Consider the following 144,179-nt stretch of genomic DNA (forward strand, 5'->3'; position numbering starts at 1 on the left):
AAAAAAATGTGTTTTTAGATTTTATTTGCTTCTCAACTTGAGTTATATTTTACTTACTTTGTTTCCATATGAAATTGTTTATACCGTATCTGATAGACTTGTTTTTCTCACACTTGTTTTCATATAAAAAGATTTCTTCAATGGAGTTAGAAACATTATGTCAGTTGTCACAATTGAATTCAATGGTAAAATAGTCAACCATGAGTTATTCTCAAAAAGATCTATAGTTTCTCTGAATACAAATAAAATATGGTGCCACCTCTTTATCAACATATATAGGTCCCCCCAGACTATACATAACCCATTATTACATGAAAATATTACATAAGAGATTCAAATTTTACCAACAAAACGACAATAAAACAAGATAATCGATCGCAAACTTCTTGAACAACTAAAAAAAATAGTATCGACATACAAAAAATTACGTCTTTCATCGCGGTCAAACAAGCCCTAAATGATATTTTTATATATTGATTAATAATTTTACTAGCTCCAAATCTTTTTAATGACCTTCTGCATAATGTGGTCCTTTTTTCTTTGTTACAGTTGTATATGATAAGTAAGAGTTTATCATAAATTGAGTCACATGCCCCCATTTAATTTGTCAAATACTATTTATTATATATATTCATTAGTTTACATCATATTTATTGGATTATCAGTTGACTCTTAATCTTTTAAATTTAATAATTGTATAGTTTGATTTTTTTTCATCTTTAATACAATAATAATAAGATATTTTATCAAGTGTCATGATTGATTCTTAATAAAACAAAGATTACGAGTTCGATTTTCACTTAAAATGTCTTAAATAAAAGGGATATAATGAATGTGAAGGATATCCTTCACTAAAATAAAATAAAATAATGCGTTTTGAATCAGGTTGAAAATTAGTATAACCGGATAAAGAGAAAAATGTACATATTACCAAATATAGGTTAAAGAATATATTAAGAATAACAATTGAGATGAAAATCATTCTTACCATTTATATAGTAATATAGTTTTTTTTTCTTTGAAAATTGTAGCTCTTTTCTTGTTTTTTTTTTTCAATAAGAATTAAACATAAGATCTCAAGTTAGTTAATCTTTTAGTACAAGACTATTGTCATGAAATTTAGTTTAGACGAAAAAATATTAAAAAATTAATAAATATATGTCTAATCAAGTTAATCTTTTAGTACAAATCTATTGTATTTAAACTAACTATGACATGAAAATATTTTTTGAAGTTTGATATGAGATTGAAGACTTGTTTTAAACAAAATAAAATGTTATCAAATTAATAAATATACATTTAATTAAGTTACATTTTGTAAAATTACCTTATCTAATTTAACATCGAAATGAGATACTTGATTAAAACAAAAGAGCTTTAATTTATTTTTTTTTAACTAAGTTTCTTGTCTAAATTAGATCTAGCTTCATTTTGAGTTGAAAAAACGGTTTTCAAATGACCCAATTGGTTGAAACTTTCTTTTGGGACATTGCATTATTGAACTTAGGAGGATTGAGGCAAAATTGTGAAAATGAATGAGTTATTATAAAATACAGTTTCTAAGAGACCATGTTCAAATTTTACTTAGTACATATACAATTCGTACCTAACAAATTACTTAGAATAGAATGAAAAGGGAGGGCTATGACTATGAAATGTCAGACTAATTTTTCATAATTAAGAAAAAAAATTACTTAGAACATTTGAATTGAGAATGAAAGTTATGGCTAAAAGTTATAAATTATAATAGCTTCCTACCTAATAATATATTTCTTTTTTATAAAATACAGTAAATGTAGAAATATTAGAAATTAAGATAATTGAATTGAAATGTGTATTCCAAATTTTAATGAAGAAAGCAACTTTTCAGCTGCCAATAGAAAGTGGTAGATTGGCTTGACCCCTTTGTTTTATTAAAACTGGGAAAATGACTTGACCCTTTGCTTTATTGAACACCATTACTTCTCATCCACCTACTCATGATATATACAATAATTTCTTTTCTTTTTCTTTTATTTTAGCTTCAAAATAATTTTCTTAAATTTATTATATCTTACTTATATTTTTCCTGATATATGTGTATGGACTTTTTCTTTACATTGAACTTAATTTTATTTTAATAGAATTATATTATTTAGTAGATGTCGGTGGAGTTTCTGTTTATAAAATTGTGGACCTTGTTGACGAAGTATAGAAGATGTTGTTATAAATTTATATAGGGACGGATTTAAAAATTAGTTAAAGTATATTTAAATTTAATTTTTTTGTATGAACTTCAATAAATTAAATAAAAAATTATAAATAAAACGAATGTATAAATAAGAATTTTTATTTTTAGAATTAGATTAGGAAAACAAACAATAAAAACTAGATATGTAAAGTTTGTTTGGTTAATGTTATATTTTTTTATTTTTTATGTTGTTGTTAATGTTAGTTACCGTTTTTAATAAAATAAATATTTATTAAAAATAATCATATATCCAACAATAAATAACATAACTACCTGGTGGTCCTGAGTTGGGTCTAAGTCAGACAATTTGTTATATATAATCTAAAATATTAAAATGTGGCATTAATTAAAATGATTATAATTTGAGGACATATATCAAAACCTTATAAAAGATCACACAATTTCTTAATAAAGAAAAAATATTTAAAATTTTGAAAATAGAGAACATTAGGTTTAGTGTTTGGTTCACTATACTATATATAGATATAAGTTATAAAGAAGTATAAATTGTAAAAACGTATTATAAGGTATAAATTATATAGATTTGTTGTGTTTGGTTAGGAGTATAAATTATATAAATTTATTATTTTGTGTTTGGTTGGTGATATAAAAAATAAGTAAAAAGACTATTTTACTCTTATATTTATATAAATTATTTTTTAATATTTATCTTATAAGTTGTTTGTATTATTATTTATATTTAATTTAATTTAATAAAAATAAAAATATATAATTATCATATAAATGTATTTTTAAAATAAAAATACTATTATATGATTTATATTATTTTATAAATAATTTTTATAATAAACTTATGTAATTATATAAATAAAACTTATTGATATATTAATTATTATTTAATAATTATTTTTAAAATTTATGTATAAATATTTGTATAATTGAAAAATATTAATTGTTTGTATAAAATAAAATATTAATAATAATAATTTTATAAAAAGTAATAGTTGAAATTAAATGGTATAATTATAAATTAGTTTCAAAAATAAATTATTTGAATATCGGTTGTATTAATTAATAATAATAATATCACTAATTTATGTAATTATTTATAAATATTATTTATTATTGATGTAATAATTTTTTATTTTATAATATGATTATTATTTTTTAATTAACATTATTAATTTTTTAAAATAATAGTTATATTTAATTAGATATAAAATTATCACATTTAAATTTTTTATAATATAATATTTATATATATATATATATTTAAAAATCAAATAAAAATAAGTAATTAAGTATTTTATTATTATTATATTTTAAATTATAAAATTAATCCCAGTTAAATATAAATAAATATTTAGTTATAATTTATTATTATTATTATTATTATATTTTAAAATATAATAAAAAATTATAATTTTAATAAATTTATAAAATTATAGGTTGAAAAAGGAATATTAAATTTTATATAAATTTATATAATTTGTAACATGTTAGAATAGGTACTATATTATACTTTTTATGGGTATAAATTATATATAAATATTACTATAAATATTAACCAACCAAACAACTATTATAAAACTATTATAAATTATAATAGACTGTATATACAATTATATTATATGTATAGTTTTATCTTGGTATAAAACATAGTTTAATTGACTGTTTATATTGTTAGTAGGAATCTTGTAAAAAATTAAATATAAGTGTTTTTCAACTCAATTATCATTAAGTCACTAGATTTAACTAAAATATTGTGAATTATTACGAGTAATAATATAAAAAATTGTGAAAAGTATTACGGTAAAAATGTGATAGCATTTTTAATTTTAATTTTAACTGTTTTAAATTTATGAGCGGGTCAACCCACAATCCGACATAAGTATCAATTTACTCTTACATTGCAGAACGATCTTTAAAACAATTAAATCAGTTTGATTCTTCAACTCAATTAGCTTGACTTCTAGAGTCCACTTCTTTATCATACTACGAGTGAAAGAGAAATGTAAAGACCACCATTAAAGTAGCACATGCGAGACTTACTATATCCATGTGAATTATGTCACATATCTCTATAAATATAACGAAATTCTTCTATTATTGCTCACTAATAATAGTGAAATCTATAGCGCGGAGTCAATATAGAATTATGACCGATTAAAAACTATTGATGAACCACCGCGTTAATGAAATTTGATGTTGAATTTAAAATATAAAGTGTTATTATCCTAATTAAAAAGCTATACTTGTTTTTGTAAGGTTGTAAGTTTGAACCATACCTATAGTATTTTTATTTTTATTTTTAACTGTTTTAAATTATGGGCGGGTCAACCCACAATCCGACCCAAGTATCCATTTACTCTTATATATATATATATATATATATATCCAAATTAACCACAGCTCTCGACCCGGCAATCCAGACACTTTAAAAATTAAGCATCATTTTATATATATATATATATATATATAACCAAAATGTTGAAATATTATTTATTTTAATAGAAAGAAATTATTTTATTATTATATATTATACTTCTTTAAACTCTTTAAAAAAACACTTCTTTAAAATTTATCATCAATTAATTGTTTTTTTAAAATGTTTCTAGAAATTATTTATAATTAAAGTCTTATTAAAAAAAAAAAAGTTCACTAAGAGTTTAAAAAAACAAAAAAACTATAAAAAAATATAAGGATGTGTTTGATAATAATGGAATTAGAATTAGAATTAGAATTAGAATTAGAATTAGAATTAGAATTAGAATTACAAAGTCTAATTCTAATTCCTAAATTTGATAAAGCATTTAAAACTTAAAATTGAAATTAGAATTTTAATTAAATTCAAACTAAATTTGTGTTTTTATAATTCTCAATACATTTCTTTTTTTTATCGTTATGAATTATAATTTTAATTTAATTTTTTTTATGTTTTTTAAACAAAAATGTATTGTTATTTTATACTTTATAACATAGTTAAAAAAAATATTTAGAGGTTAAAATGTCGAACTTTATATTTATATATATATATATATTTATCAACATTTTGAAATAATATATTTTGTTTTACAAATTTAAGAAATTAACATATAAAACTGATTTTTTTTAAGTAAACTAATATGAGAAATCAAAAAAAAAAAATTTATTTTTTTTAATAAGAATCAACCTCTAAACAAAGATATTTTAGCTAATCTAATAAGTTTGAATTGAAATTTAATTATAATTCTATAGTTTTTCGAACATAAAAATAAATTAAATTCAATATTAATCCCCCCCCCCCCCCCGAAGAAAAACACATTATTAAAAATAATAATTAAGATATTTAAAGTATAATACATGTTTTTTAATATTTAAAAAATAAAATAAAATTTTAATAAATTAATAAATTTATTATTGTAGACTTAAAGCACGTTTATCCCATTTCAATAAACCATCTTAATAATTAATTAAGAAAATAAATGGTTGCAGATTGGGACATATAATTGTCTTATCATCTCCGTGTCGACTTCGTACCACTTCAGAAATTTACTTAATTAACATTTATTCATTTATTTGTAGTTATTGGGTTTATAGAGAATTTAGTTCTTGTTTGATTGATTTAAAAAAAACTAATATAATTAAATATCAATTCATCACTCTTTTATCAATTATATCATTAAAATTTATTAATAAAAATATAAAAAAAAATTATATATAAAAAAATTATATTTATATATTAATACATTTTAAGTCTTTTTATTAAAAAAAATAATTTATTTAAAATCAATATAATTAAAAAAATTAATAATCCAAAATTTATTCAATATATATATATATATATATATATATATATATATATTCAATACTCTAAAAATGTTAACTTAAAAAAATAAAAATAAAATTCAATACTCTAGGCACTATTTATGGATCATGCTTCTTCATTTTCCTAATTTATGCTTAACTTCTCCTAAGCAAATAAGTCTAAATTTCCACCATTTACTCTAAATTAACTTCAAGTCTCTTACCCTATTATTATTATGGATCATTGTGCTACTTCCATTTCATAATTTATACTTCATTTTAAAACCTACTTATTTACAGTTCATGAATTTGCGACATTCATTATAGAAAAGAACTACTCTAACCACTTAGATGCTCCTCCTAATTTATACTTCTTAATTTATATTGATTCATGTATTTGCCATCTTTCAAGCTTTAGTTTTACATTTATTACACTTTGCTTAATTTTTATTTTCAGATTTAGAACAAATTTGTTTGCTTCCTTAAACTCATGTTGTCATATCCTCTTGACCAAATATGTCACATGCTCTAGGGACTAGGTACATCTCCTTAAAAACGCTATACTAACTCAATCTCTACCCAACGATTCCGACCGTAGGCTAAAATATTTTAAGTCGATGATATTATTAACTCGTCAAAATAAAAAAAATAAATGAATTTGTCACTCTTTTGAAAAAAACCGAACATATTTATTTGTTACAAATATCAATTTGTTGTTCCTAATAGATAAGGCTTAAAGAGAATAATAGGGTAAGAAAATTAAACATTAAATATGTAGGAAGACTTAAATATTTAATTGTTCCCAACAATCCTATTTACTTGAACCCATTTATTAAGGATAACAATATATAATAATAATCCCATTTGTCCTCATCTAAAGATCAATATTTTTTATTGTTGAAACTTTCATATGCACATACTTAACTATATTTCCACAATTTCAGAGAAAAATAAAAAACTAAGCTTTAGTAAGTCCAAACTATTATTGAGTATACTCTATAAGGGTAAATCTAAAGTGATAGAGATCTTATTAAGAGAACACATAATAAAATACTCGATTTTCACTAAAGACACGTTGATTTAAAATTTTCTACTTAAAAAACCCTTTATAAACCAAAAGAATGAATATATATTTCATTAGTAATATCGTGTTCCATTCTAATATAACAAGACAGCCTTATTTCTTTTGAATGGCAAACCACATCCCAACTGACCTTCTTATAACCTTGTCGGCTTTTATTGACCTAAATAAAATTTAACATCTCTTGATGATGAAGTTTGTTTTACCTTAGTGGGGAGAAAATTAGGACACTTCAAAAATTATGGAGGTTCTTGAGAGTGTTTTGTAGTATATTGCATTTAGTGTTAGAAATAAATGAATTGGCGTAAAATGAGATGCAACTAAACTTTCATGAATTCGAGGTTAAGGTTGGTTGACTTGGTTCTCCAATGAGTCTCATGAATGTTCAACTTCTAGATGAGAGACTTTTAATAATGATTCATTTTACATTAACCATTGTGCAACATTTAAATAAAAATAATTTAATACAAGTCATTACATGAATTTGTTGGTAATGTATCTCTTAACGGATACACGTAAAAAAAAAAATATAAAGAAGAAAATATTCTAGTTTGTTCTGAGACCTAGGATGATTAATTCGACTTGTTAACATGTAAAATGGTGAGATGATGTGGATAAATGAATTATACCGAAGATAGTGTATATATTATTGAAAATTAAATAATCAAATAAATAAATTTATTCATTAATCCAACTATCATTCATCTATTCATCCAACTAAGTCTAACTTGTCTCTCTTCATTAAAATAATACACCATTTCAATAATTTCAATTTGATGTCAATAATTATCGTTATTAATTTATAACAATACATTTGGGAATGTTATAATAACATTTAACAATATTGGATGTATTAATTTGTTAATTAATATTTTAGACATGGATGATAAATGAATAATTAACAAATTAACTATTCATGGATTAAATTCCACCTTACCACTTTTGAAATTTGGTATGAATTTAATTTGATTTAATTACCCAATTCTCATTATCATTCATTAATTAAATAGTTTAATTCCAACAAAATTGTCATCAAGAGTTAAACCGAGAAAAAAAACACTACTAAAGTTGAGAAATAAGCAATAAAAATCGACCTTGGAGCTAAGACTTATTGACATGTGGTCACTTTCATGGTCATATATATATATATATATATATATTTGTTCTTGATGATGAATGAGGAGAGATTATTTTGGATAATGATTCTTTTTTAATGAAGTCAACGGTTAGGGTATGGTTGGCTTGGACCTACATTAATGAATAACTGATCTAGATTCATTCAATAGCTAGCCTCTTATCTTTATAAACATAGTTTCTATAATTTATGAAGTTTTTAATTTATTTATTTTTTTTACCATGAATTGGAGTTTGTATTTATTGAAGAAATAATTGGTTTATGATCTCAAAAAAAGTGGAGGAATTGTTAGTTTTAATATTCATCTTTCTTTGTAAAACTTTTTTTTAGTTAGTTTTCCTTTTTAATTGAATGCAATTAATTCATTTTATTCAATTTTACTAACTTGTAATATTAACATAGTATTAAAATAATTCACACAATTGCATGGTTTATTAATAAAATTAATGTTCTCCTTGCCTAATTGAGAACGAAAAAAAATACAATCATATTGTAATTTATGTGACTATTAAAAATTAACAATATTAATGAAAAGAATGAGAAGTGTTTCAGAATGGTATAATTGTTAATGTATCTAATTAAACATTTCATACTAAACATATATATATATATATATATGAATATGTGTCTAAATTTTAGTAGTGTTTTTTTTTTGAATTTAGAAAGTTAGCACGATTTATTTTAACTAACTAGTACTTTTTAGCGAGAATCAAATCTAAAAGATTTAATATTTTATATAGAATTTTTCACTTAAAAGTACTCTAATGAGCTGAAAATTTATTAGTTATATATGTCAATTTAATTTTATATTGATGATTTAAAAAAAAAAAAATTGACAACGAGACTGCACTGTAATAACATTTCATATCAACATTTTATTGAAAATATACTAAAGAGGGGGGTTGGGGGAGGGGGGTTCATTAAATTGCTAAACTAATTATGCCATTTTTTTCTAAGTCAAAGAATCATAATCATTTCATGTCATCCTAATTAATTTCCTAAATATCCAAATAACCCAATTTCTTAGTGAAAAAAAATGAAGATGAAGGTAGGTTCATTAAATGCTAAAATTAGGACCAATTATTTTAAGTCACAAATCATAATCATGTCTCGATCATCCTAATACTATATATTATTTGTTTCAACTTCAAATTTTGTTTTCCTAATGTCTAATACTCTATTATTGATCAAATCTCTGGAATTGATCATTGTCTTATTATCCATATTTGGTTGATGATATTAATGGTATATATATGCTGGGCAGACTATAGAATAAAATAATATATAGATCTCAAGCAATTAATAAGAATGCTGAAAAAAGAATTATAGATTGAACCTCTTTCACTATTATAAAATTCAGTTCATCCTTAGTGCAGTATTAATGAACCCATAAATTGGATATATAGCAAAACACTATAAAAAATTTATTTTTAGTTATTGTATTTTTTTTTTTGCACCAGAAAACTTTAATGTATTAACATTAATTATATCTCCTTAATTATTGGAAGAGAATTTATGAAAAAAAAAAGTTAAATCATTTTATTAATTTTTAACATTGAAAAAAATGAAAATAGATTATGCATGGTAGCCCAATTTTGGAGGCTGTTTACATTATGTAGTGTTTAAAAGTGTGTTTATATATTATATATATATTTTGTTTTTAGTATAAAAAAAATAGATGTAAATTTATAACCTTAAACAATTTATGTAAATCAACATAAACTTGTAAACCTAACCCTAAGTATATATTTTTCTTATATTAGCTTTTAATTTTAAATTATACATTTCATTAATATTATATTTAAATTTATTAATATTTTCATATTTATTATTAAAACTATTATATTAATCTAAAATATAGAGTTATTATATATAATGTTATAATTTTATCAATAAATAATATTTATAATTAGAAGTATAATATTATTACTAATAAAATTAGTATTATTATTTTATATTTTAATTTAAGTTATTAAATAATAGAATTAAAGTATTAGTATAATCTATTTTATATACAATAAAATAATAAAATATTAAAATAATTAAAATAAATTTAACAGTATCAATGAATATGAATATAATTAAAACCAACTATTATATATTAAATTTTAAATATTATTAATTATTTTAAATGTTGTAATAACAAATATTACATAATAATAATAATAATAATAATATGATTTATATAATAATAAATATAATTAAAATAAACAGAGTATCAGTGAATTAATATGAATATAATTTTGTGTAAATTCTTTTAGAAGTTGTATAATTCTTACTTGGGTGTTTTGATTATTGAGATATGATAAGGGTCTTGATATATGTGATCTTCTTCATTGTTTCTATTTATTTTTATTTTTTATTTTTATTTATTATTATTATTATTATTATTTATTTATTAAGAAAGCTCCTCTCTCTCTCACAATGATGTAAATATTAACGATTTTGTTAGTCGGCTCAGTTATAAAAAGGATGTTAAATATTCACAGCTAAGGTTTTGATTCTGATAAGACATAAATGGATGATATTGCCTAAAAATGATGTCACGCACTCACAAAATTTATATATAAAATATTGTTATAACATGTTTGTTGAGTTCTATATGTATGATTTATATTGAAAAACTTAATAGAATTTAATATTCCTTCAAAATTCTCTTTTGGTGTCAGTCAAATGTTAATCTTGAACAAAATAATAAAAAAATGTTAAACAATAACAAAAAAAAAAAATATATATTTTGATGTTTTTATAATTGACACAAAACACAAAAAGTATATAATAATATTTATGGTTGTGAAATGAAGAAAACAGTTGTAATAAGAGTTGGTTGAAATCTTTAAAGGGCAAACCTAACACAATACTGCAGCCACATTTCCTGTTTTATTGTAACTACTTAAAATAAAAGGTTGCCAGAGAAAGACCAGTTCATCATTAAATTATATAAATAAAAAAACAGAAGAATAATGTCTACTAGGAATGATATTGTGGAGACTCTTGTGACTGTCCATCGGTGGTGGTGTGTAATGTGTTCATCTTAAATAAGATACTCAAATTAATTATATATGTCACCAAAATCTTAAGAAAATCAGACTTACATTCATAACCTATCTCAACTTAATAGTGTGCTTGTTAGGGAAAATTTTTGTTTTTAAACTTTTAAATAAAACGTTAAATATATATAGAAGAGTAAAATTAAAATTAAAATTAAAATTGAAATTGAAATTAACATTAAATTTTATTTTCAACTACTAAAATTAGTATTAAATTATAATTTAAATTTTGTTTAAGAAAATATATATAATAAAAATAAGTTTAATATATATTATTTATATTATTAAGATATTGATTTGACATAACCTATTAAGAGAATAATGAGGTATCAAGAATTTTCATTTAAAAGACAATTTCTTTTAAGAAAAAAAATGATTAATTTGACAGGTTAATTTACTAAGCTAAAAACTATATATATTTGTTGGAAGGTTAACTTCAAAAATACAAAATATCTATTCGACATTTTAATTCCTTAAAAGAACCTCAATTGCGAACCTACTAAATTAAGAACAAATATATTGTACGACATTTTAACTTTATAATTAAAAAAATTCGAAACATGAACTTACTAAATTTTAGCAAAAGTATTTAATTTTTTTAATTTAAAAAAGGAAATATTTGATAGTTTAAGTTCCATTTAATTTTTAATTTCAATTATTAATCTTAAACGACATGTAAACTTAATAATTAAATCACCCATTTTTAATCTCAATCTCAATGCCAATTACAATCTCATGTTAAACACATCTTTGAATTCATGATTTTTATTTTATTTTTTATAAATTTAGAGTTATAGTTAATGTTCTTGTCCTAGTACACACTACTACACATACCCATAAATATTCAGCATAACCCATTTTGATCAAAGATGCCATAAAATTAGCTTAGCTGTCTATGAATAAGATGGAGAGATTAGACGGCCAGGATTCAATGAGAAAACCAGGCCAACTGCCCCCTTTCATTAATTTCCCTCATTAAATGTATCTTCTTATTGTGGTTTCTTTCATCTTAAATATATAGTTGACACTTGAGAGTTGAATCATCATCATCTTCTTCTTTCTTTCTTTCTTTCTTTCTTTGTTAATTAGCACTGTTGTAACTATTTGCCTACATTCAATTTGTTATATGATTTTCTGTATAAATGTACCAAGCATTGCAGGCTTAACCCAAGTCAAGAATTAAGAAGCTGATCATTGAGAGTAATTTGAATTAGAGTTATACATTTTCCACTGGCTTTTTCAATGGCTATGAAAGTGAAGCTCTTTTTCATTTGTGGAATCTATCTCTTCCTTTCATCATTCACTTCATGTCAAGGTTCTTTTCTCTCCTTTTATTTCTTAAACCCTTGAAATGGGTTGAAATGTGGGTTCTTTAGGGGGATGAAATAAACTATAATTTGAAATACAAATAAAATAAATGTGTGTTTTTTTTATATGGGTAAGTGATTCCAGTAGGATAATCATAAAAAGATATGTTTTTTTAATATGGGTATGTGATTCTAGTAGGATAATCATTAAAAGATACATGGGTTTATCGAATTTTCTGATAAAAACACAGTATTTGATCTCAAAAGTGCAGATTTTGTTTTTTCAAAAAATGGGTTTAGTTTTTCATCCTTGAAAATTTGGAATGTAGGTAAAGAGAGTTGGGAAGAACAATACCCATTTATCAGATCAGCAAGTTCTTTCTCGCCGCCTCCATCTTCATCAGCATCGTCATCGGTCGGATCCAATGTCGGTGGGAAGGCGTACGATTACATTGTGGTTGGAGGTGGAACAGCGGGTTGCCCACTTGCGGCCACTCTATCTAGGAATTTCAGTGTGTTATTGCTTGAGAGAGGAGGAGTACCTTTTGATAATCAAAACGTTTCATATTTGAAGAATTTTCACATTTCTTTAGCAGACATTTCGCCTAAATCTGCTTCTCAGATATTTCTTTCTACTGATGGCGTCTTCAATGTTAGAGCCCGTGTTTTGGGTGGTGCCACTTGCATCAATGCTGGATTCTATACTAGAGCAAGCTCAAGGTATATATGTTTTTCTTTATATAAGAGAATTGAGATCTCACTCTCACAGTTTTAGGCTTTGATGTTGTTTAAGATTGTCCAAATCACACTCAATTAGGGTGTGAGAATCAAACTTGAGATTTCAGTCTTTTTATGTTTTGATGTTTTTAAGTTAGATCTATTGCTTAACTGTGATACTTATGGCTTGACTGGGTTAGGGTTTAGATGCAACAATAATGGTGGCGGTTAATACATAAGGACATAACATTTATGGGAAATGGGGTCCTTCTCATGTCTTTATCATTGCACCTCATCTTTGAAATATGTGCTTTAAGGCCTCTTCATGTTTCACATCTAAACATTTTCAGCACATTTATGGTAGCTAGTTTGTTTTATTCTCACATGCATAGTGGGTGTTTTTTTATTGTTGTTTGTTTGAATGTTTGTAAATAATGACTTGTGTTCATTTTTTAGGTATATTAGGAAGGCAAGATGGGATGCAAAACTAGTGAATGAATCATACCCATGGATCGAGAAGCAAATTATACGTTGGCCAGATCTTGCGCCATGGCAAAGAACTGTGAGGGATAGCCTTGTGGAAATCGGGGTCTCACCTTTCAATGGATTCACTTATGATCATGTTTATGGGACCAAAGTTGGTGGAACCATCTTTGAACAGAATGGTTTTCGTCACACAGCTGCAGAGTTACTCTCGTCTGCAAATCCCAAAAATCTCGAAGTTTTGGTTCATGCCACTGTTCAAAAGATTGTATTTGACACAAATGGTATGTTTTAGTTTCTTTAAATTTTGTTAGATTGGCTTAAACTTTAGCATTAATTTAATTTTCGAATTTGCAGGGAGAAAACCAAGGGCAGCAGGAGTTATATTTAAGGATGAAAATGGAAACCAACACGAAGTGTATCTTTCAAAGAGGAAGGGGAGCGAGATTATAGTATCGAGTGGTGCGATTGGAAGCCCACAACTGCTTCTATTAAGTGGGATTGGACCGAAGGCTCACCTTAGAAAGATGAACATTACTGTTGTTCTTGAAAACAAGTTTGTTGGGGAAGGAATGGCTGACAATCCTATGAATGCTGTCTTTGTTCCCACTAATGGAACTGTGAAACAATCTTTGATTCAGACAGTCGGGATTACTAAGAAAGGTGTTTATATCGAGGCTAGTAGCGGGTTTGGGGAATCTCCGGATAGTATCCAGAATTGTCATCATGGAATCATGTCATCTGAGGTTAGTAGGAATGAAATTTTATTGTAATTACATCTGTTTCATCAATAAGATTTCCCTAATGAGTTTTTGGCCTTGTTTAGATTGGGCAACTATCAACAGTCCCACCAAAATTGAGAACAAAAGAATTGATGGCGAAATATATCAAAGCAAAGAAAGAGCTACCATACGAAGTGTTCAAAGGAGGTTTCATTCTCGAGAAGATAGCCAAGCCCATCTCAACCGGACATCTCATCTTGCTCAATAAGAACATCGATGATAATCCATCAGTCACATTCAATTACTTCAGCCATCCCCGCGATCTCCGTCGATGTGTGGATGGAGTCAGAATAATGGAGAAAGTGGTGATGTCTAATCACTTTAAAAGTTATGGGGAGTGCGATAAAATGACAGTTGATAAGCTTCTTAACATGAGTGTTCATGCTAATGTCAATCTTATCCCTAAGCATACGAACGATACTGAATCGCTCGAACAGTTTTGTAAAGATACTGTCATCACGATTTGGCATTATCATGGCGGTTGTCATGTGGGAAAGGTGGTGAATGCGGATTATAGGGTTATTGGAGTTCATAGGCTTCGGGTTGTGGATGGATCGACTTATAGTGAATCTCCCGGGACTAATCCTCAAGCAACAGTGATGATGATGGGAAGGTATTACTTTTGTTTTTGTTTTGAAAATTTTATAAACAAGATGGGATTAGGAATGATGTTTCTTTGGAATGGTTTGATCTTGTGTTTTTCAGGTATATGGGAGTGAAGATTCTAAGAGAGAGGCTGGGAAAAGGAGCTGGATTGTAATGAACCATGATAATAGTATGACTATATATATGTAGGAGGATATGGTTAGTAGTAGGCTTTGCTAGTTTTTAGTTATTTTATTTGTAGATTTCGATGAAGGCAATTGTGGCTTGTTTCGATTAAATGATGGATAAACTTTTGATTCTCTCTTTTGTTATGGGCTTTTGATTGGGGAGCTTTCTCAATTCTTGATATGACTTCGTGACTTCGAGTTTGATTATACTTGTTTTTCACGATTCATCCTTGTTTGAATTGGCGATAGATGGGTTGTGTTCCATCCATTTTTTATTTTTCGAATTATTTTATGTGTAATGTGATAGATGGGTTGTGTTCCATCCATTTTTTTATTTTTCGAATTCTCTTATGTGTAATGTTTTCTTAATTCTTGATGTGTGGCTTCGAACTTGATTATACTTGGCTAATTCATTCTTGTTTGAATTGGACATAGATGGAATGTGTTCCAACCATTTTTTATATTTTGAATTATCTTATGTGTAATGTTTTTATTTTTTTTTGTTTCAGTTGGTGGCCAAATTGTATTTGAATCCTAAAATTGATTTTAAAAATAAGTTCTTTAAATAAATACTTAAAAGTTAGTAATAAAAATTTAATTTAACATTAGAAAATTATATTTCGATAATCTCCACTTAAACTTGTGGTCTTTGTTTTCTATAGATTGATTTTTTTCAATTTATTTGATTAATGTTTACCCATATAATAAATAAAATATTAATTTTACTATTAAATGTATTTATTTAGTAAATAAAATTTAAGTATACAAATGGTATTTTTGTAAGTTGGATTGGTTCGGTGATGTATTTTTACCTTTTCTAAGTCATAACTTTGGTTGGTTAAAACGTTTTAAGTAACAACGAATACAAACATTTTATTCTCTTAAGAATCATTTTTATCACTTAAACTACCTTAATTGATTTGCTTCGAATCACATTTATTTGTGGTTATAACCGATAGATGGTTAGGTTGTCCACATACAGTATAACCTGCCCTTGAATGTTATTTGAGAATCAAAACCTAATATATAAAACATAAGTCATTTTGTTCAAATTTATCTTATTCACCATCTTTTAGAAGAAGCCCTTAAGTAGTCTTTGTCTTTCACCCAAACAGTCAGTCAATTAACAACATGTTCTTTACAACAACCAACAACAGAAAAAAACCATGAATGAAGCAAACCCCATTGCTTAAAACATAAGACAAATAAACAGGTTTTCAGTTTTACTTATTATTATTCCCAGGCCAGAACTTCAAAGTAAAACCGCGCTCACTCATGCTTCCACCCGAGAAGCCTCCAAGCCTCTGCCAAAACGGCCTTCTCTTCCTTTCCATTCTCAAAGGAGCCGAATTATAATGCCTTCTAAAAGACCCTCTTTCCTGTTCTTCAAATCCAGCCGAAGCACCAATCAAATCCGTACTCGACAATGCCATCTTCTTCCCATCATAATCATAACCACCCACCATTCCAGAACCACCCTCCAAGTCATGATCATAATCAATATTCTTGTCTTCACCCTCCACGAAAAGATCTTCGCGGCTACTACTTCTCGAAATAGCAGTGTCTCTGGTCTCGTCGAATTCATTACAGACGAGTTTCAAAGCCTGAACTACTTCCCCCATGAACGGTCTGTGAGATACTTCGGGCTGAACGCACATGGATGCGATTGCAGCCACTTTCGCGACAATATCATAAGGAACGTCTAGTTTTAGAGATTGGTCCAGTAAGGATTCTAGGCCGTCGTTGGTTGTGAGGAGAGGACGTGCCCAAGAAACAAGGTTTTCTTGCCCCGGAGGTTGTGAAAGATCAACAGGTTTACGGCCTGTTAAGAGCTCGAGAAGGACTACGCCGTAGCTGTAAACGTCACTTTTCACGAGAAGATGGCCTGTCATTGCGTATTCTGGAGCTAGGTAACTACAAAACAAACGGACCCAGAAATTAGAGTTAGGGAGCAAAAACAAACAGGCACTTCCCAAATCAAACCGAGGACAGGGTATATGCAGTTTATTACTTTTAAATAATAATTTTTTTGGACAAGGTTTAAGCGCAGTACAGTCCCTACATATATCCGTCCATGCACATACCCGAATGTTCCCATAACATGAGTTGAGATGTGCTTGCCTCCTTCCTCACTTGCGGTTCTAGCTAGACCGAAATCTGAAACTTTAGGAGTGAAATCATGTTCAAGTAAAATGTTACTTGATTTGAAATCTCTATGAATCACGCGAGGACTAGAGTCTTCATGAAGATAAGCCAAGCCACGAGCAGCACCAAGTGCAATCTTCATTCGACCAGCCCAATTAAGAGGAGAATTTTCCTTGTCAATTCCTACATCACACGCCACCACAAACAATTCAAATTCCATATTAAAGATTTTGGCTTAGTAAATAGTGCTAAGCGATTATTACCATGTAAATGTGATTCTACACTTCCATTAGGAATAAGTTCATATACAAGGCATCGTGTGTGTTCCTCCGAGCAAATTCCCATCAACTTCACAAGGTTTCTATGGTGGAGCCGACTAAGCATCTCAACCTCAGCTAAGAACTCACGGCTGCCTCTTTGATCTTCTCTCTTCAGGACCTTAACTGCCACATCCCTTCCATCGTCCAAGATACCCTTATAGACAAGTCCAAAACCTCCTTCCCCGAGAATTCTTGATTCGTCGAAAATATCTGTTGCCCTCTCTATTTCATCTAGGCCAAATACTTTAGCTGTTCCTGTGTATGCTAAAAGGTTTGAACCAAAAGACATCGAAGCTGAGCTAGCTTTGCTTCCAACCGCTAATGGTCCTGCTGTACCTATAAAAAATGAGTCAAAATGATAACATCCTTCACGAAGAAAAAGAAAAACAGGGAATTGTTTGATTAAGGATTTAATCCATGATCAATCTCATCATCAACTAAAATACTAAAATTAGCCTAGGATATTTTTTTCCAAATAAAAATTACCTACCTGAAGGATTTTCTTGAGATGGTATGATAGGGACTTTGCTTGGGATAGCAGGTTGGAAAACGCAACCACATTTCACCAACAGAAACCAAGCAGTTCCAAGGCATACAACAAAAAAAGTCACGCAAGATAAAATGATTAATATGACAGATATTCGAACCGAGCCATCCTTCTGTTTTCTTGGAATGTCTACTCCAATGGGTTTTATCGCACTTCCACCTTTTCCACTGTTTGGTAATGGCTGCCCATCTATTGTTGCAGCGTTCGCTGAAGGTGGGGAGAGTGGAAGACCTATAGTAGTTATTAAAGTTAATCTGAAGATTTTACACATTGGCCCATAATAGAATATGAAGTGTGAAGGAAAAAAAAACCTGGATAGTGAACGTAAACCACATCATAGGTGCCAAAAAGGGAAGTCCTTATTGGGACCTGTTTGAGCCAGAACTTGTCGAACACTAAAAGGGCGACTGAATGATTGAAGCTTAGTCTCAACGGTATTAAGTTAATAAGGACATTGGCTTTGTCCAACTGCTGGCTGGCTGCATTTGCTCCCATTATGCGGACTTGACTTTGGTTCAGTTCCAAACTAGTGGCGATTTCCTTGGCCAACTCAGAGACCAAAGGGAAAAATGTATATAATTCAATGTTGAACAACAATCTAACTTGGATAGGCCAGACACAGCCACATGAAGATCCTGGAAGCGTATATGTTAAGGGATCTGTACATGTCACTGATGTGCAGTCTGTAAATGCCAAACAACAAATTTAGTAGCCATTTGAATGAAACTTGTAGTAAAATTGCTCCAAATTCAATATGGCACATTTGGGTATCAACTATGTGACTCAACTAGTTAATTTATGGCTTCAATCGTAAATCTGGAAGTTTGGTCGCATTAGAATCTCATTTTCTTTAATGTTTAAAGTTTTTACTAATATAGATGTCACGAAGTGCTATGAAATAATGAAAGTGAATCAAAACTGAAGAAACATTCACTTGGCTTATCTGGTGTGGGCGGGAGCCCGATTGAAAACGGGGTGTTATCTCAACTTAGTATTGCTCAGATCAAATACAACTAAAAAATAAAAGGTGCCAACAATAGAATTGGGAATTGTTTAATGCCCATCAACCCCATCAATTCCTCTCTCAAATAATCAAATAAATGATCAAACATAGAAGTTCATTTTTCTTTCTCAAACTTCCATCAAATGCTCGTTTTTCTTCTTAAACTTTTGAAAGAGACTTAAATTACATCTCGTTGACAACACTTTTTATTAACTCAGTTAAGTATTCAAATAATCTAGACACAATTTTTGTATCTCCTTAGTCGTAATCCTCAATTTAAATATATTTTTCATCTAAAATCATATCAATAAACTAAAGGAGTTAACTTTTCTTTTTATAAACCAGAGTTTTGTTGTTTGCAGGACTTCAACTTAGGGTGTTTTTAGTGGGAATCGAACCTGAGACCTTTGATCTCTTAGGCACGACTCTTAACGGAGTTAACTAAAAACTGACAATGGAAAGCAACGAACCTACCGCATGTTGAGGAAGCAAAATGAGCTTTCCATGTAAGTCGAAAAAGTAAAATGAGCTTTTTTCCATTTTATTTCTTATAATATCAAATACTAAGAGTATGTTAGTCATTTAACCTAAATAACCCAAATAACCAGACATGAAACAATCAATTGCTCGTCCAGTCAGTGTCTGATTGGGCTCAGTGAAGATATCGCAATTTCAGGTGAATCATATCAAAATCTTAATTTGTATCTAAAAATTAATTGGCATTTCCCAGCCAGATCCAGATATTATGTTTCTAATTGAAGTCATTAACAAGCTTAAAGATCTAATAACAAGTATGGAATTTTTTGAGAACTCTTCATTTACATACCATGATTAGGAGGTGGAGGCGGCAGTGCCATGAATGGCATAGGTTGAGGAGCTATCTTTCTACCAAGCGAAGAACTCGATGGAGGTAAAGTAGGTGCTGAAAGAGGCACTTTAGAAAACAATTAAGTTAGTATTCCTCCATTAGAATAACAAAATAAACTCTAAAGTTGCACCTCCCATACCATTGAATTGGCTGGAAGTTGTCTCTGATATTGATGGAGCAGGGGATTGTGATGGAGAGATTAAATGACCTGTGGCAAAAAATAGAAAAAAAAAAAAATCAGCTTAAACTATAGATGAAGAACAGATATTTACTAATTAAACCTCTATGGCGTCGTCCATTGTGTGAAGATGGCTGATTTGATGGTTCAGGGGAGAGACTAATTATCCTTTTTCTTAAGTGATGACGCTTAAAGAATGAGGACAATGGAGAAGGAGAAGGACCTGCACATTTTATAAGAATCAGACAGAATTATACAAAAAAACACTTGAGAAGAAGATAAAGATTGTTGAAGAGATTACTTAGTTCAGTGATTTCGTTGTGTTGAAGATCAGGAATCGAAGCTCTTATAACCGCTTTCAGCGAAAATATATCAAATTCTGTTGCAAAAGTGCAAAAGGGTTTGATCACTATCAAACTAATCAATCATTCAAATTCAGCATGATACAGAGTTTTCGAGAAGAAGAAGATAAACTATTACCTGCAGATCCATAGATAAACAAAGAACATAGAACAAGAAAGATTGCAATAATATTAGATGAAATTAGAGGTATAGCCATATCTCTCTCCCTTTAAATTACAGTTTCACATGAAACCCTAAAGGCTAAAGCTTTTGTTCATCGCTCAACAAACCCACCAACAAACAATCATCTCCGCCATGGAAATGAAGATGGGTATCGGCCTAGAGTTCAGAGAATGTATCAGGTGGGTAGAAGAAGAAGAAGAAGAAGAAGAAGAAGAAGGAGAGATTCGTAAGCTCTTGAAGAAAACAGAGAGCTTTGAGACTTGTAATGGAATAGTCTTTGTTGACATGAGTGTTGTTAAAGAAAACGAGGGATGGCTGATCAAACAAACAGTGGCACTTTGGAAAGGTAGTGGGGCTGCTTGCTAATGGCAGGGAGAGAGAGAGAGAGATTTCAGAGAGATGAGAGAGATTTGAATTAAGAAATCTTGTTGAGAGTATGAAATGAAGTTGATAATCCTTGACTAATTATCATTCTCTTTTCTTAAACTAATCATTTCAATTTTCAAGAACAAATGTCAAACTTTGATGTCGAAATCACATTCTTAATCACACCCTTTGGACTTGTTTGGTTTGATGATTCAAGAATTTTTAATTATTTTATTTATAATTTCATTCATTATTTCAAAATGGGGGCAAATAACATTTATTATGGGGGCAAATAAAAAGTTAATTATATTTTATTTTTAAGGTAAGAAGTTATTAGTTTGACCCACATCATGACTTATATTTTAACATGTTTGTCTATTAGAAAGTAGTAAACACTATGTCAAATTGAGCTTATTAAGATGTGTAGTTAATTAATTTCATACTTTTCATTATTTTTAATTAGAGGGCGATAGAAAAATAATTAAAATGTGCGAGGAAAAGATAGAAAAGAGATAAATTATTTTATTTTTTCGAACAATCAAATTGCGCAACGTCATTTCTTCTTTTATTTTCTCGCTCAAATTTTTGCTCTCAATCATTTCTTTTTTAGTTAATAACAGATACATATAACAACCTTAAAAACAACCGTAACAAAAAAAAATGGCAATTAACGAGCTCAAAAATAATCAAGAAGATTAATGAGTTCTTCAATCATCTTCACTGGTTTCCTTAAGAGACCTCTAATATCGTTTCTTATAAAGTAAACGCAGTGGTCGAACGTTGTCGTACGATTCTTTTCGAACTAAATGATCCACCATAATATATTTGAGATGTGAACCAATCGATTCAAACTAACCGAGTAGGACTCAATCAAAACTTATAAATAAAGACATATAAGTTATTGAAAAAATAAAAGTTTTGATGTATAAGAGAACAAAGTTAATGAGTTTGATTTTCACTTATAACATTTTAAGTTAAAGTGAAAATTATATCGCCAACTTTTTATATTAAAAAAAAGTCTCTAACATTAATAAACTCTTATGAATAAAGAATTTATTATATTATGAATTATAAGTAGATAAAACCTGCTATCATTTTCAACATGTTAAGTTGAAGGAAATATTATGACGGTGGGAATGTAGTATTCTATATTTAAAAAAAAAAAAAAATCTATGAAAGAGATAAATTGAGGTTAAAAAATCTAAATTTTGGAGAACAAATTTGTGGTTAAAATCCATGATCAAATTTAGCTCCAATTGGGTTCCCACACCCCATCCCCATATCAGTTCAGCTAGATATTTATTTATTAATTAATTTTTGGAGAAAAATTATTGACCTGGAAATGTTATTATTTTGTCCACATATTTATTGATCTTGCTTTTATGAAAGAACAATAATGCCCCCACCTTAGCAATGATCTTCTAGTAATTGAAGATTTTTGCCTCACTTCTACTAGAAAGCAGTCAAATGATTGAAAAGCTAGTTTGGGGAAGATGTGATATTTCTTCTTGTGAATCAATTCTAATGAGAATTTGCTAGTTTGATCCCAAAAAATGATAGATCATTTCATAATATTGATTTTGTCAAAATAAAAAAATTACAATTATAAATTGTGTAACAATCTTTCACACAATTAGCAATTTTATTGAATATATTCAATGTAACATATTTGTTAGTGTCATCCTTAAGAGGAGGGGCCATAGTACTAATATTCAATTAATTTGAATGTCCCTAAAAAGATTAAAATATGATAATATATATAGTTACTTGATGTTTAACCTTTAGATCTTGAACTTCTATTGTAAATATCTTATATATGTTTATTATTTTTTTTCTAAATAAAATTAGCACAATCCTTATCTTTTTTTTTTAAAAAAGTAAGGATAATATTACAACTAGCCCCAAGCAACCCTAATGTTGGGGTCTATGTCGATTTTTTTTTTTTTATTATTTAACTGATTTTTTTATGTTATATTATAAAAAAAAATTGTATTATATTTAACTTAAGTAGTTTAGTTGATTAAATAATATAATATTTTGTAAGAGGTCTTAAGTTGTCTTACTCTAGAGCCGGTTCTGTTCCGAAGTACTCACCATTATAATCTTGTAATTTATTTAAAATATTATAAGTGAAAATTAAATTCTAAGATATTTAATATTTAAAGTAAAAAAAATGTGATTTGAAATACCCTAATATATTATAAATTTAGGCACCTTGGTTGAAAATTTGGCTACAAATATTTTTATTTAATTTTTGACCGAAAGACATGGGCAACCCATTATTATAAAAACTTAGGTAGATTTGATGGTTGATTTTTTGTGATGTTGGAAATCAACACCACCATAAATGACAAATAAGTTATGGCCTCAAATTAGGCAAAACCCCACTTTTATTTACAAATTGCCCTCCCCCACTATATTTGTCGGTGTTCTTCCTTTGAGGTCAAAAAAATAGAAAAAAAAAATGGAAAAAAAAATAAGTTAGGCCTTTATTTATTAATTAACTAATCCCTTCCTAGCTTGTGGGGTCCTCAAGTTTTGGATAAAAGTAATATTATTTTGACCATGAAATTCCTCAACCTTTTTCTTTAATTATGATTTGTTACAATTAGTCAATCATCACATCTCATTTTATTTAATAACTGGTGTTAGTTCGGATTGTAATTTTTTAAATAAGTTTTGAATTGTTTAAAAAATATTAATTGATTGTGATTTTGAAAATGTAATTTTTTTATAAAAAAATTTAAAATATAATTATATAAATTTTGTAAATAAAATAATAAATATTTTAATTAGAGTGATATATTTAATGAGAATGAACAGAATGCTAGTAGAATTATAAATGAATTTTAAAAAAATCATCTTAACTAAGTCTAATATAATATTAGGGTCCTGCACACCTAAACATTTAGTTAGATTAGTCTAATTAATTTATGATCCTGTACATTTATTACCTGACTCATTTAAATATATAAATTAAGAAATATATTGTTTCTTTAAATAAATGATTTCATATAATTTGATTTTATTACTGTAACATTTTATTTGGTCTATTTAATTAATATATATATATATATATATATATATATATATATATATATATATATATATATATATATATATTGGAAAAAAACTCATTTAAACGTATGTACTAATAAAAGGTCATTTAAACGTACGTACTATCAAAAATTGGCTCATTTAGCCTCTTGTAGTAACCATGGTTAATTTTTATTTTTAAATTTATATATTTATTAATTAAATATTAATATATTTTTTCTCTTTTTCATTTTCATTTATTATTTCATTTATTACTAATAAATGAATTCTCTATTTTATTTTTTTTATTATTTTTTATTATTTTTATATGAGTATTTATGATCAATTATTTTAATTTTATATATATATATATGAATGAGCATTTATTATTAATTATTTTAACTCTATATTTCTTATTCTTTTATATATATATTTTTTTATATTCACATTAATTATTAATTATTTTAAAATTATTTGATCCCAATAATTGAATATAATAATGAAAATTCTTTTAACAATCAAAATTCTTTAATACAAAAATAAATTAATTAATAATTAAGAATTAAATAATAATAAAAACTCAATCAAAATTCTTTAACACAAAAATAAATTAATTAATAATTAAGAATTAAATAATAATAAAAACTCATTCATCAAACACTAAAAGACACTAAAAGAGTAATAATCAAATAATAGACAAAACAATTCTTTTACTACTAATATAAGTCGTGAATAAAAATTAAATAAAAAATTATTAATTTCATTTTTATTTATATTAAACTAAATAAGAAAAAATCCTTTTTCATTTTTATTATATTAAATTAAATAAGAAAAAACTCTTAAAAAAAAATATTACAAAACATAAAATTCATAAATAAGTTGTTAAAATTAAAAAAAAAATGAGAATTTAAGAAATATGAAAAATAAAAACTAATAAAAAAAAAGACTAAATATAAAAAAGAAATTAATATTAAAATAATAAAAAATTTAAGAATAAAATAAATTATTCAGTTTAATTAATGAAAAAAAGAGAGAGAGAAAATATATTAATATTTAACTAATAAATATATAAATTTAAAAATAAAAGTTAACTATGGTTATTAAAAGAGGCTAAATGAGCCAATTTTTGATAGTACATGCGTTTAAATGACTTTTTATTAGTACATACGTCTAAGTGAGCTAGTTCTACCAGTACATACGTCTAATTGAGCTTTTTTCCATATATTAAAGTAGCTTAAGTGGTTTCTATACAACCAAATATTCATGAGATAGAATGTGGAGTCTCCCTACATCCTTCATTCAATAAATAAATAAATATATATATATATATATATATATATATATATATATATATATATATATATATATAACTAGTATTTTCTTAGGTTAATTTATATTTTTCAAATAAATTCTTAATTTTATAAGTACCCAACAATTTTAAATGAATTCACCAGTCTCATAATTTATAATTTTAATTTAAGTATTTTTAATAAACTTGTGGAAAATTATATTTGAAATTAGAATGTTTTGATGTATTAATTTCTTAAATATTTTTAATAATGATCATTCAATTCAAGATAATATGCAAAATATATATATAAAAAGTGAACATTGGATCCAAAAGAAGAACAAAACCGAATAAAATTTACCTTTCTTTCACATATTAATGCAAAATTTAACCATTCTTTAACTCTTTTTCCTAATGATAAAAGATAAAGTGAAAGGAAAAGAAAAAGATTAATTTGATTCTCTTTTCACATGTATCATGTGGAAGATAGGGTAAGCCCAAATGATTCTTTACAAAAAGGTGAGAGGTTGGGATTGAAAAAACTTAAATTATATTAATATATAATAAAAAAAAATATTTTTAATTAATAAATTGATTAAGAGAAATATAAAAAGTTATGAACCCAAACCCCAACAATTTCAATTGTTACACACTTGCACTAAGATTCAAAACATAAAAATGGATAAAAACGACAATAAAAATTGTTTTTATCTTCCAAGAAAAAGACTATCAACTACAAAATTCCAATTGCAGCAATAAAGAATGAAATCAATTTTCTTTTTATTTACCAAAACTGCAAAAATTCTCATAACTATAACAAGCCTAATTTGTAACCCTCTTCTTTCTATATCTCAATCCAAACGATAAACTGACAATAACATTTTAAATTCGAGCTTCCTCGCTAAGTTCAATTTCAATACGAAATCCAAATTTTGCCAATTCAACTAACAAAATCCAAATGTCTACAAACAAAGAAACAAACTCCAAGTTTCATAATTTACAAAAAAAAAAAAAACAACAACCTAAACAATGAACACACATCTCACCTTCGATAAGGATGGTACCTTGCTTCTGCTTCCGCATGGCCAAATCCACCTCCATTTCCATACCCTCCACCATAGACATTAGTGCCAATGTAACTCATTGGGTTAAAATACCCACCAGCATTGTACATAGGGGCGCCATAACCATATCCATAACCGTATCCACCATAATAACCAGCAGTCATTCCTCCGTATCCTCCTCCCCAGAAATTTTCATAACTACCCATTTCGCCTGAGTTACCAACATTTATGTCATATCCATGGTTGAAGCTGTTATTGTATGATTTTGAAACGTAACCACCACCACCACGATGTGTCTGCCTATCACTTCCATTATCATTCTTTGGGATGGCTCTTTTTATCTCCACCTGTGTCATGTTATTCTTCTTCTCATAAATCTCAATTCCAAACAAATACGAGAATATGATATCGAGCCTATTTGGAAGCTAATATTTTCATATTTTGTATCAAAATGAGTTGGTATAAGATTGTTTTTGTTTCATTTGGTATAAAAAACATGATGCATAATATGATCTTGATATTGTGATTTTTGGAATGTAGATCATGATACCAAATAAGCTGATATGTGGTAAAATTGTCCAAGTCCAGCACAATCATCAATCAAATCATTCGAAAAATCATTCAACAAAATATCAAATTACCCTTAGTTTATATTTTTGTAACATTTTAACTATTAAATAAAAATGACATTTGAGTCATTTAACCCAAAATAATCCACTTTTTTATCATACAAATTTTTTTTCTTTCAGAAAACTGATTTATTAAAAAGTAAAACCTATATCAACAAGCTTCAGGGTTTTTCAAGACTAACCTGTTTGCCTCCAAGTTCATGAGTTTTTCCACCAGATAGAACCTTTTCAACAGCCTCTTCATTCTCAAAGGTAACAAATCCAAAACCTCTTGATCGGCCAGTATTATGATCGAACATAATCTGTTGCTCAACAATGACACCGTAGGAAGAGAAGTAATCCTTGAATTCATCTAAAACAAATTATCGGATATAAGCATTAGAGCATGAGATTAACCCATTTGGAAACACTTGAGATTTGTTTGATGAAGAGTTATTTGGATTTAATTCAAGTAACCCTTTAACCATAATCAATCAAATTATCAACTAAAAACTAAAGCACCCTTACTTTATTTCCATAACAATTTAAAATATTAAATACAAAAGATATTTTAGTCATTTACCCAAAATAATCCACATTTTCATCAAACAAGATCTTATTGTACTAGTTTTTAGGATACATAAACTAAATTGTACGAGGGACAGATTCATAAATTTATTTTTGTTTCTGTAAGTGGAAACAGATTTGAAAATGGTTCATTACCTTCTGACAAGGAAGGCAGAATACCACCCACAAAAATCTTCTTTGATTTTGGTACACCTTTGAGTAGTGTTTCCTCCCTAGGAACTGTTCTTTTCACGTCCACCTGTTACAGAACAAAAGGATATAAACTATAATCAAAGACAATAAGTTCATCTTAATGTAATCTATCAGTTATGAAGTAACACTTACCCCCCTCCCATCTATAAAATGCTCCTGATCAAGTACAAAATCAGCAACCGAGGAGTCAGCAAATGTCACAAATCCAAACCCCCTTGACTTTCCAGAAATTCTGTCCATCATTATTATAGAATCCAGAACTTCTCCATACTTCCTAAAGTAACTAGCAAATGATTCTGAAAATATAAACAAAGATTTCAACACTTAATCATTGTGTTGTGATTACTGTATAGATAAAGGGATCAAGTCATTAGTGCAAAGTAAAAGTCAATTATCTAAATGGGATGCAACCTCATACCCTACAATTACGACATAGAAACCCATTTCATTCCTAAATGTGGCATTTGAAAATCATTTTTTAAGTATCTTAAGAAACCGCCAATAAATTCTTGTACATGAGCGGCCTTGTTTGGTTGGGGTTATTCGAGATTAATCCCAAATAAACCACCATACAACAACCTTACTTCCCCTCATTAATCACATCATTCAAAATTTCAAAATCATCACCTAGGTTACCAAATTACCCTTTATATATATATTTTATTATATATTTATACTCGTAGTGTCTTTTTACCCAAATAACCTCATTTTCAATAATCCAAACCGAATAAAGCTTAACACGTGTGATCTAATCTTAATGGGGATCCGACAAAAAAAAATCTAAGAGAAAAAAGTGTTTCCAGATAAATTCATTGACAAAAACTTTTTGAACAAAAATAACCATATGAGGTGAAGCTTCTCCAAACAATACACATGTTTAAGAATATCTCAGGATTGAAAAAAAAAAAAATCCACAAAACAAATTCATCCCTAACCAATACTATAATTTTGGGATCACTGTTTTTCCTGGTTCCAAACAATAAATGCATCAAACAACAACAAGAATGAAAGTCAATTATTGAATAATAAATTGTACCTTTTGAAGTTTCCCAAGCAATTCCTCCAACAAAGAGTTTTCTAACATGAGAGAAATAAACAGTTAAGCAATTTAAATCTAGACCTATTATAGAATGTTAATACACACTAACCCTGTAGAAGAATTGCTCTGATGAGGCTCATCTATTTTATCAAACGGATCAAATCTGTTTTGGGGATGTTGTTCTTCGCCATAGGAGGCGAATGTTTGTACTGAAAAATCACCTTCCATGGTTTTAAAATCAATAAATCTGCACTATCACCTGCAAATGGAAAGAATGCAGTTCGAAACAGTTGATTATCATGTTTAAGCCATAATTAAAAGTAGAAACCCTAACAAGGAAATAGAAAATTCAATTCTTTGATCAAATCAAGATTCTTTTCAGTGTTCACCTTGCTTTCAATGATTCCAATCGATTCTCAATTTCTCTTTACGATCTCCGAGAAAGAAAAATCCCTTTTCACGTTTGAAGAAAACCCTAGCCCGCTTTCAATCGAACAGAAACAGTAAAATTAAATTTGTGATTGTTACCTTTATTAGTTTTTAATATATTAACAAAATAAAACAAATTTTAAATATTATTTTTTATTTATTAAATAGGCAAAGATTATTATTTTTTTAATAAATATGGAATAAACAATAAAATGAACATAATAAACTAAATCAAATTAATACATGACTATAAGATAAAAAATAAAAAGTAAAAAGTAAAAAGTAAAAAGTAAAAACTTATTTTATTATTACTTAAGTTGCATAAGTTGAAGGTTTAGAGGACTATTTTGAAGAACTTATTTTATTATTTTTTATTTATTGATAATAATATTGGCAAACTTTATCAAGATTTTTTAAATAAATATGGAATAAACAACAAAATGGACATAGTATAATATTTAATTATACTAAATTGTTATATTTTTATTATAGCTACCTTTTAAGATTTCAAAATATAATAAAATTGCACTCTTAATAAAATTTAAAAATAAACTCAAAAATTAAATGTATCAAATAAGAAAAAAATATATAATATATATATGGTCACATTTTATTCTAAATGCATTTATAAACTGATCGACTTAATAATTAAAAATGTATTTCCAAACATATATTTCATCAAATTAAAATGTTCATATTTAGCATCACATAAAAAAATTAAGGTAAACATTACTTTTTTATATTTATATATATAATCAAATCAATATTAATTTCATTTTTATTTATTTAAAAAGTTAATACTATTCTTATTCTTAGATAGAGTAATAATATCTATTTTAAGATATTTTAATTAAAAATTAAATTGTTATGTCAGGGCATTTTAATAAAAATAAATCTATAATCAAATTTAAAAATTGAAAAAATTTATGTTTACAAGAAATAATCTTTTTTTTAATCTCACAAGACATCTATATATATATATATATATATATAATGATGCTTAATTTTTAAAGTGTCCGGATTGTCGGGTCGAGAGTTGTGGTTAATTTGGATATTTATGTTAGAGTAAATGAATACTTAGGTCGGATTGTGGGTTGACCCGCCCATAAACTTAAAACGGTTAAAAATAAATTTAAAAATATTATTTGTAGGTTTCAAACTTGCAACCTAACAAAACAAATACAACCCTTTAACCAACTAGGCTAACAACACTTTATATTTAAGACTCAACACCAAATTTGATGAACGCGAGACATTTTAATTGACAAAGTGAAAGTGTAAAGTCACGAAATGAAAGATTCATTCGAAAAAAATATGTGATGAAACATGTGAGAAAATAAGTTGTTTTATCGAAATGAATAAAATGTGAAATAAGAGCGTTATATTTTTTATTTTAATAATTTTAAACATTGAATAAATATTATTATAATATTTTTAATTTATTTTATTTTTATCCTTATCCGTGTGGATCGCACAGAAATTTTCCTAGTTTTTTTAATGCCTCAAATGTTTGAGGATCTAGATGGTGTCAATTAAGAAATTGTTTATGAAGAATAAAAATAAGACGTGGATGATGTGACTTGGTTAAGGACTAACAAAGTCCACATCTCCGAATGCAAATGGATGAACTTTTATCTTCGGATATGAATAGATCTTTTAGAGGTTGCAAGGAGAACGATTAAGATAATTGAAAATTTTAAAAAACAATCAAGAATACACTCTAATGTAAAAAACTATAATGTAAAAAGTAACAAAGCTGTTAAATAACAAAATATTAATAAAGAATTATATAAGCCCTAAACTAGGGTGAATCACTCAACCAAAAGAGAGAAAGCATTGAAAAGAAACCTAATTAGATGCATATTGATTCTTAAGAGAAACATAACCTTGTATATTAGTTTTCATTTTTCACATTATTTTGTCGAATTATTTCTTTCAACATAGTATCGTGAATCAATCAAAAATAGTCACTTTTTTAAAAGCATGCTTCTCTCAACCGATGTCTCTGACATCATGCATTTCTTTTACGAGATTGAACTATACTATTTTACGTTTTTCCTAATCACAACATTTATTTTACGTTTTTCCTAATCACAACATTCTCTTTACCGCCTATCTCATCCTCCTCATAAGTGATTTCTCCATACATCCTAACTAAACCACACATTGAATTCTTTTCACTGACTAATATGGGTAATTCTCACCTATGCTATAGAACTTTTTCAACAGTTCAGATCTTCTGCTACCGATTGCCGTGTTACTCTGTGGCGGACCAATCAGATTGCAGCATTATTATTTTAATAATAAATCAATCTGGGGAGGAGACGGAGGGAGGGAGAATCCGGAATCCGGGTTTCGGCCCGGGTTCACACCAGACGCCGTTAACGGAAGCGCCTGTTAACGCTAGGAAATAATATAATAATCATATGATACCTAGATAAGATATCTTCGCTCAGGGCACCGTGTCAGAGGGAAGGGTGAGATGCGATGGGAGCGAAGATCTACACGCCCGTTGCCCTTACCCTCATGTAAACCCCCCATACCCACCCATGAGAAGACCGTCTGCCGTTCATGAAAATACACTTACACGTCTATGTAAAGACCAAATTGACAGGGATTTTATATTTACGTTTATTAAATATTAATTTAATTTATTAAAAAACACATGCAGCGATATAATATTCGTTTCAATAAATTCATTCATTTTTTTTCTAGGAATTTTTATTTAATTTTTGTATTTAATTTTTTTTGCCTCGAGACTCTCTGGAGCGAAGATATATTTGCTTCAATTAATTTTAATTAAAACCTCATGTAAACCCCCCAACCCACCCATGAGAAGACCGCCTGCCTGCCATGGAAAGACACTAACCCGTCTATGTGAAGACCAAAATGACATGGATTTTATATTTCCATTTATTAAATATTAATTCAATTAATTGAAGATGACATGCAGCAACCGAACAAATCTTCGCCTCAATTCCTTGGCTATTTTTTTTTTTATTTCATTTTTTTTGGCTGGAGACCCTCATGAGCGAAGATATATTTGCTTAAATTAATTCTAATAAAAATCTCATGTAAAACCCCCATACCCACCCATGAGAAGACCGCTTGCCTACCATGTAAAGACACTTACCCGTCTATGTAAAGACCAAAATGACATGGATTTTATATTTCCGTTTATTAAATATTAATTCAATTAATTGAAGATGACATGCAGCAACCGAACAAATCTTCGCCTCAATTACCGGCTAGTTTTTTTTTTTTTTTTTTTCCGTTTATTAATAAATGTTAAATTAATTAATTTAAAATGACATGCAGCGATATAATATTCGCTTCAATTAATTCCTTAATATTTTTTTTTATTAAAATTTTTTTGCTGGAAGAGAATATTTGTTCGCCTAGACCATGTTCAATGTAAAATGGATTGAATAGTCGCTTCTCGAGAGAACACTTATTCGCCCCTGGTCCCTGTGTCATGTGACATGGAATGAATAGTCGCTTTTCGAAAGAAGACATGTTCGCCCCGGTTACATGAATATATACACCCCCTAATATGATTATTTTATAATCATTTCCGCCCGATTCATCTCTCTCTCTTCCTGCCTCCTTTTCACGGCGATTCGTAACCGGCTCCCCGTCGACCGAACCTGAATCCACATCTTCACGACTCCACAATGGTACGTATTCCTGAATAGTAACTTTTCATATTTAGGATTATGGAACTACTACACTAGATTCTGTTATGTGATGTTGTTGTCTCTTTAATCTTTAGGAAACCCTACTCTCAAAATGTCACCTTGACTGTAAATCAATGTTATTTAGGAAAAATTACCTAGTGTTGGGTTTTGGGATATTATTTCCCTGAAACCCTAGTACATACTAACAAAGACCGTTTTTTTTTTCATGCACGTGCAGGCAACCGCCTCAGCATCCGTCCAAAACTTTGGCAAAGACTGGATTTTATGCCCAAATCAATTAACAAGTGAAGAGATAGTACTCTTCGTGACATTTCTCCCTTTTTGTTCCATATTGTTTAAGTTTTCATCCTGTTTAACTGAAATATTTATGATTGTTCTTAAACAGCACTTGATGCAACAATATGCTAACACATGTGGTGCCACGGTGACAATTAGGTGGCGAGACGATGTGACCCACGTCATAGCATCCACCGATTCTAATGGTGGATGCGGTCGCACTATCAAAGTATTGAAGGGCATATTGAACTGGAGTTGGGTCCTTACCATTGATTGTGAGACTCTGTTATTCTTAACCCTTTACTGTTAACTCAATATTCATTTTCACATATATGAAACTAAAAACACCTATTGCTTTTATACAGGGATAAAATCATCAATCATATTTAACTGTTACGTGGACGAGGAACCATACGAGGTGCAGCGAGATAATCATGGGACTGTGGGCGGTCCAAGAGCTGGCAGAATGCGGTATTTGAACAATGTAAGTTTTGTCTTATTCATACTCCTCCATATGATATTCAATTGTCCATGATTACTAATAATGTATTGTATTTTCTTTCAGCTGCCGAAACTCTTCGACAGTTACACCTTCATATTTGCAGGGGAATTCATCCCGGCTTACAAACTGGATCTTATGGGGTTTGTAATTGCTGGAGGAGGTACAACTAAAGAAATGGAGAATCCATTTGTCGAGCCCGAGGACGACAAAACTATAGTTGTATACGACAAGTCTCAGCACGATGTTAATGAACTTGTTTGGGTATTTGAGGCAGAGAATCCTCTGAAGACATATTTGGATGTGTTTGGTGTTCCTCACACAAGCTTGCTAGAATCCATTGCTGCTTGTGATTTGCAGCCTTTGTTTTTGTAATAGACATGTGTTGGTTGATACTGAATATTTGAATATTTTGCATTCTTGAAAATTCAATGTCATATTTGATTTCAGATTTATCTTTTTTGTTCTTCGAATTGTTTTTTTTAAAACATCAGCCTTATATTTAACTAAATCTTGAAACATTAAGAAATAATGTATAACTTGAAGTATAAATTTGATAAATAATTAATATTTTTTAAAACTACTGTGAAAATAATATTTCTAAAACAATTGTCAAAATAATAATGTGAAGAAATCTTCGCTTACTGATTGATTGATTGATTGATTAATTTTATTTCATAATAATTTTTGTCATTTAATTATTAAAATTAAATAATTTTTTTAACAAGTTACCTCACCGCCACCTAACACCTGCCACCTTTTCATTAAATGCTGCATGCAGCAAGCCATGCTGCTAAGCTAGACAAAACTTTTGTACACTTCTCTCTCTCACCTGTACGACCATTTCTTCGCCGGAGTTATACTACATTGTCTACCATCGACCTCTCCTTCGCCGGAGACTTCATTATAATATCAATCCATCTTCCTAAATTATAAAATGGTATGTTTTTGAATGTCATCTATACCTTCTTTACTTTTCGTCCCAACCTTTTCTATGTTTTTTGAATACTCGACATGAAATGTTCTGTTCTGTTTGATTATCAGGAAGGAACACGTATCAGCGAGAATGATATGGACGAGAATGATATTAATGATTTAAGGTAACATTGTTTAACTTCTCCAATTTTTTTAGTGCACATGTAAGCGAAGATCTCTTCACTAATATATTTTTAGATAATATCTTCTAAAGCGAAACTATATTCGCCTAATATTACAATCTTCATAATGTTGAAGTGAAGCTTTCTTCGCTTATATTGTTTTCATTTTCCAATAATCTACAAGTTCTGTTTAGTTGAACCTTTATTTTCCACGTGTTCAAATTGAACAGCGAATCTGCTACTTGTCGTCGTCAATTGAATTTCGATGGAAACGGCCAACCTTTGGAGGACATCGAAGCCAACTTAATTCCACTTTTAGGTAGAGAATTTGAGAGTGAAGAAGAAGGCTACGTATTCTACTTAGCATACGCTAAACTAATAGGATTTGGTATAAGGCGCAGTTCAAAACATGTAGATAAGGAGGGTAAAATACTGGATAGAGTTTTTTGTTGTAGTGCACAGGGTGAACGGGGAAAGGACAAACGTGATGTCTATGTGAAACGTAGACGTTCTGTGACTCGGTTCTGTTGTGAAGCGAAATTGAGGATAAAAAGGGCAGACAATGGAAAGTTCCAAGTGGTAAATTTTATTAGTGATCATAGTCATCCTCTTGCAAGTCCAAAGAAAACTCACCTGTATAGATGCCATAGGAATATTTCTGCAGTTGCAGGCTTACATATCGAGATGGCCACTAACGTGGGAATTCCTCCTAAGTCATCACATGCTCTAATGTCTAAACAAATCGGTGGAAGGGAGAATCTAGGTTTTCTTCCTGAGGATTACAAAAATTACCTGCGCACGAAAAGAACCAGAGAGTGTAATTTTGGGGAAATAGGGGGTGTATTAGAGTATTTGCAGAAAAAACAATCCAATGATCCTGGTTTTTATAATGCTTTTCAACTTGATGCGGACGATTTGATAACGAATATTTTTTGGTGTGATTCCAACATGCGGTCCGATTATTCATACTTCGGAGACGTGGTCAGTTTTGACACCACATACAAGAAGAATAATGAAGGTCGTCCAGTTGCGCTTTTTGTAGGTGTCAATCATCACAAACAATCAATTATTTTTGGAGCAGCTCTATTATACGATGAAACTGCGATGACTTTTGATTGGTTGTTTGAGACTTTCACCAAAGCTATGCATGGGAAAAAACCAAAAACCATTCTTACAGATCAAGACGCGGCCATGGCTAAGGCCTTGGCGTCTACATGGCCCGAAACAAATCATCGTCTCTGTATTTGGCACATATTTCAAAATGCAGCCATACATCTTAGCTCGGTGTTCCATAATTTCAGAGATTTTTCTAAGGATTTTTCTTCGTGTATATATGATTTTGAAGAAGAGATAGAGTTTGTTGAAGCTTGGAATCAAATGTTGACAAACTACGGGCTTGAAAACAACGATTGGTTGAAACGCATGTTTAGCATCAGGCGAAAGTGGGCATTAGTCTATGGACGACAAATGTTTTGTGCTGATATGACGACAACACAGAGAAGTGAGAGTATGAACAGTATGTTGAAAAGGTACTGCTCCTACAAACACAAGTATTTAGAATTTTTCAAACACTTTGAAAGACTACTCGATGAAAGAAGATATGATGTGTTGAAGGCTGATTTCAAATCAATTACCAGCCAACCAAGTCTTAACTATCCAGTTTTGATCTTAAAGGATGCCTGCAAAGTTTACACCCCAGAGGTCTTTAAGTGCTTTGAACAACAATGGTTTATATCGCATGATTGTGGTGTAGAAATGTTAGAAGATGTCGACACACACAGAAAATACAAGGTAACACCCCACACTAGGAGATGCTCTCATACAGTTACAGTTCATAAGAATGACGATAAGAATATCGAGTGTAGCTGCTGTAAATTTGAATTTGGAGGGATTTTGTGTGCTCACATCCTAAAGATTTTCACAACGATTGACGTGTTGAAGATTCCTCCGGCGTTGATATTGAAGAGGTGGACAAGAACAGCCAAAGATGGAATATTTGGAACTGATCCAATCGTGGACAGTACTAATGTTGATCCGAGTGAGCTTCATAACATAAGATACAGAGATTTGTGTGGGTTGTCCATGCATTTATTTACCAAGGCAGCCGAAAGAGATGACACTTACAATCATGTCAAAGAAATCATGCTGAGCCAGTGCACGTTTGTGGATAAAAAATTGCAGGAGAGTATAAATATGCAAACTCCACCAACCGGTGTATCACGTTCTGCCGAGGGTGCCCCTGTTCAAGCAAAAGGAATGAAAACTAAGAAGCCAACAAAGTCTGGTAAGAGAAGGAAAGGTGGACTGGAGAAGAACTCAAGAAAACGAAAATCAACAAGAATACCTAGTGAATCACATATTCCGGTATGAAATTGCTGACTTACCTTCTTTACTAATAATTGTGTTATTAATATTCATATAATAACATACTTTTAAATAAATTTGATATTCCTTTCCAGCCATCAAGTGCAATGCCAACGACAACTCCTCAGTTCTCAACTCCTCAACAATGGGACGAAAGTTTCAGCATGGACGCCAATACTCCGTTCACTGTTCTTTTGTCATCTCAACTATCGAATTCCAGTTTCATGTGAAATCTGATCTGTATATAGTATTGTATGTATGTTGGATTTGAAACCAAGAATAAGGTCGAATGTATGCATGCGAAGTTTTATGAAATACCAAATGAATGACCACACTAATTCATTTCTAAAAAATTAAAAACACCTAAATCAATCGAATATTTATTCGCCCCCAGTCAACTAATATTAAGTATCCTTTTAGTTACAAATTGAGAAAATGAAACATAAAACTGAGGCGAATATGTGTTCGCTTTAACCTCACCATGTATCTCGGGCGAATATTTATTCTCCTCATATTTGTTTGATGAAATTGATATTTATGTTGAAACTGGTATTTACATGTCGGGGTAAGTGCAGTGACATGACAAGTCATCCCGCTTCTCATGGATGAGATGGTGGCTTTACATGATCAATAATTTGAGGCGAATATGTATTCGCTTCATCGAAAATATGTATTTGAGGCGAATATTTATTCTCTTCATATTTCTTTCATGAAATTCGAGGCTTCACATATATATTTTATGAAGAAAAGGTCTTTGAAGCGAATATTTATGCGGCTCATGTTTCTTTCACTTAATTTATTCATTTAACACATAATTGAACAAGTATTTGAAAATCAAATTTCATAAAAAAAACACTTCATGTATACATGTTCATTAGTGTGAGGATGTGAAGTAACAATTTTTGAGAATTGAAATTACACAACATATTCTTTATTGTAACAATAAATCATTACAATTATAGGAATAGTTTAATTACCCCATCTGTCTATGAGTACATTATTGTACTCATGTGAACTAAAATTCTTTGTAAAATTTAATTACACAATATGTATACAGTTCCTAATTCATTGACTTATCCATTTACGGCAGGAATTGTAGACCTTGCTCCTGGCCTTGTTGAGCTCCGAGCCAAAGACACGCCAACAGTATTCCATCCTCAATGTCTTTATTTGGTTCCTTACATTTCTTTTAACGCCAAAGCCAGTTTTCCACCCCTTCACCTCACCTTCATACGTCTCCATGTGTCTCATGCAAAAAATGCCGCAGTCAGTGTAATTCTTTGAATCCTGCCATGGCAATTTCAGACATATCTTTTCCAAACCGCCATACTTTTTAGCAAGAACGGGGTCTACGTCGTTCATATATTGTTGAATGTAGTCATCCTGATACATCATTACAAACAACATTATGTAATGTATTTTAGTGCTACTAGAATTCCAAAATTGAACTATTTTAAATTTTAATTGTAGTGTCATACCAAGATTTGTGCATTCTTATATCTTCTTTCGAAGGGCGATTGCATAGGTGACTGCCGGTTATCAATTACTTGAAATTGCCTTTGTATGAAGTTATAGCAAACCAGGTAGAAATGTCTGTCATCAATGATTGGGAAAAACAACTGTGGATAGAATTAAAAAAGATTAGATTTGAACTGAGTGGTAAATGATATTATAAGGTATGACAGCCAGAGATGTACTTACGAGGTCCACTTTCCAGAGGTCCATTTTTGAAATTTGGAAAGCCCGACCTTCTAGACAGAACCTGTCATTGAATTTTTCTCGCGTAGTTATCCCACCTTCACAAAAAATCTGTTTACAGCAGTCTTTAGTCTCACAAGAATAACATAATTGATAAATAACAGTGCTAGTACAACTTACGGTGAGCACGGTTGTGTAGAAAATCTTCTTGTAACGACGTTTGACATTTTTCCTAGAAAGGTCGTGCAAAATGTATGACCAAACGTCAATAATCATACTGTCTACCCAGGTTTGATCAGCCATTGTAAGCATGTCCCCGCGCGTCACGTGTAGACATAGGTTATCCGCAATAAATAACATTTCACTGCATGAAAACAACAAAACATGTTTCAAAATGGTGTACAAATCCTATTTTTTAGGAATAATTATGCATTTGCAGGAAACATTACCTTGGATCAAGTCCTCCAGCAAATACGAAACCCACAAAAATCTTCTGAAAGTTTGTTAGTTTTTTTTCATCCCTAAACATTTTATTGAAATATGGGGTTTTCAAAGCTTGAGGCAATTCCAATGCTTTAAGCCATTCTTTGGTTTGCATGTTTGGACGAGAAGAGCCAGTTTGAAGTGGCGGTAGTAGACTGGAGATGCCTTCTTCCGGTTCATTCTTTACTATCTCCAAAGAAGAGGCCGTTTGAAGTGGCGGTGGTAGACTGGAGATGCATTCTTCAGGTTCCTTTTTAACTATCGCCAAAGAAGGGGAGTTTTTGTTGGTTTCGGTTTTGATGACATCGGTTAACCAATCAGTTTTCAAATTTCGGGGGGCTTTTCTTTGGACATTTAAGGCCTTTGAAGGTCCTGCTTCCTCTTTATTTGGGATAATTTGGGTAGGAGGCAAGGCTGGGGTGGTTGGAGCGCTGATGTTCGTGTTGGTTTCTGTTTTGGGAGTAATTGTGTTGGCTTTGGGTTTGGCTTGTGCCATTGGAGGGGCTGGTGTTTTGAGTGGAGGAATGGGGTTGGCTTTGGCTTGTGCCATTGTAGGGGCTGTTGTTTTGAGTGGAGGAATGGGGTTGGGTTTGGCTTGTGCCATTGGAGGGGCTGGTGTTTTCAGTGGAGGAATGGGGTTGGCTTTGGCTTGTGCCATTGTAGGGGCTGGTGTTTTGAGTGGAGGAATGGGGTTGGCTTTGGCTTGTGCCATTGGAGGGGGTGTGGTTTTGAGTGGAGGAAGGGGGTTGGCTTTGGCTTGTGCCATTGGAGGGGTTGGGGCTGGGGTTTTGGTTTCTGTTTTGAGTGGAATGGGGTTCTTGTGGGATTGGGCTGTTGGTGTGAGGGTGGTTTGTGTGTGGTCTAGGGTGTTTAGAGGAAGGGTGTTGGATTTGGCTTGGTTGTCGGCGTTGATATTTTTTTGGATGTTGGGAGAAAGGGTGCTCTTGTTGGATGGGGCCGTTGGTGGGTGGTTGGCTTTTGTCTTTGTTTCGATGGTGGGGGTGAATGTGTTCTTGTTGGATGGGGCCGTTGGATTGGTGTTGGCAGGGTTGTTGGTAGGAAGGGTGTTGCCTTTCGCTTGGGTGGTGGCTTCTTTGTTGGGGTTAATGCCACTTCCTCTGGGCTGCTGCTTTTTTTTTTGGTCCAGGCTCCGCTGTAAGCCTTCCCTCAGGATTGCATTGGAGTTTAGTACCGTGGCCAATGGCTCAAATGCAGACTGTACAAGTTCCATGGCGTTTATCTGGTGCATCTCATTCAAATATTTAGCCCCTTGTGCCAATTCTTCTGCAGCGGCCGCAACCTTCCTCAAACATGATGCCAGGTTTTGTGTAATTGGAGCATGCTCAGCTGGATGGTCATCTCCAGATTGTGGTGGTGTTGGCTGCACATTTTATTGTATCGGTGGTTGCTCATTCGGAATGGCTATGCGAGTAACCACCCTACCATGTCCAAACCCCCCCTGTGCAGCCTCATACTCAACCCTTTCGTACATCTTCTTCTCGTCCCAGCATCCTAAAATAGGAAAACTCCTTGAGATCTGACTGTTTACCTTGAACTCAACCACACGGTCCAAGTAGCACAACTGATACATTAGCATGAACAAATATATGTTACGTTCAAACTCATCAAAAAATTATGAATGTACAACCTCCAGCAAATAGATTTCTACACTCACCAAAAGAAAGGTTAATGGTCCATGGAAATAGGATGTCTTCTTTGCTTTCCACTTATAAACACTGTCGACTAGCCCGTCTAACGTGAACTTGCACCAGTTGTAGTCTTTGATTTTAGATACATCCTGGAGGGATTTCAGTACTTTGAATCTGTACATAAAACAGGAGTGAATGAAGCCATTGAAAATGATATTGAAGTTCTAAATGAAATCACAGAATTAATGCTAGGTTCTTTGGGTATACCTGCACTGTAGATTTTGGGATATCCACAAAAAACTAGATACAACAAACACCACGAAGTCCATCTTGAAGTTACTGTCTCCTTCGGTGTTCTGTAGAATTTTCTCAGGCATTTGGTAGGTTGAAGGACCTCCACTGTTCTCGTATCCCCATCTCCTTCTCCACGCCGTGAGATGGTCCTTGTACACCTTGTCGCCCGTGTGATTTCCTAAACACTCTACCACTACTAATTCCCCTATGGGTATGTTCAATACACATTGAACATCCTCTTCATCAATCTGCATCTCCTCTCCACTGTGTAGGACGATGCTCCTCCTTCTGGGATTAAATAGACTCACAATGCACCGTGAGAATTGAAGTGGGCATTTTGTTATGCCAAGTGACAGAAGGGAACCAAATCCTATGTCCCTCACAGCCTGCTTCTGTTCTTCAGATAACCTGTTAATCAGGTGATGAAGGCCCGATGGAGAGGTTCTGCTCTTGAAATCGACATCAGGGTCACGAGTTCTTCTTCTTTTCTTCTGAACCTGGTTCTCACTAAGTGCTTCATTCGCCGCGTTGGCCAGAATATCTAGTGGTGTCGTGGGCGTGCCTGATGCATCGGGTTTTCTTTTCCTTTGTTGAACACTACATTATCATTAGCAAATTGGATTACTTCCCTAATCCAAATATAGTCAAATTTGTACAATTGTAACATTCGCGTAATTACCTTAGTGTGTTCACTTCCGTCGTGGATTCAGTATATGGAACTATTTGCATATCGGAATCCTGATTCTGAGATGTTATAGTCACATTTAGATTCGAACGACCTAAACTAAGAAAACGAAATAGACACAAGCATGCAACCGTAAACACTTCTTACCATTTTCGCTGGAGCAGAAGATACTAACCGGAAGAGAAATGGATTCGTAGTCGAAATGCCGGAGACGACAGCGCTAGGTCAGATGGTAGAATAACCTGGGTGTATGACGGCCGGATTCGGGCTTCAGATGTTTTACTTTGCAAAGTGCACTGTTAGTGTGAATGCATTTTCATGAGGCCGTATCGGTTTTCACAAACATGAATAAGGAGTTTCTCATGAACTTCGTACGAGTCGAAGCGATATTCGCGCTTGTAGTGTGAAAAGTAATTATGCATTATGAAAAGTAACATACTACAATAGTCGAGGATGTATTCGTGCAGAACTCGGCAATGTACGAATATATCTTCGCTTAGTACATGTCTTTCTTGTTTCACATTATTTTAAAAAAAATTCCCACAAAATGAACAACTATTTGCTTCTCAATGCTGAAGAAGCGAACAAATCTTCGATCTGCCAATCTAACAGATCGTATCCAATCTAAAGGAATGACATTTGATTCGATGGTAGCGATTGACTGGCCGTCGTCACAGAGCCTGAGACATTGTGACAGTTGACTTGACAGGTGGAAAATTTTTTGGCGCTTCATTGTATTAATTTCATTTTTAATTGAGCTGTGAATTAAATTTAATTAATTTTTTTTCAAATATAAATAACAATATATATATTTTACTTTGACACTGATGTAATAAATATAATGTTTGTTATGTATGAATAATTTAATATTTCATATAATGTTAATTATAGTAAATGTAATTTTTTTATTTATGACCGTAGTATTCAGCATTTATTAATATAAATTTTTGGTTTCGATAATAAGTGTAACAAGATAAGATCAAACATCACCTAAACTTTTTAATTAACAATATATAAATTATGAATGATGTTTCCTGTCTAAAATAATGAAGACTGGTCCGATTCGATGTGTAATGATTACTTTAAGATATGATATACCGTACAAAAATATTTCAGTAATCAATTATAAATAAAAATTAAATGTGATCCACGGGATAGAAATTGAAAAATGGTTTGTAGCGAAGATTTATTCGCGGCGTGTATTTTCCACCCACATTCATTCATAATTTTGGTCTTCACATACAAGCGTTGGTGTACTTACATCAGGTGTACAGGGTCTTCTCATCTAAGGGTTGTGTGTTTCACATGTACGTCAACTTAGAATTCATTCAAGCGAAGATTTATTCGCTTCATATTAGTTTCTCATAATTTTCAATTTTCACTGAACACGGATATATGTTCGCTTCTTTTCATCTATAATTAGATGAATTCATGTGTTTAAAAATTGAAAAAAAAATTAATGTTAATATGTTTACGAAGATTTATTCGCTGCATGTCATTTGCAAGTCTTTGATTAAATTGTTTAGACGCTATAATAGAATTATATGAATTTCTTTAATTCATGATATTTTAAATGTAAATTATATTCGATATGATTTTGCTCATATAGAAATAATAGTATATCTAATAAAAATTTATACTTATTTCTTAACATAATCTTATCTGTATAGAAATAATATTTAATAAAATAAAATGGTAACATTACACTATTGTAACAATACTTTATCAATATTGAAATATTTAATATAATATAAATACTTTATTAAAATATAATATTTATTACTTTTTGTGTTGTGACAACAATACTGCACACTGTTCCGATTTGACATGTGATGACGGGCTTAATACTTTTACTGAATCCATAGATATGAAATTATTTCTTTATAGGGTTTTATACAAAAACACACTTCTTTTTCAATGATGAAATATAATTTCTGCATGATGTGACAAAACAAAGGACTGCCTACTGATCCGCCAAGTCATTTGAGCGAATATTTGTTCGCTTCATGTCAGTTATAATAATTTCATATAATATGAAATAAAGGGAAATTTAAAATACATTTAATTTTGGTCTACACATACACGGTTTAGTGTCTTTCCATGACAGACAAGCGGGCTTCTCATTGTTGTGTATGGGGGGTGTACACGGGGGACAGGTCGAAAACAATTGTGGCAAAGATTTCTTCGCTTATGGAGTTAGTTTAGCTCAGATCTCTTCCCTGTTCGAATTATTTTTTTATATGATACACGGAACTTCAAAATTCATGTTAATTTTGGTAAATTGTGGGATATTGAAATGTTATCAGGCTTTAATGTTTTCAATAAAATATATTTTCATTCTTATTTATATTGAACATAATTTCATTCATATAGCAATAATATTATATTGAATATAATTTTATAATTATTTATGAAAATATTTTTATTAACGTAGAAATAATTTATTATCTAATATAATGTGAATGACAATATTGAATTATTTCTTTTATTTAATATTATTAAGTGTTATTACTTTTTCGTGAATGAAATTACTTTTTAATGATGTGACAAAGTGACTGCACACTGTTCCGATTTGATATTTCATCACGGGAAATTTACTTTTTCTGAATCAATAGATCTAAATATTTTATGAAGAAAACAGATTTTCTGTTTGCTATAAATGTCGGGATTACATGAACAATCTTCGTCGGCAGCATGAAATATTTCTTGAGCGTTGTTGTTGAGAGTGTGTGTTTTTTTCATATAGTTTGTTGGGATGTATCATTTGGGAGATTCTCTGTGATGGAAAACTTGTACAATGAAGATCAACTGGTGGAAAACATCTTCAGTTACCACGAATGCTTGGTAACTCAAGTAGAAACTACCGATCAAATGAAGATCATTCGTGTACACTGCTGGTGGGAAGAGCCAGCTTTGGGAGATTCCCTGGGATGGAAAACATCTCAAGAGATAACTCAACAGGTGTATGAACCCAGTTATGCGTGAGAGATCCGCTGTGGTTGCTTCAATGGAGATGCCTTGAAGCTGGAGATGCAGATGAATATTGTTAAAATGTACAAATGTTTATGAAACGTAGAAATGTTTATGAAACTTGTAATGAAAATTTGTACGTCGAATTATAATAATTATTTGTTATTTATATTTTCATGCACATGTCATTAAACATTAATAAAATAACGAATTTGTTAGAAATAATAAAGTATTATCATATCTACTCTTCTGGCTAAGTATACGTTTCCCATAAGTCATATCATTGCCATAATTTTAAGGAAGCGAACAACCAATCGATGGATCATTATAAGGGGTTTACACTGATGTAATGTTTGTTATGTATGAATAATTTAATATTTCATATAATGTTAATTATATTAAATGTAAGTTTTTGATTTATGACCGTAGTATTCAGCATTTATTAATATAAATTTTTGGTTTCGATAATAAGTGTAACAAGATAAGATCAAACATCACCTAAACTTTTTAATTAACAATATATAAATTATGAATGATGTTTCCTGTCTAAAATACTGAAGACTGGTCCGATTCGATGTGTAATGATTACTTGAAGATATGATATACCGTACGAAATTTTTCAGTAATCAATTATAAATAAAAATTAAATGTGATTAACGGATAGAAATTGAAAAATGGTTTGTAGCGAAGATTTATTCGCGGCGTGTATTTTCCTCCCACATTCATTCATCATTTTGGTCTTCACATACAAGCGTTGGTGTACTTACATCAGGTGTAAAGGGTCTTCTCATGTAAGGGTTCTGTGTTTCACATGTACGTCAACTTAGAATTTATTCAAGCGAAGATTTATTCGCTTCAAATTAGTTTCTCATAATTTGCAATTTTCACTGAACACGGATATATGTTCGCTTCTTTTCATCTATAATTAGATGAATTCATGTTTTAAAAATTAAAAAAAAAAACATAATTTACAACTTTATTAAAATATAATATTTATTACTTTTTGTGATGTGACAACAATACTGCACACTGTTCCGATTTGACATGTCATGACAGGCTTAACACAGTAATCCATAGATATGAAATGATTTCTTTATAGGTTTTATACGAAAACACACTTCTTTTTTCAATGATGAAATATAATTTCAATCATTCAACCATTCCTTGGATTTAATATACAAGCGAATACATTTTCGTTCAATGTGGTCGACCTCAAATATGAATATCAAGCGAATAGTATTTCGTTTCGTAACAATGTTGTGTTTAATATAGAAACTTACAGGCGAATGATTCTTCGTTTTTAAATTCATTAGAGTATGACATGAAAGTGTCAACAATAATATGTAACTTCAAAGATTGGATGCGACATCATCTTCGTTTTCAAGGGTTTTACAGGCGAAGAAATGTCCGTTCGATTTACTGATTAGATACTGTGTAAGGAAGCGAACAACCAATCGATGGATCAATCTAAGGGGTTTACATGAACAGATCAGTTGTTTTACATTATACTTTGAATTGATCATGACATCCAAATTGCAATCAAAGAATCAAACATAACGACAATGAGTCGATTTATATCACTCCAGAATAAACTAACTACATAATGTAAAATATAACTTCAGACTATAATCAAACATAACTTCATAATATTGTTGAATACACAAAAATATTCCATAATCCGTTTACATAAGTACTGCACAGATTAACCAACAATATAGCTGTTTAACAATACAAATGAAGCTCTAGTCTGATTCATGAGAGGATGACTCGTCTATCGGTCCTGTCAGCGACACGACCTCATGTTCGATGACGGGTGGAATGTATAGCTGAATGGCTTCGTTCACAGCATTGATCCATCGGTTGGGGATGAAAACCGTCAAAGAATTTTCAATTATTGATGCGTACTCTAAGTAAAGATGGTGAGGAGTAAACATGAAGTCCTCCGGAGGATTGTGTCCATTTGAAGGTAGGGGATTCCGTAGGCCAAATTGTCTGTATATGACAGTTGTGCAGTAGGAGGTAGTTCCCTCAAGGCCCAACAAAATGATGAATGGAGAACCCCTCATCTCGTACATCATTTCAGTAAACAGATACCACGGAACAATGAACCTAATTGGGTGAATATCCGAAATAAAATTCGGAGGCACGAGTCCATTGACCCTTTGCACTTGTAGATTGGCAAAGGAAGTGTAGGGAATTGAAGGACGGGGCAACCAATGCAACTTGTCTAACAACCAGAGGTATAGAACCAAAGGTGATCCACGGCGAGAATAGTTGTTTTCCTCGGGAACAAATTCGTTAAGACCAATTAATGTCTCAGCAAGTACCAGGCTAGCCAGGTTTGGGGCGTTTCCCATCAGTGCAGGAACTACCTGCAGGATCCTTTCCGAAGGCCGTCGTCCTGCAGCCGGACATAAAAAAAATGAGCCAGAACCACAAGCATGATCAGTTTGCTTTGTGTGTGGTTGATGGTCCTCTCAGCTCCCTGGACACGCCAAATGTACTCGTCTATGTTTGTCATATTCAGAAATCCATGTTGGAGGGTAAACAAAAGAGCATCAAACATTGTACATCCATAGAAGCTGTCGCAAATGTGGACGGCCATATGAGGATCTTGATGGACAGGCAAGATCATGAGTGCAAGACTACCACACCTAAGGATTGAAGCAAAGTCCTCTAGCGTCGGGCATATGTGCATTTCCCCAATAACAAAAGAACGAGAGTCCGTATTCCATCTGCTTTGCATGTGGGCCATCAGTCCGTCGTTAACGTTTATTCGTAATAGAGGAAGAATCTCATCTACATGATAGACACTAAAAGGGACAAGGTCATCGTTGATCAGACTTAAGTATCGCTCCAGCTGTTGCTGCGATAAAACAAGCATGTCTGGGTCAATCTCTACATCCATCTTATGAGTTTTACGCTAAAGGAATGAAGGAAAGACACCGGTAGATAGAGATTTGGGAAGGAAAGAGTCAAAACAGAGAGAGAGGTGAGAGTGAGAGTGGAGTGTGAGAGTGAGAGTGAGGGTATGAGAGTGATGAAGTTGATACATCAGTAGTTGAAGTAATAAATGAGTTTTCATTCTTGAATTCACATCAATACATAACTCCGGTAGGTGCATTACATGTTGTGAAGATATCTTCGTATTATATTTTTTAGTTCATGTCAATACGAATATATATTCGTCTAGGAATTTGAAAACATATATTGAAGAAGATATCTTCGTCTCGTAGTTTCGAAATATCGACTGTACCCCAAAATAAATTAAGAAGATATATTCGTTTAGGAATTTCAAAATATATAGTGAAGAAGATATCTTCGTTTAGTAATTTGCAAACATATATTGAAGAAGATATCTTCGTCTCTGATTTTCAAAATAAGGATTGCACCAAAAAGGAACATAAAAAGATATCTTCGTTTAGGAATTTGAAAATTGATAGTTAAGAAGAGGGCCACAAGAAGACATTTCAAGATAATTCCGTTTCAAGAGGTGGTCATCATGTCAATATTACGGTTGCAAGTTTATCAGTTTCATCATGTTAAGAATATATCTTCGTTTAAGAATATTAAAAGATACAGTTAAGAAAATAACATCGTTTAGGATTTCACAAATAGGGGTACAAGAAGACATATCAAACATCAATACATTATAAGCAATTCATTATAACTCCATACATTAAGATCTGAACTGCCTTCCATACATTAAGATCTGAATTGCATTATAAGTTATAAATCAATATCAAACATCCATACATTAAAAATAGGTCAATTGACCTGTGTGAACATAAGAATTACTGTACAAGTATAATTCCGTATAACACATACAAAACCCTAATATCTTGATCTAATTGCAGTCTTTAACTTGAACCTATTGACATTGTGCTCAGACATAAGAATTCTGTATAAATATTTTATCCTCAATGTACTCAAAGCTTCGTCGGCCTTCAAAAGAACAAGAGAAAGTATAAGAACATTTAAAATTGTTAAATGTCATAGAATAACATATGGTTTAACACTCACATTATTTTCGTTGATGTCACAAGACCAACCCTTCATCGTTCCTCTATATGTTTCCATATGTCTCATTAAATATACACCACAGTCGGTCTTGTTTGTTTGGTCTTGCCAAGGCAGCTTTGGGGCCGTTATCTTGTACTTCTTAACTTTTTCTGCAAATCTTTGTATGCCTTGCCTTTCCAAGAAAGTCGAAAAACTATCGATTTGATTCCTCAACTGGACATACTTGTCCAAAATTTTCATTCTATGCGGACGACCGGAGTTGTCTAGTACATTGATTTGGGAGTCTTTAATATTCACACATACAAGAAAGAAATGTCCAGAAGTGACGACAGGTAGGAATATCTGCAAAAAGAACATAAACATTTGTTATTTTATGGCAGTCTCGTTACTTGGAATTGAGGGATATGTACATACCAGGTCAGCGAAGATGATGTCTTCTTTTGTGACATGGTAGTTTCTCATGTCTTCTTCAAGGGATTGACAAAATAAGGTCCTATCATACTGCAGATTAACCTGCAAAATAAGGGTGGAGACTCAAAGTCATGAACATTGAAGGATACATAGAACAAAACAAGAGAAGCACTTACATGTGAAATTGTTGAAAAACATATTATTCGTGGTTCATGCCTTGGCAACCTACGGCATTTGAAGTGCACAATTATGGACCAAGCGTCCACAACTTCGCTCGCAATTTCACGACCCATTTTCACTGTTTGAAATAGCTGACGGGTGATATTACTCGGTGCACCTTCGTACAGAACGTCCCTGCAAAATACATTCATTTACAAGACCATAACTAACTAATTTCATATTTGAAATTCCGAAAAGCATGAGAGGTAACTTACATTGGAGGCAGGTCTTCATCAAACACAAAATCGGTTAATCTCTGTTCCTTGTTGGTTATGTTGTGGTCCAACATATCTGCAACCTGTTGCATGTAGGGGGATCGAAGGTGCACAGGAATTTTCGTGATCTTCCTCTTAGGATATTCTCTAATGTTGATGCATCCCCCCCATCACCTTCATCTTCATCTTCAGAAGATTCAACGGCATTAGAAGCCTCAACCTTTTCCTTGCCTTTAACCTGATCATTTGGTGCAACAGACTGAGCTTTGGGTTCCGCAACATGTTCCTTCCCTTCACCCTGATCATTTGGTTCAACATGCTGCGCTTTGGGTTCCTCAACCGGTTCCTTCCCTTCACCCTGATCATCGTCTTCAACAGTGGGTGTCTTCACTTGGGGTACCTCATCCGGTTCCTTGACTTCGCCCTCATGATCAGTTGGTTCAACACGGGGTGAGTCATCTTTGTTGGGAAGAACTGCATCCTCAGGTTCGTCCGGTTGAAAAGGGGGTGACTTGGCTTGAATGGGCTGAAATGCAGCCTGTACATCTTCCTGTTCAACAAGGAGTGATTCATCGTCAATGTCATGACCTACATCCTCAACATCTTTCGGTTGAACAGGGAGTGACTGATCTTCATTGTGCAGAACTGCATCATCGAGATCATTCGGTTCCACGTGATCTGAACGATTTTCTTGATGGGGCATAACTGCATCCTCTAAATCATTCTGTTCAACCCGTGTTGTTGGATTGTCTGCATGGTCCTCCAATGCAGTCTCACATGTGTAATCAACCCGGGGACTATTGACTTTCAAGCCCGCACACTGTAAAGTATCCCCAAGTGCCTCCCTTGTAGGATCTTCCACACCTACATGAACCGGACCATCGATCACCACCTTCAAGTGTTTCATGAACTCTTCAGACTCTCTGAGGTTCAGGAAACCGGCCTCAAAAAAGGGCTTCGGATCGATGTTGCGTTTCTCCAACTCCCCTGATAGGTAATTCAGCTGTTGGGCTGTATCTTTAAAAGTTTGCAGGATTTTGGATGTCAACATCTGTACATTATGAAAAACAGATTTCATTAATCTTGAAAACAGGATAATAAAGAACAATGGGAGTCAATTTATTGTTTCCACATACCTCATTATCGTCTTCTTTTACTTCAACCGAGTCAATTGGATTCTCGGGTTGTCTAACTGCTAGGCGCGCCCTTGCCCTGCCCAGCCCAAAACCACCGGCACGAACTTCTAAGTTGGTAAACTCTAACACGGTGACGTCATCCCAACAAGAGATAATTGGAAATTTTCTTTCGTAGGGGATACGTTCACCTTCCACAAAAACACCATCTAGGTAGCAAATCTGGAGTAAAGGAGTGGGAAACATGTTAGAAAATATTACATATCTATAAATCATATATAAGAGAGGCAACAATACTTACCGATAAAAGGGTTATAGGTCCATCGAAATATGGATTTTTATCTTTACTTGCTTTTTCTTTCTAACTTCTTACACTGTCAACCAATCGTTGTAGTGTAAAGTGGCACCAGTTCAGTTCCTTTATGTTATCAACCTCCATTAAGGATTTGAGAATTTTGAACCTGAAATGAAAAAAATACATTTGTCAGTATTCACAAATACAATTAGATATATAATAGGTTTGAATACATGTTTACCTGGCTCGTGAATTTTGAACAGGACATAAAAAACTTGAGACAACAAAGACAACGAAGTCTATTTTGAAATCGTTGTCTGCACTTGTGTTACTTAATATCTTGGGGATCATAGAAAGTGTTTCGGGAGCTTTTGAGTCTTCCCCGGTCCATCTGGTCTTCCAATCCCTCAAGAAATTAAAATAATCAGGGTCCTTAGTCTTGTCCAACCCAACGGACTCGACTACGTTCATTGCCCCTCTAGGGAGGTTCATCACGAGCTGTACGAGATCTTCATCGATACGGATCTCATCACCGTTGGACAATACCAGAGAACTCTTATCCGGGTCAAAACATTGGATTACGTGTCTGGAAAAATGAGCCAGGCACTTGGAGACGCCCATTGTAAGAAGAGAACCAAACCCGATTTCCTTCACGGCTTCCCTCTGTTCTACGCTCAATTTAGGAATGAGTTGAGCGAGGCCATGAGGTGATGATCTGGTTAGAAATGTCAGTTTACGTTTCTTGATGGTTTTGGTTTTTTGGAGAGATGGGGGAAACTCTTCATCGAATGGGGTAGTAGACGGAGAAATATTAGTGGTTTCTGGGGGTGGTTCTGGTAACTCTTCATCGACTGTTGGAGTGGAGGTAGGAATAACATTGGGTTTTTTTTTAGGGGGAAAAGGTGGTGGTAAAATCTCATCAGTACCTGCAGCAACATTAGTAGCTTCGACAGCAACTGTGGAAACTGATTCAGCAGTCGATGACGACTTAGTATTCGTCTTCGGATTTCTCTTCCTCTTCCTTTCATATGTAAAGGTATTAAACCTCGAAGTCATTAATTTTGGTGGGATAGCATAAATCAATATTATACGAAATAAATTGAATAAACATGTGTAAAATTAGTATAAACACAATAAGATTAACATACCTCTCTGGTTTATTGCTGGGATTGACGTTGGATGCCGGAGTGGGGGCAGTTTCGTTTTCGTTTATGCTCCTACAAACTTGCAAGACGACCTCTCGGGAGTCGATGGGATGATCCACTTCCATGTTGTTGCCTTGGTTACCCGACATGTTCAGAAGAAATCCTTGTAGTATAAACGAAATATCTAGGGTTTCGACGTTCAGTGTTTGGATTATCGCCGGGAGATAGAGAGAGAAGAATATGAACAGTTGCTTATGAAAATGAAATTGAGGGAGAGTCGGCTTGTAGCGGGAAATTGAAATTATATCAACTAGTCATGGAAGCGAATAAATATTCGTTCGATATCGTAACTTCTTAAAAAAATAATAAAAATAAATTGAAAATAAAAACTATTCATCGAAGCGAAGATTTATTCGCGGAATGTAAATGCACGGGTAAGTGAATTTACATGACAGGCAAGTTGGCTTCTCATTGGAGGGGAGGTGGTTTTACATGAACGTCAGGCTAAAAATATTTGAAAAGAAGAAATCTTCGCTTTCAATCGTCTACTCGAAAAACAAAATTAAAGCGAATATTTGGTCGTTTACTGATTGTCATTTCAAATTAATTGAATTAATTAACATTTATTAATAAACGGAAATAAAAAAAAAATAATAATAAAATAGACAAGGAATTGAGGCGAAGATTTGTTCGGTTGCTGCATGTCATCTTCAATTAATTGAATTAATATTTAATAAATGGAAATATAAAATCCATGTCATTTTGGTCTTCACATAGACGGGTAATTATCTTTCCATGGCAGGCAGGCGGTCTTCTCATGGGTGGGTTGGGGGGTTTACATGAGGTTTTAATTAAAATTAATTGAAGCAAATATATCTTCGCTCCAGAGAGTCTCGAGGCAAAAAAAATTAAATACAAAAGTTAAATAAAAATTCCTAGAAAAAAAATGAATGAATTTATTGAAACGAATATTATATCGCTGCATGTATTTTTTAATAAATGAAATTAATATTTAATAAACGTAAATATAATATCCCTGTCATTTTGGTCTTTACATAGATGTGTAAGTGTATTTTCATGAACGGCAGACGGTCTTCTCATGGGTGGGTATGGGGGGTTTACATGAGGTTAAGGGCAACGGGCGTGTAGATCTTCGCTCCCATCGCATCTCACCATTCCCTCTGACACGGTGCCCTGAGCGAAGATATCTTATTTGGGTATCATATGATTATTATATTATTTCTTGGCGTTAACAGGCGCTTCCGTTAACGGCGTCTGGTGTGAACCCGGGCCGAAACCCGGATTCCGGATTCTCCCTCCCTCCGTCTCCTCCCCAGATTGATTTATTATTAAAATAATAATGCTGCAATATGATTGGTCCGCCACAGGGGAACACGGCAATCGGTAGCAGAAGATCTGAACTGCTTTTTCAACTGTTACAATAATCATACTTGAGTTCAATAATTGTAATCTTTTGTTTCAATAATATTAAGAGTTTATCAATTTCATAATATCAACAACTTTACCATTCACATGTCATAAATTTTTTTAAAATCAATACCCCCAATTTGATCTCTTCATCTTATATTAATCTAAATTGGTGTAATATTTTTTTATTCTACATAATATTTGTTTGTTTTAAAAGAAAAAATTAAATTACTTTTTTATTATTTCATTTTTTTTTTTAAAAATAATTAATTATGGTCTTGTATTTGTTACATGGTGATCATGTGATATAAATTTATAAACAAAAAGAAAAAGTAAAAAACAAAAACAAAACAAATTAGTTATCTTTTAATTTTTGTTTTTCTTTAGTCTAATTTCTTCACATAAAAATTAGATTAGTCATTGGTATAACAAAGACCACACTCACTAATATTAACTATTCATTTTTTAAGTGTATCACTCAAAATACCATAAGAATAACAATATTAAAAATATCATATTTTACACTAAATAAAATTTCATAACTTATCATATTGATACCATATGTTACTAGTTTGTTTTAAATATATAATAATTTTTAACATTAAAAACTTATCTCTTTTCTTTTTGTTGAATATCAAGTTTCATTTGTATTTGGACATCCCAAATTCCAACTAACAAGTTTATATTGCCCAATTTAAAAATGTCCAAGATCTGAAGTTGGATAAAAAATATTTTATTTTAATTTATTTGTTTTTAAATATTTTATTAGAATATTTATATGAAATAATGTTTTTGATACATATTTTAATAATGTATATATTAATAAATTTAATAACATTTATTCGTTCAAACTCAACTCCATTATAGTTTCAGGTATTTTCAAACAATTTATTTAAAAAATGGTTAGTATAGATGACGAAAAAGTAGGAATATGGGGAACAAGGAAATAAATCAAACTAGAATCAAATTATTCAACAAAAAAAATGTGTTTTTTGGAGAGGATAGAATCATACCAAACAATGTTAAAAAAACCAGAAAATAATATATATAGGACTATGGCTCATATAGTCATATGTTCTTAGTGACTTCATAAACAAAAAATAGCAAACCAATATAGACTCTCAAGTCTCAAACAACAAAAAAAATGAAACAAAAAGAACCAAAACAGATCAAAACAAAAACAAAGATTTCGCGAAAGATTAACGAGTTCCGTTCAAGTCTACCATTGCTTGCATTTCGGGTGGACACCTACCCAAACTTGTATTTGTATGATGTTTCACTTCTGCAATTTATGTTCAATAGAAAATTAATAATCTTAGATATCAAATGATACTCCAATTTTCAAATTATTCACACAATAAGGGTATAATTAGATGTTGGAAGAAATTTAATAGGCCATACAATTCATATATACATAATTCTCACCTTATTCTCCCCCATGGCCTCTTCTTCTTCATCATTATCATCTTTGTCGTCATCTTCATCTTCGTCGTCATCATCATCATGATCATGAACACGATCATCCTCATCCTCATCACTATTAAAATCAAACTCAACATCCTGCTCAGCCTCTCCAGTAAACCATGATACTGCATGAGGAATAATCTTATCGCGGATGATTAAACTGCAACAATTTCATGTTATTAATTCTGAAAAATAATAATTGAAAACATATTGCAGTCCAAAATGGATAAGATATTAGCAAAATCAACAATCTACTTCCAAGTCACTTCAATAATGAAATAATAATAACACAATTATATAACTCACCCAACATCATAGTCTAATTCCATTTGGTAATGAATTTCTTCAGCCTGTAAATTTAAAGACTTTAGGTGACAATTAACCTACTAATACATTTTTATTCATAATAATGTCTCCATCAACTTACCTTTTCCATATCAAGACTCTGCAAATCAGGAAACTGAGGAGGATTGAAGAACTTAAAGAAACTCTGACAGTTCTTTGTTTTCACTGTTAATGGTTTTTCATTTGATCCTTTCTTCGGCTTTCTTTTAACTATCTTCTGTGTCAAACATTTTCCTGGAAACCATTCGATCTCCGTCCTGTAAACAAAGGTAACATTGCTCGAGTTATATTGAAAGAAGATTCATGACTCTAAATGAAAGTAATATGTTAAAATTTATACCCAATAGTCTTTCCCATCATTGGTTTATCACCAATCTGATAAGTTTTTGTTAGAACTTCATTCTTAAAGAAAGGATTAGTATCAAAGAAGAACTCAAGCTTGAAATCATTGGGATCATCCATCATACACAACTTAATGTCTTTAAGATAGTTGAGAGCTTCTTCATCGCGCACTTTTATCTACATAAAAATAAAAAATAAAACTCATCTAGAGTTGGCAAGAACATATATAGTAGAAAATGCAGATAAATAGCTTTTTATACCTCTTCAGACAACAAATCATGTGTTTTCATTGATATGGACCAAAAATTTGGCACACCTTTCTCTGCAAAAAAATGTATATATCAATTGAGTTTATTCCCTAAAGGAAGTTAGTGTAATTTTTTATTCATGATACATAGAAATCACCTTCTGTCTCTTTATCTCCTTTTTGATCCACTGTTGCCTCATTTTTTACACCATCAACTTCAGTAACTCCATTCACAATATCATACCTCTAAAAGAATCACATTCACATATGAGGCATTGCCACTAAAAGTTGATAAATTTCATTATAAACACATTTTGTTTTATCAAATTTATCATTCGAATGTTGATAGAGATGAGATAATGTTATGAAATATAACTTAGTTAAATATAATTTCATAAATTTATTAATGTTATCTCGTTCGAATCCAGACCCATATCCAAATCAAGGTTATTCTATATAGCTAGAGTCATTGTTTATGCATCTATTTTATTAAAATTAAATTATGTAGATAATTTTAACGAATGTGAATGAAAATGAGAAAGTAATAATAAATCTAAGTGTAAGTTTTGGACATGTGTTGGAGAACAAGGTACACTAGCTTTACTTTTTTCCCTCTCGATTCCATCGAGACTTTCTCATTTGAACTTGTTTTTGAATCAATAAAAAATTCACTTTTTACCTTATTGCTGCGAACATTAACTAGTACTAGTATTCTAATATTGAAAATTGCATAAAATGACATAACATGTTGTAGCTTATGTTTCATAATTGCATAACATCAAATACCTTTGCGTAAAGTGGTTCATAAAGCTTCTGGTATTTGAGTTCTAAGGCGGCTTTTTCCTCGTCAAACTTTGCCTCCAATTCATTATGTTGTGTCTAAAAATGAAAAAAATATTTTTTTAAAGGAGTTGTTGTAATTGAATTGTCAAATTAATATATTATATGTTAAAATGAAACAATCACATCATTTATAACATGAATAATGAAATAGTGAGATCCAAAGGAAAGAAAAACACATTTATAAATAAAATACAACATATCATAACAAAGACAAAAATAATTTATAAGCAAAAGTTCAACAATAAAAGAAGGTTGAAATGTAACACTACTGTACAACAGTCATAGTCACTCTTATTAAAAATCAAACTAATTGAGAACATAAAATCTTATATTAACTGATTCTAGTTTATTATTAAAACATTTTTATTACTATACAAGAACATAAAATATTAGACTACCTAGTTAGACAAGCTAATATTATATATTAAATAACAAAAAAAAGTTTATGCAAAATGTTCCACTTTGATACATAATTTTAAGAAGTAGTAATTGATTGAGTGTCAACCTGTAGCTCTATGAGAAATTCAACACGCTTTCGAACCATCGGGGTCAATGACTCGAGAATCTCAGATTTCTGACCATCAAAATATTGAAGTTAATTTGTTATGCCAAATCATTTATCAAGACAAATTATAGCATTCAAGAATTCCAAATAAACAAAACAATTTTCTCATGTTGTGAAGAGTACTCACCTTTAAGGCACTAACAAGATTTACTCGATCATTTTCATTAAGAGCTACAAACAATTATAGATGAAAGGATCAATGAAAAAAAATAAAAATTAGAACAGATAAAGAAAGATAGAGAGATTAGTACTAAATATGTATATAGTTATTAGATAAACTCAATAAATATTTTAGATCAATATTATTATTTTTAGTGAATAAGAATAAGAAAAATGTTGTTCAAAGCAAAAGAAACCCTCAAATATTCTATAATTTCTCTAATAAATTTGTTGCTTGTTGGACCTAATATTAGAGGTTCTTATTACTCTTTGAGATTTTCGGTTAATTGTAGTAAGGATTGGAGATTCAAACAAGTGATTGTGTCGATCAATATCACAATTGACTTTGTTTTTTGGATCCTCCATTCTACGAGAAGGTTTGCATTGTGTCACGGAGGAGCCCCTTGAAGATCACGGTGATCATGTAGAGGACATGACAATTGTCGTCTCACCTTTGACTGAGGAGGTTTCCATCTCACAAGAGGATGTCGGGTATTATGGTTGTTATTAAGGATACCTTGTTGGCGATGAAGTGCAAGATGTTTTTGACAATCCACGTTGTAAAAAATAGTTTATCCGAAACAACTAGGGAAATCAATATTTAGATCCATCTAGATGTTTGTGTGTCTTGCATGTTGTTATTATTATTTTTATGTTGTTGATGTTTTTGGCGGATTACATTATTAACTTATGATCACTTAGTTTATAACTCATACTAAACTGAATTTTTTTTATTAGTTTTCATTATTTTGTTATGTTCTTCGCAAAATAACAAATTAATAAAATGGTTATATCATTCAAAACAATTATTAGTTAAGATTATGATTTCATTCCTAATCTAATTATACTGGAATTAGGAACCTAAAATAACTATTGATTTTGTCTTCTTATTCATGTATATCCAATAGAGAAAATTAAAGTAAGAACTAGATTGTAGTGTACCAGCTAGAGCGACTTGAAGAGAAGCACCGAGATCGGATGTATCCATGATTTCTTTTTGGTTGTCTTCGGATGTATCCATGATATCTTTTTGGTTGTCACCCATTGCTTTTGGGATCGTATAGGACCTAAAACTAGTTATGAATAGAGAGAACAAAGGCCAACCGGATTAGGATTTTTATGTGAGGATCAAAGAAAAAAGTCAAACAATCAGTTCTCTTTTCTCTTGCCGAACTTGAGATATTATATAAGTTGTCGATTGTTGGTATTACAATCAATATAGAAATTAGTCCCAAAATATTTGCATTCAAAATACTTTGTAACTTGTGTTCAATTTACGTTTCTTCTTCAAATGTTGTCAATTTTTATTTGAGATTTCATAAATAACTTTTTTTAGCTTTTGGTAGAGCAATTTGAACTTGGCCAAAAAAAAAAATTCATTTGTGAAAACAAACTTTATAATTATATTATATTTATCAAAGAAATATATTTTTTCCATCATGTAAAAGGGAATTATTTTTTTTATACGAAATGGAAATAAATTTGATAATAATAAAATTTCAATTTCCAAATATCATAACTGATCAGGTTTAATACCATCTTTAGATTTATAAATAAAATAAATAAAACTACTATAACCATTTTAAATTTCTATTAATAATGAAAATATTAATTAGATTAATCTATGTTTCTATAAACAGTTTCTTACCACATCTTCATGTATATATATAATGAATAAATTCCAAAGAATATCAACAAATTAATCACCAAGATTCCATAACACAACCAAATACAATATTTTACAAAATATATTGGTTCTATAGTAACAATAGATCAAATAAAAATTAAAGTACAATTAAAGATGGACTTAATAAGTACTGATTAAAAACATTGAATTCAAATAAAATGGTCAAACCCCCAATAAAATTGTCCAAATCCAAGCAAAATCTAAACAGCAACAAGAAAAATATATGCAATTAATTAGTTACATATACAAAATTTGTTAAATATCAAAATTTATTTAGTAAAAAATCAAAATTGATCTGGTTTGTGAGAAGAAGTTGATTAAAAATTTGTTTTTAGTTTTATTTAAAAAATCACTTTTTTATTCACTTCTCAATTAAAAAAGTTTAATCTAATTGTACATATTTCACATTTCATATTAAATGAAAATAAAATTACTTTCACTTTTCATTTTGACAATTTTCAAGAGTGATTATAATTAATTTGTAACTAAATATTAGTTTTTAAATAATTTCTATATATAATTAACATACTATTCTCAGAAGATTTGTAAACAATTTAAATTTGAAGATTTTCACAATATTCATAATATTAAAAAATAGAAAGGTTAAAGAAGTGCCGAGAAGCTAGGCCTTGTTTGGGTTTTCCAAATTAATAAAGGTAGTTAGTATTTTTCTTTTATTATATGGTATATGTTGGTAAAATGTGAGTTTTATTAAGTAAAAATACTTGATATATATATATATATATAATGAATATTTTTTTTTTGAAAAGACGAGATATTTTAATACTTTATTTGATAATACAATAATATTATTGACGATGAAATGTACAATGGATGATCAGTTATTTAAGATTAAACAAAACTCAAATCGAATCGAATAAGAATTTTTAATTGATTAAAAACGTACTCAAAATATTTTTGAAACTATAATATACTATGATAACAAAGAAATGTAAGAATTAAAATTTAATAAACATATTATATTTCAAAATATGATTGATTTTAATAATTATAAATATATATTATATATAAAATAAAATTATTAATTATATTAAAATTTAAAATAAAATCATAATTTCAAATATTTTATTATTTATTATTTTAGATAAAATTATTAATTAGTGAAAATGTAAATATATATGTTAAAAAAGTAATTTTTTAAGATCAATTGGTATAGTTGTATGTGGTTGTCTTCTTCCTATACCTTGTGTCCAAAACAAAATGAAAGAAGATTTTGATGTGCTTTGGTATTTGGCTTGATTACATTATTTATTTATTTTGATTGAGAAATGAAAAATGTAAAATTGACTTATGATCTATTGGTTCAAATGTGTGGGTACTTTTTCAAAATTAAATTTAAAAACAACTTTTTTTTTTAGAAAACAACTAAGTGTCACAATATAAATTAGTTTCAGAAAGAAAAAAAATGATAAATAACAAGGTACCAAGTACCAACAGGGATAGAACATCTCAAAGAGTTGGATCATTGTTAGGGTCTAATATGCCTCAAATATTCATGTGAAATATAGAGAGACTTGATCGAGATTTTTTGAAAATTGAGCATATTCACTACATTGAAGTGGTTGACATTTAGAAGCCCAAACCTTTTTAAGTGTGTCTATGACATAGCTCGATTTTTGTTAGAGGGCTTTAGACCTTTGGTATCATAGGACATATTCGATCCCTTAAACTACTCCGATGAGTTTCTTGAGATTTTCCTATCCATTTATTTATGTAGTTAAATACAAAAATGAACCCGTTCATAGCAAAATGGAAGTTTTTTAATTTTTAGCTTTTTTTATATATCTTCAACTGAGAAGTATTCTTGTAGTTTTTAGCTTTGCCTTAATGTGTACCTGTTCTTTATATACTTTATTTTGGCCAATTTGAAAATATATTGAATATGGGTATGAGTTTGGTTGAAAAATATCAACAAAAAATTATAAATTTATTTAAGAAAATAGAATTTACTTTGTAAAACACTTTTATTAGGTTCAATTGTTACTTATTTGCTATAACAATTTTTATTTTAATTTTTTCAAAAATCAAAATCGATAATGTTGGTTAAAATATGTTTGATAAAAAAAATACAATAGTTTGAACTAAAAATTTATCAAAATTTTATTTTTTTTATCTAACTCAATCACATTTTATACCAAATAAAAATAAAATTATTCATATTTTTTATTTTGATAATTTTTTAAAGTGACTGTGATTGTAATAGTAACAAAAAAAAAAATACTAATTTTCAAATAATCTTAGATGTGAGCCTCAAACAATAATGAGATCCTAGATCCATCAAATTTTCATTGTAATAGAGGTCTCCTTCCATCATCTAGTCTAGGTCTTTAAGAATCCCAAAATAGATAATGCCACAAAAAAAACACACATGAACATTTAAAAAGAATGAGAAGCACATTGTAATTTTAGGACAAATATGACATATCATATCCTGGCTATCATACATGGTGATATATATATTATTGTATTATTAAGTACGTACAACAAATATATATATATATATATAGTAGGTAAATGAGAAGAAATTATCTTATCTAAAATTGTTTGAGACTAAAGTTGTTTTTAATTTGTTCAATACAAAATTATTAGAACTAATATTTTATTTGGAGACCCTCTTACATGTATATTTTCTTTCATTTGTATAATTTTTTATTATTTTGATTATATATATATATAATTAATTATCATTCTATAAAATATTTTTTAACATTGCTTACCAACTCATGGATAAAAACAATTTTCCCTATCGCTTACTATCACTTAAAATATTTGATAGACATTCTTTCGACATTATTTTATTCGATTTTTTTGACTTGTTGTATTCCTTACTTATCGTTTTGAAACTTGAATAAGTTTTCGTTTTTGGAGTCGCTCTAACTTTTTTTGTTATATGATTTAATATTTAAATTTTGATTTAGTTGTTTTAATTTTATAAATGTTATTTTGTATTATTTGTTAATTAATTTTTAATATTTAATTTAATGAGAATTTATTATTTATAAAAAAAATTAAATTTAGATTTTTTAATTAAGTTAATTAACCATTTTTCTAAGAATGAGCCTCATATTTATGTAAAAAAAATCATTCTATTAAAATATTTGAGTCCACCTCCTAGTAAAGGAATAAAAAAACAGGGACGTACAAAGTATCGACATTTTCAGTCTTTTTTCAAAGATGTTCTAATTCAAAATAAGATAGAATGAGGTGACATTGGAGTAAGTTACCATTAACATCGAAGAAGAACTTGAAGACTTTAATAGGAGTGAACTCAATGATTTTTTTATTACTTTTATTACGTTGTTATGCTATTTACATTTTATCGTAATATTTAATAAAATTAAAAATTAAGAAGGAATACTAATAACTTAATCTAAATATTTAATGATGTAAATATCTAATAAAAAAAAAGTTGAATTAACTAAATAAAAAATATTAAATTAATTTTATAATATCTAAAACTAATATATCAACTAATACCTAAAGACTATTATATTTTTATATATTAATTGATAAAGAAATTTAAAATGATTGATGTGTAATTCTGTGAATTAAAATTTTTAAAAATTCTTTCAATCAACTCAACAAATAAATGACACATTATTTTTACAAAATAATTTGACAAAAAAAAACCTTGTGGATAAAAATATAATATGAGAGACAATTTTCAATTTTTTTTTCAAATTATTTTAGTCCCTTATTATATATATATATATATATATATATATATATATATATATATATATATATATATATATATATATATATATATATATATATATATATATATATATATATTCATTTTCTTATAATTAGTTTAATTATGATCATTCTTAATTTTTATAAATAATATTTGAAATTAATCTGATAACATTAAAAATAATAAATTATAATTAAAAAGAAAAAGAAAAAAAATGTATTATACTTATACTTAAAAAATGAAAAATATAATATAAATTCGACTTAGCACAATAGAAAATAAAAATAAAAAAATGGTTTACTGCTTGCAGTTTCCATTCTGTCGAACAATACAATGTTTCGCATATAATTATATGTTCATGTCAAGCGATTCACATGAAAATTTGCAATTTCAATTGTAGTTCAATTTATTGTATTTATTTCAATTTTCAAACATTAAAAATCGTATAAACCATCATTCTAAAAAATTATTACAATGGTTGACCTAAAATCAAATCATTAACAATAGAATGAAGTGTTTCAAATGAAGGTGTAAAACACTCTAAATGAATGTGTCAATCTCTTTACATGAAGTAGTGAATCATACCATGTCAAACAATTTACATAAAAAAATTGTTGTATAAATTCCAGTGTTCTAAATTTTGCTAGGTGTCAGTCGAACGCTCGACTGGGGCCTAACGCCTAGACGTTTAGGTAGGGCCTAGACGTTTAGGCAGGGCCTAGACGGAGTACTAAAATTTAACAATAAACTTTAACTAGTTACAAAAATCAAGTAGAAAGTAGCAACAAACAATTTAAATATGCAATTACAACCGTTAATGATTAATTCCAAAATTCCAAATATGAGAATAACAACATTTCAATCGTTCCAATAATTACAAAATTTGATCCAAATTTTCAAACAAAACTACAAATCTACAACAATACACCAAAATTAAAAATAAATAAATTCTATTGTCCAAACATCACCAAAATAGGCATAATATAAAATAACATAATAATAATAATAATTATTATAATAATAATAATAAAAAAAAGGTAACGACCCACTGGCAAGATTCAGGTTCGGGTTATTGTAGACAATTCATGAGGTAGAGGGTAGAGGGTAGAGGGTAGAGGGTAGAGGGTAGAGGGTAGAGGGTAGAGGGTAGAGGGTAGAGTGGTTAGTGGGTAGGGTCTAGGTAGCATTTAGAAGTTATTTTAGTTAGAAATTAAAAAAAAGGGTTGGGTGCCCGAGTTGACAGCCTAGACGCCCATGTGCACCGAAAAGGCGACAAAACAATTTTTTCAAACGAATAGAGGTTTTTCGGTGCGCTAGACTAGCGTCGATCGCCTACTTTCCGACCTCATATAAGAATGGAAAACTTGAGCATTTTCTGGATCTGTGGATGAAGAATCGCTCACTAAATAATTTATTGTTAACCATGTTCCCAAAAAAAGATACTTTCGAGAAAGGACATACAAATCCATTTACGGATCTATATGCTTCGATTGGAATTGGAAGTGGAAGAATAGGCGGCTGGTATACCACCATAATGAAATTGCCTTTTATTTTGATTATTTGGAAATGATTTTTGTTGGCTTCGTTGGGAGGCTCGCGTAGTTTGTTACGTAGCTCCAAAATGATAAATTGCGTTGGAATCAATAAAGTTATGTGAAGTTTCTAATTGCATAAAAGGAGTCAAAGTAGTGGGCGCGTTGAGGCCACTTCTTCGACGAAATTTAAAACAATGATAAATTCTAATTTTCAAACATTAAAAGTCGTATAGGCAAACATTCTAAATGACTATAACAACTTTTAACCTAAAATTAAATCATTCACAATATAGTGAAGCAATTCAAATGAAAATGTGAAACCCCCTTTACATGAAACAATGATTCGTTTTACATAGCCCTTTGAGATAATTTACATGAAAATTTGATATATATATATATATATATATTTCAATTTTCAAACATTAAAAATCGTATTTATACATTTTAAATGATTATAACAACTTTTAACCTAAAAATAAATCATTATAAACATGTTCATATTAAAATAACTTGAATGACAAAAACAAATCATTAATTTCATACCTATAAACATGTTCATATTAAAATAACTTGAATGGAAAAAACAAATCATTAATTTCATACCTATTATCGATTTCCTTGTTTAGTTTCTACACAATCAACAACATAACTAATCAATGATTTAAATATTATGAAAAAAACAAACTACAATACTAAGAATAAATTAGTGTTTCATCCTTAAGAACATACAATTTTTCAACAATGAGAATTTTGTTTTGCCTCGCGAAAGTTGGATTGAGACTCGAATGTAAAAACATTAAAGTGATTTCATAGCATTTTAGTTCGAAAGAGCTCATTTCGCGATGAGAAAGAGGAATACAGGGAATATGATGATTTTATAAAGATGTTACTAGAAATTACAGCGAACGAAAAACTCATTTTCAACAACTTTTTTTTCCTCCAACGTGCATGTCATGTCAAATTCGTTGCATCTTGTTTCAATGTATATAATAGTAATTTTATTAAACGATTTTATATGAGTTTTTAATTTTTATTGAATTTTATTCGATTTTTAAAATTATTTTTCTATATCACCGTTTTAAATTTTAAATATAAAAACAAATACAAGATTCAGATTCAGCTTCAGCTACAGCTAGCAACCTCTCAAAATACATGAGGATCGGCGCTGGCCTGAACTTAAAGAGTAAAGGAGGCCAACCGGCGATTTTTACCGGCGATCGATCGTTAGCCATGGCGAGACGGAGAGGCATCAGAACAACTACTGCAATCTTCTTCTTCTTCTTTCTCTCCATTGTAGCAGTTGGAACTTTCTCCCTTGCCTTTTCTCCCCTCCCTTCTCTCACCTCTCATTCTCCTAGCAGACTCTCCAGCAAGGTAAGCGTTACCGATCAATCTCATTTTTGTTTATTTCTTAGCAGAATTCCACATATAATTGCTTCATTTGAACTCTACGGATCATAATTATGCTGCATTTATAACAGCTCGTGCCGAAGGAGAAGCTTCTGTTAGATGATAAGGTGCGAAAAAGGAAAAAGGTAATATGCATTTAGTTAAAGAATCTGATCATTGTTCATGTATTTTCTCAATTATGTTATGTTTGGAAAATAGACAGAGGAACTGTCAATATTCGATTATTGTGCTAACAGCTGAGTTTTACAATTGTTATTGTTGAGTTGTTTGGTGGAAAAAAAATAAATTGAACAAAAAGAAGATTTTGGTGTATAATCTTGATATAAGGAAATAAAATTAACATAAAAGGAAATACGATCTTTTGTTATCATTAAACAAATAGGAAAATATTGTAACAATAATTTGGAGGTATTTGATAAGATATTGATGTTGATCTAGTTGAGGCTTATTTAAAGGTGTAACCGAACACCTTAGAGAGCTGAAGTTTTTGCTTTGAGAGCATCGTTTTCAGTCTCAATTCTGTATTTGTTAGGGTTTCGGGGGACCGAGTGTTATATAAACTCGTGTCATAAATCTAGTATGTTATTATGTGATCTCTGTTCTGATCTTCTTAATAATATTCTTTCTTTTAGTGGACGTTAAATAGGTGTATTTCTTTATTATTTATGTTATCTCTCATATTCCGTTACAACAGTTATTAGTATTTGTCTTTCTGAATGTTTATTAGTTTTGTTGATCCTCTGTTTTCTAGAACCTGATTATTATATTGCTTGCTTGTAAGTTGTTCGAATCAGGGTTAATTTGGTTCCTGATCATACTTAGAATATTTATTCCCTAGTCTAAACCTTATGTTCTGTCATAATGTCTGATTTGCTTTTCTATTGTTGCTGGTAATTAGGTTAATGTCCAGAAGTTTGAGATTGCAGATGACAAGTTCTGGAAGGATGAGAAGCCTTTCCAAATTATTGGCGGGGACCTGCACTATTTTCGGGTTCTTCCTGAGGTATTCTTTCAATCATGTACTGCATAGTTCTATGTGTTCTCCAGTACAAATTTTTAGACGAACTTTTGGAAAAATGAGAACATTGTTTGATTTAGTGAGGGAATCTTTTTGCGTTTGGAGGATAGTGGCTATTGTTTTGAGCTACGCACTATTGGTTTCTACTGAATTCCATGTAGCCATCCTGGTATTTTTATTAAACACCTTTTCCATTTTTGTTGTGCAAATACGTATCTCAACTCATTGCATATTGAATTTGTTGACAAAGGAAGTTTAGTCACATAATAATTTCATGTATAAACAATGTTACGAAGAAGTCCTCAACAATTCATTGGTATTTGTCCATCAAAATGATTCAAATGAGAAGAATTATCCTAAAAATTAAGAAACAACCATTTAAATTTCAAACTTTCTAATATGGAAATTGTAAGTCATCTGTCAAATGAAAAATAAAGTCTTCCAGTTCCATAGGTGTCATGTGTTTAGTTCTCTAAAGTTGGAAGCTAACTATATTTGATTGTCGAGTCTTTGCAGTGTTGACATTGTTGTGCTTTAAAGGAATGTTTTCTCAACATTATAATTTAACGACACTGTATGCATATCTTTGAACGTATTTTTTTCTCTCCTCCATGATTTCACAAGTAAGGTGATATATAGCCAAATTTATGCATGTAAATACATTCCTGCATCTTCATTCTCCTTGAAAGAAAGGGAGGCTTAGATTTTATAGGTTTTGCAATTGGGTGAAGTCTAACGACTTGAAGGTTCAGAAGTTCTTCAGTTTCTCTTTTTCCATATCTAGGTTCTTCAGTTTCTCTTTTTTTTTTTGTAAGAAAGAGGTTGGGAATGGTGTTCCAAATAAATTCTAGAAGTCTTGTAAATCAGGTTTTACCACAGGCAATTTCCAGCACCAAAAAATCTTCTGATATCAAATGCTTCATACCTGATTAATAGTATTCTTATTAGGACAATTTCTATAACCTGGTTCCTATTTCCCTGGTTTGCGCTTTCCTTCTATGAACACAGTACTGGGAAGATAGGTTGTTGAAGGCAAAGGCATTGGGTTTGAACACCATTCAAACTTACGTCCCGTGGAATTTGCACGAACCTAAAAAAGGCCAACTACTTTTTAAGGGTATCGCAGATATTGTGTCATTTCTAAAACTCTGTCAGAAGCTGGATTTACTGGTTATGCTCCGACCAGGGCCGTATATATGTGCAGGTTAGGAAAATCCAGGGTGCTGAGAATTATGACCCTCTATCTGTATATATTTTGTTATAGATATGTTGGAAGTACTGCAATCAAATTGTTCTTGCTATTGAGCATTTTCTTTAATTTGTCTTGCTAAATCATTTATTTTTGAGTAAACACCAAGGTGTAAAAATATTTCACGAGAGTTCAACCTCAGTTTCTCTAGGATCGTGTGACAGGTATAATCAGTGGACATTAAATTGATCTGAATGCCAGTTATAAGCCGATATCAGCTAGTGTAAGGCAATCTAATCATGAATCGAGTTCAAGACAATTTGCAAAAAAGGAAAGATATTATATATTAGGAATTCTCTGTTTCAAGTTCAGGGCACTATTATCCTGGCACTAGAAGATCCAAAAAGAAATTGGGGAAATCCATGTAAATGATCTTTTTTTTATTCTTTTTTTTATAACTTTTTGTCACTGGTATTCTTGGTTGTTATTTTTGTCCTGTACTGTGCTTCTCCATGGTACTCTTAACAGTTCAAACCTGTTTTTTGTCATCAGATGAAATCTTAAGTTATCTTGCTTTGGCTTGTTACATTAGGTTGCTGAAAAAAATTGTCCTTCTCCTATTCAACATGTTTGATTGTGTGAAAATTGTCAAACTAGTTTGTGTGTAAGGTGGTAGAGTAGTGGTAAATCCCTACCCAGTAGTGGTAACTATACCCATTAGCATTTAGTGTATCAATATATTAACATATTTAATTATCACATCAACACAAGAAAATCTGAGGTCTTAATCCCTCACCAATTCTCACTCTAAAAACTCACATATTGCTGTAATATTTGATTTCCTCTTTATGTCCATTGCTATGGTCAATTTTTAGTAGATCCATTTGTTATCAGCATATGCTAAATATTTATTTACCTAACTTTTATGGATACTTTCAGAATGGGATTTGGGAGGTTTTCCTGCGTGGCTACTTGCAAAAGAACCACCTCTCAGACTAAGGTCATCAGATCCTGCTTTCCTTAAACTGGTGTGTTTCCTTTCTCCGATTTTCTTGAGATTTTCATTTCATAACCTTATAAATCAGATTCGCTAACCATTTTATCCTAATTTCAGGATAGTGTTACGATCAATAATTCTAAGAAGTATGCACCATAACCATTTTGTACTAAAATGCATAATATGATTTGACAATAATACTTATGTAAATTGACCACCACTTTTGCAGTTATTGCCTAATTGATTCCTATTTTTATCATTGCCTAATACTTCAGAAATGACCATGTAGTCTATCCCCTTGGCAGAAATTTCCCATACACATATTTCATACTTCTTTCAAGTGATATTTTTGCTATCCTCAATATTATTCCTCAAGAAATAGAAGCTAGCCAATGTCTGTTTAGATCTTTCATATGTATCACTTGATATATGATTCTCATTCTATAATTTCTACAATTTCTGTTTTATGCAACATTTGGAAGTTTTGCTTGAATATCTAGCAAGGAAAACCTGTGCTATTTTTGAAAATAGCAAGACCTTTCATCCTTATTTTTGTATGAAGTTTAGGCAAGAAGATAGTTTTGTTTGCAAAGAATGCCCTCACAAATGTAAGTGTGAAGAGTGTTTGATTAAATTTATAGGAAAAAACTTATTGATTTGATTGAGAGTGTTTAAAATGATAAATGTTCTATATTTCTTTCATTTTACACATCTTTTGATTGTTTCACAAAGATAAAGATTGGCACATATTTCCATTATTAACTCTTCTTACAGGTTGAGAGCTGGTGGGGAACTCTATTTACACTTGTAGCTCCTCTCCTTTATGACAATGGAGGCCCTATCATAATGGTTCAGGTGAATTACATTGTTTAATTTTCAATCAACTATGCTATTTTTGTAGTTAGTAATCAAACAGGAAGGTTGACAATTTCAATCAACTCTCCTTTTGTTGACCTCACTTGCCTCAAGCATTATTATGTTACGTGGGACAAGGGTTTCAGTTATGCTGTTCTAATACACATTTTTTTACCAAAATTTTAAGTTTCATGAGATTAGGAGCAAACTGAATCACATAGATATTTTTCAAGTGCTTTTGTTGTCTTGACTTTCATACTCGTGTGCCTCCATTTTCACTATTATCTTACACTTAGATTTACCTTCCCTTAGTGACTTGTTTTGTGATATATATGAAAGGTTTGTAGTCAGAGAATGATGCAAGTTTGACCTGTTTCCTTATCAGTTTGTCTGTGAGGAAAAACAAAAAATTGACACATATTTCTACCCTCTTAATCCTAATTCCTTTTGATAATGAACATCAACTGAGGCACACCGTTTTCTTTTATGGCATGTATGTGTAATCTGGTAACAATGCGAATGCTGTCTCCGAAGATTATTTTAAAACATTTGAGATAAAAAGCTATGTTATATTAAAAAATAATCATTTATGGTGTATTTGTGACAGATTGAAAACGAATTTGGTTCCTATGGAGATGACCAAGATTATCTTCATTACCTTGTCAAATTAGCTCGTGGCTACCTTGGAAATAATACAATTTTGTAAGTGCTTTATGTGTTTGGTCATGGTTCAGTGCGAGACAATGATAATTTTAATCCATACACAATTTATAATCGTTATGTAATATCTACTCTGAATCTAGCTTACCTTGTGAAAATATCTTTTTCTATTCAAGTTTTTTTCTTTTGATTTCATCTGCTTATCATTATGATGTTTCTTACTGGTTAAAACAATTGTATGTGAAACAAAAAAAATGTATCCTCATTTCTGATGTTTGCTTGTTTTTTTCCTTCAAAAGAGATTCCGGTAGTACTAAAACAATTACATTTGCATGTTTCAATTGGAGAAGAATGGAAGAATGTGATACGAGAGATTGTTAGGGTTATGTTTACTAACCCAAACCTAACCCTAGAATAATGAATATGGAAATAAATGATTATTAATATGGGAATAGATAATTATTAATATGGAAATAAATAATTAATAATAAGGCAATAAGCCAAAAAGGTGGGATAGGCAGGATAATTGATTATAAGGAAGAAATCCTGATTTGCAGAAACCAGTGATATACCTAAACTTGAATTAGGTATATATCTTGAAAGTAATAAATAAAATAATTATAATTAAGAACGAAGAGAAGATAATAATTAATAGGGGAGAGATAGAACCCTAACTGCTAGGGTGAATACAATGGGGGAAGAGGAAGAAGATAGAGAGAGAAGTTGACTTGAGAGATTTCTCGAATAATGTCTTATGTATTTCTGCAAATCAGGATCTCTTCCTTATATACTTTCCAGTTGCCATAATCAATTTTCCCATCAATCCCACATTTTTGGCTATTGTCTTATTATTAATTATTTATTTCCATATTAATAATTATTTATTCCCATATTAATAATTATTTATTTCCATATTAATTATTTTAGTGTTAGGTTTAACCCTAACAATCTTTTGTATCAGAATGCCCGCGGGAAAAGAGAGGTAAAACTTTTGGATTTTTTTTCTAAGCTGGATGCCATGTGGCATAGGACTTTTGAAAGGGGTCTTTTTACAAATATATATGTGACAGTGGCTGTCATGCCATCAAATTTAAGGACTGTTTGAATTTTCAGTTATGATGCCTATTTGCCCATTGTTGTTAACTCCGTATAACGATTTGCTCCATATTTAGTTCATGCATGTATCTGCTCTTTTTTTTGAAAACATTGGGTTCCGTTTCTTCTTTGGAGTGCGACTAATCCCCATGGGTTAAAACATAACCTGCAAACACACTTAATCATTTAACCATACTAAGAACTTGCCTCCTAACGGGTTCGAACCTAAGACCTCAGGGAGGCTGGGGATATTCTGATATTCACCTTTTGTTGCCGTTAGGTTAGAATAGGAGATGTATGCTCATTTTCATACATATGTATTTGGTCTTTTTCCTTTCTCTTATAATTTAATATGTTTTCTCTTTTTTTTCACACCTTGAATAAGAGCCTACGTCTAGAAAAACTTGCAGCTTATTTACTGTTTTATTATGGTTAGTGATAAATCTCCTCAATTTGCAGATACAGTTATAGCATGTCTATAAACATGCATTTGCTTTGAACTATATATCTTGTACTGTGGAAAAATAGGAGTTTGCTGAAATCAAATAGATTGTATGAAATGGATTTTGGGACAGTATTAATCTCCGCCTATATTATGCTAAAAGTGAAACACTTGTCTCAAATACTTTTTCATAATCTGCAGATACACTACTGATGGAGGTGCAAGGGAAAATCTTGAAAAAGGAACAATTCGTGGGGATGCTGTATTTTCAGGTAATGCGTTTCACAGCTGGTATTATATTGTAAATTAAGTTTAATGTTTAGATAATTTAAATAGATCTGGAAGTCGATGGTTAAAGGTAGGTTATCCAGGTTATAATAATACATTTATGCTTCTTGTACATGAGAAAGAAAAGTACTTATTATACTTTGATGTGATAATGAGACTAGATTTGTTGGTTTAAACAAATTTAATTGCTGACTTGTTTGTTTTCCCAGCTGTTGACTTCACTACTGGTGATAATCCATGGCCTATTTTCAAGTTGCAAAAAGAATTCAATGCACCTGGGAAATCACCTCCACTTTCTGCGTTAGTGATGTCTTCTATCATCATGGTCATGCTATCTACAATACTGCACTTGCAAGATGTTTATAATGTATATTCAATCCAGAGAATTCTACACGGGCTGGCTCACACATTGGGGAGAAAAAATAGCCACGACTGATGCCCGCTCTACTGCAGCAGCCCTGGAAGAAATACTGTCAAGAAATGCTTCAGCTGTACTTTATGTATGTCAAAATTTTCAACACCAGATTCATTAGACCATTTTCTGCACATATTATTGATACCACAAATTATTATTATTTTTTTCTATCTAGATGGCACATGGTGGAACAAACTTTGGATTTTATAGTGGTGCGAACACAGATGCAAACAATGAATCTGCTTACAAGCCTGATCTTACTTCCTATGACTATGTGATAAAGATCTTTCATCTTTCAAGAATTCCCATTTAGGTCATATAATTAGGAATTTATTTTCTTATCAAAATGGGTCTATTCCAGGATGCACCTATTAAAGAATTCGGTGATGTGGACAATGCAAAGTTTAAAGGTATTTTCTAAATCCCTGCTGGCTGATTGTTTCAAAATAATAGTTTCCTTTTCTCTCTCGAAGATTTCTTTTCTTCCAAGTTCCAAACTGTTGGGTCATTTTGCATTGCTATTATCATCCCAGATATCTTAATCTACATATTCCTCTCAATTTCACTCCACAATTTATAAGAGAGGTTCAAATATTTTTTTTGCAAGTTATGAGTCAAGTAGGCAGCTACTAACTAAAGTTTACTGCATTCAGAATTACAGAAGGTTATAAGTAGATATACCAAAAAATCAATTCCACCACTTCCTGCTGATATTGGAAAGATGGGATATGGACGCATTAAGTTGCATAAAACTGCTTTCTTGCTTGATATACTTAACACAACAAACACGATTGTTGCTGTTAAATCTGAAAGCCCAAATTCAATGGAATCTGTAGGCCAGGTACTTAAAAATCCTGTACGGTTCTTGTAAAAGCATTTTATCAATTATTGAACTCAGACATTTTTTTTCACATTGGGATTCATGTTCTCTGTAGAACTCCGGGATTGTATTATATGCTTCTGAATATGATCCAAGTCCCAAGGGGAATTACCTATCTATTCCGAAGGTACTACTTTGTTGTCTCTCTTTATTTATATGCTTCTCATAAAATGTCTCGAATATGTCTCTAGTGATTGAAGGACATCATCATTGGATTTCTAAGAAGTATGATTTGATGGTTGTGCTTAGATAACTTGGTAATCAAGTGCTCACTTTGTGAATACTTTGTTTATCATTCAAGGCATTTTCTTGATCTTGGGTTATTTGAAAAAAAATCTTGTTTGATATAAAAGTGGATTATTGGGATAAAATGACCAAAATATCTTTAGTATTTAATATTTAAAATGTTATAAAAAATTAAGTAAGGTGTTTTGGTTGATGATTTAAGTGATGTGATTGAAGAACTGATGGTTGATTAGATAGTGGATTATTAGCCCAAATAACCCACATCAAACAAGTTCCAAGTTGGGAACTACCTCTCTTGATATAGGGATAAGGCTGTTTGCATTTGACACTTTCGTGAACAACAATTTTTGGGAGTCTACTTTTGAAGAAAAAAGGAGCAGTTACCAATTGTATCTTGAGAAAAGAATTGTGATTCATTTTTTTGCTTTATCATATTATTGAGAATTTGGAATCGAATATCACCACAATCAAGTATGAGTAAGTACTGCATATTGGCTTATGTTTATGGTCATTATTTCCTTTTTTTTTTCATTCATTTGATATATGGAGTAGTACTATGGTTCTTTTAAAGCCTCAGTCATCTGAAACTGAGACATAAAAATAATTTTGTGTCAATACAATTCAGTAGAATTTTGCAGCTTCTCGAAATGGGAATATGATATAGGCTGTTTTGCTGCAGGTGCATGACAGAGGTCAAGTATTCATCTTGTGTCCTGAAAAATATCCTGAAAGACGGACATATGTTGGTACAATAGAGAGATGGTCCAACAATGATCTTTATATTCCACATACTCAATGCCCATCCAAAGTTACCTTATACATACTGGTAGATGACTATTTTCTATTCTCAACTATTATCACATATTTCTGTTACCTGATACATACTAATTCTAAAAGATCAGTTATGTCATAGGGAAAACATTAAGTTCAAGATTGGGAGGAATTATGTTTTTGTAACTTACCAGCCTAGAGATATAGAATTTGTAGAAGAAATGAAGATGAGACAAGAATGGCTTAAGGCTCTGAGAGAGATAAACCATATTCAATAGTAATTCATTCATTATTCCAATGTTTCCTTAAAATTTATAAGCGACTAACCCACTAACTTACTTTACTAATCACCATATTACCCCTATACTCTACTGATGAATTATCTCTCATCTTCCTTGGAATTGGTGCAATTTTTGCTTGCGCTCAACATGTTATTTTGTTTACACTCAACATGTTGCTTGTTGTCAGTCATTCCTCTTATTACACTCATTGTCCTTTAAATATCTGAATTTCTCATGTAAACCTCAACTCAACATCTCAAAGCGCTTCCAGTTAGAATCGAACCCGTGACCTTTGGTCTCTTAAGCAAACTCTCATCACTGGGCTATCTTGGTGGGTTTCTTTAAAAATCTATTTATATGTCCTAGATTTCACTAAAAATACTAAACAAACAATAATGCAGACAATTAAACTCATTTACTACTTGTTTGCAACTCAAAGGACAATATACGTATTTCCATACTACACGATTCATGTTCCTGGAGTTACAAAAAGTTAAATTAATATGCACGATTAATCCTCATTTAGAAATGGAAGGCTGTAATAGTGCTTGATTTGTCTCCTTTTCGTGTTTCTTGACAAGTAAAGTCTTTGAGCTGCTTGGGATCTGATTGTCTTGGCTTTCTTTTATTTCCTTAGCTTATACTTTAAAACACATTTCGTGTTCACGCCTTTTAATGGTTAAAAGTTGACTTTTTATTTTCATTTTAATTTTTACATAAGTACTAAATTCACTTAAAGTGCAAGTTTGTTGTGAAGTGAAATGGGCCAGTAGTTCATTTGTTATTTTCATAATGAAGCTGGGGATAAGTCATTACAATCTTGGCATGTCATGGGGAAAAAACTGTAACTCCTATCTTTTACTGTCTCTGCTTTTATAGGTTGAAAATATGGGTCGAGTGAACTATGGGGCTTATATATTTGACAGGAAGGTAAAATTCCTCACTAAAACAGAAGTCCTAATTGTTTACAATTCACACAATATTGTTGGCGGTTCCCATATTGATTTTTATTACTTTTCTCCATGCATTAATATTCAATAGAGTAATCACGCCCACTGTCAAATTCAGCATCTTGATTGTGGCTTGAGGCTTTTTCTAATTTTATTTATTTTTATAACATTGCATGAATCTTAAGTATGTCTTTTTTACTTGTCTTATAATGCAGGGGATTCTTTCTTCTGTTTATCTAGATGGAAAAGAACTGAATGGGTGGAAAATGACACCTGTCCCTCTACCCAACTTAAATGATATGCTGAATTTTGATCACATTCTTCCAGTTCTACATTCACGAATCATTCAATCATTTAAACACAACTCAGGTTTTGTTACTCTATAAAATGAGATACATTTATCTTATTCTTTCCCTAACGCCTTCCCTCTTTCTCGGATACAGGTAACTTCACAAAAGAGCCAGCATTTTACAGTGGTCGATTTACAATTATAAAGAAAGATCAAGTTAAAGACACATTCCTGTCATTCCGTGGCTGGGGTAAAGGCATTGTCTTTGTCAATGATTTTAATTTAGGAAGATTTTGGCCGGTAAGAAACTCCTTTAGCTTAAAGCTTTTTTCTTTTTAAATGTTTAAATTACACTTGAAAATGATGGTATTAAGAAACTATATCATTCTCATTCTACAGTCACTTGGACCGCAATGTAATCTATATCTTCCTGCTCCAATCCTTAAACACGGAGAAAATACAGTGGTACAGCTTCTGTAACTCTCTCTATTTGCTTGAAATACATCATGAACTGGATCTTTATATGTATAGGAAGCTTGTGTTTTGTGTGTTAGGGTTGGTAAATGCTTCTAGAAAGATTAGATGTTAGAAAATATATTATATAAGTCCTACACTTTTGTAGTATGTGTATTGAGCTATGCAATTTTTCTAGCTCAATAGGGTGAGCATTTGGGTAAATCCAACACAGAACCCAAACTATAATTACCCAACCCATTATAAAAAAATACAGTAATGTAATTTTTCTTTTCATTTTTTGAATTTTGAATTATTTTAGGTTTACCAAATATTTGATCACCCCTAGGCATACTCCTATATGATTATAAATAGGGTGAGCCAACCATGAAGGAAGGTTATAAATTGAATGTTAAATGGATGATGACAACTTCTTACCTAAAATCCTTTTACTTATTATAGATATTAGATTGACCCTATTAACTGATATTTTGTTACAATATCTAACATAATCTCGATCTCACTATAAAATTATCAAAGTTCAATTTTAACTTTGATAATTTTATAGTTTATGATCTTAATTATTTTATTGATGACTATATAAATTATAGTGTGGTGTTTTGCTTCATTTGGTATATCTATTTTTTAATCGTGATTCAAAATTGTGTGTTTTTGCTTTATTTTGTATGTATTTATGATTTTGACAACTAAATGTAAACTCACTAAGGTAGTACGAGTGTCAAAAATAATTACTAAGAGACCAAATGTCACGGATTTGATTTTTACTTAGAATGATTCTAACGTTTTAAGTTGAAGTGAATGTTATTGGTGTGAGTTATGCTAACATTCTACGTTCAAAACAAATAATAATAGTAAATGTACTTACATATTTTCTAGTAGCTCAAAAACAGTTTATTAAATTATAAAATTTCCCTTCTAAATTTTACTTTAATTTTTTTATTTAGATGAAAAAATGAGAAATATAATGTTGCTTGTCACCAAATTATTTTATTTTTTATTTGTAAATAGTCCGATGTGAAGATTTGTTTGTTACCAAATATTATTTATAAAAGAACTACTTCAAACTCATCTAACATAACCATAATCCATTGGATCATGAACTTGTTTTGTGTTTTTGGATGTTAGGTGATTCTTGAGCTAGAATCTGCAAGCAGTGAACTTACGATTACATCAGTTGATCAACCAGACTTCACTTGTGGCTCGAGTAGGATTGGAGGAGTTCGTATAGCTAGTTTGTGAATTAATCGAATCAAACAATTGATGCCTCTCCTTCTTTCGACTCCTTGAGATTTTACACATAAATTTCCAGGTTAGACCATTTTCATTTTTTTTGAATAATGTTGCTGTTAATGTTGTAAGATAATCAAAATGACTTGTAAATTGTAACTTAATATATTTTTTCTGAAAATGTAAAATTTTATTAAACTAGTGTAACATCCCGAAAAGGTACTGAAACGATAAACAACGTGAATTTCCATGTTTAGGAAAAGAGCACATATTAAGAATCTCAGACTGTTGTTCCTTCTTTATGGTTGTTTCTTTCCATCCAAATCCCGTATTTTGACGTTCACCCCTTAAAAGAACTCGGAGTTTGTTAGAATCATATTCACCCCATTTTTATTTTTATTGGTGAGGGTGTTTGGAATAAAGTGTTAAAAGTTTTTGAAAAGTGAAACAAATTTCATTCATCCATGAAAGGTGTGAAGGACAGAAAACAGATTATGTAAACAAAACAAACTAAGAACATCAAATTAAGGAAAGTGAATGAACATAAAAGAAAGAAGAAAGTAGCACAAGTCCATAATGTCAGTGTTCTCAAAAGATCATAACTCAACATGATTTGAATGCTCTTACTTTGAGAGGAGACCTGGAGTTTTGTTTTTTCCTTTGAATTTTTTTAGCATTTTTTTTTGTCTATATTTGGTTGATTTAAAGGAGGTTCATCTTTCGAAAACTGGTTTGATTTGTTTGTGGGAGTATAATGTATAATGACATGCTTCAACTTTGTGCTTCAACTTGAGGCTTGATCCTCTACTACTAAAAATCTCTGCTCCCCTATTCCCTCTCACATGAAGGGGTAAAAACAGACATTTTACAAAAACAATAAAAGAAAGTATAATTACACTTTTGCCCTTTCTTGTAAGAGGAACCAGAACAAACTATTCGATTTTTGGTAGCAAGCAATCCGCTAAGGTTGAAATGCAATGTTTGTTGTATAATGTATTAATGTTTACTAATGTAGTTTTGTACCAAATTTTTTACTAAATCTAAGATAAATTAAAAAAAATAATTGTTTGTGTTATGTTTGTTTATTTTTTGTTATGTCATTTTGTAAGCAATAGATATAATCTTAGAAAAAAACGAAAAACATTATTTTGATGTATCTAAATGTATCTCATATAAATCATAATGTACAGTCTTCTACTTCATTAAAATATGTTTTAATTTAGTCTAAATTGTAACAATTAATATAAATAAAATCTTATAATTAAGTTAAATTAAGGATGGTCGCAAATCCAATTGTGACTTTTATTTTTACAATTTTAAATTTGGTTTTACTAAGTAGATCTTATATGATTGGATGTATGAAATGTTTGATGATTATGTATAATTTATCTAGTTTGGTTATTTGGATAGATTATATATTTGACCACAATTGATCGATTTTTATTATCTCAAATCCTATATTTGGCACTTGATAATTTTTAGTTTGAATGAAGTTTTGTGTGGTGGTTTGAATGGTTTGATTCATACAAATTTATTTGAGTTATTTAACGGAAAAAATAACTTAAAACTTTGATATCTACTTAAGTCATTTTACCAACATTAGTCCTGTTTGAAAACAAACACATGTATTACATGAAAAAAATTAATAAACAAATATTATTAAATTTATTAATATATAATTAATTAATTAATGTTTTAGAATATTATTTCAAATAAAATTAATATACTTATTGAAATTTTTTTTTTAAGTAAATAGTTTTTTGTTTTTCAAACCTATAGTTAAACCTATAGTTTAACTTTCAAATTAATATTTTATTAGCATCACAGCATAATAATTTTTTATTTTATAAAAAAATATATATTGAACTTGATTAAATATTTTAAGATAAAATTGAATTAAAAAAGTGTAAAATTATAAATAAAACTAAAAATAATATAAATGAAAAAATTACTAAATATATACTGGAGGTTGTGGCAATTTCATAAATATATTTCTTAAACGATAATAAAGAAAACAACGTTAATATTTTTTTCATATGTCAGCCAAGACATTTTTTTATACAATTATTAATAAAAATGAATTAACCAAACATAACTAACTCTTCCTCTTCCTCTCCACTTTCTTCACCCTTTTCTTCTTTCACCTTCAACATTTTTCAACAGTATCTAAGTTCAGTTCGATTTTTACTGTGTTATTTTCTCGTGACAAAGACTTCGCCGTTATTCTACTTTGTCGTTTATACGTTTTATCTACACTAATATGGACGAAGATGAAAGGATTGTCTTATTCGTTGTCGTAATATATCATAAAAATGCTATATTATTTGTTGTCGTTAGGCTAAATATGGAGATTTATATCATTTGATGCAATCTGAAAATTTTAAAATTTAGGATTTAAAGTTAGATTTGTACTCTTTATACTGATCTTACTTTTTTTTAGCAGGTCTTTAATCTGGTGAAACTTTCAATCCTCCAAGGAAACTTTCTCATATGTCCATCGGATTTCCTTGCTCAATTTCTTATCCTACTTGTAATTAATTCTTCATTATTTGAGAAACTAATGAGCTCTTTAATCACATTAAAAATGTGTTGAAAACAGTCATATTATCCATCAAAAATCTTGAATATGACCTAATAATATGACAGGTTCATGTAATCATTTTATCATAAACTTTACAACAAAACGTTCATACATTTTGTCTCCATTTTTGTTATCCGTAGTAAAACCCCGTACCCATCTATCATCAAGATAGATAATATCAATTTTGTGGGTGATAGTCTTTTTTTTTTTTTTTTTTCAAACTTCTCTATCTTTTGACCTTTAGCTTCAATCAAGGTATAATTCTGTATTAGTGGATCAAGAGTAATGGGTTCTAACTCAACATTTCATTTCAATTCAATGATATTAGAAGTTATGTTCATGTAACAAGACTAATTGAAAAGGGTATAATTAAGATATAAATACAAGTTAATTAGAATGTCTAATTCAGTATTTGATTTTTAAGAATTTAGTTTGATTAGTGATCTTAGTCATGCAAATTAATTTTGTAATATATTTAATTTCAAAATTAGTATATAATTATCATGATAATGAATGATTTAATAAAAAATAAATTGAGGCTCAATACAAGAATATCAACAATTATTAGTATTGAATTGTTATTAAACATAAATCCATATTTAGGGTTGAAAATGGTTATTAATAACATATTATTTATATTTATTTATTAATTATTACTTGCTTAATACAAGTTGTTAATATAACTGTTTTTTTCTCTTTCTTTTAATTTAGGATGACTATAAATTAGTCATATATCAATGTTGAACATTTTATATAAATATTAATGGTGATACCAACTATATTAATGAATCTAAATTTGTTAAGTTTATAATGAATTTGGATACATCATCTATTGGGATATAACCTATATAGCTTACAAATTGGGTTATCAGTCATCGGATTATGTCTTCAAATTTACAAGAGAATAAGAATATTGACATCTACCTAGTTAATGAGCTAGAGATACCTATAAGCGTTGACACATAAAATGTCATTTTATATTTGGAAGGTGAATCGGTTGAAGTATCGATTCATGATGAGATTGAAGTATTGATTGAAAAAAAGATTGAAGTACTGATAAAACACTGATTGAAGAGGAGAATAAAAAATCGATTCTTCTTCAATCGGTATTTGAATATCTTATTCTATTGGTATTTCAACCTCTTCAATCGGTATTTCAATATCTTCTTCAATCAATACTTTAATCTATTGACCTTCCAAATATGAGATGACACTTTCTGTGTCAATAACTATAAGTATCTCTAACTCATTAACTAGTAGATGTCAATCTTCTTATTCTCCAGTAAATTTGAAGACATTGTCAAAATATTTTTGTCGTCTTTTATTGAGACAATTTTTGTCGATAAATCGTGATTAAGTTTGCAATAATATAATTTGACTAATAGCTCAATTTGTAAGCTATATTTATTATATCCCGATGTAATATAGTTGGTGTAAACATTAATATTTATATGAAGTGTTCCACGTTATATATAACTAATTTATAGTAAAAAATAATAATTAATTATATTAATAATTTGTATTAAATCAGTAATAATTAATAAATAAATACAAATAATGTTATCCAACAAAATTTTCGACCCTAAATATGGATTTATGTTTAATAACCAAATATATTTAAATATATATAGTATTGTTTCCAATAAAATTTATGAACTTATTTTCTACAAAAACAAAAACAATTATAGTAAATAAGCTGAAATATGACTATTGAACTGAATTCTGAAAGCCTTGAAAGCCACCAGTTGGCAGTTAGTTTTTCTAGCTATATCCATCCCCTCTTCGTCTTCTTCAGCCCATACCCTCTTCCATTCCCTTTCCCTTGCAGACGAGTGGGCCAACTGAGAAATTGACAATAAGCTTCCATATTGAAATGGCTACTACCCTTTTCAAGGCCAATTTCACCCCCTCTTCTCTTCTAACTTCATCTTCTCCCACCTTTCTTTCTACTGCCATGGCAAGCTGTTCAAGCTTCTTCCATCGTTCGCCCACTCATTTCACTGCTCAATCTCGCTCTTCATCTTCGAGAAGACCCACATTTCATCCTTCCTTTAAGGCCTTCTCTTCTCAGATGTCAGTTTCCTCTGCCATAGGTACGATTACTTTCTATTATCTCTTTAGTCAGACCTTTACACTCGAATTTATCAACTGGGTATTCAAATTGGAAGCTATTAACTGTCAATTCGTCCAAAACATACTTACCCTAAACAGAATTTAACTTGCAAATTAAAAAATCATGATGACATTTTTGTTTATTGTGTTAAAGCTTCTATCTAGGGATATGAAAATTTGAAAACCCACTCTTGGAATGAATGCTTTGAGAATAAGACTTGTTGGTTTTGTTAATTCATGGGTAGGAGATGTTATTGGAATTGGAAACATCTTAGGGAGAGTTTGAGAAGCAAAGGAAGAACAATTAGACAGGAGGCTCAATGTATGGCCTTCTAATTCAAAATAATTGCACAAATATGAAAAGATCTTGAGAAACTAATAGTGAAATTAATAAGAGATGGGATTTATTGGATCTTGGTAATGAAATATTTTGATTGAAAGGATGATGTTCTATAGATGACACAAATCTTCAACTTGGTCATTTTGATTATCCAATATTCTAACTAAATTTGAGATATATTTTGTACGTGCAGTGGCTGTCATTCCAGAACGCATAGGCTTTCTTGGGCTTGGAATTATGGGCACTCCGATGGCGGAAAATCTCATAAAAGCAGGGTACAGTTTGATAATTAACGATGGTTAAAGCATATATGTTAATTTGTTTCTGCCTGTTAGAAATACTGTAGTAACATTTTATTTTCTCTTATAATTGGCTTGTCTGCAGATGTGATGTAACAGTTTGGAATAGGACCAAGAGTAAATGTGATCTGCTAATCTCGCTAGGCGCCAAGTAAGTCGGATATTAATAAACTCAACAGGAAGAAAGTATGCAATTTCTACATTTCATTATGTTTAGGATAAAAATTAAAAATTGATGTTTATGAGAGCACCCATCAAGAACAATTATGAAACACATTTACATCAGTTCGAAAAAACTGATTTAAGGATAACAAAAATTAACCGTTAGAGTTCGTACCCATTTCCCTAAGAGCAATAGAAAAATAATCTCTGAGAGAAATCAAAGCATAGTTATGTCGCCTTCAATTCTCTGAGATTGAACATTGCAAAGATTTTGAAGAAGATGAAACTAAACTGAAAGTATTATAAAACAAATTAGCAGTTTCAATAGAAGTTAATTAACTTTCACTAATCTAGAAGCTCATTAACTGCAATGCTATAGATTAGTTTCAGTTATTTTATGTTTCTAGATCCCCTCCTCAAGGGGAAGCTTGGTTTAATAAAGCTATTTACTTATTTGATTTTCAGAAGTAAAGTTATGGCGAAACTAAAATGAAGAATAGATATGACCACATAAGATGATTTATTCTTCTAGGGTTTTCGGGTGTTAGTTATTTTTTATTTTTATTCTGGCACCTCCATGTAGGTCATGTTGTGCTGATAAGCTTCACTTTTTATCTGTGGCAAGTTTTGTAGAATCACATAAGTCTGGTGAAGATGTGAGCCCCTTGTCCATGCTGTGCATTCTCTCATTATCTTTTTCGAATAAATGGTCATTTTATAAAAGGGCGTTAAGAAGGTGAATAAAAACAAACAACAACAATAAATCAAGTTAAAACAACCGGTCCCATACAGGGAGTAAGAAAAAAAGAGCAAAAAATATACAAAAAGTCTTAGAACGGCCTAAGCTTGTCCATAATGTGCAGACATTGAGAATTATCTCATATCATTTAGTATCAATCAATGCCTCTAGACTTCTATGACCTAGAGGTTGTTTGAGCTTCAGTTATCGGGTTTGTTTGAATTATTTGAAGATAATAATCATAATCTTGTGTTTAATCATAATCTTTAGTAATTATTTGAAGATAATAATCATAACCAGATTATCAAAATCCCATGTGTAAAAGATCATGTGTCCTTACAAAGCCTATTTTAAATTTGAATTGATAAATTAGTAAAGAATATAAGGATATATGTCTTTTAGATGGCGTTTGAGATCATTTGATGGAGTAAGAATTGTGTCAAGATTTTGCTCGATAACTTATTGAGTACTGTTTTTTAATTTTTATTTTGTTTTTTTCTTTTCATGTTTTGTCGTTGTGCTTAAACAATTCTTTTCATTTTTAATATACATGGACCTTTTTTAAATAAAATAAAATTGTGTCATGATTCGATTGCTTGGATAAATCCCAAAAAAGAATTCCCAAACAAGGCCAGATGTCAGAGTAGAAAATGCAAATTCTAGAAAAAGTTTACTCATTAGATTTTAGTTGTTGTGTGTCATAATCGGATTTTGTTGTTTAAGCCTTGTTTGATGTGAATTATTTCAAATTATTTCCAAATAACTCACTATCTAATCTTCCATCACATCGTTCAAATTAGCAACCAATATAAAACACCCTCTATCTTAAAACAAGACCTTAGATTATTCTCTGAAACCAGTCTCAACTTAACCATTTTAGTCTTGCTGACTGAAAATATTTTTAAGTTTCTCAATGAGAAAAAAAAGTGTGGCTTTGTTCTTTTGCAGTTAATATCAGGAAAGTGAAACTTCTTGCCCGCAGGTACAAGTCATCTCCCGAGGAAGTAGCTGCATCTTGTGATGTCACATTTGCCATGCTTGCAGACCCTGAAAGTGCAGTAAGCATATGCTTGAATTTGGTTGAGCAAGGCCACCACCTTTTATCCATAAACCAATTTGTTGTTGTTTATTCTTAACCCCTCCCTCTTTCAGTTTGATGTTGCTTGTGGAGAGAATGGAGCTGCAAGAGGAATGACTGCAGGAAAAGGGTACCGATTCAAATCGCGATTTTCCTCCTGAATTTTCTCCTATTTCCCAAATTTCACATTCTCCATGTTGATCTTTGAAGATATGTGGATGTTTCTACGGTTGACGTTGATACTTCTAAAGTGATTAGTGCACGCATTAACGCCACTGGAGCGCAATTTCTTGAGGTGAGTTTGTTTTAGAGATTAGTTTCCTCCTTGCTTGGTGGTTATGCTGATTTTCACCTAGGCTCCAGTTTCAGGGTCTAAAAAGCCAGCAGAGGATGGACAACTAATATTTCTAACTGCTGGTAAGTTGTTTTTTGCCTCTTGTTTCTATAAGATGGTAGAGTTAGTTTGTTTATGATGTGGGTTAGGGTTTAAATAACCCCAAAATGGATGGCCCAAATACATTACTTTTCTTCAACCCTATATTTTTTGGAAAAAAGTCCAAAAAATTATTGTGTCTTCCAAACCAAAAGCATGTATTTTCAAACAATATATCATAATCTAGGAGGAACTAGAATTCGAATCACAAGTATTATGGTGATTAAAGGAAAACCAATTGCTTCAGGTTTAGAAAAATACAAATGTTGCTGCCTATTATGTGTGGGTAATCTTGTGTTTAATGCAACACACTCTTATATGTAATTTCTTTAACCTTAAGTCATAGTTACAATGTTTCAGGTGACAGATCTTTGTTTGAAACTGTGGCTCCAATGTTGGATATAATGGGGAAGGTAATTATTGGTTGATATATTTATATTGTTCCTTTTCTTTTTCTTCTTTTTTCATTAAAAGTAATTTGTTTTTGTTTTCACTTTCCTTATCCTTGTCGTTCCTTAACTTCAGTCAAAATTTTACCTTGGCGATGTGGGTAATGGAGCTGCAATGAAACTCGTCGTCAACATGATTATGGGAAGGTAATAATTTTTTTCTTTACCAGTTTTTATCAATGTATTATGATGTTGAATTTCTTGTTCACTTTCTTTCTTTGGTGACTTGTATTGGAGGGTGAAGGCCATTCCATTGAGCCTATTTGGTTTCAATATTTTTTTTTATCTGGATTGAAACATTGATAAAACTATATAATAAGGAAGAAGCCAAAACATTTTAAATCACATCCAATGATCTAGCTTGTGATCTAGCTTCAAATACAACTCTACACTTCCTTTACCCAAAAATTTCTAACAAAAAATGGGATAATAATATCTTTTAATAGCTTTGGCAATTTTTCAATGGGATCCAAATTTAACCAACTTTGAGGAAAATGCCACTTTCCAAATAATGTTTCTATTTTTCTCCTTTCTCGCACTTTCCTTTTGTATTTACTGTAATTTAAATAAAGATTATGGGAATGTTATGTACTATCTTCTTTGATGAGTCCTCTCGAGGCTCATATCATTCCGATGATTGTATGTTTTTATTTATTGTGTGCTGTTTATGAGTTGAAAGTATTTCTACTAACATATCCAAAATATCTAACAAATTGCAGCATGATGGCTTCATTCTCAGAAGGATTACTCCTCAGTGAGAAAGTAGGATTGGATCCAAAAGTTCTAGTGGAGGTTATCTCACAAGGGGCAATAAATGCTCCAATGTTCTCGATGAAAGGTCCTTCGATGGTCCAATCCAAATATCCTACGGCTTTCCCCCTCAAGCATCAACAAAAGGTTTGTTCCCCACTATCTACTATCATATCTTCCATTTCATGGATTTTAAGAAAACACTGATCGGTCAGACTGACTTAAGATTGGTTTGGAATGTTTCCAGGACCTTAGGCTTGCTTTGGGTTTAGCTGAAAGTGTTTCACAACCAATACCAATTGCAGCAGCCGCAAATGAACTATACAAGGTGGCTAAGTCTAACGGGCTTAGTGACAAGGACTTCTCAGCAGTTATTGAAGCTTTGAAAGCGAAATTGCAAAGTCAATCGAAGGATTAAATGTTGTTTCACAATCTTTTTCTTGTTAAACAAGTTTTTTGGGTGACAAATATATCTAACAACGCTCGTGTTTTTGTTATTCTCTAATTGAGTATTGAGTTTAACTCTCAACCAGAGCAATTTAAACTAAAATTATTGTTTTAAGAAAAAAATACATGATTTGATTTATCTAACAAGTATGTGTTTATTTTTTTTATTTGCGAGAGATCTAAATTAACTTTTATTTCATTCTCGATAGTTTTTCAAACGAAAAGAAAGCTCTTGTAGTTCAGTTGGTTAGAGCACCCATTTAGTAAGCGGGAGGTCTTGAGTTTAACCCTCAACAAGATCAAATTACCCTCAACAAGATCAAATTACATGATCTTATTTTCAAAATAATTATGTCTTGATTGTTTTTTTTTTTAAGTTTTTGATTGATTCTCTCTAACTTTTTAAAAATGAATATCAAACTCTTGTAACTCAGTTGGTTAGAGCATCCGTTTAGTAAGTGATTATTTTTTCAAAAGTTCTTGATTGTTTTTTTATTGATTCTCTCTAAAATTTTTAAATGAATATCAAGCTCAGTTAGTTAGAGCATCCGTTTAGTAAGTAAGAGGTCTTAAGTTTAAATCTCAACAAGCTCAGTTAGTTAGAGCATCCGTTTAGTAAGTAAGAGGTCTTAAGTTTAAATCTCAACAAGAGCAACTTAAACTCAAATTATTGTTTTACTCGAAAATACTAGATCTGTTACTTCAAATACGTATATCTTGATTATTTTTTACGATTAGAACACCCATTTAGTAAGTGGAAGTTTTGAGTTTAACTTTTTTTTTACAAAAGTTCTTAATTATTTTTTCTTCATTTTTCAATAAGCACCCGTTTAGTAAGTTTGGAGGTCTTGACTCCAACTCTCATATTTTTAAAACAATTATGTCTTGATTGCTTTTTTTCAAAAGTTCTTGATTGTTTTTTTTATTGATTCTCTATAACTTTTTAAATGATTATTAACCTCTTATATCTCAGTTGGTTAGAGCATTTGTTTAATAGGTGGAGGTCTTAAGTTCAAATCTTAAAAAGAGCAACTTAAACTAAAATTATTGTTTTACTCGAAAATACTAGATCTGTTATTTCAAATAAGTAAGCTTGATTGTTTTTTTTCGATTAGAACACCCATTTAATTTAGTAAGCAGAAGTTTTGAGTTTAACTCTTTTTTTTTACAAAAGTTTTTAATTATTTTTTCTTCATTTTCTATAAGTACCCGTTTAGTAAGTCGGGAGGTCTTGACTTCAACTCTTATATTTTTAAAACAATATATATTCATTGCTTTTCTTTCAGGAGTTCTTGATTATTTTTTCTTCATCATCACTAACTTTTTCAATGAATATCAAGATTTTATAGTTCAGTTGGTTTTCAATGAATATCAAGATTTTATAGTTCAGTTGGTTAGAGCACCTATTTAGTAAGCGAGAGTTATTTAGTTCAACTCTCAACAATAACAACTTCAACTTAAATTACATGATCCTCCTTTTCAAATAATTATGTCTTGATTGTTTTTTTTAAGAGTTCTTGATTATTTTTTCTTCATTATCTCTAACTTTTTTTTAATAAATATCAATTGTAGCTCAGTTGGTTAGAGCACCCGTTTAGTAAGCGGGAGGTCCTGTTGAGTTCAACTCTCAACAAGAACAATTTAAATTACACGATCTTCATTTTCAAACAATTATGAGTTATTGATTATTTTTTATTGATTCATTCTAACTTTTCAAATAAATATCAAGCTCTTGTAGCTCAGTTGGTTAGAGCACCCGTTTAGTAAGCGGGAGGTCTTGAGTTCAACTCTCAACAAGAGCAATTGAAACCTAAATTATAATTATAGTATATCTTGATTGATTTTTTACGATTAGAACACCCATTTAGTAATTAGAAGTTTTGAGTTTAACTCTTTTTTTTTTACAAAAGTTCTTAATTATTTTTTCTTCATTTTCAATAAGGGGTTCAAAATTGGTTCTCTCCAATTAAAGTATCTCGGCTTTTCTCTCGATGCTAAATTCAGTTGCAAGGATATTTGGAATCCTATTATTGAGAAAATGGGAAATAGGTTGGCACTTTAGAAGAGCAATTGAAACCCAAATTATAATTATAGTATATCTTGATTGATTTTTTACGATTAGAACACCCATTTAGTAATTAGAAGTTTTGAGTTTAACTCTTTTTTTTTTTACAAAAGTTCTTAATTATTTTTTCTTCATTTTCAATAAGGGGTTCAAAATTGGTTCTCTCCAATTAAAGTATCTCGGCTTTTCTCTCGATGCTAAATTCAGTTGCAAGGATATTTGGAATCCTATTATTGAGAAAATGGGAAATAGGTTGGCACTTTAGAAGAGCAAACTTCTCTCTAAAGGCGGTAGGTTGGTCCTCATTAAGACCTCCCTCGCAACAATCCCAACATTCACTATTGTACTCTTCCATATTCCTGCATCGGTGGCCAGCAGAATGGACACAATTATTAGGAATTTCCTCTGGGGTAACTCCAACTCAACTAAAATCTCATTTGGTGAGATGAGACACAACGAAGCTTGAAGTTGTTGACGGAGGACTCGAAATCAAGGATTTCTCCCTTTTCAACACTTCACTCCTCTATAAATGGTGGTGGAGATTCCTCAACGAAAACACAAGCCTCTAGAAGAAAGCAATCATCGCCAAGTACAGACTTCAAGATATCGAATGGATGCCTCTTTCTAGGTAGAAGCCTTTGGGGGCGTATCTATAAAACATGGAAGAAGCTCCATCCCCTTCTCATTTTTACGGTTGGTAATGTTGGATTTTGGATTTAAATATATATGTAGAATATATTATTAGATTAAAGTCATTGGCTTAATGATTATGAAATGAATAATTGTAGATACCCGTTTAGTATTTGTTTATTTGGTGGCGTGACAAAACAAATATTAATAATATGGTGGGCCTTCTTATATTGTGACTTTAACAATATATGAGCTTCAACTAGGGTTAGGTCCCTGAGACAAGTATTATTTAAGAAACAGGAGAGGGAGATTCAAAGAAGAACTCTCATGCCTTCTCTCTCTCAACTCTCCTCCATTTTCTTGTCCTTTGATTTCCCCCGTCAATATCATAGGAGAACGGATAATACTTAGTCTTGGAAGACCTAGCCGTTCCTTTCAAGAACAGATCAATCCGGATCTACAATGGGATCATCTTCAGGTACGCTTCCGCTGCGTTATAATTATAGTATATATTCATGATTAGGATAATGATAAACATTCTATCAGGTAATGGTAAGAAAATTGATTTTTGGAATGATATGTGGCACCCCAACGGAAAATTGTTAGACACTTATCGGGATATTTTTGAGATCTCTAATAAAAAGGAGGCTAAAGTGGTAGACTATATTCCTCTCACATCTAACCAAATTATTTGGAAAATTCCTTTAAATAGAAAACTTTCCATCGACGAGGAGGGAAGACGAGTTCTCCTCATAGATGCTCTTACCAACGTTTCAACTAACCTAGAGACTAATGACAAATTTTCTTTGTCTGGCTCTCCTGATTTTAAAACCAGCTACATTTATCATGCGTCTCTCCAAAATATTCAATCCCGGTTTCCTTAGAAAGAGGTGTGGAAATAAAAAATTCCATAAAAATCTCGTTTTTTGGTTGGAAAGTTATTAATGGAGGAGTCTTGACAACTAACAAAACTGAAAAACAAAGGATTTCATCTCGCTAGTAGATGCAATATTTGTTTGAAGAGTGAAGAATTCATTGATCACATTTTTCTACATTTTGACCTTGCCAAGAGCATGTGGACTCTTCTGCAGAACCTTCTTCAATTTCATTGGGATACACCATCAAAAGTCGTTGATTTCTAGGTCAAATGAATTGAATTGTGTTCTAGAAACAAAATCGCGGACGACTGAAAACCAATTCCCATCATCATGTGGTGGACAATATGGAAAGAAAGAAATAGAAGAGCTTACGAAGGGAAAAGTTATGGATACGAGCGTCTCAAAAGATTTATGTTACACATGTTCGCTTCAATCCGAAAAAGAGGGACTTGTACGGGATGGAATTTTTTTGATCTTATTGGCATTTAAAACACTTATGTTGTTTTCTTATATATTGTTTTGTTTTTTACTTCCCTTTTGTAACGTTTGAACGCATCTTGCGTTCTTTTTAATAAAAATTGACATTTTTCAAAAAAAATAAGCACCCGTTTAGTAAGCCGGGAGGTCTTGACTTCAACTCTCATATTTTTAAAACAATATGTATTGATTGTTTTTTTTTTCACGATTTCTTGATTATTTTTTCTTCATTATATCTAACTTTTTCAATGAATATCAAGCTCTTATAGTTCAGTTGGTTAGAGAACCTATTTAGTAAACAGAAGTTCTTTAGTTCAACTCTTAACAAGAGAAACTTTAACTTAAATTACACGATTCTCATTTTCAAACAATTATGTCTTGATTTCTTTTTTTAAGTGGTCTTCATTATTTTTTCTTCATTATCTCTAACTTTTTCAATGAATATCAATTGTACATCAGTTGGTTAGAGCACTCGTTTAGTAAGCGGGAGGTCTTGTTGAGTTCAACTCTCAACAAGAGCAACTTAAATGTAAATTACACAATCCTCCTTTTCAAACAATTATGTCTTAATTGTTTTTTTCAAGAGTTCTAGATTATTTTTTCTTCATTATCTCTAACTTTTTCAATGAATATCAAACTTTTGTAGCTCTGTTGGTTAGAGCATCCGTTTAGTAAGCGGGAGGTCTTGAGTTCAATTCTCAACAAGAGCAACTTAAAGAAATTACACGAACTTACTTTTCAAACAATTATGAGTTCTTGATTATTTTTATTGATTCACCCTAACTTTTCAAATGAATATCAAGCTCTTCTATTTTAGTTGGTTAGAGCACTCGTTTAGTAAGCGGTAGGTCTTAGATAAGCGGGAATTTTTTAGTTTAACTCTCAACTAGAGCAATTTAAACTCAAATTATATGATTTTTTTTCTAACAATTATGTCTTTATTTATTTTTTTTCGAGAGATCTAAATTACTTTTTATTTCATTCTCGGTAGTTTTTCAAAAGGATCTTTTTTTCAAACAATTATGTATTTATTTCTTTTTTGTGAGGGATCTAAATTACTTTTTATTTCATTCTCGTTAGTTTTTCAAAATAATATCAAGCTCTTGTAGCTCAGTTGGTTAGAGCACCCGTTTAGTAAGCGGGAGGTCTTGAGTTCAACTCTCAACAAGAGCAACTGAGTTCGCTGGAATTCTTCAAACAATTATGAGCAATTTAATTAAATTCAAATTATATGATTTTTTTCAAACAATTATTTCTTTGTTTTTATTTTTTTTGCGAGAGATCTAAATTACTTTTTATTTCATTCTCGGTAGTTTTTCAAACAATTATGTCTTTATTTCTTTTTTTGTGAGGGATCTAAATTACTTTTTATTTCATTCTCAGTAGTTTTCAAAAGAATATCAAGCTCTTGTAGTTCAGTTTGTTAGAGCATTCGTTTAATAAGCGGTAGGTCTTGAGTTCAACTCTCAACAAGAGCAACTTAAACTCAAATTATTGTTTTACTCGAAAAAAAATATAGATCCGTTACTTCAAATAAGTATATCTTGATTAATTTTTTACGATTAGAGTACCCATTTAGTAAGCGGAAGTTTTTGAATTCAACTCTTTTTTTTTTACAAAAGTTCTTAATTATTTTTTATTCATTTCTATAATTTTTAAAATAGATATGAATCTCTTGTAGGTTAGTTAGTTAGAGCACCCGTTAAGTAAGCCGAGAGGTCTTAATTTTAACTCTCATATTTTTAAAACAATATTGTCTTGATTGTTTTTTTTTCAAGAGTTCTTGATTATTTTTTCTTCATTATCTCTACTTTTTTTTTAATGAATATCAAGCTCTTGTAGCTCAATTGGTTAGAGGACCTGTTTAGTAAGCGGGAGGTCTTTAGTTCAACTTCAACTTAAATTACACGATCCTCCTTTTCAAACAATCATGTATTGATTGCTTTTTTTAAGAGTTCTTGATTATTTTTCTTCATTATCTCTAACTTTTTCAATGAATATCAATTGTAGCTTAGTTGGTTAGAGCACTATTTTAGTAAGTGGGAGTTCTTGAGTTCACAATTCTCCTTTTCAAACAATTATGTCTTGATTGTTTTTTTTTCAAGATTTTAGATTATTTTTTCTTCATTATCTCTAACTTTTTCAATGAATTTCAAGCTCTTATAACTCAGTTGATTAGAGCACCCGTTTAGTAAGCGGGAGGTCTTGAGTTCAACTCTCAACAAGAGTAAATTACACAATCCTCCTTTTCAAATAATTATGTGTTCTTGATTATTTTTTTATTAAGTCTCTCTAACTTTTCAAATGAATATCAAGCTCTTGTAGCTCAATTGGTTAGAGAACCCGTTTTATAAGTAGGAGGAAACTCAAATTATAATTTTACTTGAAAATTAATAAATCTATTACTTCAAATAAGTATATCTTGATTGGTTTTTAAGGTTGATTAGAGCAAATGTTTAGTAAGCGGAAATTTTTGGGTTTAACTCTATCCGTTACTTCAAATAAGTATATTTTTTTAAGGTTGGTTAGAGAACCTGTTTAGTAAGTGGAAGTTTTGAGTTCAACTCTCAACTAGAGCAATTTAAACTCAAATTATATGATATTTTTTCAAACAATTATGTCTTTATTTCTTTCTTTTTTGTAAGGGATCTAAATTACTTTTTATTTCATTCTCAGAGTTTTTCAAAAGAATATCAAGCTTTTGTAGCTCAGTTGGCAAGAGACCCGTTTAGTAAGCGAGAGCTCTTGAGTTTAACTCTTAAAAAGAGCATTTTAAAATCAAATTACATGATCTTACTTTTACAACAATTATGTCTTGCTTATTTTTCAAAAGTTCTTGATTGTTTTTCTTCATTCTCTCTAACTTTTCAAATGAATATCATGCTCTTGTAGCTTAGTTGGTTAGAACACTCGTTTTTGTAAGCGGGAGGTCTTGAGATAAATTCTCAACAAGAGCATCTTAAACTCAAATTATTTTTTTACTCGAAAAAATACTACATCCATTACTTCAAATAAGTATATCTTGATTGATTGTTTAAGGTTGGTTAGAGCACCCGTTTAGTAAGAGGAAGTTTTGAGTTTAACTCTCAAAAAGAGTAATTTAAACTCAAATTATATGATCATTTTTTTTTCAAACAATTATGTTTTGATTGCTTTTGTTACAAAAGTTCTTGATTATTTTTTCTTCATTTTTTATAATTTTTCAAATTGATATGAAGCTCTTGTAGCTTAGTTAGTTAGAGTATAATTAAGTGGGGGAGGTATTGAGTTCAACTCTTAACGAAAGCAATTTAAACTTAAATTATATGATTATATTTTTAAAACAATATGTCTTGATTGCTTTTTTTCAAGAGTTATTGATTATTTTTTCTTCATTTCTTTAACTTTTTAAATGAATATCAAGTTTTTGTAGCTCAGTTGGTTAGAGCACATATTTTTGTAAGTGGAGGTCTTGAGTTCAATTTTCAACAAGAGCAACTTAAACTTAATTACATTATCCCCATTTTCAAACAATTATGTCTTGATTGTTTTTTTCAAGAGTTCTTAATTATTTTTTCTTCATTCTCTGTAAATTTTCAAATTGATATCAACCTCTTGTATCTCAGTTGTTACGCCCTAAGATGTAACTTGAGAAGATAAGTTAGAGTTTAGGACAAGAGGCAAAAATGCGGAGAACAAAGATTAAAGAGTCTTGTGGCGAGAGAAGGAAAACATTCAATATCATTCATACTCTTCCAAAGAGGATATTCAGAATCACTTATAATCTGATTCTGAATATTCTCTGGTAAATGGTTATAGAATGATAAGTAGACTAACATGAGGCCACTTTGTTAAAAACAGAAAATAAAGATAGTTTGAACATAAAACATAAAATCTAGGGTGAGTCTGCATAAATAAAAATATTGAAAATAATACTAAGTGTCCTTATATCCCTTAGATCGTAAAAATACCTGATTCTTCAGTGTTTCGATGACCTCAATCGAAACAAACGTTCTCTTGTTCTTCCCTAGTTTGCGACCAGTTCCGGATGTGCAATTTCAACTGCCTACTCGTCTTCCCACGTATTATCTTCATCAATATGTCATGTTCATTTTACTAGCACTTGTCTTATATATTTTTTCTACCTCCTATATGTCTTTCTCGTACAATGATTTTCAGAGTTAAGGTTTGCGATTTCATCTCAGGAAGTGCAGTAATTTTGCTTGGATTTCCTTAATAACTTTTTAACTGTGAAATATGGAACATATTATGGATTCTCGATCCCACAAGAAGGTCCAATCAATAACTTCCCTTATTTTTGCACTTATTATGAATGGCACAAATAAATTATCCTGAAGCTTATGGTGATTTCTTTGGATCAATAATTATCTATAAGGTTGGAGATTGAGATGTTGGAGCTTGACTAAAGCCCAATCTCCAATTTTCAATTTTGCTTTAGCATGATGTTTGTTTGTCTATTATTTCATGCAATTCTAGGCCCGACTCAAATGAAATTTCAGCAATTTTAAGGCTTCTTCTCGATCCAGTAGTGAACGATCAACTTCATCTACCTTCGAATCTCCTCCTAAGCAAGGAGTGTGGATATGAGGTGCATATCCGTAGATTATTTCAAAAGGAGTGAATTTTATCGTAGAGTGGAAATTCGTGTTATGCCACCATTCTACAAGTGGTAACCATTTAATCCATTGCCTTGGCTTTTGACCTGCCATACAACGCAGATAAGTACCAATACAATTATTAACTTGTTATGTTTTCCCGTCTATTTGGGGGTGATAGGCGTTGAACAGAGCTTAATGAACTCCCTGTAGTTTAAGAAATTCTTTCCAAAACGAGCTAAGAAATATTTTATCTCTATCACTTACAATAGATGAGGACATTCTATGTAATTTGTAGACATTGTCGATAACCACTTTTGTAATACTTTTGGTAGTAAATAAATGCTTTAACCCGATAACATGTCTCAATTTGGAGAGTCTATCCACTACTACCAGGATGACGGTTTTTCATCCGGCTGGGGGAAGCTTTTCGATGAAGTCCATTGAAATGGATTGTGTTACGAAGGGAATTGAGAATTAGGGCTGTAAGCCCTAAAATAAGCTGGAAGGTATAATTGTCAGCAATTATTTTACAAATAAGTTGTTTTAACATCAAAATTTTATATTTTAGTAGTTAAATAAAAGGTGGGAAAAGAAGTTAGGTTGAACAGTTGTAATTGGTTTTGGCGGGAAAAAGTTGGGTTGGACAGTTGTAATTGTTTTTTGACGGGAAAACTTGTAGGGAAACGAAGTTACAACAATTGAATGATTAAGAAAGCAACAATCTGAGAATGGAAGGAATTCAATCCATATTTCAATCTAAGGTTAGTCATAACTCTCTCTCCTCAATTTTGTATTCTCCTCTATAATTCTAATCCCATTTATCTGATTGCAGGATCTGTAATCACAATTCTCTTCTTATCTCTTCTCATCCTATCCAATCTCAAGTTATTACTAAGGTACTGTCCAACCCTAGATCTAAACATTACTGAATCCTAATTAATAACATATCAGATTGCCAGACCTGGTTAGGTAAAGTAAATGTTGAAGGAGGCCTTTAAGGGCCACTAGTTCAATATTGTTCCATTGACAAACATTGCACTTATGAATAAACTTATTTATATCTTTTAAAATTCCCACCTAAAAGTACCCCCATTGTATCTTTTTAGTTGATACTAATACTCCTAAATGACCACCCATTAGAGTTAAATGTGTGGCTACGATCAAGATAGAACAAAGCTCGCTATCAAAGTCCACCACCAATTTGTCATTTTCCTTAGACTCCCATCGATAAAAGTGTAACCTAGGTGAGATTTTTCTTTTTTAGTTAAGTCTTGAATGATTTTAATCATATTGGGACCATATTTCCAAGCTTTATTTATACGTTTAATGATTGGAGAATGGTAGACCGATAAACCAGCACATTGTATCGTATTATTATGACGAGATAGAGCATCAACCACTATATTCTCTTTTCCTCTCTTGTATTGTACTATGAAATCATACCCGATAAGTTTATACAACCATTTCTCATGTGCAGGAGTCTGGACTCTTTGTTCTAGAAGGTGCTTCAACGCTTCGTGGTCGGTCTTGACAATGAAGGGCGTGTAGCAAAGGTATGATCGCCATTTTTTCACGGCAAATGTAAGAGTTATTAGTTTGCATTCATATGTGAATGACATATTCTTGGTTGTTGGTATGGCTCGGCTGATGAAAGCGGTCAACTTGTTCCCCTATATTAGTACTACCCCGATTACAATGTCGTTCGCGTCAGTTTCCACCACAAATGGTTGTGCAAAGTCTGTCAAAGCTAGAACATGAGGTGTTATCATGGATTTCTTCAATTATATGAATGCAATATGTGCTTCTAGCTTCCACTCAAACTTTCCCTTTTTTAATAGGCCAGTTAAAGCCTTAAAAATTAATCCATATCCCTTTATGAACCTTATGTAGTACCCCGTTAAAGCCAGGAATCATTGTAGTTTCTTGATTGATTGGGGTATTGACAATGTTTCTATTACTGGTAACTTCTCGGGGTTAGCCGTGACTCTTTCTTTGTCAAAAATGTGGCCATGTATGATATTTGAATGCACCCAAATTTATATTTTTCCTATTAAGAAGCAAATCATTAGTTCTCAACAATTCCATAACTAACCTTAGATGATGCAGGTGCTCCCGTCTTTAACTGTTATAGATTATGATGTCATCAAAGAAGACAATGACAAACATCCGAATGCAACAGTCTAAATATTTCATTTATTAAGCTTTGAAAGGTAAAGAGTGTATTAGTTAATCCAAATGACATTACCAAAAACTCATATAAACCTTCATGTGTTATAAATGTTGTTTTATGACCGTCTATAGATTTCCTTCGAATTTGATGATAACCTACATGAAGGTCTAGTTTGGAAAAAATTATTTCCTCTGGCAGTTCTTCAATAATTGGTATGAGAAATTTTAATGGTGGCAACATTTAATTTCATGTAATCAATACATAATCTCCATGTCAGATATTTCTATTGGAAATCTTATCTCGTAACAATTACACGTAAATATTATTGAATACAACACAATGATAATAGAAAAAAAATACAATAGATTATTTAATGAAATGAAGAAAAGTCTTCTCGTTTGCTCCGAGATCTATGAAATCACAGTCCCCTTAAAACAGTTTCATCGTCTCCCGTTTGTGCTTAAGAGTTTCATCGGTGGTTGCTTCCTAGGGTACAACAAAACCTACAATGGTTTATCACAGAAAACCACTACAACAACGAACTAGACAAATCACCTAAATCATAATCACCAAGTTTGAACTAGTCGAGTCAAGAACTCGAAGAAAGCTCACAAAGAATAGGAAAGACTTTTGGATTCTAAAGTGAGAAATGATAAGATGATGTGTTTAGATGAATACAAGGTGAAGGGATATTTATAGTTGAAAATTAAACTATAAAACCATTAATCAATTCTTTAATCCAATAGACACTAATCCGTCATCCATCCATCGAATGGTTATTCGTGCTTGCCTTTTCCTTATCCTTTCAAGTTACATCCATCAATAAATATTTTATAGTTACAATTGCAATTAACAATATTTGTTAATTACCTCATTCAATGCATTAATGTTAATTGTAACAATTACTAAATTTGGTATGAATTTAATTTGGATTAAATTTCAGCTTAATTCACATTTGAATTTGATGTGAATTTCATTTGGATTAAATTTCACAATTAATTCACATTTGAATTTGGTGTGAATTTTATTTGGATTAAATTTCACTATTAGTTCACATTTGAATTTGGTGTAAATTTCATTTGTCCAAATATCATTTCCATTTAATTAATGGAATTAGTTTAATTCCAACAATCCCTCACATTAATAGAAATTGAAAGATTAACTCGTTGAAAGGTTCAATAGTTGAATCATACATAGGATAGATAAGTGTAACTTTTGAACATTCCCTTATAAAAGTATATAACTTTACTAGCCGAGTAGTAGACTCGATGTCCTTGAATTATTCATCATTTTTGTGTAAATGATTATACAATTTCACATAGAATTATCCCTAATACATGTCAAACTCTTATGGTTGTTTCCGTTTTGGCCATGGAAAACGCGCTTGGTTCTGTAAGAGAGTATAAAATTGAGCCTTGCAATTCCTTCGAAGCGACCCCCACTACTCCCTCACATAGGTGATTTCTTTGTTCACAAAGAATCATTAAAAGCAATATGATTATCCTCGTCAAAATATATATTATTTTGTTATATGATTAATTCTCAACAATAACTTTCCAAGTCAGTACAATTAGGGTGTCCATTGAACCTAGTTCTTAGGATCTTCAGTCTATATAGGTTGGGTTTTCCTTTCTACTAACTTATAGTAAGCTAATGCCTCAAAAGACTTCAAACTAACTCTCTATTCAATAATTTGATTAGTGGATCTACAATGTTATTTTTGACTAACATAGTCAAATATGATAACACTACTAGAGAGTATAGTTTAATGATATTATGTCTAAGACATTTATGTCTAGACTTTTCATAGACTCTAAGTTTATCCAATTTTCAAATTATTATCACAATAATTAGAAATTTCCGTTGGTACATTCTTAGATAATCTTGGAATGTCTTCTAATAAGAAACATAGTCATTCGTACATGCTTACCATTTAAACATTTTTTTATGAAAATATTGTTTACTTGGGATAACTAGTAGACAAAATGTCTTTGAACTATTCTGACTTTATGTAAACGATTATATATTTTTCATATAAATATTTTATTTTTCGACATAAGTCAAAATTATAGATTATAACGTTTAATCTATCAAATATAATTTTCTTAAAAGATTTCTATACGTAGATTGCACTTTCAAGTGTAAACATATTTACTTGTGGAAGTAAAGTCTTTCAATTAATAATATCAATATATCATTTGATAATAACATGAAATTTCGTGTAGTGAAATTCACATCCTTAATGGATTTAATTATTTTTATCGTAATTTTCAACGATAAAATATCGTCACGTAATAAAATATTTTTCATTGTCTTCATGATATATATAATTGTCACATCCACTTTTTAATAAAAGTATGATCAAATTTTTATATCATTATTATAAATTTTGTTATAAGTCATATTAAGACTTTATAAACTTTTTTTTCATTTATTTCATTAAATTCTTTTAAAAACATTGTTTCTTCAATTTTTTATGAAAGTAATGTCAAAATATGATACGTTTCTTGATTTCAAAATCCTCAAATTTAAAATATCGATTTGAGCACCAACTCAGAAAATCAAACAATACATTTTTTTGTTAGTTTATTTCTTTTTGTAAAGTTGCGCAACTTTATCTTTTGCAGAGAACATATTTCTCTAACAATAAAATTATCTTTTATTTATCATAATATACACATTTATTTTTGTGTTATTATCAATAAAATATTTGCCCCCACATTCGTGTTGGTACCTTTTTTTAAAATCACACACATTTATATGATTTAAATCAATGATTTTCTAATCAAGAAATTGTCACATAATTTTTTTTACAAATTTCTTTTGTTATACTTATTATATAATGAATAAGATAACTATATTATAAATATTTAATTAAATAAAACATAATTTCTATACAAGAGATTATAATGTTTATTCTTATATAAATCATTCTTCACATAATCTATACATAAGAAATTAAAAATATTTAATCAATTAAAATATTTATTTCAACAATTAATTTTTATAAAAGAAATTAGAATATTTAACCAAATAAATATTCACCATATCACATTATTTCTACAAAAGAAATCATAATGTTTCAAACATCTTTGACCGAAGTCGCTTAAATATTTATTTTTTGGTTGCACGTTTGCATCCCATAATATCGGCACATTTGCCACATTATTTCTCAAATCAAATAAGACTTTTTCTTATAATTATTTAATTTCAAAATATCAAATTAAGTAAGTCTTTATTTAATATATTCATAAATATTATAACCACTTCATATATCATTAAACAAATACTTTTATAACCCACCAAGGTAGCCTAGTGGTAAGAGTCGGTTTAAGAGACCACGGGTTTGATTCCATATGGAAGTGTTTTGAGTTTAAGCGGGGGGTCATGATTGTGGGGTGCCATTTTAGTTCTCCTTTAATTCAAAAAAATTAAACAAATACTTTTATAAAATACATCAATAACTAATTATTATAATTAATTAGAATATTAATTATTAAAATTAATTAGACTATTGACAATTTATTTTTAATGAAATACAAAACTAACTAATTGTTATAAATTATTCATGTCATCAATTCGTCCGTTTCTTAGTTAATTAAATGACTTCAACTTTTCATAAAAGTTTTTTTATATCAAAAGACACATATTTTTTTTCCAATTTTTCTATTAAAACAAAATGTATTTATAATAGATCTTTATTCATGTATGTATACAAATTACTAGGTAATCATACTTATTATGAATGAACATGAATCATCATATTATTAGCTAATATGCATGATATATATACAAATAATCACTTAACAAACCCCACCAAGATAGCTCAATGGTAAGAGTTGGCTTAAGAGATCAAAAGGTCACGGGTTCGATTTCAGTTGGAAGCGCTTTGAGTTTAAGCGAGAGACCATGTATGTGGGGTGTCATTAGAGCGGTCAGACAGGCCAACCCATGGCGGAGCGGACCTACCCACCAAAACCCATCATTTGACGGGTCGACGGCGGGCCGACCCCCATCCTAGCGGGATGAAAATCTCCAACCTAATGTGGGTTGCGGGTTAGGCGGGCCTCTCACTACAAATAAAAATTATTAATAGTTCTAGAAAACAAGAGTTCAAGAACATGATCAAATAGTCATAATACACACCAAACAAGAGTATTGTCTATCGTTACACATTACTTGACCAAATAGCTCAACAAAATAACTAAAATTTGAAAAATTCATTAAATATAAATTTCAGTAAAGTCAACATTATTTAAATATCATCAATCGATATATAATCCATGTCAAATCCTTCTCCTTCGTCGCCTTTCTCTTCAATGTCTACATCAGCATCCTCTAGGACATTTGTTCCTTGTTTGGACAATATTGATGTAACTATTACGTTGCCTTCTTGATTTTTATCTACATATAAAATACACAAAAATGAAGGTAGTTAAAAATTCAAATCAAAATAAACTAATATTTAAAGTCACAAGTCACAAAAAGACAAGAACATAATTGAAAATTTGTAAATAAAATTACCGATAGCATATACATGTAACCAATTGCGAGTACAAATAAGAGTTTGCACATTGATGGGAACGAAGAGAAGAAAGGTGGAACAAATAAGTAGTTGGCGGCCGATGGGCGAAGTATTGATTATTGACTGTTGTAGTGTTGCTTGGGAGAGAAAAACTAGGTTTATGCGACATATGTCTATAAGGCTATAAATCGAATTAGATATTTTTTACCAACCCACGGGCCAACCAAAGCCCGACCCGGCTAGGCCCGCAACCCTATTGGGCTGGTCCGTGTAGGCCCACTTCCAAATGGGTTGCTAATATTTCAACCCAACTCGTCTAAATTGTTTGGCGGGGCGGGTCAACCCAACGGGCTAACCCAAATTGACGACTCCAGGTGTCATGATAGTTTTCCTTTAATTTCCAAAAAAAATAATCACTTAGCAACATAATCAAATAAAATATAACTATAATAGAAACACTTACATTGCCATATTTTGAACAATAATCAACGTGAAACGACTATACATGCTCAAAAACAAATCTAGGTAGATTGTTCTCACCGAGACAATTTTTGCAAAAATAATTTCAACTAACATAGTTGTGTCTTTTTAAATACATGATTAGAATAAGTCCTAACACAAACAACTTATTTAATCTCTTTATACATATAACATTCATTCTCTTTCATGATTAATCACATAATTTCTATAAAAAAATTTAAAATGCTTTAAAATATTTATGACAACATCATTTTGACAAATTAAATTTATACATAAGAAATAATTTGGATCCTTAATTCATTTCATAATTTTTTATATAAGAAATTCTAATGATGTCAACATTCATGATTAATGTCATTTTGACAAATCAAATTTCTTATAAGAAATCGTTATCGATCTCATTCATCTCATAATTTTTACACAAAATATTAGAATAATTTTCACATCAATGACTAAAGTCATTTTAAGGAGTCTAATTTCTATAAAGAAATCATTTACTACCCCACTCATCTCCAACATCAATGACTAAAGTCATTTTAACTAGTCTGATTTCTATCAAGAAATCATTGACTATCCATTCCTCTCATAATTTTAAAAAAAATATTAAGCTAGTAAGTCAGATGTCTTAAGTTCAACTATCAACAAAAGAAATTTAAACTCAAATTATTGTTTTTCTTGAAAAATAATAAATGATTAAATGATTCAGTTTTTCAAAAAAGTATATCTTGATTGTTTTATCTTTAGGAGTTTCTAGTAGCTTTTTCTTTCATTCTTTGTAGCTTTTCAAATGATCACTATTTTGTATATTCTTTTTTTATTGGAGGTCTTGATTTTCATTATCTATAATTTTTCAAATAAATATTAAACTATTTTAGTCCAGTTGATTAGAGCACATGTTTAGTAGGCGAAGGTCTTGAGTTCATCTCTTAACAAAAACAATTTGAACCTAAATTATTATTTTTCTCGGAAAAAAAATAATGACTCGGTTTTTCAAACAAGTATGTCAAAATTTCTTTTTTTTTCAGGAATTCTTGATTGCATTTGTTTTATTTTTGTAGCTCAGTTGGTTAAATTACCATTTAGTAATTGATTTTTCTTGTTGGAGGTCTTGATTGTTTTTCTTTCTTTCAGTATAGTTTTTCAAATAGATATTAAGTGGTTGTAGTTAAGTTAGTAAGAACACATGTTTAGTAAGCGGTAGTTTAAGTTCAACTCAAAACAAAAACAATTTGAACTCAAATAATTGTTTTTCTCGAAAATAATTCAAATTCTGTTTTCCAAACAAGTATGTCTTGATTGTTTTATTTTATGCGGGAGTTCTTCATTGTTCTATTCTTCATTCTAGACCTCTAATCTATCAATCAACATACTATGACTTTTGTTCCAGAGACAAATAACCCGAAACTTAATAGGAAGCTCTTCCTGTTTATAGGTTTATACCACTAAATGATGGCATTAGACCCTAACTACCTTGTTCCTGATTGAATTGCTTGTCTTGATTATCCTAGTTACTTCTCCACTTAACTCCGCTATCAAACTAGGTAGGGATATTTGAACTAAGCCGAATCTGTGGACTGAGTTGCTAACTTCACAAGACACTTGTTAGACGGTTTATAGAGTACCGTGCTTTCTCGAAAGATTCATTCATGCAGGCAAGTTCCTAAACTGAGCTCACTACCTTCTTCGCTTAGGAGTGTTCTATTGCTCTTTAGTATCGAATTTGTTCATTTCCTACCTCCCTTTGCTTGACTATCCGTCTTTAGCGCGCGCTCTTGCTTACCTTGCCCGAGATTAAGCAAAACGATCTGTCTTTTCGCTTTAAGATATATTTTACCGCTGAATTAAAGTAATGAAATTGACCAGTTAAATAGCATTAGAAGTAGTTTCCCTCTTAACGAGTGATGGTTGCACTTTTCAAATGGATATTAAGCTCTTGTAGCTTAGTTGGTTAGAGCACTCGCTTAGTAAGCGGGAGTTCTTAAGTTCAATTCTCAACAAGAGCAATTTAAACTAAATTTACATTCCTTTTTTTCAAATAAATATGTCTTGAATGATTTTTTTAGAGAGTTCTTGATTTTTTTTCTTCATTCTCTATAACTTTTTAAATTGATATTAAATGCTCTTGTAGCTCAGTTGGTTAGAGCACCCGTTTAGTAAGCGGGATGTCTCAATAGCAATTTAAAATTTAAATTACATGTTCCTCTTTTGCAAACGATTATGTCTTGAATGTTTTTTTTTAGAGTTATTGACTTTTTTTTATTCATTCTCTGTAATTTTCTAAATGAATATCAAACTTGTATCTTAGTTGCTTAGAGAACCCGTTTAGTAAGTGGGGGTCTTGAGTTCAACTCTCAACTAGAGAAGTTAAAAATTGAAATTCAATTATCTGTTATTTTAAACAATTAGGAAGATTCTCGTACGATGTAAACGGATAAAAATATTTAAAAAATTAATAAATAAATTATAATAATATGTATTCAATGTTTAAAATTTTTAATCACGAATAATATATTAAAATAAAAAATAGAACACTCTCATTCCACATTTTATTCACTATGGTAAAATAACTCATTTTCTCACATATCTCATCACATAGTTTTTCCCAATAAACCTCTCATCTCGTGACTTTACACTTTCACTTTAATCAATCAAATATTTGATTCATATTTTTTAACAATTAGCATCGTGACCTCACACTTTGGTCAATCAAATATTTTATTCATATTTTTTAACCACTTTCAATTGTTAACGACTTATTATTCATCGGTAAACCACATCTCAATCACACTTGGTTAAAAGATTGTATTTGTTTTGTTAGGTTGCAAGTTCGAAACATATTTTTAACCGTTTTAAGTTTATGGGTGGGTCAACCCACAATCCGACTCAAGTATCCATTTATTCTCAAATATATATCAAAATTAACCACAACTCTTGACCCATCAATACGGACACTTTGAAATTAAGCATCATATATAAATATAATGGGACAACGAATTAAGCATGTAGTCCACAAATACACTTAACCATTTAACAATACACAGAATTTGCCGCCTGACGGGCTCGAACACAGGACCTTAGGTGAGAATATCAACATCTTGTTGACGCTATGCTAGAAGAGGGATATCATATTATATATATAAAAAAAATTCATGATTCGGTTTTTCAAGAAAGTATGTCTTGATTGTTTTATTTTTATGTGTTAGTTCTTGATTTTTTTTTTCATTCTTTGTAACTTTTTAAATGGATATTGAGTTGTTGGTTAGAGCATTTGTTTAGTAAGTGGGAGATCTTGAATTAACTCTCAACAAAAATAATTTAAACTCAATTTACATGATTCTCTTTATCAAACAATTATGTCTTGAATGCTTTATTTTTATAGTTATTGATTGTTTTTTCTTCATTCTTTGTAATTTTTCAAATGAATATCAAGCTCTTGTAGCTCACTTAGTTGGAGCATCGTTTAATAATCGCGAGTTTTGAGTTCAACTATCAATAAGAGCAATTTAAACTCAAATTATATGATCTATAATTAGTTAAAGCACCCGTTTAGTAAGTGGGAGGTCTTGAGTTCAACTCTCAACAAGAGCAATTTTAATTCAATTTACATGATCATGATTTTTTCTGAGAGTTCTTGATTGATTGTGTTTTCTTCATTCTCTATAACTTTTCAAATGGATATCATGTTTTTGTAGCTCAGTGATTATGTTCTTTAAATAATATGTCCTTATTGTTTTTTTTCTAGTATCCATGATTACTTTTTCTTCATTCTTCATTGGTGGTAACTTTTTAAATTTATATGAATCACTTGTAGCTTAGTTGGTTTAAGCAGGGTCATAGCTGTGGAGGTGTCATGCTAGCTCTTCTTTATTAAAAAAAAATTGTAGCTTAGTTGGTTAGAGCATTCGTTTAGTAAGCAGGAGGTTCCAAACTAGAGAAGTAAAACTAAAATTCAATTACTTTTTCTCCATTCTTTATAACTTTTTAAATATATATGTAGTGGAGCTCAGTTAATTAGAGCACCCGTTTAATAAGAGAGAGGTCTTGAGTTATATCAATATCAACTTGTTGTAGCTCAATTGGTTATACACTTATTTATTAAGCGTGATGTCTTGAGTTCAACTCTCAATAAGAACAATAAACTTAAATTATATGCCGGGTTTGTTTATTAATATGTATGTCTTGATTTCAACTCTCAATAAAATAAATTTAAACTAAAATTATTATTTTTTTCAAAAAAACCATTCCTTATTTCAAAAAACAAATTCCTCCTAAGCTTAGTTTATAATCATTTTTCTTTTCTTCTATGTTTATATTAATATTTATTATTTATTTTTATTAATAGAATAAATTTGCCTAAAAATTAAAAGAAATGTTTGGACTAGTGAAACCCCATTATTATTAAAGAAGGTCCAATTTTAAGACTATGGATTAGGCCCATTACATCTACTCTCCAGCCCTTTTCTTCACTCTTTTTCTTTCTCCCTCCACAAAAATCCAATCTTTGGTGGCGATTTCAGGCGAAGAAGAATTTCAAGAATGGCATCTAAAACCCTTATTCGAACTGGTGCTTCGTTGATGAGCCGCTTGTTGAATCCATCGGTAAGTCAGAATCCAAGCTTCTGCAACCATCTTCTCGCGTTTCGTAGCCAAGAAAATGCTGTTTCTCCCACTTTGCCGCTATTATTATCCAAGTTCCAGACATCTCTCAATTTGTCCCAAAATGATTCTGAAACCATCAGGAGAATGTCTTCAGAAGGTTTTCTATACCCTTGTGGGCTTCCTTCTCTGGATTTCTTCTGCCCAGACGGTACATTCTCTCCCTCTCTGTAAACTAATGATCGACCTTATTTTTGTTTCTTTGATTCAATTGAGATATTGTAACTATGATCCTTTTCGAACTTTCGCAATATATGTCAAAATAGTGTTATGAAATGGTTGTATGTTTGAGCTCGTACCTTTTTGTTGATCTCTGAGATGCACTTATAGGTATGGCTTCTATGCAATAGAGTATATCAAATTGGTTCTTTTTCGACTTTTTCTGGTTATAATTCTTGTGTGGTGAATGGAATGATCATAGAAATGAGAGTTAGGGTTACAAATTAGTTGAGCTGAACTCCTAGTACACTTTTGTATTTGATCCGGATCTGGCTCAATCCATGCCAATGAATTTATGGATATTGATTCAGATAGTTTGGTGTGAATAGGTCAAATACATTACATTTCCAAAAGTGATCCCATATCCTCACCCGAATGAGATTTTGGGTGACAAATTAGTTGACTCAGACCACGTCAATGAATTTATGGATATTGATCCAAATACTTTGGTATGCATAGGCCAAATACATTCCATTTCCAAAAGTGATCCCATATCCCCACCCGAATGAGAGTTAGTGTTACAAATCAGTTGGCTCAGACCACATCAATGAATTTATGGGTATTGATCCAAATACGTTGGTATGCATAGGCCAAATACATTCCATTTCCAAAAGGATCCCATATCCCCACCCGAATGAGAAAATCAGCAGAAATGGTTTGAAAAAAAGTGAGTTTTTGGTGGGAGTTTTTCTTCTAGAAATTGTATAATTGGAGTAAGTGCATCATTTTATTTGTATTGTTATTACTATGTCTACCTTTTGAAAGTACTAACAGAAAGAACACCGTCTTCCTGAAGGAGATGAAACTCCAAATGAACCAATGATTCTATTTCCCAAAAGAACATATCAACCAAGTACTCTTAGGAAGAAGAGAAACCATGGTTTCTTTGCTAGGTATTCTCTCCACATCTCTCTTGAATGAACATTTTCTATCCATTCTTTATTTGACGCCTGCTTAAAAATATTGTTCAGGAAAGCAACCCGAGGTGGACAACGAGTAATTGCCCGAAGAATTGCAAAAGGACGATACAGAATTACCCATTAGCTACTTTTTTAGGCTTTCCAAGTTAAAATAACAAATTCGTCATTCTAGAGGTTGATCAGGCTCACCTATTCAAGGGTTTCCCCACCAAAGTTAGTCTGGTAAATGCTACTCTACCTGTAATATTTTATTTCCAGAATTGTTTTTGTAGTTTGCAAGTTACATGAGAAGGGATTATAATTCACATTGTCTGTTCTTTTTATTAGTCCTGCAAATTTAAAAGATTTATCAAATTTTATGTTTGCCAAGATGCTGCAAATTATCTAAAGATTCTTTGACCCCTCAAATAACATATTGAATGGTTTTGTATTACACAAGTCAAGATCCTCCATTAAGGGAATTGGTATAGAACACATATGTAGAGATCTGAAACCATTGTTGAGTTTGATTTTGATATTATAAATTCAGCTTCATTGGTTAGAGTTTATGTTTCTTAAGTGGAAGCAAGGGTTCGACCCTTTAAAAGAAAATAGCTTTGGTTAGGCTAGTCTACATTGTTTTGGTGGCTGAATATGTTTAATAACGGGTGTGAAAATGGGTTACTTATCACGGTTCGAATCTATTTTAATATTTACATCGCCCTCATAATCGACTAACCCACCATATTATATGTGTAACCAAACTTTTTCAAACCAATAAAATTGATGGAACCAAGTTAAGATAGTTATATATTTGTTTAGACATTTTTTTAAATAGAATAATCTATTTATCACTAACAAGTTATCAAATTTGTGCAGCAATATGATTTTTAGTTTAGTTTTATTTTTTGATTAAATATTAATTTTCAAATAAATTATCTTAAATATATGTATATAAATATTTTTATTAATTATCTTTAAATATGTACTTTGGTTCTGAATTGTTACTTTTTAAAAAATAAATAGTTATTTTATAATGTTAGATTTTGTTATTATTATTATTATTATTATTATTATTATTATTATTATTATTTATTCTGTCTAAAATTGACCTAATAAAAAATCGACACAATATTAACAAAAAGTCTACAACCGACTAACCTTATATCAGATCAAGATGAATTTCTTTCTTTTTTTTAATAATGAAATCAACATATATATATATATATATATATCTGGATTTTTTTTCTTTAAACAATTTTAATGCTTTCTCTTTTTCAGTCTTATAGTTAACATTGATTTTAATTTATACAATTATCATTATGTTAATGTATAATTATTTATAATTTAATTTTCTATTAGTTTACTAATTATTATGCTAATATATATAATAAAATTAATCAATAATTATTTTATGTCATTTCTTTTTTTATGTACAATAATTGTGTCAAACATTGACATTAAATTGTATTTGGAAAAGACTCGTGACTGAAAAAAAAAATATTTTTATTTTTTAGTTCAATAGTTATATTTTATTAAATAAATATAATAAATTTGTTTTATATTTTTTAAAATAATAATAATTTAGTTGGTTAAATACATTGTTAACACATTTAGCGGCCTGTGAGTCAAATTTTGTCGGTACTTTTATTTTTTATTTTTTATTTTTCTTATTTTTGGTGTTTTTTGGGGTTATTACGTCTATTATATATTTCATTTATTTATAAGTTATTTTTTTAAAATAGATAAGTTGTCAATACTATTGAATCATATTTATGTTTGAATCATCATAAGGAGTTTAATAATAAACATTGAAATGTTCTATGAAACTTATTTATTAATACAGTTTTTAATATTTCAAAAAAATATCTTAGAGAATCAAAAGTACTTTACTAGTCGACCTTTAACTAATAAGAAACACCCGAGAAACAAAAAAATTACACCCTAAGTTATATACAAAACTCGGGAGACATCGAATCCACTTACCTCCTATATCTCGACTCTGGTTTTAATTCAACTCTTATCAATTCAAAATGTATTAAGTTACAAAAATATGAAGTATATGGAGTTCATAAAAAAAAAAGAAAAAAAGACAAATATAGTTTGTTTTCTTCTCTTTCTTCTTTCTTTAAGAATTTATTATCATGTGAAAGTTCAATTGACATCCATATTCAAGTTTTTTTCTTTTGGAATTTGTACTCAATTAAATATTTTCTCTCATTTTACTTCATTTATCATCACTCCTTTTATCAATCTAAAATATCAAAATACATTTTATTTAATATCTTTTATTAAACTATTTAAAGGATAAAATAATCATTAAAATTAAAAAAAAACTAATTTATTAAAAATGAAGTCAAACAAAAAATTTATTCAAAACTCATATAAAACAACCTAAAAAAGAAGACAAGATCAAACAAGCTCTTAATAAAAACAAAGAGTTCTAGATCTATAGAAGAAGAGAATAATTTATAGCTCATGAACATTTATGACAGATAAATAAGTCACATAGATTAATAAAGAAATAGAGACAATAATAATATTTCATTGGAAATCCATAGGTGAGGACTAATAACTCAAGTATTAAACTTCCCAACCTAGCAAATTCTAGGTTTCTCAATCCCCAATAGAGAAAAAGAGAAGTAAATGCACGATTCCATTTATTGCAAACATCTATTCCTTATATCAAATATTATAAAAAAAAGTCCAATCATAATGCCATTTCTAGGAATATCTATGCACTCCTAGCTAGCTAGTTACTAGTAATAAAGATAGATCAAGTAATCATATCTCTTTTGTTGCAAACCGGCCACCCATCTCCTCCGACAAACTCTCCGGCGGTGGTGGCGGTGGCGGCAGCATAACAAGGGCATCATCAATAATGTGCCCGTAGTTTCTAACTCTAATGGACCCCACATGTTGATCACATGATGATGATGAGAAACCGCCACAAATCGGAACAAGATCGAGTGAAGTAGTAGAAGATGAAGATGGCAATGGCAATGGACATATGATCTCCGAAGAAGGTTGAAATTCTTCCATTAAAGGGTCTTCGAGAATTAATGGTATTTCCATTTCCGAATTGTTACCCATAAAACAAGTTTCTATTTTGGGCCAACCAAAGGTTTGATAGTATGGTTGAGGGTCTAGCATGGGGAGAAAGGAGGATGGTTGGATGAAGTTGGTATCGAGATTGATCATCATATTAGGATTTGAATTGATTTCATGATAATTGAAACTAGTTTGAGCTGCTTCCATTGAAGTTGCATCTTGAACATTGCTTAAAATGTCTTGTTGATGAGAGGAACTAGGGGTAGTTATCATTGAGATCAAATTAGGGTTTAGATTTAGAATTGAGTAGAAAGAGCCAAATGAGTCACCATAATTATTATGGTTTGAATGAATTGGAAATGGTTCATGAGATAAAGCTTGATGATGAAGATGATGAAGAAGATGGTGATGATGAGATACAAGCTTCTTCTTTATACTCGAATTCCAAAAGTTCTTCACCTCATTGTCTGTTCTTCCCGGCAGGTGTTTCGCAATCTGAGCCCACCTATTATTTTGAATTTTAGAAGTTAATATCTCAATTTCGATTATCACTAAAAACACCTGAAATGTTTAAGAACTCTTTATGCACTTAGAATTTTACCTATTACCCAAAATACTATGTAACTCGATAATAAGAGACGCTTCTTGATGTGAGAAGCTACCGCGTTTAAGGTCAGGGCGCAAGTAATTGATCCATCTCAGTCTGCAACTCTTCCCGCATCTTTGCAGGCCTGTAAGTAAGCATATGTAACATTTGCTTTTATCTTAAAAATTTGTTAATAAACTTAATTATGATGAAGAATCTCACATTGTTTATACTTTCTTTTATTTCTTTTCATTCATCAATAATAAACACAAAAATCATATCATAGGTTGACAACGAGAATATGAGTTCATACGCAATGTCACTAAGTTACGAGTCTCCACATAAATCGTGAAACTTGAATTAGGGTTCTTACCAGCAAGCCTTGGGACTGAGCTCCAGCAGCCATGGCCATAAGTAGAGATACAGTTAATGAGTTTTTCATCTTCTTCAGGTGACCATAATCCCCTCTTGACCTTCTGCTTGTTGCAGCATGTATGATGTCCCATTTTTTTTAATTCTTTTTTTCTTGCAAATATTTATGGAAGACAGAGATCATCATAATGACTTTCCAAGAATATATAATTCTGATAAGATAGACCAAGGAGAGAGAAATACAGACAGAATACCTAGCTAGCAAATAAAAAAAAAAAAAAACTTGATCAGAGAAAACGTACGTACCAGATGATCATCATGTCAACTTTTTTTTTTATAGTACTATGATAAGTTTTTGGTACCTTCACTGTCCAAACACACAATACACATAATACTTATAGAAAAAGAGAGAGACGGATCATAATGCAACTTATAGGGTTTTTGATAAAAGATCTCAGTCTCCAATTTATTTTTATTTTGGAATAATTGAATTAACATTTTCAAATAAAATATATGTAACTGAATTTGAACAAGCTATTTTCCAATAATCGGGTTCAAATATGTTGTTTCAAATGATATGTTCCATTATGTACCACCTTCACAAAAATTAAATATTTTAAATAATAAATGAAAAGAAGGAAAAATTCATATATTTTATAAAGATGGTATAAAGTGGAACATAAATTTTGAAAGAGCAGATCATCTGCAATCATAATGTCATATTAATTTTTTTTTTTTTTTTACCGAACTCAGATCCAGCTCAAATAAATTTAGACTTTTTCTTGTATAAACTCAAATTTAGACATTGTTTGGATTTGTATTATATAAATACTCATTTAGAGTTATTTAAATAATTTTGTTTGGTACGAAGTTATGAAAATTTAAGTTATTTATGAAAAAACTTAAAAGTTATTAATATTTAATGAAAATATTTGTAAATTGAAACAAGTTATTTTACCTCTTAAGTTATTTGAATAATTTTAAATAATCTTTGTTCGCATTGATGTTTTCACGAAAAATGTTAGAAAGTTTGTATTGAGGTGATGTATATTGTGAGTTTGAATCGTTGAGTCACTATCCATAATATATTTTTTTTGTGGACTATCTCGTTAACAAATAATGTATTTTCAGTTACTCAGGGATAGTAGAAAAATGTCCTCCCAAGACTTGTTATAAGTATTATGATTTACACTTATATTATTGTGATCATTTTTAAGATAAGTTTCAAAAACTCAGTTAAATGAGTTGAATCATCCATTTTTTAGAATTTTGGTGTTGGTTAATTTTTTAGTTTTCATAATTTTTAATTTTTTTATGTTGTGCTTAGTTTTTCTTAATGTTTAAATTAATTTCAATTTTTCTAAGACATTGGTTATTTAAAGAAAAAACTATTCAAATTTGATCAATTAAAAATTTAAAATATTTCTATTTTACTTTTTATAAAATATGTATTTTAATATTAATTTAACCCAAAAAAATTTCAAGCTCTTGATAATTTTATTTGGGGTCATTATTTTTTAAAATATTTTTGTGGTTTTTTTTATCAATTTGTAATTAATACTAACAAAACTTATTCTATCTATTTATTTACTTTATTTTTTATGATTGGGTGTTTTATAGTGTGATTATGTAATTTTTACATTATTTTTAATTTTTTAAAAAGGATTATATTATTTCTATATGTAAATTAATATTGTATTTTAAATTGGAGTAACAAAGTTGTGTATTTAAAAAAAAATCTATAATAGCACAAGAAATGATGGTTTAAAACAAATAAATTGACAAATTCGGAATGGGGGATTAATTGAGCTGGCATTCATTAGAGATCAAATTTTGTTTTGTCCTGAAGGATTCATTTATGACTGTGGGGACCTTTTAATTATTGTTTTAGTACCTGGTTTCTATAGAGATTCCTATATTAAAATAACAACAATGTATAACCTAGTTATTGATAAGAAATAATAAGGTAATAGAAAATGGCAAATCACAATGAGATTAATTTTTTTTAATATAAGTTACGAGCCGAACAAAATGACATTCAATTCAGCATGACTTGGGTTCTTTCTCTTATTCATTAGTGTCTTAGTTTTGTCGTCTCGTTTATGTTATTCATTGTTGTTTATGATATTTTTAACGTTTCTTGATATCGATGCTGTAAAGTAGAGAATGAGTTTAAACCATTGTTCCAAATAACTCTCTTTAATTTGAGAAGTGGTCCAAAGAAAACATTGAATGAGAAGGATCCTTCAAGAGAATGGATTTCAAGAGGAACTTTCAAAGATGGTTAATCATCACACATTATTTATTATGTTCCTCTTGATATGGGAACAAAACAAAGGAGAGGTGTGCGCGATTTTGCATCTTGGAGTTCGAATTGATTTTTTTTATAAAAAAAACATAACATGCGTCATAATATAAATAAAATCGTAGAAAGCAAAATAAATGATTACATATACAATAGTGAAATAAAAAAAAATACTGATTTTTTTCAAACAAGTGAATAAAAACAACTCTTTAAAGATTATCTGGCCTAACTCTTTGGATAAAATTGGTGATAATGACCTAAAAAAATGATTTAACACATTAAAGTAGAAATTGTTTGTTTTTGTCTTATATCATTATAAATTTCTAATTACAAACTATTATTGATTTGTTTGTGTGGGTATGTTACGAAAGGCGGAGATTATTGATGAAGTTGAGGATGTGATTGAGATAATGTATTTTAGTATTTTGATTAATGAATTGAGTGACTTGATAAATTAGAGAGGGAGTGAAATAATATTTAATTTTTTAAAATTATTTAATTAACTCAAAACCGAAAAAAAAATCATAATATATGACATGAAAATTTATTCTCAATAAATCAGCTCTCTATTGTTTTCAACACAATTTACCTTTTATATATATTTTTATATTAATATAAATTTTATTATAACTTTTTTAAATTATAATCTGGTAAATATTATAAAATTGTTAAATAAAAGTCTTATCTCTTAAAAAAAAATATGAGCATATTGTTTGTAATTGAGAACAACAAATATTTGAATGAAAAGTCTTATCTCTATAATTCTCTTCACTTTATACCAAAATTATTTTCTAGCACCTTTTTTCTTAATTAAAAATAAATAAGTCTATCATGTTTGCATAACAAATGAATAATGGCTATGATTTACTTATGTATGTCTTCTAGTAAACAAATGATAATAAATAATGGTTTAAAGGAAAAAAATTATTCAAAATTTGTCAGGTGCTCAAAGTAAGATCAGCATATGTAATGGTCCAGCATTATTAAGTTCCTAAGAACTCATGCTATTTCTGCAACATAATTCAAGAATGTCATACAAGGGACCCACATTCATTTTCTTACAAATTGACTATATACATTTAATTTATGATTAATTTAGCCAATAAATATATATATATATATATATATATATATAAAATATGATGGTTAATTTTTAAAATATCCGAATTGTTGGGTTGAGAGCGGTGCCTAATTTGGATATATATGTGAGAGTAAATGAATATTTGGGTCGGATTGTGGATTGATCCGCTCATAAACTTAAAACGGTTAAAAATAAAATTAAAAATACTACAAGTATGTTTCGAACTTGTAACTTAACAAAAACAAGTACAACTTTTAACCAACTAAGCTAATAAGACTTTAAATTTAACACCAAATTTGATAAAAGCGGGACATTTTAACAATATAAGTTCAATTTTGTAATTAACTAATATATATATATATATATATATATATATATATAATGATGCTTAATTTTTAAAGTGTCCGGATTGTCGGGTCGAGAGCGGTAGTTAATTTGGATATATATGTGAAAGTAAATTAAAAATATTATCACATTTTAACCGTAATTGTTTTTTTAGTTTTATATTTTTACTCGTACAAATACACGGGCTACATGCTAGTTTATATAGTATTCTTATTGTGTTAGTCAAATAATTAATTTTACATTAATTAACTATTAGTTAATTAAATTTAGTAGAATTATCAAATTAAGGTATTTATTGAACATAATTGATTTCACATTAATTAACTATTAGTTAATTAAAATGAGTAGATTTATTAAATTAAGTCGTTTATTGTTCAGATTTCAGACCTCTTAATTTGGAGTTCTTTATTGTTAAATATAAAAAAAACGAGAACAAATTCAAACACCATTTGACATTTATAAATAAATAAATAAAAGTTTTATATTATTAATTAATTATGAATTTTAATGAATTAAAAGTTTTGACTATCAAGTTTCAGAGAATTATTAGTCAAAAATTTCAATTCACAGAATTTCAATAGATAAACGAGTGACATTGACATTGTATTTATTTATAAATGTTACAGAGATAATAAGTTAACGACTCTTGAAATCATTAAGACAAAATCTTATTTTGTATAAATTTAACAATAATGAGCTTCAAATGGTAAAGTTTGAAAAAAGAGGTCTAAAATCTCAATTGGCCTCAATAAAGAATCACAAGTTCTAAATCATTTTATATTGATAAAAAACTATTTTTAAGAATCATTTCCAAAATTTAAATATTTTAATAAATAGTTAATTTGGTAGATGGTGTAGATGTGTTTTTTCTTAATATACTCATAAATAAAGCCCCTCTCACAAGGAGAGGCAACGTGGGTAGCAGGCTTATTTTTGTGAGAGGCAACATGGGTAGCAAGCTTATTTTGTAGCAGTGGATCTCATATATAAATAAAGTTAGTCCATCTTAAGTATTTCAGAAAAATAGTTGGAAATTCTTATTAGTAATAGATTTAAAAAAAATATAATTCAAATACATTTAAAATAATGACAAAAAGAAATGATCATTTAAATAATAAAATAAAGAGTCTTGTACTAGTTAAAAAGAATTTGACATGTGTCACATAACAAAATGTAATCTTCACAAAAGTCACAAAAACTTGTAATAAGTGTAATAAAGCAAAATTGACTTATCCTATAATTGCCCCCCTCAATTGTAGAAAAACAATTGGCATGTTTATTATTCTACTTTGATATATATTATATATATATATAAAAGATTTAGTTTTCACATTTTATATATTATATTAGTGGAGTTTGAGGATTTGAATACTTAACAAATTCTAATTTTATTTATAAAAAAACTATCTTTATGAATGCGAACATTTTCATCATGAACAATATTAAAGTTTTTTTTGTATGATGTTAAAGCTATAGTTTAAACTATAATATTTAAATAAAGAATTTTTATAGCATTTAATGCAAAAGAAAAAAGTATAAGCTATCAAAAAAGGAAAGAAAGGAGAATTTAGAAAAAAGAATGCTTAAGCATGAAAACAACATATTCCCCCTAAAAGTGGAGCTTGACTTGGCCATCTTTTTAATGAACATAGAGCCTTTTTTTTATGTTTTGATTGATTGTATGATTTAATTATTACTAATTTTACTGTTTTAATGTCATAACTCAAATGATTTCTTGTTGTTTCGTTATCTTGTGCTGCTAATACTTTTGCGACAACCGAATAAAAAACGGATCATTTTTTAAAATACATCTTTATCAAAAGTTGTTATACCACCAAATAGTACAAATACAATCCATACAGGTGCATGAATCAATCTTTTTCATTAATTCAAATATGCTCGAACAACATGATATTTGGAATGAAATAATGAAACCGACAAAACTTATTATGCACAAGTTATCATATGACTAGTAATAAATAATTATCCATCAATCTAAACAACTCAAAAATAAACATAAAAATGAAACTCCATTGGTAGCGGACAAAATTCAACACAAATCTTGATATTTTTCATTGGGGCATTTCTTGATTTAACGTCTATCTCTTACTATAGTAGTCTATCCTCAATGAAATTTTGTAAGTTTCACTTTCGGTTCTAAATTTATTGCATTTCAGTGATCTTGTTAAGGGTATTAACAATATATGTTTTTCTTCTTAAATATTAAAACTTCTAAATAAAATATAATTAATAAGATGGTCATGATATCTCTTAAGAAGTATATGAATTAAATCAAATAAATGTGCACACGCCTAATTATTTAATTCAATTGATTGCAATCTAGTCATTTCATATATTAGGGCAGGCAATGGATACTACTTTTTCTAAATAAATATAAAAATATAACATTATTTGGCTAATAAATTTCCCTGATGAATATGATTGGACTGAAATGTTTTTAAATAATTAAGGTGATTGCTTACATTATAATTAAATTATACTTTTCTTGAAATGACCATTTCATTCCTTTCAATGAAGGTAACATATACTCAACTAAGATTTGTCTATATTTGTTGTATTATTATTTTATTAACTTATACAAATTCATGTTATTAACTGTTTGAAATTTTGTTCGAATGGTTAACATGATAACTTTTTTTTTTTTTTTACCGATGATAAAGAAAGAAACAAGATTTGTATCAACCAAAGAAAATCAATAGTTGAATTCGGGTAATTAAACTATCATTGAGCTTACACAAATGTCATTTCAGACTAAGCGAGACAAAACTAATTAATAAAAATGGGTACAAATTAAATCAAATTGAAAATCCAAAAGTTTTTTTTATTGAAACTAGAAAAAAAAAAGTATAGAAGTATAACAAAAAAAAATTAGGCAAAATAACTTTCTCCCAATACAAAAAAAAAACATAATATAGCCATTTCAAGATCAAATCATTGTTTATGTTTCAAATTTTTATGATCTATATATCATCGTCATGTTAAACTAATATGTGTCCCAAAAGAGAAATACATATATAATCTTATATTAACGTATCTAAACTCAACAACAACAATAAAAGCAATATTATATCGAAACATAAGTTTACAAAAATGTAACTTAAATTATGATCTGAATTATATAAAGAAGAGTATCAAAATTAAGTTATCTTAGAATTCATTTGTTTTTTATTCAACATATATATTCACCGTCAATAAGCTATACTACACTAATTTGAACGAGTAGTGCAAATAAGATGAATCGAACTTGTCTTAGTCATTGTATGGTTGGAATTTTTTAAATATCATAACTTAATCAAACATCATTTCAATCTCCTTCTTATCGTCAAATCATTTAATTCATTAACAAAATACTAAAATACTCTATATTTCTTTAAAAAAATAATTATTTTATCATTATATATTAATACCCTTTAAATCTTTCAACACAAAAAAATTGACATTCTTCAAAATCGATCATCACTAATCATTATTTTTTAAACAATCATTGATTTAACCAAAAATATCTCAAACGAACAAAGCCTAAGATTTTGACAACTCTAATTAAACTGGACGATTACAATGTAAATGTATTTCACTCATGAAGTAACACATATATACAAAAGTGAAACATCACTTCTCTCATTTGTTGATTTTGTTTTCTTTGTACATGTGTCACTTTCTTAGTAGATATATACACTACATGTACAGGTAACATCGAATTAACCCATTAAACACACTCAACTATGCAAATAAGCTTATAAACACCTAAACAATCAAACTACAAATAAGTTTTGAAAGTAAGTTTTTGAAGAGGGTGTTGTAGTTTGACTATTAGCATAGTAAAAAAAACAAGAAATAACTGTTGTACTATGGTTGGCTTGAGATGGAAGAAAGAGAATCAAGAAGATTCTTGGATACTATGGTTTGCACATGCAGCAATAAATAAGAAGCAGATAATTTCCTTTATTTGTTGAGCCATCAGAGTACAATTGCTATGTATCAGTTTTGTTTTTAGCCCTACTTTTAGATGGAGCCCCATGAAAAGTACTTTAAGGAATATGGTAAAATTAATTCAGCTTCTGTCTCTATTCTCTTCTCCAATAGAATAGAGAAGTATGTGTCCTTTTTACCTCTCTCATTTTCTTACCGTATACTTCTTTCCTTTTTTTTACCATGCCATTAGCAATAGATTATATATCTATGGCTAGTTATAGCAGCTAGCCACTCATTTTATATATCTTTCAAGAAATTAAGTAATACCCATTTTAAGCCATTTTATTTAGTCTTAGAGCTTGTTTGATTTTTTTTTTTGGGTGTTTTTTTAGATTTTATCCAAAAAGTCTTTTTGATAAAAAAAAAATTGGGTTGTTTGAGTTTTTAACTGGTTAACTACTAAAATGTTATTTTATATTTAAATTTAATAAAAATAAAGTAAAAATATTTTAGTTAATAAAATGAACAATTTAATAGTTAGAATTATAGCAATGTAGTAAGAAAAATTTATGAAAATAATTGGATAAAATCCCAAAAAAAATCCCTAATTAATAAACTTACATCAAACATCGAGCTCTTGGCCATGTTGTTGGCAAGGGGCATTTATAATTTTAAATAATTTTAAACTCTTTCAACAAACATCTTTATTTTCTTTAAAATTAAAGTGAACATTTTATTAAATATTAATACCATTTACAAAATTTTAGTAATTTAAATAACCCAAATCAAAACTAGGTCGAAGGGAGGAGCTATAGCTTCTAGTTCTACTATGTTTTTATTTCTTATTTGTTTTATGAACTTATTAGTTTTTTTTTGTCATGTATGAAGGATGTTCATGTTCTTTTGTTGATTTTTCTTACACTTTTGTTATCTATTATGTTGTGTTAATTTGGAACTACATGTTAATTTGAATTTGCTTTCGCTTGTATATATGTTTTTAGCTTAATTTCTTTTGGGGGTCGGTTTGTAGGTAATTTGTGTTTTTATAAATGTTTCTTTGTCAATTATAATATGTACATAGATGTTGTTCAAGACAATTCCACCTTACTTTTTATGGTACTAAAATAGAGAAATAAAAGGGAGCTTTCAAAATATTGTTGGAACATCTTCAACAATTACTTATAACTTGAGACAAAATTATTATTTGGATAAGGCAAGAGCTTCCAAAAGTCTCAAGCAACTGTTCAATTTTTTTTTTTTCAAAAAGATTAGGAAAGATTTCATTTCATTTCAAATAAAATAAAATATTAGAAAGTATTTTTTTTTATATAAATTAAGCTTGGTATAGTCATACAATTTAGATTACAAGAATGATTGAGTTGAAAAAAACAGCAAATATATATGTTTTTGAAAAAGAATAGAAGGTATTCTACAATTGACACAAATATCTCATATTTTGTGGTGAAACATAATATAAACAAAAACAAAGTTAAAAACATGAAGTTGTGTCAATTTTTATCATTAATCGATACAAAATAAAACATCAAACATCAAAGAAAATGAATCCACAAAAATCAAAATTGTAAGTTGAATGAGTTGATGTCAACCGGAAGCCCTATTTTTATTTTTTTTGGCAAAGGTAACACAAGCATGATCATTAATATTGTCTCTCTTTCTCCCATCATAGTTTATATCACTATAAAGTCAGTGTGTCTTTTTCAAACATCAATTTTGCAATGTTTGCTTCACTTTCTATTCGATCCTAACAGTTTTGTGAATAATTTTCTCATTAACTCGTCGTTATTGGTTTGCTTATACGTCGAAATCAAAGTTCTCGTAGCATAAATCTCCCTTCTTGCAAGTAATTCACCCACTCCTTACTCAAACCCCGTCATCAACTCACATGCTAAGATTAATATCCTTGAAACTTTTCTAAGAGGGATCTCACCCCTCTTACAATATAGGTCCCTTGCCCATTAATGGTTTGTAAAGACTCGATACAACGTGGTTAGTACTGCATTATCGTAATTCGATCTTCTCATATTTCTCTTCTAGGTGCATACAATTTTTATGTCTTACATCTACAAGTTTACTTTCCAAAATAAAATATCCATGGGTGATGAGTAAAATTTCTTTCATATGTATATTTTTTCCTTCATCAATATTTATCATAACTCCCTTTCTTACTAGCTTCATAATCCATTTCAATAATTCACCACGTTGTGATCAGTCAATGACATCTCATGAATACTTTTTTTTACAAAATAAAACGCATTATATTTTTTTTTAACAAAATTCATTTCATAAAAAGAATAAAAAGTACAAAAATATAAAAATCTCAACAGAATAAATTGTTAACCAAAAGCTGATGTCTACCAAGTAAAAATGATAGTCCGAAATAAAACGGCTAGAGTAGAGATCAAACCAACATTGCTCCACAAAACAAAAAATATGATAACCATGCGTACCAAAATGTCGATAATAAAATTGTTTTTCGTCATGCCCAACACAGTCAAGAGAAACCGAATCGATGCATAATTCTAAAATAAAAAGCACCATCAAAACCTGATCAGTCAATAATTGTTGATGCCAAGAACCAAAACCCACACATGAAACATGATAATGATCACTCACGCCGTATTAACCACCCCCAAGTCATCAGTGAAGCGGAACAAATCGACTAGAAACCAAAGTAACAATAACCATAAATCCGGGACAAATCGGTTAAACAAATTATTCAAAATACAAAAAAGGCGGCCAAATACAACCTCAAAACCTTATTCTTCTGATCTCGTCTAGAAGATTCACAATACATTTAGTGGAAACGACGGTGTTGCACGTCCTAATCTCAAATTAAGTAGGGTTTAATATTAGATCTGTTTAAATACAACATTAGACTCACATATTATGGATAAATAAAAAGTATTTGAATTTATGAAAGTGACATCATGTCATAGTAATAGAATATATAAAGGAATTAGATAGAGTTAAAATGAAGTGATGAATTGATATACGTAAAGTAAGAAGTGAGGCACAAGTCAAAAGAAAGATGCTTCGATCATTGATATACAAATAAGGCCCACACACACACACACACACATTTCTCTTATTTGAAAACCCTCATCTCTTCTCCAAATGACTTTTTAAAACGGTAGAATGAAATCACGTATTTTAGCGTAAAAATAGTATCTTTTTTTTTTCATACGTGGGAACCAACGAATCATCATCGATCGATCTTATTGTCCTTTGTTTTTTATTTCTCTCTCTACATCATCAATTTCACCATTCATGATCATGTGAAAAACTTGAAGTCAAACTCTTGCTAACGGATTTATTTTAATAATTCAATCACTCTCTTTCGTCATCCATAACCATATAACATGATCTTCTTTACATGTTCTGTTTTATTGAAATTGACTCTTGAACCGTTTTTTCTTGGTTGGATGGGGCCGGGCCCGACCAGTTTATATATATATATTCAATTTAGTTTGGTACGTGCCACAATCTTTGTTCTTATCTCTTCTTTCAAACTCCATATATTTATATATAATTATATATAGAATAGAACAAATGACAGATTAATAATTAGTAGATTAAAGTTTTTATGTTAGATTTTTACTAAAAAATGTGATAATTTATAATGGATAATTAATGACTGTTTAATTAGGGTTCTTACTAGCCACTCATAATAAATTTGGGTAAAAAAAATTGATGCACCCATTGAAAATTGAGATGCCTCAATCCATGTGCAATAATACTTCGGCTCATTTGAAAACTTTGACCTAAATTATTTGAGTACATAAGTTTCAAGTTTGTTTTGAGTTTTATTTAAAGATTATTTTTATTAACTCGTGATTATAATAAATTATGGCTAGTTAAATGTATTTTTTTTAAATATGTTTTTGAACTTAAAAAAAATCATTTTATGATTAATTTAATTACAAAGATGGTATCTATATATATATAATGATGCTTAATTTTTAAAGTGTCCGGATTGCCGGTTCGAGAGCTGTGGTTAATTTGGATACTTGGGTCGGATTGTGGGTTGACCCGTTTTAAAATTTAAAACGGTTAAAAATAAAATTAAAGATGCTAGAGTTATGTTTCGAACTTGCAACCTAACAAAATAAATATAACTCTTTAACCAACTAGGCTACAAAGACTATATATTTTAAATTCAACGCCAAATTTGATAAACGCGGGACGTTTTAATATTAATATAAGTTTAACTTTTTAACTAACTAATCTATATATATATAATGATGCTTAATTTTTAAAGTGTCCGGATTGCCGGGTCGAGAGCTGTGGTTAATTTGGATACTTGGGTTGGATTGTGGGTTGACCCGTTTTTAAATTTAAAACGGTTAAAAATAAAATTAAAGATGCTAGAGGTATGTTTCGAACTTGCAACTTAACAAAACAAGTATAACTCTTTAATCAACTAGGCTACAAAGACTTTATATTTTAAATTCAACGTCAAATTTGATAAACGCGGGACGTTTTAATATCAATATAAGTTTAACTTTTTAACTAACTAATCTATATATATATAATGATGCTTAATTTTTAAAGTATCCGGATTGCCGGGTCGAGAGCTGTGGTTAATTTGGATACTTGGGTCGGATTGTGGGTTGACCCGTTTTTAAATTTAAAACGATTAAAAATAAAATAAAAATGCTAGAGGTATGTTTCAAACTTGCAACCTAACAAAACAAGTATAACTCTTTAACCAACTAGGTTACAAAGACTTTATATTTTAAATTCAACGCCAAATTTGATAAACGCGGGACGTTTTAATATGAATATAAATTTAACTTTTTAACTAACTAATCTATATATATATATAATGATGCTTAATTTTTAAAGTGTCCGGATTGCCGGGTCGAGAGCTGTGGTTAATTTGGATACTTGGGTCGGATTGTGGGTTGACCCGTTTTTAAATTTAAAACGGTTAAAATTAAAATTAAAGATGCTAGAGGTATGTTTCGAACTTGCAACCTAACTAAACAAGTATAACTCTTTAACCAACTAGGCTACAAATACTTTATATTTTAAATTCAACGCCAAATTTGATAAACGCGGGACGTTTTAATATTAATATAAGTTTAACTTTTTAACTAACTAATCTATATATCTATATATATATATAATGATGCTTAATTTTTAAAGTGTCCGGATTGCCGGGTCGAGAGCTGTGGTTAATTTGGATACTTGGGTCGGATTGTGGGTTGACCCGTTTTTAAATTTAAAACGGTTAAAAATAAAATTAAAGATGCTAGAGGTATGTTTCGAACTTGCAACCTAACAAAACAAGTACAACTCTTTAACCAACTAAGCTACAAAGACTTTATATTTTAAATTCAACGCCAAATTTGATAAACGCGGGACGTTTTAATATTAATATAAATTTAACTTTTTAACTAGCTAATATATAATGATGTTGAGTAAATTAAATTTTGGGTCGGATTGTGGGTTGACTCAACCATAAACTTAAAACAGTTAAAAATAAAATTAAAAATGTTATCCGTAATTTTTTTCACGGTTTTTTATATTATTACTCGTGAAAATGCACGGACTAAATGCTAGTTAGTTGATAATGTTGATTCTTTTAAGGTTAATGAGTATTTATGACATGTTAGAGAATCAACTTATTAATAAATTTATTTATTTTTAGGATTTTTGAATTTTTATTCTTAATTCTTAAATGATTATTCTTTTGTGTTTCAAGTTTGTTTTGTGACATTTTGAGCACTTGTGTTTTTATATTGTTTTGTTGTTATTCTTACACCGTCATTTATATTATATTAATGAGTTTTTGCTTAAAACAAATCTTGATATGTCAATTTACCAACTAACCCCTTACTTAAACCCTAGGTAATTAATTAATTGGTATATATACGGCGTGTTCTTCATGCTTTTTTCCCACTAGTCCATGGAATCCAATAACCCTAGTTATATAAATATAAGTGTGACAAATCATAGTTATTTTGGAGAAAGAAACCTTAGGTTGTTCTATTGAATTAATAATAATCTAAGTTATTAAAAAATTAGTCTATTAATTTATGCTGCGAAAAATTTTGAGAGTCAAAGATTTCATCCAAGATCTTGTTTTTGGATGAAACGTTATTCACGGTAGAATTCTAACAGATGATATATGCATGAAATAAATGTTGTATTATAGCTTGTTAGGATTTATATCTCCCAAATCCGATCTGTTTGAAAACAATCTGTAAAAAAAACACAAGAAAGAATAACACAAGAACACACAAATTTATAGTTGTTCACTCAAATTGAGCTATATCCACTTCAGGCACCACCAGATTTCACTATGAAGAAGAATAAGGAATACAGAGTTTTTTGTCTCACACTTTATCTCTCTAAAATTATGTCTTGACCATGTAAACCCTTAATAATTACATATTTATAAGGTAAACATTCAAGTAATAAACCTAAATAACTTTGATCAGACCCAAGCCTAAAACTAAAAAGAAAACCCAATAAACTCTAATTAACAATGTAGAGTTTATTATAAGTGTAAACTCCATAACTCAACAATCTCCCACTTTGAGATTAACTTAATCATCTCTCGATCGGTAGTGGATTTCCATTCGGTGTCTTAATGAAGAAGACCAACTGAAGTTGCACACAACTTTAGTTTCTCATTTGACACAACTTTCGTCAACATATCAGTTGGATTCTCACTCCCGAGAATCTTCTCAAGAGCTAATACTTCATCTTCTAAAGTTGACCGGATAAAATGATAACGAACCTGTATATGCTTCGTCCTGCCATGATAAACATGATTCTTTGCCAAATAAATGACACTCTGACTGTCGCATCGCAACACACTTCCCTCGTAGTCTTGACTCAATTCTCGCAAAAAAGGTTGTAACCACATCATTTCCTTAGCAGCTTCTGTCACAGCAACATACTCTGCCTCACAACTAGAAAGAGCAACAATCTTCTGCAATTTTGAAACTCAACTGATTGCAGTACCTCCCAGAGTATAAATATACCCTGTTGTGCTCTTCTTACTATCAACATCACCACCATTGTTAGCATCAACATATCCTTCCAAACCCATATTAGACTTTCGAAAACACAAAGCGAGACCCGTATTTCCACTTAAGTATCGTAGTATCCACTTTACTGCTTCACAATGTTATCTACCCAGATTGCTCATGAATCTACTAACAACTCCCACTGCATGTGATATGTCTAGTCTTGTGCAAACCATCACATACATAATACAACCAATGACAGAGGCATACAGAACAGTTGTCATGTAATTTTTCTCCTCCTCTGTTGAAGGCGACTAATCTTTAGATAGTCTGAAGGGACTAGCTAAGGGAGTAATAACTGGTTTTGAATCATACAAGTTGAACCTGCTAAGAACTTTCTTCACATATTCTTCTTGTGAAAGCTTGAGAACTTCTTCATCCCTGAAAATTCTCATCCCAAGGATTTGTTTAGCAACACCCAAATCCTTCATTGCAAACTTTTCAGACAACTCTCTCTTGAGCTTGTTAATCTCATACAAGTTTGCTCTAGCAATCAACATGTCATTAACATAGAGAAGAAGAATAATGTACGATTTATCAAACCTCTTGATAGCAGCAATGATCAGCTTCACACCTCAAAAAATTGTTACTTTTCATGAAGTTATCGAACTTCTTGTACCATTGCCTTGGAGGCTGTTTCAAACCATACAGACTCTTCTGAAGCTTACACACAAGCTCATCTTTTCCTTTGATTTCAAATCCTTCTGGTTGTCGCATATAAATCTCTTCATCTAAATCACCATGAAGAAAATCAGTTTTGACATCCATTTGTTGAAGATGAAGATCTTCTTTCACAACCAAACTCAAAATAGTTCTGATTATCATCAATTTAACTACTGGAGAGAAGATTTTATTGTAGTCAATACCTTCTTTCTGTTGAAATCCTTGCACAACCAACATTGCCTTGTACCTCATGGTTTTATCATGTTGTTCTTTAATCCTAAAGATCCATTTGTTGTGAAGTGCTTTCTTTCCCTTTGGCAGCTCAGTGAGCTCCCAAGTCTGATTCAACGTCAAAGAGTCCATCTCATCTTTCATCGCAAACTCCCACTTAACTGATTCATCAAATTTTATTTCTTCCTCAAAGCATTCAGGTTCACCTATATCTGTCAACAAGATATAGTTCAGAGATGGAGACCACATCTCAACTGGTTTTCGATTCCTTGACGATCTTCTCAACTGTATAACCGATGTTTGTTGATTTATCTCTGGGGCCACATTCTCAACAATTTCATCTTCAATAACACATTGTTCTTCTTCAACAGTCGGTATATATTCAGCTGAAAAATCTCTCAAATCGACTATACCAGTCTCTTCTAACTTGGAATCAACATCTGATGTCTTCCCAACACAATCTTTGTAGAGAACCTATTCATTGAAGATAACATTTCTGTTACGAATGATCTTCCGATTTTGATTATCCTATAAACAATAACCAAACTCGATATCACCATAACCAATAAAAAATATTTATTAGACTTTGGATCAAGCTTTCTCCTATCACATTCATTAATATGAATATATGATAAATAACCAAACACTTTCAAATAAGAAAGGTTTACCTTTTTATTGCTCTAGGCTTCTTCAGGAATTCTGAATTCAAGAGGAATAGAGGGTCCCCTATTTATCAAATGGGCAGCAGTATTAATAGCTTCTGCCCAGAAGGTTTTAGGCAGCCCTGCATGCAATCTCATGCTTCTAACACGCTCGTTCAATGTTCGATTCATTCGTTCAGCTACTCCATTCTCTTGAGGCATTTGGGGAACAATCTTCACCATACTGATCCCATTCACAACACAATACTCTTTGAAATCTGAATTGATATATTCACCTACGTTGTCGGATCTCAAGCACTTAACTTTATTATTTGTTTTATTTTCAACCAAAGCCTTCCATTTCTTGAAAATAGTAAATACTTCAGACTTGTGCTTCATAAAATATACCCATACCTTTCTTGTTGAATCATCTATAAATGTCACGTAGTATTGTGATCCGCCAATAGAAGAAACAGGTGCAGGTCCCCACACATCAGTATGTACCAACTTTAGCCTTTCTTTCTTGAGCTCCTTCCTAATTTTTAAGAAACTCATCCGTTTCTGTTTTCCAAGAATGCAAGTTTCACATAACTGATGTTCAACAGACTTCAGTTCTGGAATCTGTCCATTCTTCAAAAGAATTTTCATCCTTTTTTCGCTCATATGGCCCAACCTTCAATGCCACAGCTCACTGTTCTTCGAGTCATCAACTACAACAGCAACTGATTCTCTGCAAGTTGAAGTCGTGTATAACGTTCCAGTTTTGTGATCTCAAGCAACAACTATTGCTCCTTTAGTCACCTTCCACGCACCATTTTCACAACTGAAATTGTGACCTTCTTCATCAAGTTGTGTAACAGAGATCAAATTGCGCATTAAACCTGGATTGTGTCTCACCTTATTAATCTTCCAAACAGAACCATTTGCCATCTTCAACTTGATGTCCCCCATGCCAACAATATCTAGTGGCTCACCATCTACGAGATAAACTTTCCCACAGTTTCCACCCACATAATTCTCCATTAATTCTTTATGGGCAGTGGTGTGGAAAGACGCTCCTGAGTCCAAAACCCATGAATCTATTGGGCTATCAACAGACATAAGTAACGCATCAGTGACAGATTCTGTAACAACGTTGGCTGCATCATTTTTATCATCACCATTTTTCTTCGGTGTTTTGCAGTTCCTCTTTAAATGACTCTGTTTACCACAATTCCAACACTCAAATATCCGCCCAGACTTGGACTGACTCCTCATGCTCCTTGACATAGATATGCTCTTACCTCGGTTGAAATTTCTATCATTACCTCTTCCCCTGTTTTCCACATTCAGAATAGAACCTTTGAATGTTTCACCATAATTAATTTTATGAACCTCTTCAACAAGAATACGATCTCTAACTTCAACAAATTTCAGTTTAGTATTTCCAACTGAATTACTAATTGCTGCCCTCATAGGTTCTCAACTATTTGGTAGAGATGCTAGCAAAATCAGGGCACTAACTTCATCCCTAAAATCAATCTCAACAGATAGTAATTGATTCACAATTGTATTGAATTCATTCAAATGAGTAGTGACAAAAGTACCATCAACCATTCTTAAGTAAAAGAGTTTTTTCATTAAGTGTACCTTTTTGTTAGTAGATGGTTTCTCATACATATCAGAAAGAACTTTCATTAGACCCATGGTGGTCTTCTCCTTTGCTACATTGTGAACAACCGTCTTGGCTAGCGTCAATCGGACAACTCCCAAAACCTGTATATCAAGGAGTTTTCATTCAGCTTCATCCATCTTCTCTGGTTTCTCACTCAAAGGAACATGAAGCTTATTTCCATAGAGATAATCTTCAATCTGCATTCTCTAGAAGGCATAATCTGTCCCATCAAATCTTCCAATCCCATGTCTTATACTGTTCTCACTTGCCATCATTTCCAATGCTCAGATCTAGCCTAGCTGCTCTGATAACAGTTGTTATAATTTGTATCTCCCAAATCCGATTTGGTTGAAAACAATCTATAAAAAACACAAGAAAGAAGAACATAAGAACATACAGATTTATAGTGGTTCACTCAAATTGAGCTACATTCACTTCAGCCACCACCAGATTTCACTATGAAGAAGAAGAAGGAATACAAAGTTTTTTTGCTTCACACTTTATTTCTCTAAAATTCTGTCTTGACCATGTAAACCCTTAATAATTACATATTTATAGGGTAAATATTCAGGTAATAAACCTAAATAACTTTGGTCAGGCCCAAGCCCAAAACCAAAAAGAAAACTCAATAAACTTTAATTAACAATGTAGAGTTTATTATAAGTGTAGGCTCCATAACTCAACATAGCTAATTGTATGTGTCATGAAAATGTTGAATCGACAACTGATCACTTAGTTTTGCATTGTCGATGAATTGCTAGTATTTGGAGTCTTTTGTAGTGTATTACTGAGATTAATTGGGTGATACCCGAATCTTTGGATAGTTACTAGGAAGATTGGATTGATGCGGTTGATATTACATACCTACATATTTGGGTTACCATCTCAATTTATTTTTTGTGGATTGTCTGGTTAGAGATAAATCGTCGAACTTTCAACGATCGTAGTCGTCCGATGCGTATCATTCATAATGATATTATTATGATGTTTTCTGATATTCGTTTAGAAAAGCTAGTAAAGTCTGTCGAGAATTTAATCGTCCTTCTCGAGAATTTACAAGCTCGATAACTTATTGAGTACCATTTTTTTCATGTCATGTTTGATTTTTTCATTTATAATATATATATACATTTAAAAAATTATCCTTAATCTGTTACATTTTATTTTTTAAGTGAGACAATTAAGATTATTGCGAAAAATCATTACAAAATAATTTATGATATTATTTATCATAAATTAATCATAAGCATACAGAAAAAGTTAAACTAATTTATGATATTATTTATTATAAATTAATCTAAAATAAAAATATCAATAAAAAAGAAAACCATCACATGAGACAAAAAGAAACTAACTCTCATAAATATTAGAGTACTATGGAGATAGAAATGAATCTCAGCTATGCTTGAGAAGCTTTAGTGAAACTTACTTCTTCCAATATTTGGACCATCACAATTTACTTTACTATGAAGCATTAAAAGATGTTGTTAGAGCCATAAATGAAAATGCAAAATAGTATCCCATTGGGAGGAGTCATCCGAAGGTAACGTAGAATATGTTTCATTGCACCAAATTGGGACGTGGTATGAAACAACATAAATTGACAACCCTCAATTTACAACCAACGACAGTTCATGACGAATAATTAAGAATGAGATATAGGACTCCAACAATAATGCAACACTAGAGATCCTTGAGAGGTTTAATAATACACTACATAGAGGATAAACATGCAATGCCTCTTTAATGAGACTCATCCAACCAATTGATAAAGCATAATTTGCAGGCCATATAATAGCATTTCTTCATAGGTTTTCATGGATGATCATGAAGCATTCATCTATTATCACATGATTTACCAACATTAATTGTCACATTCACATGATTTTGATGAACTCAACAGATGGAGTCTTTCAACACCTTTGAGTCCCTGAGGAAACAACATGAAATATCATATATTTCCCCCACACCATATAGACCTAATTATCTTCCATCCTTGTATGATATATGGCTGTTTACCATCCATTAGAGCAATGTTGTGTTGTTTCTTTAAGGTCAATTACAAAAAAGTATATATTTTTTATTGGTGTCTTCAAATAATTTCTCTAACATAACTGATCAATTGAATATCAAGGACCTTGAATTGAGTAAGTGTACCATGTTAAAAAGCATGAGAAAATTTCAACAAGTCTCCAAGACAAGAAAATATATATAATGTATTTGTATTTGATTCATTGTCACATAAAGAATATCAATAATGATCTTTTGTGGAAAGATAGTTCTTGCATGTTCTCCAAATAAAAAATACTGAATATTCTGTAGCTAAGAATAGTAATTTTGAAATAGGTATTAAAAGAAATATATTAATAAAATTTAGAGATTAAATAAGAAAAATAATAAACATTAATAAAATTTAGGATTTAAAAAATTAAATTAATATAAAATTAAAATTAGTGATTAAAAAGAATATATGAGTAAATTTTGTAGTTTAAATCACATAGTCTTGTTTAAAAAATAAAAGATTTTAAATTTAATTTTTACTAAAATCATTCTGAATTAAAGGAGTTCATGTTAGCTACTCCAAAACAAATTCTGGTCTCAACAAAAGTTATTACACTAAAAATGTACCCGGAATAATGGATCCTATCGATAAATTCAAAATATATGTCATTTTCCAGATTTCGGTATACCGAAATAACAGTAGGGTAACGATGTAATTTTTCCTTGAATCCGCTATTTTATTCTAAAAAAGAATCTAGTATTTTTTTAAATATTATTATTTTAAAAAAAATCTTATTTTTATATTTTCAGAAAAAAAATATAGAGAAAATGAAAAATAATATGACTGAATTGCCCTTTCCTTTCTTTCCCCTCTTCTCCAAAGAACAATGACAGACCGAACTGTTACACAATCTTCATTTTGCAATCTGGAATAGAACTTTTCAATGGGAAGCTTCTCTGTTTACCGTGTAAGTCATCTCTCTCTGTAGATAAATTAGATGTTTATTGTTTACTACAATCTACGGTAATGCTTCTCATGAATTTTCCAACGAATTTACACTTCATAACTGTAATTTATCTGGGTTCCCTCAAGATCCGATCTAGCTAAAAATTCGTCTATTGATCTTCTCACCATTATCGCATAAAAGGAAACCATTTCCAGGTTTTCTCTGGTGAAATAGGAGCACCATTATCATCATATTATTTAGGATCTGGCTTTTTATTAGATCTGACTATAATTTTTGTTCTATGTGTTTATACGTAGTTCTCACCAATATTATCAGTTAACGAACTGGCGTATATGAATTTGTTAATTTGCTTTGGTTTTCATCCTTGCATTTGCATTATATCTGATTTCATTCAGTACCAAATTTATGATTGTAGGATCATATAAACTCAATCAGATGATATTTGTGGTTGTAGGCTGATTGATGACTTTGACTTAACTGATTTTACCCTGTTCAATGTTTCATATTCACAGGCTAATTGTGATTTTATAATTAGTGGGTCAGTGATATACTCATATAAATGGATACATTTTAGCCTAAGGTTACTTGGGTAATTGGGCAAAAATGAAAACAAAGAATAATATGTATTATTTGTCAAACCTCGTTAAATCTTGTGTTTTTCGTTCATTTACCTGTTGGGTATGTCTCTTATCATGGTCTAGTTAGGATTTTGCAGTTCATGGAATTTAGAAAGGGTAGTTGTGTCTTTTAACACATGATGTACTCTTATCAATAAAGGTATTGTAGCTTATGGTTACTTGGATCTTGAAAATCTATAGGTGTTATAGGTGTTATTGGTCGAACCTCGTTTAATCTTGTGTTAGTTCATTTATCTAATTCTTTATTTATTATACACAAGCTAATTAGGATTTTGTATTAGTGGATTGGAGAAAGGGTATTTTTGTCTTTTTATAAACCAAAGCATTATACAGTCTATGGTTACTTGGAGCATTGGCTATGAAAATTTAAACATCAGTGACTCTTCAAAGATGTAGAGCATTATTAGTTGAACCTTGTTAAATCTTGTTTTTGTTCATTTACCTTATTCTTTATTATTTATACTTTAAAAGGTATTGGGTATGGCTCATATACACATGCTACTTATAATTTTATATCTAATTGATGAGTTGGAGAAAGGGTATTTGCACACATTGTAGCATATGGTTTATTGGACCATTGAATCCTTGAAATCTACGGGATGGGCGACTCAGTTAGGCATTATTGGACGAATCTCGTTCAATTTTGTGTTCACTCATTTACCCTATTCTGTGTTGTTTAGACTTAAGATTGGTGTTTGTGATTGCTCATCAGGAGGCATGTCCGAGTATAAAGAACATTCTCCTTCTAGACTCAGAAGGGAAGCGCGTAGCGATCAAGTACTACTCGGATGATTGGCCGACAAATGCTGCAAAGTCTGCTTTCGAGAAGTCTGTGTTCACAAAAACACAGAAAATCAATGCGAGAACCGAAGGTACATTTTCATTATTTTTATTTTGCGAAAAGGAAAAATCATTGATTTACAGAAATTTTTAATGAGATGGTGAACAGATTTTCAATATTATTTTGTTGAGTGGACAAAAAGGGTAAATCTTTGCAAATGTGAAATGACTTCAGTTTCTCTATGCTGACTTACAGCGGAAATAGGAATGTTTGAGAATTCAATCGTCGTCTATAAGTTCATACAAGACCTTCATTTCTTTGTAACCGGAGGTGAAGAGGAAAACGAGCTGATCTTGGCAACGGTTCTTCAAGGTTTTGTTGATGCAGTTAGTCTCCTGCTCAGGTTTTGTTATCAAGGCTGCTTAATTTACTCTTTTTTGTTTTTCTTTTTATGCTTCGATTTGTCTTGTTTGTAAGGTTGATATTATGCAGGAACAATGTTGACAAAACAGAGGCTCTTGAGAATTTGGATCTCATTCTTCTATGTCTTGATGAAATTGTTGATGGAGGGTATGTATGTATGGATTTCTCATAGTGATGATGTTTCAAGTTATTCGTTTAAATTACTTTTTTTCTTCTAAATAAGCTCTTAAACTTTGAAACTCCTTTATAGGAATACTTTTAAAGCGACCCGTGATTTGTCTCAGATCCATATCAAAATGAATTCATAGTTTCAGGTTTTATATGACAAAAACATAGAATTGACGAATATTTTAAAGGCTTATTTATGGGTTCACTATTCTCTTATATTGGCTATTTGAAAATTGTAGTCATTATCCCATTGGAAAATCATTGAAGTTAAAACAAAGTCAAATTGTTTTGTTTGATATAAGAATTATTTTTAATCATGATCCAGATTATAGTATGTTTGTTTTTACATTACTTGGTATAAAGATGATTTTTTGAGTTATGATCAAGATTATAATGTGATTTTTCTTTCCTATTTCTATCACATTCCAAATTATTTTCTAGATCATTTGAATTTGTAACAACATAACAAAATGATTATAATCCAACTTTGAAAAAATGCATATCATATCATACAATCAAATATCTTAGCTTTCACCATTATAATGAGCTCAATGATTTTTTGCAGAATGATTCTTGAAACAGATGGTAGCATCATTGCAGGAAAAGTAGCATCACATAACATGGATGAGACCGCCCCATTGGCCGAGCAGGTAAAACGTTTTTTTCCTTCTATATTCTAAACCCGAAGAACAATGATGAAGCAATTGTATTTGTGTGGTAAATTGACATGCATATGTATCTTTAACCTAATGCAGACCATATCGCAAGCTTTGGCGACAGCTCGCGAACACTTGACAAGATCTCTTCTGAAATGAATCATACCGGGGACTATTTTTATCGATGAAAAATTGAATCGCGATTTAAGTATAATCATATTATTTCACACGAGCCATTTGCTTCTTATCGCGATTTAAGTATAATCATATTATTTCCCACGAGCCATTTGCTTCTTCTCACTCAATTCTGGACTATGGCACTAGGATTCTTTGGCCTGTTTTCTTGTTCTTAACAAATATTTTTTCTAATTTGGTTATTATATTTGTAATGAGGAGATGTTTCCTAGTTTGGACTCCTCTCAAGGCCTTGTTTGGAATTCATTGAATTTTAATTAGAAAAAAAATGTCATGTTTGGTTGTGTTTGAAATGAGTTCATATTATTAAGATAATCTCCATTTATATATGTACATGTTGGGTCAGCTCATTTGGCAGCTGGGTCTAACAAATTAATAAAGCCCATTAGGACATATTTAATTAAGAAAAAAAAACACAGCAGTTTTTTGAGTTATTTTTCTCTCTCCCTCTTCCAGCAGTTCTTCCTCTATTGAAACATAATTTTCTTCTTCTGATTTCTTTTATCTCTTCTTTATTTGGTTAGTGATGATGATAATGTATGTGAATGACAAGTTAGGATGATGTCAATTGATAACTTTTGTTAGATTACCTCTAGGCTTGTATTGAACTACATTGTATACCCATTTGATATAGTGGATGATTTAAGTGACCGAAGTGTCCCGTGGTTTTTACATATTTTGGGTTTTCCACGTTAAATCTTGGTGTCATGCTCTCTGTTTCTTTGATTGTTTGATGCTCAATTGTTTTGACTACCTATTTGATTACACAAAAAGGAAAAAGAATTGTTAGGCCTTGTTGTAGCTTGTCTATTTCTGAATTGCTAAACAGATGCTATTATTCGATTTCTACAACAAGTGGTATCAGAGCTGAGTTCGTTTGGTGGTGATTCTTGTATAATTCAAATGGAAGAATCGTTGAGTAGTAATGACACGATGATCAAACTCACAGCTACCAATTACACAATCTGGAAGTCACGGATGGAGGACATATTGTGTAATTATGATTATGAAGACACTATTTTGGGTGATAAAGACAAACCAGAGGCTATGACAGATGGAGATTGGAAAAAGCTGAACAGAAAGGCAGTTGGTAAAATCAGGCAATGGGTTGACAACAGTGTGTATCAATATGTGGCTACTGAGGTTAATGCTCATAAAGTGTGGACTATTTTGAGTGAGTTGTATGAGAAGAACCACACTCAAAACAGAGCATTTCTATTTAGGAAGCTTTGCTCGTTGAAATATCAAGATGTGTCTTTTATGTCCGAGCATCTAAATGCTTTTCAGGGGATTCTAAATGAGTTGACTACGATAGGAATGAAATTTGATGATGAGCTTCATGCTATGTGTTTGATTAATTTCTTGCCTGATAATTGTGAAACACTTGTGGTTTCAATTACCAATTCTGTTCCACAAGGTAAGCTCACTTTGAAAATGATGAAAGAGAGCGTGTTAAATGAAGAGGCTAGAATAAAAGAACAAGGCTTCTCGACTCCAAGTCAGGTGTTCGTGACTGAGAAAAGGGGTAGAAGTAAAAGTAGAACTCCAAAGAATCGCAGTGGCAGTTCAGACAGGTCATGGGGAACATCCAGCTCGAGAAAAGAGATTACATGTTATCATTGTGACAAGCCAGGACACAAGAAGTATCAGTGTAGATCTTTAAAGCGGGAACAAAAGGAGAATAAGCAAGATGGAAGTAGTAAGGTTGCAAATGTGAGTGGTAACGACATCGATATTGTTTACGACAATGATAGTATCAACCTTGTTTCTCAAGATACACAATGGGTGGTAGACTCAGGTGCTTCTTATCATGTCACCAATCGTTATGATATATTTGCTTCTTACACTAGTGGACAGTTTGGTTCAGTGACGTTGGGAAACCATGTTACGTGTAAGATTGTTGAAAAATGAGACGTCTGTTTGAATACTAACACTTCGTGCAAGCTACTTTTGAAGAATGTTCGACATATTCCCGATATTCGGATGAATTTGATCTCTACTGGTATTCTTGATGATGAGGGATATCATAGTTACTTTGGTGAAGGAAAATGGAAACTCAATAAGGGTCTTTGGTGATAGCTAAAGGAAAGAAGGTCGGTTCTCTTTATGTGACAGAGACTAAGTCTTACGGGGGAGAAGCAAATGCAATTAATGATTGTTCAGCACAGCTTTGGCATAAGCGACTTGGTCACTTAAGTCAGAATAACATGCGAGTTCTCTCCAAGACAGTCGATCTTCAGGGCTTAAAGTCCACAGATTTGAAGACATACACAAATTGCTTAGTTGGTAAGCAACATAGAGTTTCCTTCAAAAGTTTCTCTCTATCTAAGAAGCCCAATATCCTAGATATGGTTCACACAGACATATGTTGTTAGGATCTAGATCGCCGCTGGGGAACCGGGGGTTGGACCGGTTAGCGGTTCACACTCGAAGGGTGGTGGTTAATCTGGTTAGAGATTAACACCGGGGTTTCAATACTACACAACCTGTCACAAACCCTTGAACTAGGTTCAAGCGCGGAAGAGGTTTGCTTTCAGATTGAAGCGGCACGCTTGTATGATAGGCAGAATCGGTATTGTATAATGGAGGTTTGAAGTTTGATGAGTCGGCTTCGGTAACCTGGAAGTTTGACTTGGATGGGATTAAATCGGTTATAGTGGTATAAATCGGTCAAGTAATGAAACCGACAGACAGTAAATAACAAGAGATTTTATGGATGTTCGGAGATAAAACTCCTACGTCACCCCTTCTTCTCGAAACCGCGAGAAGGATATTCACTAAGGAAAACAAGTACAAACCGATCGAGACTTATTTCCTGCTCGATAATACTCTTACAATTTACACCGAAATTGTAAAACACACTTTAACTTTTAACACTTAGGCTTTCTAAAGCAGCACACTTTTATCACTTGTAGTAAATGCTCTTAGCGCTCGTTAACTCAAATGTATGTCTCTTAATGTCCCACATTTACTCTTCTGCAACTGCCTCCTTTTATAGGTAAAATATGCCAACGGTCATATTTCACTTCCTTGAATCTGATTGGCTGAGCAGAGGTGCAGTGATTCAGTGTTTCAGAGGTTCAGACCTGCGGTCATTTCCTCAGACCTGATGGTCAACCTCAGACCTGGTGTTCTGTCTCAGACCTGGCGGTCTGTTCTTCCGGTGTGTAAGACAAACCTGCCGGGTTTGTCTTTTACTTGATGTAGGCACTGTCTGTTGGACAGTTGTCTGTACTTGGAAGATTTCCTTTCTGTCTTATCCCGAAGTGGAAGGATCCGGTAGTACTGTCTTCTGCAGCCTACAGTCTTTCCTCAAACTTGCATGAATATGGAAGTGTTCAGTCTGTTCCTTTGGTATCGTTCTCAACAGATACCCGAATTGTCTTCTTGTACTGGTCGGTCATTTGACTTAGCCGAATGTCTCTTGGTAGTGATGTAACCGGACTTCTTCCAGTTATTCCTGTCTTGTGGATGATCGGCTGTTTGATGATTCCGGTTTTCAGCTTTGGCCGATCCTTTCTTTGTGTGGTCACGTTCCAAGTATTCTTGATCGGTTTGGTAGCTTGACCGGTTAGTTTTCTTTAGCCGGTTCCGGTTCGGTTCCTTGTTCCTGCATGGAAAGTTTATTTAAGTTAGGTTTATTTGAACCGGTCTTATTTTATCTAACAATTTCTCCCTTTTTGATTATTTTATTTAAAATTATCAAAATCATGTAAGTTTGCAACCGTAGGCCGGTTGTTTTGTTTGGCCGGATTTTTGAAACTGACTTGGGAGAATTTTTTTTTTTTTTTTTTTTTTGAAAAATGTTTGAGAAAAATTTTGGAAGAATCTTTATAAAAGTCTTTATCTTTGTCTTTATCTTTTATCTTATCAATTTCTCCCTTTTTGATTATTTTATTTAAAATTATCAAAACTAAGTAGAAATGTAAAAGATGGCCGGTTTCAAAAAGTGACTTTATATATATATAGATAACCGAAAGAGACAGATATATATAAAAGTATTAAGGCAATAAGAAGAAAGGTAGTCCCTATTCAGAATCCGTGAAGTCATATATGCTCTTCTTCTTCGGTTGCTGTCGACCGGTCGGTTCGGAAGTTCGGCGTTTAGTGGACCGGGACCGCAGTTGTTCTTCGACCTCCTCTTCGACTTGGTCGTCCTGCTGCGATGTACCCGTTACGACCGTGTCAGTGACTTCATTGAGCAGCTCGGCTATCTTAACTTTCTTAGGGGCCTCCCTTTTTCTTCTTGTTTTCCTTTGCGTATTTGTCCAGCCTCCGTGCCTCCCTTTCCAACCGGGCGGCATCCTCCGCAGCTTGATTGGCCACTTTCTCAGCAAACCCTGGGAATATGGCCCCAGCCTTTTTAATCCGCGCGGCTTCCTCTTCCGCTTCGGTCAGCTGAGATGGGCGCGGTGCCTCTTTATCTTTTCCTGCTTCGGCATCCAGCGCATCCTGGACCCTCTTAGCTACTTGAGCATCAGCCGCTACAGCCGCGGCGTCTGCGTTCACCTTAGCCCTTAGAATTTCGGCCATTTGTTCGGAAAGCGCCTTTACTTCGTCCACGAGAGTCCCATTTATCTTCTCGAGTTCGGAGACCCGGTTAAGTGTCGTTCCGATCAGATCCTCATTCATCGCCGTCAGCCGTTGATCAGTATCTCTCTCAAGCCTGTCGAGGTCTTTCTTTAAATCGGAGGTCACCTCCTCCACAATTGTGGTTAGCTGAGCACATTTATCTTGCCGAACCGCCTCTTCTCACAGACCTTTGCCGAGTTCTGAGAACCGTTCTTGATGTCTTTCCAGTAGATTCCTTGTGACGTCGGTGAATTTGAGGGCCGAATCAACTATCCTATCGGATCTATCTTTGAACGGCTGAACCGCGGTCTCGTCGAACTCTTTAATGCGGCTGTCAATCCGGTCTGATATGGATGCTTCAAGCTTCTGAAATCGGTCTTCAACCCATTCTTTAGTGAAGTCTGAAGCGGTGACTTCCGGTGGTGGGGGAGGTGATTGCTCGGTGAGATTTGGGTCGGCTCTGTCACTGGATTCTATCGGTGCCGCATCCTCCCTTGGAGGTGTTGGACAGTTAACCGGAAACTTTTCGATCTGGGGAGCAGTGTAGACTGGTACTTGCATCCGGCTACATATGGCTTCCAGCCGCTCGATTTCTTGAATTAGCTCCCCTTTGGCTTTTTCAAGCCTTGCTATCACCCGCGGCGCTACGGTGTCCACCGATTCCATCTTGTTGATCTCCTCCTTAATTTTCCGGATCCGAGCTTTTAGTTTCCGAAGTTGGACCTTCGGTAACAAGAGACAGGTTCGGTATTGTACCTCTTGGAGTGTGTTGGAGTTTGTAATGTTCATCATCAGATCTTCCACTTCCTCCAATCTGTCGATGCATTGCTTTTCCGTGTGGCCCGGTAGGATTTCTCTATAAGGTGTACCGAACCGATGCTCGTGCCACTCCAAGTATAGTTCTTCAATCGTCTCGGCTCTTCTTTTGACGCCTTGAAGGAGTTTCCGGGCTAATCTATCGGCCTCTGCTTCTTCGGCCTCCTCCCTCGTTTTGTCGGCACCTTCGTCATCGGCTTCTTTGTCAACCTCTTCTTCACCATCCTCTTCTCTGCCCTCGGCGGTCTCAGGGTTGATGTTTGATCCGACATTATTCGGACTCGGAGCCGGACAGTCGTCTTCATTGACCGTTCTATCATCCTCGGTCTTCTCCGTGTCGGTCCTCTCAGAGAAAGAAGCCGACTGTTCATCTTCTGTTTGCTGCGGCGGTTCCGAGGAGGTTTTCTTTTCTTTGCCTTTGCCATCGGCCTTTGCTTTTGCTGGGGCAGCTTTCTTGGCGGATTTCTTCTTTCGGCCACCTGTGGAACTGGGGGCCGGCTGCGTCCTTTCAAGGAATTGCCTTGATCTAATGAGGCATCGTTTTGCTACAGCGACGCCAGAACCGATGTCGATATTTAGGTGGAGGAATATCTTACCGAGAGGCACGGCGTATCCCCACGACCGGTTTGAGTCCGGTTTCACCATATCCATGAGGTTGCTGAACACCGCTCTTGCCCAGTTGACCTCTCTTCCCTCCATCAAACCGATTAGCATCTTGATTTTATCTCTTGTGAGGTTGCTGATGTTTCCTCCCCTCGCCAGAATCGCCCGTGCGAAGATGTCACACACCGGGATTAACTCCGGCTTCAGCATTTGTTTACTCCCAGATGTTTTGATCGGCTCATTAGTTGCTGATAGAATGTGGCAAGCCGCCTCAAAGGTGTCCTGCTCTATTTTTGCCGTTGCATCCTGGCCGGTTGTTGGAAGATGCAGGCTCTCGGCCACCAATGCTTCGGTGAGCTCTATTTGGGAACCGCATACAGTCACGGTGATCTTGTCGTAGGCGACGGTTGCGGTTTTGAAGAACTCTTCGACCGCATCTTTGTAAATAACATGAGGACCGCCGAGGAAATATTCCAGACCGGTTTTGATTATCCGGTCAATAACTTCCTTCGCCTCGGTCGTACCGTTCAACCGGATTTCCTCGAAATCCACCTGAGAATAGAGTTTGAATAAAGCCGTATCACGCCCCATGTTGTAGAGTTTGAGAATGTGAGAGAGAGTCGCTTCAAAAGAATTAGAGAGCTTAGAGAGAGAAAGTAGATTCGCATGAGAATGAAACAAAATGACCAAAGGTCCCTTTTATAGATGCGGTTTGGAAGCCCAACCGTCCCATCAATAATGGGCGGGAATTTTCCCTCCAAAATGGAAGAGGCGCCAAACTATGGGCGGTAAAACAAAAGGGGGGGCGGCAATTTTGGGCGGGAGATTTCCCTCCAAAAATCCTTTGCTTATGTCATTGATGACGCACTCGTTTCTTTGAAACCGATTGATTGAACGGTTTCTAAGTCCAGTCGGTTATTTTGAGTGATTAGAGTGTTAATCAAATTAAGCAGATTTTATGTGACCGGATAAG

General features: G+C 30.9%; 9 protein-coding genes and 4 non-coding genes across 15 annotated transcripts; 9 read left to right on the plus strand and 4 right to left on the minus strand.

The window, feature by feature from the left end:
• The first annotated feature begins 12,309 nt into the window (after positions 1-12,309).
• On the plus strand, positions 12,310-15,484 carry LOC124944794 (protein HOTHEAD). The gene is made up of 6 exons (XM_047485137.1): positions 12,310-12,558; positions 12,880-13,270; positions 13,724-14,034; positions 14,108-14,496; positions 14,577-15,145; positions 15,238-15,484. Exons 1-6 carry the CDS (start codon positions 12,486-12,488, stop codon positions 15,290-15,292), a joined length of 1,788 nt encoding a protein of 595 aa, XP_047341093.1. The 5' UTR covers positions 12,310-12,485; the 3' UTR covers positions 15,293-15,484.
• An 856-nt stretch (positions 15,485-16,340) lies between these two features.
• LOC124944793 (receptor-like serine/threonine-protein kinase ALE2) lies at positions 16,341-21,307 on the minus strand. 2 transcript variants are annotated; one of them, XM_047485136.1, is made up of 10 exons: positions 20,847-21,307; positions 20,668-20,745; positions 20,470-20,589; positions 20,328-20,396; positions 20,147-20,242; positions 18,629-19,000; positions 18,261-18,548; positions 17,714-18,106; positions 17,390-17,633; positions 16,341-17,219 (listed from the first exon to the last, which is right to left on the minus strand). In XM_047485136.1, the coding sequence occupies exons 1-10, from the start codon at positions 20,923-20,925 to the stop codon at positions 16,529-16,531; spliced, it is 2,430 nt and encodes an 809-aa protein (XP_047341092.1). In that variant the 5' UTR covers positions 20,926-21,307; the 3' UTR covers positions 16,341-16,528. The 2 variants fall into 2 exon arrangements, with proteins under 2 accessions (XP_047341092.1, XP_047341091.1); XM_047485135.1 differs by having other exon boundaries at positions 20,147-20,254; positions 20,847-21,306.
• A 5,154-nt stretch (positions 21,308-26,461) lies between these two features.
• LOC124945991 (heterogeneous nuclear ribonucleoprotein 1) lies at positions 26,462-29,575 on the minus strand. The gene is made up of 7 exons (XM_047486535.1): positions 29,462-29,575; positions 29,182-29,331; positions 29,070-29,110; positions 28,166-28,329; positions 27,977-28,079; positions 27,457-27,626; positions 26,462-26,992 (listed from the first exon to the last, which is right to left on the minus strand). The coding sequence occupies exons 2-7, from the start codon at positions 29,298-29,300 to the stop codon at positions 26,624-26,626; spliced, it is 966 nt and encodes a 321-aa protein (XP_047342491.1). The 5' UTR covers positions 29,301-29,331; positions 29,462-29,575; the 3' UTR covers positions 26,462-26,623.
• A 25,784-nt stretch (positions 29,576-55,359) lies between these two features.
• Positions 55,360-59,093, minus strand: LOC124946203 (nucleosome assembly protein 1;4-like). The gene is made up of 11 exons (XM_047486776.1): positions 58,991-59,093; positions 58,013-58,060; positions 57,830-57,921; positions 57,268-57,360; positions 56,640-56,727; positions 56,495-56,556; positions 56,233-56,411; positions 55,975-56,149; positions 55,854-55,897; positions 55,509-55,707; positions 55,360-55,365 (listed from the first exon to the last, which is right to left on the minus strand). Exons 1-11 carry the CDS (start codon positions 59,091-59,093, stop codon positions 55,360-55,362), a joined length of 1,089 nt encoding a protein of 362 aa, XP_047342732.1.
• Positions 59,094-66,126: 7,033 nt separating this feature from the next.
• On the plus strand, positions 66,127-78,676 carry LOC124945201 (beta-galactosidase 17). 2 transcript variants are annotated; one of them, XM_047485592.1, is made up of 20 exons: positions 66,127-66,362; positions 66,470-66,523; positions 67,297-67,401; positions 68,425-68,620; positions 69,545-69,633; positions 70,377-70,457; positions 71,065-71,159; positions 72,856-72,926; positions 73,152-73,242; positions 73,325-73,442; positions 73,533-73,631; positions 73,719-73,767; positions 74,011-74,198; positions 74,293-74,364; positions 75,163-75,309; positions 76,415-76,465; positions 76,701-76,854; positions 76,929-77,074; positions 77,174-77,239; positions 78,374-78,676. In XM_047485592.1, the coding sequence occupies exons 1-20, from the start codon at positions 66,141-66,143 to the stop codon at positions 78,485-78,487; spliced, it is 2,208 nt and encodes a 735-aa protein (XP_047341548.1). In that variant the 5' UTR covers positions 66,127-66,140; the 3' UTR covers positions 78,488-78,676. The 2 variants fall into 2 exon arrangements, with proteins under 2 accessions (XP_047341548.1, XP_047341549.1); XM_047485593.1 differs by having other exon boundaries at positions 66,470-66,505.
• A 4,114-nt stretch (positions 78,677-82,790) lies between these two features.
• LOC124945968 (glyoxylate/succinic semialdehyde reductase 2, chloroplastic) lies at positions 82,791-87,915 on the plus strand. The gene is made up of 11 exons (XM_047486512.1): positions 82,791-83,149; positions 83,702-83,783; positions 83,893-83,958; positions 85,691-85,766; positions 85,861-85,916; positions 85,997-86,081; positions 86,143-86,203; positions 86,580-86,632; positions 86,745-86,815; positions 87,388-87,565; positions 87,666-87,915. Exons 1-11 carry the CDS (start codon positions 82,930-82,932, stop codon positions 87,834-87,836), a joined length of 1,119 nt encoding a protein of 372 aa, XP_047342468.1. The 5' UTR covers positions 82,791-82,929; the 3' UTR covers positions 87,837-87,915.
• Positions 87,916-89,593: 1,678 nt separating this feature from the next.
• On the plus strand, positions 89,594-89,667 carry TRNAT-AGU. The gene has a single exon. It is a non-coding gene; the product is annotated as a tRNA-Thr (tRNA).
• A 2,884-nt stretch (positions 89,668-92,551) lies between these two features.
• Positions 92,552-92,625, plus strand: TRNAT-AGU. The gene has a single exon. It is a non-coding gene; the product is annotated as a tRNA-Thr (tRNA).
• A 389-nt stretch (positions 92,626-93,014) lies between these two features.
• TRNAT-AGU lies at positions 93,015-93,088 on the plus strand. Its single transcript has one exon. It is a non-coding gene; the product is annotated as a tRNA-Thr (tRNA).
• A 12,529-nt stretch (positions 93,089-105,617) lies between these two features.
• Positions 105,618-105,691, plus strand: TRNAT-AGU. The gene has a single exon. It is a non-coding gene; the product is annotated as a tRNA-Thr (tRNA).
• A 2,470-nt stretch (positions 105,692-108,161) lies between these two features.
• LOC124945896 lies at positions 108,162-109,852 on the plus strand. The gene is made up of 3 exons (XM_047486417.1): positions 108,162-108,495; positions 109,360-109,456; positions 109,535-109,852. The coding sequence occupies exons 1-3, from the start codon at positions 108,225-108,227 to the stop codon at positions 109,605-109,607; spliced, it is 441 nt and encodes a 146-aa protein (XP_047342373.1). The 5' UTR covers positions 108,162-108,224; the 3' UTR covers positions 109,608-109,852.
• A 2,394-nt stretch (positions 109,853-112,246) lies between these two features.
• LOC124946205 (transcription factor MYB26) lies at positions 112,247-113,643 on the minus strand. Its single transcript, XM_047486777.1, has 3 exons — positions 113,473-113,643; positions 113,115-113,244; positions 112,247-113,018 (listed from the first exon to the last, which is right to left on the minus strand). Exons 1-3 carry the CDS (start codon positions 113,603-113,605, stop codon positions 112,247-112,249), a joined length of 1,035 nt encoding a protein of 344 aa, XP_047342733.1. The 5' UTR covers positions 113,606-113,643.
• A 20,585-nt stretch (positions 113,644-134,228) lies between these two features.
• Positions 134,229-137,443, plus strand: LOC124945688 (coatomer subunit zeta-1-like). The gene is made up of 6 exons (XM_047486165.1): positions 134,229-134,354; positions 135,705-135,864; positions 136,029-136,176; positions 136,266-136,343; positions 136,930-137,014; positions 137,120-137,443. Exons 1-6 carry the CDS (start codon positions 134,331-134,333, stop codon positions 137,177-137,179), a joined length of 555 nt encoding a protein of 184 aa, XP_047342121.1. The 5' UTR covers positions 134,229-134,330; the 3' UTR covers positions 137,180-137,443.
• The last annotated feature ends 6,736 nt before the right edge of the window (positions 137,444-144,179 follow it).

This window comes from Impatiens glandulifera, chromosome 7, assembly GCF_907164915.1.
Source record: "Impatiens glandulifera chromosome 7, dImpGla2.1, whole genome shotgun sequence".
Taxonomy (NCBI): domain Eukaryota; kingdom Viridiplantae; phylum Streptophyta; class Magnoliopsida; order Ericales; family Balsaminaceae; genus Impatiens; species Impatiens glandulifera.

What these genes read in the sequence shown, in the direction of transcription:
- LOC124944794 (XM_047485137.1), top strand. Translation starts at nt 12,486, where the DNA reads ATGGCTATGAAAGTGAAGCTCTTTTTCATTTGTGGAATCTATCTCTTC. An exon ending in ATCATTCACTTCATGTCAAG is followed by an intron (nt 12,559 to 12,879) that starts GTTCTTTTCTCT and finishes TTTGGAATGTAG; the next exon opens with GTAAAGAGAGTTGGGAAGAA. An exon ending in TATACTAGAGCAAGCTCAAG is followed by an intron (nt 13,271 to 13,723) that starts GTATATATGTTT and finishes TTCATTTTTTAG; the next exon opens with GTATATTAGGAAGGCAAGAT.
- LOC124944793 (XM_047485135.1), bottom strand. Translation starts at nt 20,925, where the DNA reads ATGGCTATACCTCTAATTTCATCTAATATTATTGCAATCTTTCTTGTT. An exon ending in CAACGAAATCACTGAACTAA is followed by an intron (nt 20,590 to 20,667) that starts GTAATCTCTTCA and finishes TAAAATGTGCAG; the next exon opens with GTCCTTCTCCTTCTCCATTG. An exon ending in GGTTTACGTTCACTATCCAG is followed by an intron (nt 18,549 to 18,628) that starts GTTTTTTTTTCC and finishes TAACTACTATAG; the next exon opens with GTCTTCCACTCTCCCCACCT.
- LOC124945991 (XM_047486535.1), bottom strand. Translation starts at nt 29,300, where the DNA reads ATGGAAGGTGATTTTTCAGTACAAACATTCGCCTCCTATGGCGAAGAA. An exon ending in ATTTTATAGATGGGAGGGGG is followed by an intron (nt 28,080 to 28,165) that starts GTAAGTGTTACT and finishes GTTCTGTAACAG; the next exon opens with GTGGACGTGAAAAGAACAGT. An exon ending in TCTGCCTTCCTTGTCAGAAG is followed by an intron (nt 27,627 to 27,976) that starts GTAATGAACCAT and finishes AATTTGTTTTAG; the next exon opens with ATGAATTCAAGGATTACTTC.
- LOC124946203 (XM_047486776.1), bottom strand. Translation starts at nt 59,093, where the DNA reads ATGGGTGACAACCAAAAAGATATCATGGATACATCCGAAGACAACCAA. An exon ending in TGTTAGTGCCTTAAAGGTGA is followed by an intron (nt 57,922 to 58,012) that starts GTACTCTTCACA and finishes GCATAACAAATT; the next exon opens with AACTTCAATATTTTGATGGT. An exon ending in GAATTAGACTATGATGTTGG is followed by an intron (nt 55,708 to 55,853) that starts GTGAGTTATATA and finishes AAATTGTTGCAG; the next exon opens with TTTAATCATCCGCGATAAGA.
- LOC124945201 (XM_047485592.1), top strand. Translation starts at nt 66,141, where the DNA reads ATGAGGATCGGCGCTGGCCTGAACTTAAAGAGTAAAGGAGGCCAACCG. An exon ending in ATTTAGGAAGATTTTGGCCG is followed by an intron (nt 77,075 to 77,173) that starts GTAAGAAACTCC and finishes CTCATTCTACAG; the next exon opens with TCACTTGGACCGCAATGTAA. An exon ending in AACACGGAGAAAATACAGTG is followed by an intron (nt 77,240 to 78,373) that starts GTACAGCTTCTG and finishes TTTGGATGTTAG; the next exon opens with GTGATTCTTGAGCTAGAATC.
- LOC124945968 (XM_047486512.1), top strand. Translation starts at nt 82,930, where the DNA reads ATGGCTACTACCCTTTTCAAGGCCAATTTCACCCCCTCTTCTCTTCTA. An exon ending in GTCAGTTTCCTCTGCCATAG is followed by an intron (nt 83,150 to 83,701) that starts GTACGATTACTT and finishes TTGTACGTGCAG; the next exon opens with TGGCTGTCATTCCAGAACGC. An exon ending in GAAAATCTCATAAAAGCAGG is followed by an intron (nt 83,784 to 83,892) that starts GTACAGTTTGAT and finishes GCTTGTCTGCAG; the next exon opens with ATGTGATGTAACAGTTTGGA.
- LOC124945896 (XM_047486417.1), top strand. Translation starts at nt 108,225, where the DNA reads ATGGCATCTAAAACCCTTATTCGAACTGGTGCTTCGTTGATGAGCCGC. An exon ending in GGATTTCTTCTGCCCAGACG is followed by an intron (nt 108,496 to 109,359) that starts GTACATTCTCTC and finishes GTCTTCCTGAAG; the next exon opens with GAGATGAAACTCCAAATGAA. An exon ending in AACCATGGTTTCTTTGCTAG is followed by an intron (nt 109,457 to 109,534) that starts GTATTCTCTCCA and finishes AATATTGTTCAG; the next exon opens with GAAAGCAACCCGAGGTGGAC.
- LOC124946205 (XM_047486777.1), bottom strand. Translation starts at nt 113,605, where the DNA reads ATGGGACATCATACATGCTGCAACAAGCAGAAGGTCAAGAGGGGATTA. An exon ending in CTCAGTCCCAAGGCTTGCTG is followed by an intron (nt 113,245 to 113,472) that starts GTAAGAACCCTA and finishes GCTTACTTACAG; the next exon opens with GCCTGCAAAGATGCGGGAAG. An exon ending in CATAGTATTTTGGGTAATAG is followed by an intron (nt 113,019 to 113,114) that starts GTAAAATTCTAA and finishes TCAAAATAATAG; the next exon opens with GTGGGCTCAGATTGCGAAAC.
- LOC124945688 (XM_047486165.1), top strand. Translation starts at nt 134,331, where the DNA reads ATGGGAAGCTTCTCTGTTTACCGT. An exon ending in AATCAATGCGAGAACCGAAG is followed by an intron (nt 135,865 to 136,028) that starts GTACATTTTCAT and finishes GCTGACTTACAG; the next exon opens with CGGAAATAGGAATGTTTGAG. An exon ending in GATGAAATTGTTGATGGAGG is followed by an intron (nt 136,344 to 136,929) that starts GTATGTATGTAT and finishes GATTTTTTGCAG; the next exon opens with AATGATTCTTGAAACAGATG.